The 111,967-nt window shown below is 38.4% G+C and overlaps 17 protein-coding genes and 2 pseudogenes across 17 annotated transcripts; 18 read left to right on the top strand and 1 right to left on the bottom strand.

The window, feature by feature from the left end:
- Window positions 1-9,294: 9,294 nt before the first annotated feature.
- Window positions 9,295-10,422, bottom strand: LOC128383987 (prostaglandin D2 receptor 2-like). Its single transcript, XM_053343566.1, has one exon. It carries the CDS (start codon window positions 10,406-10,408, stop codon window positions 9,434-9,436), a length of 975 nt encoding a protein of 324 aa, XP_053199541.1. The 5' UTR covers window positions 10,409-10,422; the 3' UTR covers window positions 9,295-9,433.
- An 18,788-nt stretch (window positions 10,423-29,210) lies between these two features.
- Window positions 29,211-30,657, top strand: LOC128383981 (uncharacterized). Its single transcript, XM_053343561.1, has 5 exons — window positions 29,211-29,253; window positions 29,363-30,064; window positions 30,185-30,316; window positions 30,397-30,440; window positions 30,532-30,657. The coding sequence occupies exons 1-5, from the start codon at window positions 29,211-29,213 to the stop codon at window positions 30,655-30,657; spliced, it is 1,047 nt and encodes a 348-aa protein (XP_053199536.1).
- Window positions 30,658-32,383: 1,726 nt separating this feature from the next.
- Window positions 32,384-34,137, top strand: LOC128383982 (uncharacterized). Its single transcript, XM_053343562.1, has 5 exons — window positions 32,384-32,438; window positions 32,568-33,266; window positions 33,388-33,513; window positions 33,746-33,789; window positions 34,018-34,137. The coding sequence occupies exons 1-5, from the start codon at window positions 32,384-32,386 to the stop codon at window positions 34,135-34,137; spliced, it is 1,044 nt and encodes a 347-aa protein (XP_053199537.1).
- Window positions 34,138-36,186: 2,049 nt separating this feature from the next.
- LOC128383812 (uncharacterized) lies at window positions 36,187-38,326 on the top strand. The gene is made up of 5 exons (XM_053343400.1): window positions 36,187-36,241; window positions 36,330-37,025; window positions 37,144-37,269; window positions 37,653-37,696; window positions 38,110-38,326. Exons 1-5 carry the CDS (start codon window positions 36,187-36,189, stop codon window positions 38,227-38,229), a joined length of 1,041 nt encoding a protein of 346 aa, XP_053199375.1. The 3' UTR covers window positions 38,230-38,326.
- A 3,811-nt stretch (window positions 38,327-42,137) lies between these two features.
- Window positions 42,138-44,085, top strand: LOC128383813 (uncharacterized). Its single transcript, XM_053343401.1, has 4 exons — window positions 42,138-42,202; window positions 42,313-43,011; window positions 43,125-43,250; window positions 43,961-44,085. The coding sequence occupies exons 1-4, from the start codon at window positions 42,148-42,150 to the stop codon at window positions 44,083-44,085; spliced, it is 1,005 nt and encodes a 334-aa protein (XP_053199376.1). The 5' UTR covers window positions 42,138-42,147.
- A 2,021-nt stretch (window positions 44,086-46,106) lies between these two features.
- Window positions 46,107-48,030, top strand: LOC128383924 (uncharacterized). Its single transcript, XM_053343506.1, has 5 exons — window positions 46,107-46,169; window positions 46,313-47,008; window positions 47,126-47,251; window positions 47,482-47,525; window positions 47,914-48,030. The coding sequence occupies exons 1-5, from the start codon at window positions 46,115-46,117 to the stop codon at window positions 48,028-48,030; spliced, it is 1,038 nt and encodes a 345-aa protein (XP_053199481.1). The 5' UTR covers window positions 46,107-46,114.
- A 1,711-nt stretch (window positions 48,031-49,741) lies between these two features.
- Window positions 49,742-51,471, top strand: LOC128383433 (uncharacterized). The gene is made up of 5 exons (XM_053343057.1): window positions 49,742-49,796; window positions 49,913-50,608; window positions 50,703-50,825; window positions 51,166-51,203; window positions 51,352-51,471. Exons 1-5 carry the CDS (start codon window positions 49,742-49,744, stop codon window positions 51,469-51,471), a joined length of 1,032 nt encoding a protein of 343 aa, XP_053199032.1.
- A 2,595-nt stretch (window positions 51,472-54,066) lies between these two features.
- LOC128383706 (uncharacterized) lies at window positions 54,067-56,232 on the top strand. The gene is made up of 5 exons (XM_053343302.1): window positions 54,067-54,121; window positions 54,217-54,912; window positions 55,025-55,153; window positions 55,235-55,275; window positions 55,747-56,232. Exons 1-5 carry the CDS (start codon window positions 54,067-54,069, stop codon window positions 55,864-55,866), a joined length of 1,041 nt encoding a protein of 346 aa, XP_053199277.1. The 3' UTR covers window positions 55,867-56,232.
- A 3,078-nt stretch (window positions 56,233-59,310) lies between these two features.
- LOC128383431 (uncharacterized) lies at window positions 59,311-60,806 on the top strand. Its single transcript, XM_053343056.1, has 5 exons — window positions 59,311-59,368; window positions 59,506-60,216; window positions 60,343-60,462; window positions 60,544-60,584; window positions 60,684-60,806. The coding sequence occupies exons 1-5, from the start codon at window positions 59,311-59,313 to the stop codon at window positions 60,804-60,806; spliced, it is 1,053 nt and encodes a 350-aa protein (XP_053199031.1).
- Window positions 60,807-64,572: 3,766 nt separating this feature from the next.
- On the top strand, window positions 64,573-66,117 carry LOC128383854 (uncharacterized). The gene is made up of 5 exons (XM_053343442.1): window positions 64,573-64,630; window positions 64,782-65,492; window positions 65,618-65,737; window positions 65,817-65,860; window positions 66,001-66,117. Exons 1-5 carry the CDS (start codon window positions 64,573-64,575, stop codon window positions 66,115-66,117), a joined length of 1,050 nt encoding a protein of 349 aa, XP_053199417.1.
- Window positions 66,118-68,479: 2,362 nt separating this feature from the next.
- On the top strand, window positions 68,480-69,929 carry LOC128383994 (uncharacterized). Its single transcript, XM_053343572.1, has 4 exons — window positions 68,480-68,537; window positions 68,667-69,368; window positions 69,488-69,613; window positions 69,811-69,929. Exons 1-4 carry the CDS (start codon window positions 68,480-68,482, stop codon window positions 69,927-69,929), a joined length of 1,005 nt encoding a protein of 334 aa, XP_053199547.1.
- Window positions 69,930-73,692: 3,763 nt separating this feature from the next.
- LOC128383879 (uncharacterized) lies at window positions 73,693-75,151 on the top strand (annotated as a pseudogene).
- Window positions 75,152-79,541: 4,390 nt separating this feature from the next.
- LOC128383369 (uncharacterized) lies at window positions 79,542-81,065 on the top strand (annotated as a pseudogene).
- Window positions 81,066-84,783: 3,718 nt separating this feature from the next.
- Window positions 84,784-86,210, top strand: LOC128383370 (uncharacterized). Its single transcript, XM_053342999.1, has 4 exons — window positions 84,784-84,838; window positions 84,936-85,643; window positions 85,772-85,888; window positions 86,092-86,210. The coding sequence occupies exons 1-4, from the start codon at window positions 84,784-84,786 to the stop codon at window positions 86,208-86,210; spliced, it is 999 nt and encodes a 332-aa protein (XP_053198974.1).
- Window positions 86,211-90,155: 3,945 nt separating this feature from the next.
- On the top strand, window positions 90,156-91,658 carry LOC128383799 (uncharacterized). Its single transcript, XM_053343382.1, has 5 exons — window positions 90,156-90,213; window positions 90,342-91,052; window positions 91,176-91,286; window positions 91,367-91,410; window positions 91,542-91,658. The coding sequence occupies exons 1-5, from the start codon at window positions 90,156-90,158 to the stop codon at window positions 91,656-91,658; spliced, it is 1,041 nt and encodes a 346-aa protein (XP_053199357.1).
- A 3,361-nt stretch (window positions 91,659-95,019) lies between these two features.
- Window positions 95,020-96,565, top strand: LOC128383783 (uncharacterized). Its single transcript, XM_053343369.1, has 5 exons — window positions 95,020-95,077; window positions 95,207-95,917; window positions 96,051-96,173; window positions 96,283-96,326; window positions 96,449-96,565. The coding sequence occupies exons 1-5, from the start codon at window positions 95,020-95,022 to the stop codon at window positions 96,563-96,565; spliced, it is 1,053 nt and encodes a 350-aa protein (XP_053199344.1).
- A 3,350-nt stretch (window positions 96,566-99,915) lies between these two features.
- LOC128383430 (uncharacterized) lies at window positions 99,916-103,326 on the top strand. The gene is made up of 6 exons (XM_053343055.1): window positions 99,916-99,973; window positions 100,102-100,467; window positions 100,770-100,883; window positions 101,752-101,828; window positions 102,484-102,723; window positions 103,156-103,326. The coding sequence occupies exons 1-6, from the start codon at window positions 99,916-99,918 to the stop codon at window positions 103,324-103,326; spliced, it is 1,026 nt and encodes a 341-aa protein (XP_053199030.1).
- Window positions 103,327-104,442: 1,116 nt separating this feature from the next.
- On the top strand, window positions 104,443-105,952 carry LOC128383780 (uncharacterized). Its single transcript, XM_053343367.1, has 5 exons — window positions 104,443-104,500; window positions 104,633-105,340; window positions 105,452-105,574; window positions 105,654-105,697; window positions 105,836-105,952. The coding sequence occupies exons 1-5, from the start codon at window positions 104,443-104,445 to the stop codon at window positions 105,950-105,952; spliced, it is 1,050 nt and encodes a 349-aa protein (XP_053199342.1).
- Window positions 105,953-109,144: 3,192 nt separating this feature from the next.
- LOC128383794 (uncharacterized) lies at window positions 109,145-110,692 on the top strand. Its single transcript, XM_053343378.1, has 5 exons — window positions 109,145-109,202; window positions 109,346-110,053; window positions 110,181-110,297; window positions 110,373-110,416; window positions 110,517-110,692. Exons 1-5 carry the CDS (start codon window positions 109,145-109,147, stop codon window positions 110,631-110,633), a joined length of 1,044 nt encoding a protein of 347 aa, XP_053199353.1. The 3' UTR covers window positions 110,634-110,692.
- The last annotated feature ends 1,275 nt before the right edge of the window (window positions 110,693-111,967 follow it).

Genomic DNA, 111,967 nt, shown 5'->3' with positions numbered 1-111,967 from the left:
TTACGTGCAAACCTTTTTCTGCTGAAAGTAGGTGTTGTCTTCGAACCCTTAACTGAATACCCCATTAAACTGGAACTGGAAGCTCTTCTTTCCTCTCTCTAGAGCATGTAAGTCATTGCATACATTTTTTTCATGTTTAAAATGAATGATGGGTCTGAGAATTTTATTTTTGAGATTTTATGAACCATTGATATTCTTTCATTTATCTTCATCTGTGTTTCAGGTGGTGCTTTGCTCTACGCTAACTTTGGAGACAATGTCACTTTGCCATGTTTTTATTCCTCTGATAAGGAAGAATTAAGAATCTGTGCTGGTACAAACAGGTTGCAGGGGAGCAGCCTGAAATAATATCCTCTTTCTACAATCGTTCACCTGACTCCAACAAATACTACAACCAGTTTAAAGATAACAAACGATTTTCAGTCCACACTGGAAGAAACTTTTACAATCTGAAAATGTCTAATGTTCAGCACTTGCATTATGCTATGTACTTCTATGGAGAGACCAGGATTATTTTCACTGAGTTTCACAAAGGAATACTTTTGATTTTCAAAGGTATATTGCCTTTTATTTTACATTTTTTTCATCACATCACATGAATTTCCATTAGATTTTACTCCTTTATTCCCCTTCATGGTCCTGTCTAAAATCACATTTCTCTATTTTTTAGAGTCCAGAATGTAAATGTGATGTGTCATCACAAAGCAAATAAAGCCTTCAGGTTTAATTATGTTCAGGTCTGGGTTTACAGTGACACCTACTGGTTGATTGATGAGTTGACAGATCCAGTATTCTCAACTCTACATTTTCTAGCAGTTCCTCTTTTGAAATCCAACAAAGCTGCCCAGTAATTGCATTTTAATGATACACCTCTGTCTTTTTTGTATTGACATAATATAAATTATGTCAACACAATAAATACATGATTGCTATTCTATAAATACATAAAACTGCTCATAATTTATTTCCATATGGTGAGTCAGCCAATGATAATGTGACAAGCATTTCTTTTTCATATCTCATTTGGATGTATGTGTGTGTGAGAGAGTGTGTGTTTCTCAGTTTCAGAAGTGATGGCTAACCATTTTTTCTCAAGAGCTATACTGATGACAGCATCTTAATTAGAAGTATATTGCTTATCATTATAGAGGTTGCTGTGTCAACAGATCAGTTAAGATTCCTGCCACATGTCAAAAACATAGAACATACCATTTTCCCTTGACAATATAGAGATCAAGTCACATTATTTAGCATAAGTGAAACACTGTGAACATAATATGAATACAAAGGCTCAAGATCCAAATTTGAAAACAAGTATAATGTCAACTGAAGTGCTGAGTGGCTGAGCAAATAATGTTGAAAATGTTGAAAATGGACTTAACTGTATTTCTTTTGGAGAAGAGGTGCTGAATGGTGAGTATGACTGGTGAGTATGAAATTACTCATTGCACTGATAGTGCAGTGGAGTGTATAGTATCCTGAATTTATCATGACAAACTGAAGCAAACAACATCTCTTGCACAGGTTTGTTTCAAAATAAAAAGGGTGGTTCTCTTTGTAGTTGAAGTAAATACAATACTGTTCACTAGTTGTGAATCACAATATATATGTTCAGTTCTGACCAGAGTTAATGAAAGCTTCCTCCTGCTCTTGCTCCTCTGTTTTCATGGATGTGGTTTGAATGGAATTCCTCTGCTGTAACATAATCTCAGAGGTGTTGATGGAGCGTGCGGTGCTGCGGCGCCGGGTCAGCTCTCCCAGATCCTCAGCCAGAACACTCTCCATCACCGCGCCTAAAGATTGTCTTATCTTTTTGCAAAGGTCAGGGCAGCTGAACACATACAGAATGGGGTTGAGGACGCTGTTGAGGAAGCCGATAGTTGCTGAAACATAGAGGGCTTTGCTTGCTAATTTCTGTGCAACGTGTGAAACCACACGTTGGGACTTATTTTTCAACTCATGCAGAGACCTCCATGAGCTAACAGACTGTATCATCTCATATATACCGTTCTGTGAGGAATCTGCAATTGAAACCAAAAGAGTCAGAATATTTCCCAATAATAAGCCCTGGCTGTCAAAAGATTTAAAAAGATAAAAGGGGGCTTTCCTCAAAGGTGATACTGAGAAGGTCAGAGACACAAGGAAGAAGCTCAGGGCGAAGATACAGAAAGCTCAAATTGATTTTAAAAACAAATTGGAGGAACAGTTCTGCACAAACAACCCTAAACAAGCCTGGGAAGGACTCAATAAAATGACTCCAAAAAACAAGAGGATACTAATATGGACCTCCCCTTCTTAAATTAACTTAATAACTTCTATGGAAGGTTCGACTCTACTGATAGCAAAGACAAAAGCAATGCTGTCTGCATCAACATACCCCAAACCACCACAATTCAGCTGTCAGAGGAGGAAGTTAAACAATGTCTATCAAAAATCAATCCCCAGAAAGCACCTGGACCTGATGGCCGTCGTGGAAGGGTACTGAAGGCATGTGCCACTGAACTAGCATCAGTTTTTACTAATTTATTTCAACTCCTATTGACCACCTGTATTGTGCCGGATATGTGGAAGTCATCAATTATCAAGCCTATATCAAAGAAGCCTGGATCCAAAGAATTGAATGTGTTTGGATTTTATTTGTTGATTTTACTGCAGCCTTTATCACAATGCAGGTCTATATTCTCCTGCAAAAACTTACTGACTTAGGGGTGGATGGGGGTTTGGTGCGCTGGATCAAGCACTTCCTAACTGACTGCCCACAGCGAGTCTGCGTCAGGGTCCAGGGACATGGCTTTGAATGAAATAGTGCTTAATACAGTGGCTCCTTAAGGATGTGTTCTTTCCCCTGTCTTGTTTTCTACAAATGAAATGGCACATCATCATAGTAATTTTAAATTATTTAAATATGCAGATGATATGGCACTAGTGGGACTGTTCCACAAGAATGAAAGCATATCTGATTATGTTGAACATGTTTTTGAGCTAGAACAGTGGTGTAAGACTAGCTTACTTTTAATCAATGCAGGTAAAACAAAGGAGCTAATTCTAAATCAAACAGGTTCTCCAACACCACTGATACTAAGCAGTCAAACGATTGTTAACTGTTTTAAGTATTTGGGTAAACACATTGATGATAAGCTGAACTTCACAAAAAATGTTGATGCTATATGCAAAAAGGCCAACCAAAGATTGTTTTTAATTAGGAAACTAAAGGGCTTTGGAGTCAGTTGTAATATTCTTGAAATGACATATGTCAGCCTGATAGAGAGTGTCCTTAGTAACATCTCTGTCTGGTATGGTGACCTGACTTCATAAGCTGTCCAGAATTGTCAAATTGTCAATTGACTCTTTTATTCCAAATGCAATTTCCAATTTCCTTTCATCTATCTTGCAACTGAAGCACTTGAAGGAGAATAAGGTCATGGGAACATTTTTGTGTGTTTCACTTATTTTCTTGCACTGGTGGGACTGACAGTGAACCGAAAAAAACATTGTGTTTTGGAATATAAGGAAAGAATTTTGACTAAATTCTGTTTTATGCATATAAAACATACTGACACTGGCAATCATAATTATTTCTTTCAGGGTATCCATACAGTTTTACATGTCATGCTCTGAGTCTTACTTGACATATTGGCCTTTAACTATAGATGATAATCTCTCAAAAATGAAAAAGGAACAACCTAGAAACTAAACTTGTTTTAAACACTTGAAACCACGGTCTGTGACTTTGACTGATTAGATCTCTTCAGTATCCACCCATAGGCATCATTTTGAAGACTGAAAGCAGAAGTTACCACACAAATAAGGTGAATGTGTTTTCACACATCGCATCCACCCATATGCATCATTTTGAAGATTCAAAGCAGAAGTTACCAACACTGGAACACGTGAGGTTGTCACATGATGAAACATTGGAAGATGTGCACAAATCAGTCTTTTGCATCAGTGGCAAGCATCACTGTCAATAAAAAGAAAAAGAAAAGGCCAAGAAATGTGGGACCATGTTTGCCCAATATGAGAATGTAAATTTGACGTGTCAGTGCAAAGCAAATACAGCCATCAGGTTTAATTATGTTCAGTTCTGGGTTTACAGTGACACTTGCTGGTTCATTGGTGAGTTGACAGATTCAGTATTCTCAACTCTACATTTTCTAGCAGTTCTTCTTTTGAAAACCCAACAAAGCTGCCCAGTAGTTGCATTTTAATGATACACCTCTGTCAACACAATAAGTGAATGATTTGTATTCTATAAATACATACAAACTGCTAAAATCATATCCATATTGCATTTCTGTTTCGAATCTAACTGTTGTATGTATTTGGATGTGTGTGTGTGTGTGTGTGTGTGTGTGTGTGTGTGTGTGTGTGTGTGTGTGCGTGTGTGTGCTTGTGTGAGTGGGGGAGTGTGTGTTTCTCAGTTTCACAATTGATGGTTAAGCTTTATGATTCAAGAGGTTTTCTTAGAAAGAAAAAGAGGAAGAAGAAGAAGAAGAAAAAGAAGAAGAAGAAGAAGAAGAAGAAAAAGCAAACAACACAAAGTATTTCCTGATTGCACATATGACTGCACAAACATGATGTGGAGTTCCCTTAGGGTCAACACTTTTGTCCAAAGCAACATACAAATGTGAGTAGAATAAGTAGAACAAACATCTTCCTAAAGACAGTTACTCACTGTACAGTACAGCACACAGAAAAAGGGGGTGTGTATTATTATATGAGTTGTGTTATGGTACATCACTGCCATCTTGTGGATGGATACGGATAGTACCCTGTGTGGTTGGGTTACATTAACTTGTGAAACAAAACGTGTGTCCTGAGCTCTCACTTCTTCACTCCTTTCTCACCAGCCTAATATTACAGTGATGAAATTTAGTTATTGTATGGGCAAGGGATGACATTTTGAATGGTTGGACAATTTTGGGAAATAAATCTGATGAGATTAAACTAACTATGATCATATGGTGATTGGGCTACTACAGGGAACTATTGGCTGTCAATAGGATCTGTGGCCATGAGAGGATATGTATTATATTCAATTATTATTTCCAAAAACATAGCTTCTATGTTTTCTTTTTTAAGTATATTTTTTTGGGCTTTTTTGCCTTTAATGGACAGGTTAGTAGAGATAGACAGGAAACAGGAGGCAGAAAGACGGGGGAATGACATGCAGGATATGACCACTCTGTGCAGGATTCGAACCGGGGTCACCTGCACCGGGTGCTCTACCCACTGAGCTGTACTCAACCCCCAATAGCCTCTATATTTTCAACCAAATAATAGTGTGCATAGTGTGTATTGCCAGACATATTCTACACTTCTATTAGTACAACAATGTAAGAAAACTCTCCTATGAAATTTCATGCCAAGAACACACTCCACACCATCAAGTCCTCGATATATGCTGTTGTTGGCCTAAGTGAAATTCAAACAAATTCAAATGTACTTTTAATAAATTTTTGTGGTGCCCTCAAGGACTGTGGGGGACCACAACAATCCATTCATCTTGTAGTTTTCACACTATAGCAATAGGAAAAAGTTGACACAAGTGGATTAGGAAGAAAACTAGTTTCATGATATGATGTTGGAATCAGATGTGGCCCTACTGTTAAAGGCCAAATATGTATGTCGGTGAAAGTGTCCACTAGTGCTGCTTTGCAACATCAAGCGGTGACTGTTAAGGATCATCAGGAAGACACAATTAGTTTTGACAGTTGATTGTGTAACAGGGATAATAAGTACTATTAGTGTTATGGTACATCACTGCCAACTTGTGGATGGATACGGATAGTACCCTGTGTAGTTGGGTTACATTAACTTGTGAAACAAAACGTGTGTCCCGAGCTCTCACTTCTTCACTCCTTTCTTACCAGCCTAATATTACAGTGATGAAATAGCCAATTTACTTATTGTATGGTCAAGGGATGACATTTTGAATGGTTGGACAATTTTGGGAAATAAATCTGATGAGATTAAATTAACTATGATCATATGGTGATTGGGCTACTACAGGGAACTATTGGCTGTCAATAGGATCTGTGGCCATGAGAGGATGTTTATTATATTCAGTTAACATTTCCAAAAACATAGCCTCTATATTTTCAACCAAATAATAGTGTGCATAGTGTGTATTGCCAGACATATTCTACACTTCTATTAGTACAACAATGTAAGAAAACTCTCCTATGAAATTTCATGCCAAAAACACACTCCACACCATCAAGTCCTCGATATATGCTGTTGTTGGCCTAAGTGTTGTATATCTTGGATTATTTGTTTGGCCACAGGACAAGGCTACTGTTTGATTAGTGGATGAGATAAATTAAAAGAGGATGTGCAATCATTTTGCAGCCAACTAAAAACACATCTACTAAAACACATTGTAGTGTATTCTCTGCTACAGATCTATGTATTTCTAATATTGTATTTCTAGCTAGTTCTGTGTCTGTGTAGGCCTTAGTATGAACCTTTGTTCATAACAGCCAGAGTCTTCATATAAAAACTGGTTCCATCCTGTATAATGGTCATTAATATCTGGAGGTTGTCAAACAGTAAAGGCATTGGAACTTGAAATATAAGCAAGAATAGATGTGTCCTTTTTAGGATGAAAAGCAGAGTGCTCATGCTTGGGAAGATGTATACATTTATGGGATGTAACTTCAGTATAAAATATTGTGCACATAAGCAGAATGTAGAGACAGAAGGAAGGCTACATTGGATCAGGGACACCTTCAGCAGCCTCGAATTGATAAAGTTCTGTCTCCACTGACCTAGGCAGTTTTGATTAATTGATTGGTAATAAAGAAAACTAAAAAGAACTTCGACTTGGTTCTTAATTCATTCTTCAAATCACTCGGAAGTGGTATAATAAGCGATTTACCACAACATCTAAACTTCAAAAAGTTGAACAGAGTTGTTAGTATGTAATTTTACATGGACAGCTCATGTTAGCTCGGCTAGGAGAAGGGAAGTCTAGTGCATCAGCAGTATTGCAGATTTTAGGATAAGGATGCATTATTACAGAATTCCTGATTTGATTCATCTTTGCCGATTAATCATCATCACAGAAACTCTCATTATGAAGAGTTCAACCAAAAACGGCTGAGGATGTTCCAGAAAGATTGTTTTAGGTTACCTAGGTCAGTGGAAAATTTTAGTAGTCTTTGAAAATAAGGTTTTGTTCGGATTATAGGGAAATATTCTACTTCACATAATGAGAAAAAAACCTACAAAATGTCAATATGTGAAGTCCTTTCAGTTCATCCATTTCCTTTTGTGCAATCACTGACAGCCACAAATCTGCACCACCTGTGTTATGTGCAAACCTTTTTCCTCTGAAAGTAGGTGTTGTCTTCGAACCCTTAACTGAATACCCCATTAAACTGGAACAGTGGAGAGAAAAGGATGTTCAAGTTCTATGTGCTGTGTTCTTTCCTCTCTTTAGAGCTTGTAAGTCATTTCGTACAATCTTTTTCATGACCCATCGATAGTCTTTTATTTATCTTCATTGTGTTTCAGGTGGTGCTCTCCTCTAATGTGACTTGCCATGTTTCCATTCCTCCAGTGCCAAATGTCTGTGCTGGTACAAGCAAGCTGCAGGCGAGCAGCCTGAAATAATATCCTCTTTCTACAATCGTTTACCTGACTCCAACAAATACAACCAGTTTAGAGATAATATTGTGCAGCACTTGTATTCTGCTATGTACTTGTGTGGAAATTTTCACTGAGTTTCACAAAAGAATGTTTTTTTTGATTTTCAAAGACTTATCTATTGTTTTACATTTTGGACTATTCATCCATCACATCACATGAATTTCCATGAGATTTTGCCCCTTTTTTCACAGCACAGTGCATACAGGAACGAGTGATGAAGAACACAACACTTATTAGTTCAATGTAGTTTGTTGTGACATTAAAAATTCATAATTTGTCTTTCCACTGTGAATTCATTTAATTGAATCATCAAAGATAAATGAACCAACACTGAACCCTTTAATGATGATGACAGATAATTGGAAAAGTAATAACTATAGATTCTGATTTTGTTTAAACATTTTTTTTATTAAAAATACAACAGATACTAACTCTAAAATATTTTTCTTCAAGGTCTGCACCCCCAGCACAGTTGAATTCTCTTTTATGCACATAAAACACACTGACACTGGCAATAATAATAATTTCTTTCAGGGGAGCCATATAGGTTTACTTGTCATGCTCTGAATCTTACTTGACCTATTAACCTCTATCTACAGATGATAATCTCTCAAAAATGAAAAAAGGAACATGTGGAAAATGTGGGCTCATATTTGTTTTTTTTTTCCCAATCAGAGGATGTAAATGTGATGTGTCATCACAAAGCAAACATAGCCCTCAGGTTTAATCATGTTCAGTTCTGGGTTTACAGTTACACCTGCTGGTTCATTGGTGAGATGACAGACTCAATATTCTCAATTCTGCATTTTCTAGCAGTTCCTCTTTTGAAAACCCAACAAAGCTGCCCAGTAGTTGCATTTTAATGATACACCTCTGTCTCTTTATGTCAACACAATACACAAATGATTGCTATTATAAAAATACATAAAACTTGTCATTAATAATTTCCATATGGTGAGTAAGCTAATGATAATGTGACAAGCATTTCTTTTTCATATCTCATTTGGATGTATGTGTGTGTGTGATAGAGGGTGTGTTTTTTTAGTTTCAGAAGTGATGGCTAGCCATTATGTTTCAAGAGGTATACTAATGACAGCATCTTAATTAGAAGTATATTGCTTATCATTATAGAGGTTGCTGTGTCAACAGATCAGTTAAGATTCCTGCCACATGTCAAAAACACAGAACATAGCATTTTCCCTTGACAATATAGAGTTCAAGTCACATTACTTAACACAAGTGAAACACTGTGGACATGATATGAATACAAAGGCTCAAGATCCAAATTTGAAAACAAGGATAATGCCAACTGAAGTGCTGAGTAGCTGTGCAGATAATGTTGAAAATGTTGTAAATGGATGCAAAGGGAATTAGGAAGCGACCGGAGGTGACTGAAAACTATATTTCCATTAGAGAAGAGGAGCAGAATGATGAGTATGAAATGACTCTATCGTTGTACTGATGGAGTGTACAGTATCCTGAAGTTATCACGACAAACTGAAGCCAACATCAGATGCAAATTCAAACATGAGCAAATCAGAAAACAGAGCAACATCTGGCTAAAATATGATGAGAGAAGAAAAACGAGCCTGTCTCTTGAACAGGCTTGTTTTTTAAAAAAAACAAAAAAAGATTGGTTCTCTTTGTAGTTGAAGTAAATACAATTATTTTCACTAGTTGTGAATCACAATATGTATGATCAGTTCTGAGTAGAGTTAGTGAAAACTTCCTCCTGCTCTTGCTCCTCTGTTTTCATGGATGTGGTTTGAATGGAATTCCTCTACTTTAACATAATCTCAGAGTTGTTGATGGAGTGTGCGGTGCTGCGGCGCCGGGCCAGGTCTGCCAGATCCTCAGCCAGAACACTCTCCATCACGGCACCTAAAGATTGTCTTATCTTTTTGCAAAGGTCAGGGCAGCTGAACACATACAGAATGGGGTTGAGGACGCTGTTGAGGAAGCCGATAGTTGCTGAAATTGGGAGGGCTTTGGCTGCTAATTTCTGTGCAGGATGTCCTTCTTGGGCCACCACCTCCATAACACTGAAGAAGTGGAATGGAGCCCAGCAGAGTACAAAGCTCACCACCACAGCCACCACGAGTCGAAAAAAACGAAAAGAGCGTCGGCAGCCTCTGCGCGCCAAACTGGCATTCACAGCAGTGTAGCTGAAGATGATGATTATAAGAGGGACCAGGAAGGCTAGAAAGAGCTTCATGAAGGCCAAACCTTTCTCGCGTTGCTTACACAAAGATCCCAGGTCAAAGGAACCACTTGGGAGGAGTTGAGCATAGTGATAGTAACACATGATCTTACCATTGGGCAGCTCAATGGTGTCACGGTATATGTAGTAGGGGATAGTGCAGAGCACAGCCAAAGCCCAAATGACACCACACACCCTCCCTGTTCTTTGGACGTTCCTGTAGTTTTGAGCCCAGACAGGTTTCAACACAACAAGGCAGCGATCCATAGAGATGGCTGCCAGCAGGAAGCCACTGACAAACATGTTGAGAAAAAAAATGGAGGAATTGATGCGACAGAAGGTTGGGCCCAACTTCCAGGTGTTACCATTGGCCATATAGAGGGTGAAGAATGGCAGGGAGGCAGTGGCCAGCAAGTCAGAGGCTGCAAGATTAAGGATCCAGATGCTGATGACAGAGCGGCGGACATGAAAGCCCACTATTCCGATGATGAGCAGGTTTTCCAGAATACCAATGGAAGAGAATATACCATGAAGGGAAATGGTAAAAATATTCATGGAACTCAATGCAGTTGTTTCATTAGGGGTTGAATCTATGATCCTCTGGATGAGAGGACAGTAGACAGTTTTATCAGAGGAGACCATCTTGGAGAGAAAATATCCTTCTGAACTGATGTCCTTTAATTGAGCCTTTTGCTTCACACTGCTGAGATCTACAAAAGAGAGTAGAGCATGTTTAACTTAAAAGGTAATTTACAATTTTAATAACAGTTTCAGTTAATTACAAAAACAGTTTGAAGTTGTTCATGGCATTTAAAAAAGGTGTTTGTGGTTATCCTAATGCTACAAGAAAAACAGCAGAGGTGAGAGGAACATGGAGGTGTTGTTTCTTAGCTGACTCAGCTTCAACATTCAAACGATCTATGAGAGTTTGGTTGAGCCTTGTGTGCTCCCTTTTTAAATTAAGTGTATAAAGCTGTTTATAAGTGGTAGTGAATATACCATTTATTGATGTATTGCAATAGAAAAACTTTTGTGTTGTAAGGATTAAAAACACTGTAATGTACTATAGTAAAATAATGATCTATAACAATCACAAATTTAGTGACCAGCAGTTATTTGTCTCAATAAACTTTGGGAATGAAATTATTTTTATAACTCTTTTATGAATTGTATGACTCACATTTGTGTCTTTTTCAAGGATCTCTACTGTTGAGCTGTATATTATCTCTGAAAGAGGAATTTGTCATTTTGTTTGTCACCTTTGAGCTGACACTGACAGTCTTATCAGTTTTATCGCCTCCACACCCCACATCCTCTCTGCAATTCTTTACTGGCACGTTTGTATAACTGTAAGCTTGTCTTATTGGGCATGTATCAAAACATGAATCAAAAATACCTACCTATCTACCTGATAATGAGTTTCACACGTGCTGTAGAAGTCAACTCAAAAACTCACATAATTGCTACAATAGAGAATTTAAGAATTCAGTAACTTTGGCTTGTTCTGTTAAATGAGGGAAATCCATAACTGGAAATCAACTATTTGCAACATTTAAATGCAAATATCCAAAAGGTCAGAATGAAAACCCAACAATGAGGATTCAGTGAAAAAAAAATTACACGCAATGCATATATTTTTTTTAAAATAAGTCTGGCATTGGTATCTTATCAGATCAAATAATCATGTCAACATATTTCCTCTTTTCAATTATACTCATGTAAGAAATGAACCTAGTGGATTTAATGGTTTCAGAGCAAGATAATGACTCTGACATAGATAGCCTGTTTTTATCCCTTCCACTAACCTCTTTACGCAACATGCAGACAATCCCTGTGCAAAAAAATGACTCACCTGTTAGTCTTTCTTCTGCAAGTCTAATAAGGGCTCTATGTTACAATGACATATGACACATACCTAGCACGAAGCTCTTGGGTGTAGAAGTCAGTTATAGGAAGTCATAAACCTCAAAAGGAACCAAGTCTTCTCATAAGATGAAGTGCTAAACCAGTCTCTTTGAAAAGATCTCTGGCAGACGTGTTAGATATTAACAAAGTCACTTCATTTTCTGGTATCTGAAAATAAATTCTCAGAAAATAAGGCTTGCAATATGTAGAATGTGAAAATGTTACTATTACACGATTGTTCATTTTCCGTTTAGAGTTTCTTATAAGAGGTTTGTTTAAATGTTGTATCATAGTTACAGTGAATTGAATGTGGTGACCTTTGACTATACTACTACCAAAGCCAATTCCATGATTAGTTTATGATCATCAAAGGTTGCTGACAAAACAGAGCTTACTAAACTGAGTATGCTATTATAACAGCATTACAGCATACCATCAGGACAACACAGCATATAGTGTATTATAGGCAATGTGTTCCTGTCAAGTTTAATTTTAATGGGGTTTATCACACTTGGCTTGGATGATTTCCAGACATCCCAACCAGGAAAAAGTCATGCTAGGGAGGTCCTCCTCCCTGTCCAAGCCCAACCATGACCCAAATTAATATTTGTCGCTAAGCATTCTGTTGAGAAATTGGCCTTGATTAAATTACTGGTCAAGTTGGTAGCCCAATAATACAATAGGGTTCTGTTTATTTGAGCTTTATTTGTCAGTGGTATTGTTGATACACCTGTCTGATGCATGATTCTGAGGAAACTGTCCTCCGTAGATATTTTTTAAGCCTTCACAGATGGTGTCATAAATACTCTATGCTCATAAATGGTCATACTCAATGTATCTACAGTATGTGAAGTTTGCTTATGTGTTATTGTTAGTTCTTTATTGTTATTCTACAAACAAGGAAACACAGTCACCCATCTGTGGGCTTGAGGGAGTCAGAGAGTCATATCCTTTGACCTTGATTGCCACAGCAATGCTGCGCCACCATTATCAAAATGACAAAATGCCTTCACCATCTCAAGAGAGAGAGACAGTATGTGTCTCTGCTAAGGTGATTGTGCTGCCTCTACTGTGGCCTCAAGGCCCATGCTTGAGCCTTGACTGATGCCCTGGTTTCAACCCTGTTTGCCTTTACCTTAGTGTCTACCCCGGTGAATGCACCAGCCTTCTGTCCCCGACCTCAATTATCGCTTGTGCTTGTCTGCCTGTGGCTGTGTGGCATCCTCCGGCTTTGATCCCATCAGGAGAGCCCAGGGACTTCCGCCTGGACAGCCTCATCTCCGTAAGCGCTACTGGTATTGCCTTACCTGCTGCCAACTCTGTCTTCAGTGACCCTGAGCCCTGCCTGTCCCCCTACACATTCTGTTACATTTTCAATTTGATCCCAATGGTTCTTATATGGAAAGTACTCATATGACATTAAACTTTCCTCTGAATTCACTCTATTAAGATTGACCTTCATCCAGCTGAGACTGTAGAGCCTTGGATTATAAACAATTTTTCTTGATTTTTGGAGTGGTGCCCTCAAGGACTGTGGGGGACCACAACAATCCATCCATCTTGTAGTTTTCACACTATAGCAATAGGAAAAAGCTGACACAAGTGGATTAGGAAGAAAACTAGTTTCATGATATGATGTTGGAATCAGATGTGGCACTACTGTTAAAGGCAAAATATATATGTTGGTGAAAGTATCCACTAGAGCTGCTTTGCAACATCAAGCGGTGACTGTTAAGGATCATCAGGAAGACACAATTAGTTTTGACAGTTGATTGTGTAACAGGGATAATCAGTACTATTAGAGAATGATTGAAAGGTATTTACACACAGCCTCAATCTAAGAAATAATCCAAATGTATGTGTGTCTTTTCTTGTTTATTCAGATCTTTCAAACCAGGAAAAGTCAACATTTGAGCTATTTTGGCAAAATAACAGAAAGTCAGATATGCAACTGAAGCACTAGGAGAATAAGGTCATGGGAAAATATTTGTTTCACTTATTTTCTTGCACTGGTGGGACTGACAGTGAACCAAAAAAAGCACTGAGGTCGTGGTTTTGGAATATAAGGAAATTGTTTTATGCATATAAAACACACTGACACTGGCAATAATTATTTCTTCCAGGGGATTTCTTCCAGTTTCACTTGTCATGCTCTGAGTCTTACTTGACCTACTGACCCTTTAACTATAGATAATCTCTCAAATGAAAAAGGAACAATCTAGAAACTAAACTTTGCGAAATACCAATGATCTATTGCAATAGCTTTAAACTCTTGCAACCACAGTTTTGACTTTGACTGGTTAGATCAGTCTAGATGGCTGTTGATACATTTAGCCTTCTAATATAACTCAGCAACTGTTAAACTTTTTGCTTTGTGTGTGCAAAAAATTCACCCTATTTGCTCTATGCAAATAGGGTGAGTGTGTTTTCACACATTGCATTTACCCATAGGCATCATTTTGAAGATTAAAAGCAGAAGTTACCAAACATGAGAACATGTTAGGCTGTCACATGACGAAACATGAAAAGATGTGCAAAAGTCAGTCTTTTGAATCAGTGCCAAACATCACTGTCAAGGAAAAGAAAAATCCATAAAATGTGGGCTCATGTTTGTCTTTCACCCAATCTGAGGATGTAAATGTGATGTGTCAGCACAAGTCAAATACAACCTTCAGGTTAAATTATGTTCAGTTGTGGGTTTACAGTGACACCTAGGCAGACCACTCTAACATCACTCTGTAGGGCTAACTGCTGGCCTCAAGACAATCTCATCAAAAGAAGTTAATGAAGTTGTTGGCGCCCCCCTCAGGCCAATTGGTCTTAATGTTCAAATAAAGATCAGTCATGTGAAGCATAATTTGAATGCACAGTAGAGACACAGAATGTTAGCACAAGAAAGCATGGAAAACCTCATACATCTGCTAAAGCACATCTAAACCACAAAAAGTTGAATAGAGTTCAACCAAAAACAGCTGAAGATGCCCTAGAAAGATTGTTTTAGGTTAGGTCAGTGGAAAATTATAGAAGCTGTACAAAAACCAAGCAGGTTTTGTTCGGACTCTATGGAAATACTCTACATAATGAGAAAAAAAACTACAAAATATAAATATATGAAGTCCTTTCAGTTCATCCATTTCCTTTTGTGCAATCACTGACAGCCACACATCTGCACCACCTGTGTTACGTGCAAACCTTTTTCCGCTGAAAGTAGGTGTTGTCTTCGAACCCTTAACTGAATACCCCATTAAACTGGAACAGTGGAGAGAAAAGGATGTTCAAGTTCTATGTGCTCTTCTTTCCTCTCTCTAGAGCTTGTAAGTCATTGCATCCTTTTTTCATGTTTAAAATGAATGATGGGTCTGAGAATTTTATTTTTGAGATTTTATGAACCATTGATATTCTTTAATTTATCTTCATCTGTGTTTCAGGTGGTTCTTTGCTCTACGCTAGCCTTGGAGACAATGTGACTTTGCCATGTTTTTATTCCTCTGATGTTAAGAATCTGTGCTGGTACAAACAGGTTGCGGGGGAGCAGCCTGAAATAATATCCTCTTTCTACAATCGTTTACCTGACTCCAACAAATACTACAACCAGTTTAAAGATGGACGATTTTCAGTCCACACTGGAAAAAACTTTTACCATCTGAATATTTCTAATGTTCAGCACTTGGATTCTGCTATGTACTTCTGTGGAGAGACCACGATTACACACACCGAGTTTCTCAACAGAATATTTTTGCTTTTCAAAGGTATATATTGCCTATTGTTTTACATTTTGGACTATTTTTTTATCAGATGAATTTCTATCATATTTTGTCTCTTTTTTCCTCTTAATAACCCTGTCTAAAACTTTCCCCCAACTTTTCCCCCTTTTTTTTTAGAGTCCATTCACTTGTCTTTCCACCAGCAGCCGATGTCCGTGCAACCAGGAGACTCTGTGACTCTGAACTGCACAGTGCACACTGGAACGAGTGATGAAGAACACAATGTTTACTGGTTAAAAAAGGATTCCCAGTTAGGAATCATGTACATCCACACACACAGCAGCAATCAGTGTGTGAGGAACTTTGAGTTTGATTCTTCTGAACAGAGCTGTGTGTACAGTTTATCGAAAAGGAACGTGAGCCTGTTGGATGCTGGGACGTACTACTGTGCTGTGGCTTCATGCGGAGAGATACTGTTTGGCAAAGGAGCAAGACTGGATGTTGGAGGTGAGCAACGAATATTCTTTTCAGTTTTCAACCTACTTTGTTGATCTTTTTAGAACATTCAGACTACAGCCTTTACTGTTTTATTTAAAAAATGAAAAACAAAATATGCCTGCCTCATTAGAAGGGGTGTATCATTCATAGTTTGTCTTTTTGTTCTTTGTTTTTTTTTTTAATATTTCCACAGTGAAGCAGCGAGACTGTTCGCCTGTCTTGGTGTATGGCCTGGTTGCAGCTCTTCTTGTGTCTGTCATATTTAACATCATTCTAAACTGTGTCCTCTGCAAAATGGCCAGGAGAGAACACATTCATGCTAGAGGTACAAATAGCCAATATTTATAAGAGACAAACGGCTAATTCATGAAATGTCCACTCCAATACAATAAAAGTGAATGAAATATAGTTTGTGGTGCTAACATTAAAAATTCATATTTTTTCATTTAACATTACTATGTCTTTCTACTGTGAACTCATTTCATTGCACCATCAAAGATAAGTGAACCAGCCCTGAACCCTTTAATGAAGATGACAGATAATTGGGAAAGTAATAACTATAAATTCTTTTTAAAAGTTTTTTTTTCAAATTCTTTTTTTATTTAACAATACAACAGATAGCAGGAAAGTAATAACTCTAAAATCTTTTTTTTCAAGGTCTGCACCCCCAGCAAAGTGTCCAAGAATACACCGCTGACACACAGGTTGGCACCCATATAAAGTCACCCAGACATATCCTTATATACTTTCTGCATATTTCTGCAATACATTTTGAATTTTGAATTTAGTTTTCTTATTTCCAACAGAATGAGGAGCCTGATGATCTGCAGTACGCACCCTTGGACTTCAAAAAGAGGCAATACAAGAGCAGCAGACAGAGGAGCACAGAGGAGGAGACAATTTATGCTGGATTGAGAGTTTCAGACCAAGACTGATGTTTGCTGTTTAATTAAAATCAAACCTTCAAAAGCTTCCACTGCTGCCGCTACCACTGCCTCATGTAATTCCAATTTTTACTGTATTACTATCCTTCATGAGATCAAATTTTGTGGTTTCAATGCTTTTGATCTTCTTAAAATATACATATATATGCTTAATTGCACCATTGAATGTTAATTTTTGAATAAAAAATATCAAAACTAGAATTCAAAAAATTGATTTTTTTCTGGATTCTACTGAAGAATAAATATCTCATGAAAATGTCACCAATGCAGTGGTTTCTATATGTTAAACTTAATTCAGTGGATCAGTGATGTTTGCTATATGATGACCAATTAAAGATAAAAGCAAACCACGACCACAGATATCATCAAATATATATTTTTAAATCATTTAATTATTTTTCTATTCTTCATATGACCAATTTATAGTTTAAGTGTGTTTTTCTTGTTGATCCAATTTGACTAACTTCAATCTTTAAAGACACAGCTCATGGGGGTCCATAGAAAAATACAATGATTAACAAATACACAATATCTAAAAAAGAACATTTGCAATTAATGCACTATACAAGCTACAATAGATTTGTACGAGTTTACTGTGCATCTTCTGCTGTACTTGTTGGCTGTGAATGAATTCAGTGTAAGCAGTTATGTGCAGTTAAGCTCTCTGTCAGTAGAGGGCAACAGTCCACCTGCATATGTGACTATACAGGTCACATATGCTGTATGATGCTTTTTTTAAATGAACCATAATCAACACATTTGGCTTATCTGAACACATAACACACTCACTGCTGTGACCACCACACAACTAAAATTGGAAAGACATGTTTTTTTTTAGGTGAATGCACCACAGAGAGAGGATGAAGAACTGCATTTGAACATTTCAAAGACAGACCCTTGTAAGCCATGTCCTATTTGCTCATAATGCAATGTAGCCACCCACCCACGGAGGGATGTGTCTGCATTGTGGTCGACTGACATAAAAAACTTGACTGTACCCTTTGTTCAGAATGCTAATGTGAATGCAGTGAATTGATTGATACACAAATGAAATGCCAAAACTTACTAACTTCATAGGAACTAAGATCACGCTTTTAATGCTTAAAAATAAAAAGTAGTACCACACTCAGACAAAAAAACTGATATGTGTATGCTTTCATGGGTGTCTTGTTCAAACTTTCAGCCTTTGCCCTTTCTCTCTCCAATAAATAATAATACAGTTCTTTGCGCGTTGGCAGTCGATCGGCTGTTGAGAAAAAAAAAATGCTTGTGAATTCCCGCTCTGGTCAAGCTCTTACACTGAGTTCTATGCAAGTGGTTGTTTGCACCCTCCTCTCCCCCTGCCCCCTCCCCTCTTAACAGGATGTCTATGTGGTTTTTATTTGTGATGCTGTGATGTTTCTTGTTTGTTCCAGTTGCTTCACCACAACACCTCTGATCTCTCACTGCTGTACTTCTGATGTATAGTTCCTGATGTATGTCTTTCGGGTGAAAAGCCAATACACAGTCACACTTTTAACATACAAATTAAACAGCGATGGTAAAAAAATCCATCCACATTGGTGATACTGCTAGCTTGACGCTGTTGCACCTGGTACAAAAGAAAGGGGAAGGAGGAGCTACAGTATGTGACACAGTCACTGGAGGCCTGTCTTTGCTTTCTCTCTTGTCTGTAACCACAGGTTTTTTTTTGCTCAAAGATGTTCCTGTTTTTGAAATATATATCTGGATAAATGTTAAAAGAAACATATTAAAGAAATTTTCCAACTTGCACTGCTATGACAATAGTTAAATGCTCCTGATTGCAGCACTAGCCACAAAAAAGGTATTTGATCTTTGTGTTTAACAATGCAGAAGTACAGAGGAAGTATATTTGCTTCTAGTTGACCTGAATTTATGTCTTTGTGCAAACAGTGCAGTGGAAAAAAGTCTGCCACAAGACACACTGACTGCTCAAGCTTATGGTCTGTTAGCCAGCTAACTGTGTCAGTAACAGTTTCTGACCTATTTAACAGCTACAGTATGAGAAACAACTTAACTACAGAACACACATGAAGGAAGTCCAACTTGAATAGGGAGTGGCTTTTTAAAATATGGATGAAAGACTCTACCTCAAAACAGCTTCTATCAAAATTGTATATCAACTGCAGTTTGGATGTGAAATGGGCAAGAAAAAACACCAAAACAATTATGTGATAGTGTTTTATTGTAAATTGTGCTTTCCTAAATGCACAGTTTGCAGTTTTGGAGCCAAGCCAGTAATCAATTAACTCAAATGAGTCGAAGGGCCTCCTAACAATTTCTTTTCAACTTTTGCTTAGCCTGTTTCACAACTTTTAAAGTTTTTGCACTGTTTGGCCAACACCAATTTCTTCAGAAATGATCAAGCAGCTGGTACAGTAATTAGACCATTCCTATATTTGTTATCAACCTGAAGAGCCACTGGCAGATGAACCCATCTGCTAGTCAGCCTACAAAATAAACAACAGTGCCATGGGAGTCAAAGTCTGCAGGCAGACTCTCCAGAAGCTGAGCCATCACAAGACTTCTCCAGAGCCTGTTACCCAGGTAACCTGTGATACCTTCGAGAAAAACTCACCCGAGGAACGCCGCACAGGTTTCCTACTGGACTGACAGCTGCTTGGGTTCCAGCGGTGTTCGCCTAGCCACTTAACAAAATAGGCTCAGACAACTTCTATCATCTGCTTATGACTGGGTTGGTGTCAAACTGAGGTCTAAAATTAATTTAGAGTTTATCTCACTATTAGTTTAACAGTCTGTAACCATAGGCCCTAGATTACTAATAGACCTATAATCTTCTACAATCTTTGATTCATTAGTGTGTCCATTTCAATAATAATTAATACATTTTACATTGTTTTCTATCAGTTACCATTGCATTTAACCAGAAGTTGTACTTAATACATTTCTTAAATTTCACCCAGTGGTTGTCTGTGTGTTCTTTTGGAGCACAAGATGGAGACCTTTTAAATCAAGAAGTAATGGCTTCTGATTTGAGACAATTTTTTTTAAAGATTTATTTTTGAGATTTTTCTGCCTTTATTTTAGTCAGTAACTAGCATAGAGGCCAACAGGAAACAGGGATGACCTGCAGCATAGTACCTGGCCAGATTTGAACCAGGAATGCTGCCTTTACGTGGTATGCACTCTAACCACTCAACCACCAGGGTGCTTCTTGAGACTAATTTAATAATAACTATCATCATAGTAATTGATTTCATAATCACATATGAAGAATACAGCTTGTTTTTACAAATGGAAATAAATTACCTTAAAGCACAGAGCATATTGCGAGTAACTCAATCTCTATTCCCCCATTCAAAAATAGACTTGAGCGTACACTGCTCTACACTGTCCTCTAGTGTACAGCCAGAGACTTGATCAACACCAATTGCTCATGGGGGTTCATAGAAAAAAACAATGATAAAGAAATACACAATATCTTTAAAAAAAAGAACATTTACAATTAATGCACTATAAAAGTCACAATAGTTTTGTTTGAGTTTACTGTAATGTCTTCTACTGTACACTGTCACTTGTTGGCTGTGAGTTCAGTGTCAGTAGTTATGTGCAGTTAAGCTCTCTGTCAGTAGGGGGCAGCAGTCCACCTGCATATGTCACTATGCAGGACGTCAATTCATCATGATGCTTTTTAAAATATAACTATAATCAACACTTTTGGTTTATCTGATCACATGACACACATACTGCTGTGACCACCAGACAGCTAAAATTGGAAAGATGTGTTTTTTTTAGGTGAATGCACCACAGAGAGAGGCTTAGGAACTATTTGAACATATCAAATACAGACCCTTGTAAGGCGTGTCCTGTTTGCTCATAATGCAATGTAGCCACCCACCCACGGAAGGATATGTCTGCATTGTGGTCAACTGACACTACCCTTCGTTCAGAATGCTCCACTCCTGTGGTTGCAGTGAATGGACTGATACACAAATGAAATGCCAAAACTTACAAACTTCAGTGCCACACTCAGAAAAGAAAAAGACCTCATGATCACATATTTGTATAGTTTGGTGGGTGTTTTGTTCAAAAGTCTACCCTTTCTCTCTCACACACATTAAGACAGTGAGGTGTTTTTGAACGCTGAAAGCCAATTGACTGAGAAAAAAAAAGATTGCTTGTGAATTCCCGCTCTGGTCAAGCTCTGACACTGAGTTCTATGCAAGAGGTTTTTTCACCCCCTCCTATCCCCCTGCCCCCTCCCCTCATAACAGGATGTCTATGTGGTTTTTATTTGTGATGCTGTGATGTTTCTTGTTTGTTTCAGTTGCTTCACTACTACGCCTCGTTCTCTCAATGCTGCACTTCTGATATATAGTTTTACTTTCATGTCTTTCGGGTGAAAAGCCAATACACAAAGTCACACTTTTAACATCACATAAATGAAACAACAATGATACAAATCCATCCATATTAATTACACCTCTAACTTAAAGCTGTTGCATCTGTTATAAAAGAAGAAGGAGGGGGAGGAGCTATGTGACAGTCACTGGAGGCCTGTCTTTGCTTTCTCTCTTGTCTGTAAACACAGGTTTTTTTTGTTCAAAGATGTTCCTGTTTTTGAAATATATATCTAGATAAATGATAAAAGAAACATATTAAAGAATAATAATGCAAACACAAACAAATCAATTTTCCAACTTACACTACTACAGTATGATGATACCAATAGTTCAATGCTCCTGATTGCAACACAAACCACAAAAAAGGTATTTGATCTTTGTGTTTAACATTGCAGAAGTACAGAGGAAGTATATGTGCTTCTAACTGACCTGAATTCACATCTTAATGTGAACACTGCAGTGGAAATTAAGTCTGCCACAAGACACACTGACTGCCTGAGCTAGTGGTCTGGTAGCCAGCTTACTGTGGCAGTAACAGTTTCTGACCTATTTGCAACAGTTATGAGAAACAACTTGACCACAGCAAACAAATGAAAAAAATCCAACTTCAACAGAGTGCCAAAGCAAATAATCAATTAACACTGTTCTCTAGTGTACAGCAAGAGACTCGATCCACACCAGTTGCACCTCTGGTCACCTGACCTATTGGAAAAGAGCATGTCGCAAGTCAAATCAAACCAGTCAGCTTAACCAATCACAAACAACCTTCGTCTCCTATAAGAGTTAGGTGTATTTGTCAACACACAGAATACAGACTGCAGAGCTTCAGAGATGATATTACTTTAAATGTGTTTAAATAAAGGAGATCAGTCACTAGAAGCATCATTAAATGCACAATAGAGATGAAGAATCTTAGCACAAGAAAGCAGGTTTAGTTTGGACTCTATGGAAAAAATTCTGCACTATTGTGTTATGTGCAGACCTTTTTCTGCTGAATGTAGGTGTTGTCTCTGAACCCTTTACTGAATACCCCATTAAACTTGAAAAGTGGAGAGAAAAGGATGTTCAAGTTCTAAAGAAGAACACTAACAATTAATGCACTGAAAAAACTACAACAAGTTTGTGTGTCTTTACTGTGCATCTTCTACCGTACTTGTTTGCTGTGAATTAATTCATTGTCAGTAGTTATGGGCAGTTAAGCTCTCTGTCAGTAGGGGGCAGCAGTCCACCTGTGTATGTCACTATACAGAATGTCAATTCATGTTATATCATGATGCTTTAAAAAAAACTATAATCACCACATTTGGCTTATCTGATCACATGACACACATATTGCTGTGACCACCAGACAGCTAAAATTGGAAAGACGTGTTTTTTTTAGGTGAATGCACCACAGAGAGAGGCTGAAAAACTGTATTGGAACATTTCAAAGACAGACCTTTGTAAGGCGTGTCTTGTATGCTCATAACGCACCACAGCAATCCGCCCACAGAGGGATGGATCTGCATGTGTCGTTGTGGTCCACTGACATAAAAATCTTGACTCTACCCTTAGTTCAGAATGCTCCAGTCCAGTGGATGCAGTGAATGGATTAATACACGATTGAAATGCCAAAATCTACTAACCAAATTTATAGGGACTAAAATGAGATCATTCTTTTAATGCTTAAAAGTTAAAAAGTAGTGGCAAAAACTCATGATCACATATGTATATGGTGTTTTGTTCAAACTCAAAAGTCTGCCCTTTCTCTCTCGAACACATTAAGACAGTGAGGTGTTTTCGAACACTGACAGCCGATAGGATGATGAGACATTTTTTTCTTTCGTTTGAATTCCCGCTCTAGTCAAGCTCTCACACAGTTCTACACAAGTGGTTTTTCGCCCCCTCCTCTCCTCCTGCCCCTCCCTTCATAACAGAATGTCTGTGTGGTTTTTATTTGTCATGCTGTGATGTTTCTTCTTTGTTTGTTCCATTTGCTTCACTACAACAACTCTGTTATGTCGCTGCTGCACTTTTGATATATAGCCTTACACTTTCATGTCTTTTGGGTTAAAAGTCAATACACACAGTCACACTTTTATCTTCATATAAATGAAACAGCCATGGTAAAAATCCATCCACATCAGTGACACTGCTAACTTGAAGCTGTTGAACCTGTCATAAAAGAAGGAGGAGGAGGAGGAGGAGCTATGTGACACAGTCACTGAAGCATGTCTTTGCTTTCTCTCTAGTCTGTAACCACAGGTGTTTTTGGTTTTGTTGTTCAAAGATGTTCCTGTTTTTGAAATATATATCTGGATAAATGTTAAGAGAAACATATTAAAGAATAATGATAATGACAGCACAGTGGAAATTAAGTCTGTTACAAGAAACAATGACTGCCAGCTAACTGTGACAGTAACAGTTTCTGACATATTTTCAACAGTTATGAGAAACAACTTGACCACAGCAAACAAATGAAGAAACTCCAACTTCAATAGAGTGCCAAGCAAAACATCAATTCACTCTTGGCACAAGAAAGCAGCTTTTGTTGGGAGCATATGGAATATTCTTAATTATGTAATGAGAAAGAAACCTACTAAATGTCAATATAAGAGGTCAAATCAGAGCTTCTCATTTCCTTTTGCGCAATCACTGACAGCCACAAATCTGCAATACTTTGTTAAATGCAGACCTTTTTCCGCTGAATTTAGGCGCTGTCTCCGAACCCTTTACTGAATACACTGTGTAAGTGTGACTTACACAGTGTGTGTGACTTTACTGTGCATCTTCTACCGTACTTGTTGGCTGTGAGTTCAGTGTCAGTAGTTATGTGCAGTTAAGCTCTCTGTCAGTAGGGGGCAGCAGTACACCTACATATGTCACTATACAGGATGTCAGTTCATGCTACATCATGATGCTTTAAAAAAAAAATTATAATCAACACATTTGGCTTATCTGATCACATGACACACATACTGCTGTGACCACCAGACAGATAAAATTGGAAAGACGTATTTTTTTTTTTTTTTTAGATGAATGCACCACAGAGAGAGGCTGTAAAACTGTATCGGAACATTTCAAAGACAGACCCTTGCACGCCGTGTCCTGTTTGCTCATAACGCAACTTAGCAATCCGCCCACGGAGGGATGTGTCTGCATTGTGGTCAACTGACGTAAAAAACTTTACTCTATCCTTAGTTCAGAATGTTCCAGTCCAGTGGATGCAGTGAATGGACTGATACACAAATGGAAATGCCAAAACTTACTAATTTCATAGGGACTAACATGAGATCACGCTTTTGATGCTTAAAAATAAAAAGCAGTGCCACACAAAAACTCATGATCAATTATGTGTATGGTTTGGTGAGTGTTTGCTCAAACTCAAAGTCTACCCTTGCTCTCTCTCACACATTAAGACAGTGAGGTGTTTTCGAGCACTGACAGCCGACCCACTGATGAGAAAAAATAAATTGCTTGTGAATTCCCGCTCTGGTCAAGCTCTCACACTGTGTGCTATACAAGTGTTTTTTCACACCTCCTCCTCTACCCCTGTCCCCTCCCCTCATAACAGGATGTCTGTGTGGTTTTAATTGTGATGCTGTTTGTTTGTTCCAGTTGCTTCACTACAACGCCTCTGTTCTCTCACTGCACTTCTGAGGTATAACTCTACACTTGAATGTCTTTTGGGTTAAAAGTCAATACACAAAGTCACACTTTTAACATTATACAAATTACACACCAATGATAAAAATCCATCCATATCAGTGACACTGCTAACTTGAAGCTGTTGCACCGGTTATAAAAGAAGAAGGAGGAGGAGGAGCTAAGTGACACAGTCACTGGAGGCCTGTATTTGCTTTCTCTCTTGTCTGTAACCACAGGTTTGTTCAAAGATGTCCGTGTTTTTGAAATATATATCTAGGTAAATGATAAAAGAAACATATTAAAGAATGATAATGCAATTTTCCAACTTGCACTGCTATGGTGGTACCAATAGTTTCATGCTCCTAATTGCACAAGCCACGAAAAAGGTGTTTGACCTTTGTATTTAACAATGCAGAAGTACAGAGGAAGTATATGTGCTTCTAACTGACCTAAATTCACTTCTTAATGCCAACAGTACAGTGGAAAAAAAGTCTGCCAAGCCATGTTAGTCAACTAACTGTGACAGTAACTGTTTCTGACCTATTTTCAACATCCAGAGAAACAACTTAACTACAGCAAACAAATGATGAAAATCAAACTTATCTTGTCCACATGAGGCCATTATCAAAGTACAGTGTGACTTGTAATTTGTGACTGAATCCTAAAAATGGTGAGACGAGTCGTAAAAGATAATTCCTGGTGTCGAAAACCACAACAGCTTCAATGTTTCCTACCACCTCCCATAAACAGCATAACATTTCAAATGTGCCATCCCCAAAATATGCAACTGGTTTCCAAAAGTTGATTGGAAAAAAATGTCTATGTTTTGGTGGCCAATGTGAAGTTCAAATAAAGGTTTCTAACTTAAAGCATGATGAAGTTATAGGACTTCAATCGAGAGTGGCTTTTAAAATATCTCTGAACAAAAGACATCACCTCAAAATAGCTTCTATCAAAATTGTATATAATTGCATACACTTCGGTGATGGTTTCGATGTGGAAGTACAAAACACACAAACCACACACACACACAAAAAACTATTGTGGGATGGTGTTTTGTTCTAAATTGCCCTTTAAAAATAGCAACCAATCCAGCATCACCAAACTAAAAGCTATCCTGTGGAGTTTTTAGCAGTGGGACTTTATTTAGTTTGTATTGTGTATCCATACAAGACCGTACATACACATACAAGAGCAGTGCACATCACATCCTGTCAGTTTCATACTAGTCCAGCGATCAACAGTTGCCAGCAATAACATACGTAGAAAGTTCACAGAAATACAAACAATGCATGCATGTCGTTGCATTTTTGATGTGGAATGAAATGCATTTGACATATTTATAAGAATTTAAGGATATGCATACGTTTTTTACAAGTTGCGTATTAAGTCATTTTGCAAAAGCAGCTCAAGATGACAATGTGGCTTTCACAGCATCTAAACTTGTGAAGCTTGCAACAATGTATGCAGCAGCTCTGTGTGGTCTTGTGGGGGAAAGAGACACTGCAGGTTCCAGAAATAATGAGAGGCTACTTTCATCAAAGACATCTTTTTTGAATAAAGGAAGAGCTCTTTTATTATTTAAAGAGCATCAAACGAGAAATCAAACCAATGTTCCAAACCAAAGTAAAAAGGTTCCTCTAAACACCCTTTTTTTAGCACAAAATAATATTGAAGAGATCACACAGTCCAGAGTTGTGCTTGACTGAAACCATAGTGACCAGTTCCTCGAATGATACATTTCCACCTTGTTTGGTTATTCTAACAAATTTGATTTGTTCATTTTTAGATATTAGAATGTTTCAATTTAACTTTGAGTCAAGTGAGAGACAGTGAAGAGTAGGCCGTCCCACTGTCACTTCTCAGGAAGTATGGGTTCAAGAGAAGAGTGTTGGTCAATCATGTCTCGTATCTACTGAGTAAACAGCCTTAAAGCTTTCACCACAGCTTTGTTCAAGCATGTACATACAGACCGCAAAGATCAAAAGACATATTTGAGTCACATGCAGCAGCCTGCTTTTGCTTAGCAAAGGTCCCTCTGCATCAGTTGACAGTGCACACAGGCACATCTTTCAGGGTGCGGTTGAGCAAATTAGACAATAAAATACAAAATTGTACCTAAACTGCAAGAACAGATACAGATATCAACCAAATCAGATTTCTCATGCAAACAGAAACTGGACAATTAAACAGTACAGACACACGAGTGCAGACAAGCAGTGGAAACTTTTAACCACGTGCTATACTCAAGTACCTTTAGTCCATAAATTCACCCCTCTGTAGCAGAGACACTTTTAAGGGGCGGTACCTGTTTGTTTCGATATTTTAGGTCATGTGCTACTTTAAACTTTACCACCACCTTTTTGTCAAGGCCTGCACTTGAATGCACCACTATACATGGCCATTTTCTTGAAAACAACCCTTCCTTCGAAATTAATTATGATGCAAAAAATGTAATTCTGACAACAATCAATCACATTTTCATGAATTAATGATTGAACAAAACCAACAGCTGTAAAAGCAGAAAAATGCATTTGTCAGCCTAAAACACTGTAATATGTTTTAGGAAATGGTTAGGCTGAGTGAGGCCTTACTTCTGAGAACAAAGCTCAGCAATGCAGAGCAGAGCAGAGAAAAACAGGATCTAACAAAAACTGATCTGAAAGCAGAACTAAAATACTAAATGAATGAACAAGCAAATGAGGTTAAGAGATGGGCAGGGGAATGAGGAGATCAAACAGGAGAAAGGGAAAGAAGTGGATAGGCTGGGGAAAAGACTGGGAAAAGGGCTGGGGGTAATGAAGTTGAATGCAGGGCAGGTGTGGAGGGAAAAATAGGCTGGGGACACATAAGGAAAAACACAGAAAACCAAAAACCCAGAAAGAAACAAAAATAGTTTAACTAATAAAGACTTTACTTAAATTATATCATGCCAGACGTTAAAATATACAACTCAAAACAGCATACTCCAACTCAGTCCAGTCTGAGCATAAAGAGAAAAGGCTCAGAGTCTCTGGTGGATCAGAGGAGAATACCAATAAAAGAACACCCAGAGCCAGACTTTGAAAAGACCATGAAAGGCTCAATGTCGGCTCAGTTGGTCCACCACTTTGGTCTTTGGATTGCCATGAAATGTTGTTCATCCATTCATAGTCACCTGAAGATGAAACCAAATGTCTCTTCCTCTAGTTCCACCATGAGGTTAACATTGTTTTGGTTCGTGGTTTTGAGGGAAAATGTGTCCACAATTATTTGATGGATTGGCGATTACATTTGGAACACACATTCATGTTCTCCTCAAGATGAATTATACTAACTCTGGTGATCCTCTGCCCGTAAAGGTTCAAAATTAATAACATTTCCATCAGGCTCATTTGTTGGCTTTGTCATTGTGGTAGCATGCTTACATTAGCAGTTGGCTGTTATCTGTTTATTATTCACAAATAGTTGAGAAATGCTTTTACATCCTCCAGTGGTAGTGTTAATGCATACAGTACACTTAAGCAGACAGCACTGCTTGGTGATTCCCCCCATGCATTTGATTGAGAACTTTCCCCCATGTTTTCACCATGTGCCCATGTATGGCAGAGGCCAATGTCAGATTAGAGAAAACTAAAAACAGTTTTTTCTTCTTTCTATCATCTCACAACCCTTCATATTTATCTGGTTGACCCCTATGTTGAGAACCACTGGACTAAACTAGCTAACTGTATTATTTATTGACTGTATTACATTACAGACTGGAAATTACATGTGATTAACCTTAAGCTATCAACATTAACTTTAAAGTGTTTACATGGTTACATTACTTGAGCTGATCTCTTTCTGCCTTCCACCCTCACACTTCCTTTCAACCCACTTAACCATTCAAGCATGCCCATATCCATCACCACAGACACTCTTATCACACAGTATTCCTATAATTAATGAATTAAAGACTGGAGAGTACAGTGTTTTGTTTTCAATGGAGGTAAATCACCTCTAAGCACCATACATACTGTGGGAAACCCAATCTCTATTCCCCTGTTCAAAAATGGACTTGTGAGACTTTCTTTTTCATTGTCACACCTGCCGTCCTCTAGTTTACAGCAACAAGAATATAACAAAACAGATTCGATCAACACCAATTGCACCTCTAGTCACCTGATCAGACTGATCTTCTGGAAAAGAACAAATCGCAAGTCTAACTCTAAACCAATCTAGTCAGCTTAGCCAATCACAAACAGCTTTCGTCTCCTATAAGAGTTGGGGTGTGTTCGTCGACACACAGATTACAGACTGCAGAGCTTCAGAGATGATACCTATTTGCCTTCTGCTCGTATTTCTCAATCATTTATGTGAGTATTTTACACATTTTTCTCACTGTTTCTTCTTATAGGAAAATAAGTTTGAGGAATTTTGTGTTTTTTAAAAATTGTAACTGATATATTTTGTTTGTTCATGCAGGTCAGGTGATAGCTGTTCACAAGTCCTCAGCTATAACTCAGGATAATGGTGTCAAAACAGCCCAAGTTGGGGAACATGTAATTTTGCAATGCATCTGTCAGGAAGAATCTGTAACTTTTATCTTCTGGTACCAACAAACTCTGGGAGGCAAACCTCAGCTCATATCATCGCGGATGAAGCACCAGACAGAATCAGAGATGAACCCAGATTTTAAAGAGAGGTTTCAAGTTCTTGCAAAAAGTGGAGATGGTACCAATAATCTCAGTATCACAAACATTAATCTATTGGACTCAGCGACATATTACTGTGGGATTTTAGAATTCAATGCAATTGAATTTGGACAAGGAGTCTTCCTTCACGTCAAAACATCTTTTTCCAACATCCAGGCTGTTGTCCATCAACCACCATTAGAACCACTTCGGTCAGGAGACACTGCAAATTTGAGCTGCACAGTATACACCGAGCCATATGCTAGGGTGCAGAGCTTCTACTGGTTCAGACATGGTGTGTCTCAGCCTGCCGTCATGTATCCCAGAGAAGGACAATGCGTAAATATCTCCATGGAAGAGCCTGTCAAAAAAAGATGCAATTTATACTTCTCCATAGAGTCTGTGAACTCCTCTAATACTGGGATCTACTACTGTGCTGTGGCCTCCTATGGGGAGATCGTTTTTGGAAATGGAACAGAAATCAAGATCGCGGGTATGTGGTGGCAGTTGATGATTGTTTTTTTTTCCATTTTGAAAAAGTCATAAATCAAACCCTTGAGTTGATTGTGAAGTAGGATATATTGATATATTTCTTCTCCTGACTGCATGTTAGGAAACTCAACTGAAGTCTCCCTTCTCCTGGTGTACTTTCTGAGCACGACATTGGCAGTTTTCATTATCGTGCTCCTTGTCTTGGTTTTCGTTGTGCACAAGTTGAAAAAAAACCTCTGCTCTGTCTGCAAAGGTAAGATTTTTAAGAATCAAGGTTTTCAAGCTGTTGCCATGTTGACCTGGCTTAATCACTCCTATATTCTCATATTGCAGGAACTGTTTCTCATCTGACATTTTCTCCAGCCTCTGACAATGTGGTAGGTGAAATGAATGTATACCAAAAAGCCAAATTCACTCCTATAGAATCAACCATCATAATGTTACCCATTGTTGATCTGTCATTATCAGAGCCAAGATGCAGCCAACCTCCATTATGCTGCTCTGAGCCTAAAGAAGAACAGTGAACAACACCGTCAAGAGGACAACGTGGAGAGCGTTTGTGTATACTCAAGAGTAAAAAGTAGAAAAGTGTGAAGTGGAACTTTGCATGTCAGCAATTCACAGGACTAAATGTGCAATGTAAAATAATGTAGAAATAAAAAAAATAAAAACATTTTAGCACAGTGTGTTTGCTGTTTTTATGGATAAAACACATTCTGAAAGCGTCACATGGAGAAACCTTTTTGTAAAAACAATATCGATATAGATAAAGACAAAGCAGTCTCATGAAAATCCCCTATGATCTATTAATACCTTCTTCTACTTAGAAACATGAGCAGAGTTTGCACCTTTTATGTAGCCAGCTCTCACTTTTCACTCCTGTGGTGAAGGTGGTGTGAAGTACAGAGAATAAGTTTCCATTGATGGAAACGCAAGTCCTAGCTTTACACAGACCGGCTTGTAGCCTTCAGGCCACAGCGTCTTACATCTCGGCGAGCCCTCGATCTCACAGGATTGTGCACTGTGTCCTAGTTGCACAAAAAAAACAAATGATAGAAAGGATTTTTACTTACCTTCTGCACCAACAGCTGAGATGTATTTGCTCAAAACTGCTCTTAGTGGAGCTTTCAGCCTGCTCTCTCTTTCTACAAATAACAACCAAAATGTTCCAATCGTTTATAACCCTTGTACAGTTCCACTATTTTAGTTCCCTAAACCTCATGCCCAAACTTAAACCAAAGCTATACTTTCCAGGCACTACTGTTTTGCAACTTTTTTGAGGAAGGTTACATTTTTTGCAGGTCAATACATTTATGTTTTTGGGCGTTAACGAGCTGAAGTATCGGGTAAAGTCATATTGAACAAAAAAATACAGGAACATTTCGAGTGTTGTGTAACAAAGTGGTTTAATAACTTCTCCTTCACTGATTCTTACATTAGAAACTGTACTAAAGGGGAAGCAATGGCTACCATACATTAATACTGTATTTAAAGATTTGTAATGAAATATTTTTCTGCTGCTGTCATCATTAGAGACATGATGTGCATAATGAACAACTTTCTTACTGTTGACACAAACAAATACTAGGTATTTTCAATCATTTATAATATACTTCATTTGTAATGTGCTAACATTACAAATACAGCACAACACAAATAATAAATAGTCATCTACTGTAAATCCAACTGTAAATGTCCGTAAGAAATAACAATATAATAAGGCCACTATAAGGAGGTCAGGGGTCAACCTCTACATTATTACATCAACATGTGTCTTTTGTCACAACACAGATTCTAACTGATGAATAAAAACACTGTTTAGTTTCAAGTTTCGATTTATCAGCTTGGTGTCAGGGAGAAAACACATAATATGCATGTTCTATGAAATCAGTAAGAAACAGCAGGTCTTCTAATAACAAACCAGGAGTAGGGTCAAGAAGAGGGGCGTTGATCAGATCTGGTCAGATTTACCAGTGTTTATGGTTGTGCCCCACTTCTTCATATTCCAGCCACAACCACTTTTGTACAGTCTTATGTTAAGACTACACAAACTAGGCTAAAAGTAAGAAGTACAGAAGATGATTCCATTGTTTTCTCACGTAGATGATCATCACAGTCCTGTGAACAAACTGAACAAACAACTTTGCCCTCCTGGCACCAGTCCTTTCGAAACCACACATTACCACTGTAGGGGGCACTGAACATGTGATCAAAGTTACTTTAACAGGCTTTTCTGATTGGGCGATCACACACAAGATTGTTTCTGAAAAGTAGAGGAAGTGCAGAGATTCTCTCCAATGATCACGGTGGTTACAAGAAAATGACTTCTCCAATTTTTGCTTTGTATGTGACATGCCTGCTCTTGGGGAGAATGGGTAAGCCATATCTTTTAAGTTTAGTTTAGTCTATATATCAATATTTTTGATTTGCTTCGCCATACATTAATGTATGTTACAATATGCTCTCCTAACTGTGCATGTGCTTGATCTCCACTTTCTCTTCAGCTCATATTGCAGCTCTGAAGCCATCATCATTTTCACGCTTTGTATCAGTTAATGTTGGTACAGACGTGACTTTGGAATGTTTCTATCAAGATACTGATGCAGTGATGTTTTACTGGTATAAACAAACTCTGGGACTGCAGCCAAAGCTGATGTCTAAATTCTATAAACGTGACAAAAATGGCAGTCTTCAGGGTGAATTTTTGAGCGATCAACGCTTAGAACTGGAAACCAGCCATGGTAAAAATCACTTGAAGATCTCAGGTGTGCAAATTTCAGACTCAGCTACTTACTACTGCATAGGAGGGTATTCATATGTGTCTGATTTTTTGGAGAGTATCATTGTCAATGTAAAGGGTTCAGGTTTGAACATCCAAGCTTTGGTGCATCAGTCGGCATCTGAGAGCATCCAGCCAGGAGGCTCTGTGACTCTGAACTGTACAGTACACACTGGGACCTGTGATGATGGAGAACACAGTGTTTACTGGTTCAAATACTCTTTAGAATCTCATCCAGGACTCATTTACACACATGGAGGCAGGAATGATCAGTGTGAGAGGAACACCAACACACAAACACACACCTGTGTCTACAACTTGCCGATGAAGAGTCTGAATCCTTCTCATGCTGGGACCTACTACTGTGCTGTCGCCTCATGTGGACAGATACTGTTTAGAAATAGGATCACGTTGGGGTTTGGGCGTAAGTAACTCTGCTGACAAAGGTGGCGACATTTTTTTAAATAGTGGTTACTTCATAATCAAATATGAGGAAGAAAGAAAGAAAACTCAGTCTGGATGTCTCCTAATGTTTGTATGTGCAGATGAGGAGAACTCTCTTGTCTTGGTGTATATCTTGAGCGGAGCGTTGGTTTTCGTCATCATCCTGGTTGTCTTCTTGGCTTACACAGTATGTAAAATGTTGAAGACAAAGAGCTGCCAATGCACAGGTAGGCTAAACTAACTAAACATTTTTCATTTCATGTTTCAGCTGGAAACATCAGCATTGATGCATTAATGTGCATTTCTGCGAGTGAGTTTAAATCTGACTTGATTTGCCCTACAGTTTCCTGCTTGTCAGATATCAGTGATAGATAATTCAGAAGAATGGGGTCATTACTTTTAGTTTACATAATCAAACTATATTTAAAAACGATGTTTTGTTGTTTTTTTCATGAGAAGACTCGCAAGCAAGATCATCATTTGCTTTGGCTTCGAATGCAGAGGTATGTATATGTTAAAATGTTCTGTTTTTTCAAGGCTCTAAGGTCATTGTAACATATTTTACAGAATTTTGGGAAGTTATTACTAAGGAAGTTATCTTTTCAGGAAGTGTACATTGATTTGCATGACAGTGCACCATGCATGACGGAGATGCTTTCTCGTCAATGCTTGTCTGTATCAATAACAAGATATACATTAATATGGAAGTTAACTGTTATTCTTTTTACCAGGGCAACCAAGATGCAGATAACCTCCATTATGCTGCTTTAAACGAGAGCAACTTCAGAAGATCAAGAAGACAGAGGGATGACACCAGGACTGAATGTGTGTACTCTAGTGTGAGACAGTAGAGCTGGACATTATGTCTATAGGTGTAGAAGTTAAGGATTTTACCCCTATGAACTGAATATAATGTAACTAAATAAAGGCTTTTTTTAAGAGTTATAGTAGAGGGTTTCTTTCACATGATCTGTTTTGTCAAAGGTGCTATATTTCCACTCTCACTATACCTGCAGTTAACAATGTGCAAAGACATGACCACACACATAAACACATCTCGGTGGTGTTTGTGGGGTCAGAGAGAGTCTGCAAGCCCGGAAAATGAATATTAAAGTCCTGTGCTGTCTACTTCAGTTTTAAATTGCTGCATTTCTGAATGCATAATGTTACATTATTTTGCAAAGAAAAGTCATCATCATGTGACAGAAACACTATGAGCTTGTTTTTGCAAACATCCTTCATGTCCAGTACAGATGATTCCATTCCAGGCATGCAGGTACACTCAAAAACACCAGATCCGGCCCTCTAACAGCAGGGCAGCAACAACACCCTTCAATATTTATATTCTGAGTACAATCTGCCACTGACACTGCCTATTGGTCTTGTTTAAGTTGTTCACAGTAAATCTGCAGATTGCACATCACAAACCCAGAGGTGTTCTTTTTTTAGCCTGTGTGTGGTCGGCAGTTGAAAGATTCGCTCTCAATAAACTCTGGTCTTCATTGGACTCTCTGCTTTCTTTGTCTTTGTGGTTTCAAGCAGGAAATCTGCTGTGTTTTCATGCACAGCCGCCCACAGTATAACTTTAATGCCCTGCCTGTTTCAAGCAGATCAGAAGACATGATTATAGCAATCAAACTATTACATTAAGTTGTAACGATTAGATACTCTGTTATCACTTTTCATATTGTTTCATATTAAGGAGCTAAAACAGGGTTCAATAGTCCAAAACCAATGAAGTGGTAACTAGTGACTTGTTACATCAGGTATTTATACCTGCCAGAGCTGTGCAAACACACAGGCGTTACATTCACTCTCATAACAATCAGTAGCCATGACTGTGCCATGTGTGCTTGGGTAGGAGTAGGAAAAGCAATGAACATCCCCACATCACAAACTACTGTTATATATGTTACCAATAACAACAAAAGACAACACTGTATTTACTTTGTTGACATAATGAACATGAACATAATGTTAGAGTACACCAACACACCAACCTTTGGCACTGGCAACATAATCCCACACCATCTCACAGTTTAAAGTGAAACTCAAAGCAAAACACTTCAGCATTACGCATTGCTTCATTACTCATATACAGACGGTTTTCAAAGAGCCACCCCCCATATTCATAGCAACTGGACCTTACAGATGGTGACTACATGAATGGAGTAAAAGAGCAGAAATTAGATAAGAGAAACATTTCTCCAAAGCCCTGTTTGCATTCCTCCTGTTCATACAACTAAAGTAGCCTACATTTCTTAAAGTACATTATTGATACAAACCATCACAAATAAGTACTACCTTAACTATATAATCCCTATGAATGACTATATGGAAGTATATTATAAACAGGAGGTCAAAGGTCAATTTTAAATACTATCCATTATTGCTAAAATGTGTCTTTTGTAACATAACAGATTCTAACCCATAAATAAAAACACTCTGATAGGGTTTAAGTTTAAATTTACCAGATCGGTGTCGGGAAGGAATGAAAAATTATATGCGTGACCTATGAAATCAGTAAGAAACAGCAGGTCTGCTAATACCAAACAGGGAGCAAGAGGAAGGGTGTTAATGGTCAGTTGTCTATCTTGTTCCTGCTCTTCACATTCCAGTCACAACTAGTTTTACGTTGTCTTAGTCTTATGTTGAGATTGCTCGAACCAGGCTAAAAGTAAGAAGTCTCCTTCATCTATAGAGCAGATACAAAAACAACTCTGTCCTCTTGGAACAAGTCCTTCTTTAAACCATACATTAACACTGTAGGGGGCACTGAACATGCGATCAATGTTACTTAAACAGAGTCTTTCCTGATTGGTCGATCACACACAGCCTTGTTTCTGAAAAGCAGAGGAAGTGCAGAGATTCTCTCCAATGATCACGGAGGTTACAAGAAAATGACTTCTCCAATTTTTGCTTTGTATGTGACATGTCTGCTCTTGGGGAGAACCGGTAAGCCATATCTTTTAAGTTTTGTTTCCTTTATATGTAAATATTTTTGATTTTGTTTTGTCTCCATTGATCTACATTTTCCTTTCAGCTCACATTACAGCTCTGAAGCCATCATCATCTTCACACTTTCGATCAGCTTATGTTGGTGAAAATGTGACTTTGGAATGTTTCTTTGAAGATAATGCTGCAGTGATGTTTTACTGGTATAAACAAACTCTGGGACTACAACCAAAACTGATGTCTAAATTCTATAAGCATGACAAAAATGGCAGTCTTCAGGGTGAATTTAAGAATGATCCACACTTAAAACTGGAAACTAGCCCTGGTAAAAATCACTTGAAGATTTCAGGTGCAGAAAATTCCGACTCAGCTACTTACTACTGCATAAGTGGCTATTCATACGTGTATGATTTTTTAGAGAGTATTATTGTGAGTGTAAAGGGTTCAGGTTTGAACATCAGAGCTAAGGTCCATCAGTCGGCATCTGAGAGCATCCAGCCAGAAGGCTCTGTGACTCTGAACTGTACAGTACACACTGGGACCTGTGATGATGGAGAACACAGTGTTTACTGGTTCAAAAACTCTGAAGAATCTCATCCAGGACTCATTTACACACATGGAGGCAGGAATGATCAGTGTGTGAGGAACACCAGCACACAAACACACACCTGTGTCTACAACTTGCCGATGAGTCTGAATCTTTCTCATGCTGGGACCTACTACTGTGCTGTCGCCTCATGTGGACAGATAGTGTTTGGAGACAGGATCACGTTGGAGCCAAAGTGTAAGTAACTTTGTAGCAAAAGTGGCCACATTTGTTAAATAGTGCAGGTACTCTATAATCAAATGTGATGAAGAAAGAAGGGAAACTCTGTGATATCTCCTAATGTTTGTATGTGCAGATGAGGAGGACTCTCATGTCTTGGTGTATATCTTGAGCGGAGCTTTGGTGTTCACTATCATCCTGGTTGTCTTCTTGGCTTACACAATATATAGAATGTTGAAGACAAAGAGCTGCCAATGCACAGGTAGGCGAAACTGCAATTCCTTGTATTTGGTAGAGTGATATTAAATGGCAGTAATGTTAACATAGCAAAGATTCATATTTTAACATGCTCATTTGTGCATTGAAGAACATACACATACCATGGGAATATACTGTATATTTTCATGTCATGTTTCAGCTGGAAATGTCATCATTGCTGCATTAAATGTGCATTTTGGCTTCAAATTCCTAGTTAAAAAAATGTATGTGAGTTTAAATCTGGCTTTATATCTTAAACACTACTTCCTTCCTTCGCTGTTTCAAATTTCAATGATAGATAAATCAGAAGAATGTGGTTACTTTAACGATAAAACTAAGTTTAAAAGGAGTTTTGAAACAGGCTTCTTTTGTACTTTTCATGAGAAGACTCGCAAGTCAGATCATCAGCTGCCTCGGCTCCAAATGGAGAGGTATGTATATGTTAAAGTGTTGTGTTTTTCAGTGCGTCAATGTCATTGTAGCATATTTAACAGAATGAAAACCAAGCCCAGGGGATAAGAAATACAATTAAAAAAGAGCATAATTTGTTAACCTATTACAAATAGTATGGTAAACGCTACATACCCTTGTGAAGGTTGATTGTAGATTGTAAAATGGTCCGGAATGGTAATTGATGATTGATTGACTGAATGATTTTCGTGTTGTTGTTGTTGTTGTACTGATTTGGATTATAAACTGCATAAAGGAAGTTCATTTTTTCAGGAAGTGTTTATTGATTTGCATGACATTGTACAGAGCTTCCTGATACTTTCTCGTCAATGCTTATTTGTATCAATAATGATTCATAAACGAATACGGTAATTAGCTTTTTTTTTTCTACCAGGACTACCAAGACGCAGATAACCTCCATTATGCTGCTCTACGGGATAGCAAGGTCAGCAGATCAAAAAGACAGAGGGATGACACCTGGAATGAATGTGTGTACTCTAGCGTGAGACAGTAGAGCTGGACATGTTTCAATTGTACTTTGTGTCTGTAGAAGTAGAAGTTAAAGATTTCAACTGAATGAACTGAATATAATGTAACAAAATAAAGGCTTCTTTTCAGTCACAGTTGAGGGCTTGTTTGATGTGATCTGTTTTGACAAAGGTGCTATGTTTCCACTCTCACTATACCTGCACAGCAACAATACCTTTCAACATGAGTACAATCTGCCACTCACACTGCCGGTTTTTCCTCACAAATTGTTTACATAAATGTGAAGATTGTACATTACAAACCCAGAAATGTAAGGATCTGGTTTTAACCTGTGTGTGGTCGGCAGTCGATAGATTTGCTTTCAGTAGACTCTGGTCTTCATTGGACCCTCTGCTTTCTTTGTCTTTGTGGTTTTGAACAGGAAGTCTACAGTGTTTTCATGCACAGCCGCCTACAGTATAACTCTAATTGCATCTCTATTTCAAGCAGATCAGAAGACATGATTATAGCAATCCAAACCAAAGTCCAAAACCAATGAAATGGTAACTAGTGACTTGTTACATCAGGTATTTATACCTGCCAGAGCTGTGCAAACACACAGGCCTTACATTCACTCTCATAACAAACTACTGTTACCAATACCAATTTACTTTGTTGACATAATGAACATGAACATAATGTTAGAGTACACCAACACACCAACCTTTGGCACTGATCACATAATCTCACATCATAATATTGAATATTATAAACAGAAGGTCAAAGGTCAACTTTTGTAACATAACAGATTCTAACTGATGAATAAGAACAAACTTAATGTTGGGGAGAAAACACACACATTATATGCGTGACCTATGAAATCAGTAAGAAACAGCAGGTCTGCTAATACCAAACAGTGATGAGAGTAAGGTCAAGAGGAGGGGTGTTTATGGTCAGAGTTGCCTATCTTGTCTTTCCTCTTCACATTCCAGCCACAACCAGTTTTATACAGTATTATGTTGAAACTACACAAACTAGGCTGAAAGAAGTCACCTTTATGTATACAGTAGATGATTCCATAGTTTTCTCATGTAGATTCATGCATGTTCAACCACAATAACTATGAAAGATGATCCTCACAGTCTTCTTCTTCTTCTTAAGCTAATATTGGTGAAGACGTGACTTTGGAATGTTTCTATGAAGATAATGCTACAGTGATGTTTAACTGGTATAAACTAACTCTGGGGTGCTGCCAAAGCTGATGTCAAAATTCTATACATGTGACAAAAATGGCAGTTTTCAGGGTGAATTTAAGAGAAATACTCACTTAGAACTGGAAAGTCATGGACACTGTATCCTCAAAGAAACAAGTCAAAGTGATCCCCAACCAGAAGCCCTGGTTCAACAGCTAAGTATGGGAACTGCTCAAAGCCCGGGACACAGTGCTGAGATCAGGAGACAGAAAGGAGTACAAGAGGGTGCAAGGGCCAACTTACACAGAGGCATCACATTAGCAAAGCGGGAGTACAAACAACGCATTGATGTGACGCATTGCAGAGCAACCGTCACCCGACCTCCACTGTCCCCTCCCTCTCTGATCACTTAAACACATTCTTGCCCACTTTGAGGACAGCTCCAGCTCCAACAGGGGACCAGACCCAGGTGCAGACAACCTTTCAGAAAACGAACAGCCACTCACTCTTCAGAACTATCAGGTAAAGAGAGCATTTCTCAACATCAACTGCAATAAAGCAACTGGGCCTGTTGGTGTTTCAGGATGAGTACTGAAGGCGTGTGCTGACCAGCTCACTGCAGTATTCACATACATCTTCAACCTGACACTAGAGCAAGCCACAGTCCTCACCTCTCTGAAAACTCCCAATAAAATGTCTATACCCAAAACCTCAGCCATCACCAACATGAATGATTACCTGCTGGTTGCTCTCACCGCGATGATTATGAAATGATTGGAGAGACTGGTACTGCACAACATTAAATGTCACACACTTGGAAAGTCCCAACAGCTTAGTCAGGATGCTATTTGTGGACTATAGCACTGCATTCTATTACATCAACACAATAAAACTGGTCAACAAACTGAAAACACTGAGTCTAGGAGCCCCTCTCTGCCAATGGATCAAGGACTTTCTCATCAACAGACCCTAGCAGTCAGGATCGGCCTCCATTCCTCCTCCTCAATCACTCTCAGCACCAGTGTCCCCCAAAGCTGTGTTCTCAGTCCAGTCCTCTAGTCACTCTACCACAACTCCAACACCCTCATCAAATTCGCGGATCACGCAACCATAGTTGTGCTCATAACCAACAACATTGAAACTGGCTACAGGGAGGAGGTCCACTTACCACCTGGTGCAAGGACAACGACCTCATCCTCACCAAAAAGAAAACAAAAGAAATCATAATAGACTTCATGAAAAACAAAAAAAACACACCACAATGGTCTGTGCATTAACAGGGTGGAAGGGGAGAAGGTCTCTAGTTTTAAGTTCCCAGGAGTGAACATTACTGAGGACCTGACCTGGAGCCTGGACATCTCCTGCAGAGACTGTTCTTCCTGAGGACACTGAGACACAACAGGCTCCCTCAGAAACTGCTTATCATCTTCTACCACTGCACAATAGAGTATCCTCACCTACTGTTGCACTGTGTGATACTACAGCTGCACTGCTGCCGATGAAAGAAGACCTGCAGTGGGTTGTGACGCCTGAGAGGATTGTCGGCTCTCCTCTCCCAAATCTCAGTGATATCCAGTCAAGCTGTCGCCTTAAATGGGCCACAAACATCCTGCAGGATCCCTTCCAGCAGACTGAGAACACCCATCACATATACAAACAGGCTGCGGAACAGCTTCTTCCCCAGAACTGTGTATACGGAGGGTCATGGTGGTCGAGTGGTTGGAGCACATGGCTCTGTGCTACAGGTCATTCCCCTCTTTCTCTCTTTTTCTCCCTGTTTCCTGTCAGCTACTGACCGAATAAAATAAATAATGAATTATGTATACTGTTGTATCTTACTGACCCTTATTTATATATTTATTATGTTTTAGAACACATATTTTTAACTTTTATGGGTTTGCTTATGAATGTGTATGTGGTCATGGGTATGGATGAGATGTGTTTGGGCTTGTGCATGTGTGTACTAGTGTTATGTGTACATATTTTATATTTTTAAGTTGCAATTGGACTGCAAAACTAATCAGTTGGAGAACATTAACTTAATCAGAACCAAAGTAAAATGAGAGAGTTTTCAAAGCAACTGTACATTGTAGAGCATGATTACATGCATGGAATAAAAACAGAAATAAAATATGGGGAATTTCTCTCCAAAGCCCTGTTTGTTCACACAACCAAATTGGTATTCTTGATAATTTATCACGTACTATATTTCTTATAGTATACAAATTCATCTATACCATCACTATACATGTTGATATGAAAGAATATTATAAACAGAAGGTCAAAGGTCAACTTTTGTAACATAACAGATTCTAACTGATGAATAAAAACTGTTTACGTTTAAATTCATCAACTTAATGTTGGGGAGAAAACACACACATTATATGTGTGACCTATAAAATCAGTAAGAAACAGAAGGTCTGCTAATTGCTAACTGCTTAAACAGTGATGGGAGTAAGGTGGTGGTTGGGGTGGGGTGTTTATGTTCAGAGTTACCTTTCTTGTCTTTCCTCTTCACATTCCAGCCACAACCAGTCTCATGCAATCTGATGTTAAGACTGCACGAACTAAGCTACAAACTGAACTAAGAAGTCTGTCCTCTTGGAACCAGTCCTTTCGAAATCATATATTAATACTGTAGGGGGCACTGAACTTGTGATCAAAGTTACTTTAACAGAGTCTTTTCTGATTGGCCGATCACCACAGCCTTGTTTCTGAAAAGCAGAGGATGTGCAGAGATTCTCTTTGATGATCACGGTGGTTACAAGAAAATGACTTCTCCATTTTTTGTTTTGTATGTGACATGTCTGCTCTTGGGGAGAACGGGTAAGCCGCATTTTTGATTTGTTTAGTCATACATTATGTATGTTACAATATGCTCTCTGTTACGGTGTAAAGTTAACTGTGCATGTGCTTGATCTCTATTTTCTCTTCAGCTTACATTACAGCTGTGAAGACATCATCATCTTCACACTTTGTATCAGTTAATGTTGGTACAGACGTGACTTTGGAATGTTTCTTTGAAGATAATGCTGCAGTGATGTTTTACTGGTATAAACAAACTCTGGGATTGCAGCCAAAGCTGATGTCTAGATACTATAAGCATGACAAAAATGGCAGTCTTCAGGGTGAATTTAAGAATGATCCACACTTAAAACTGGAAACTAGCCCTGGTAAAAATCACTTGAAGATTTCAGGTGCAGAAAATTCCGACTCAGCTACTTACTACTGCATAAGTGGTTATTCGAATGTGTATGATTTTTTAGAGAGTATTATTGTGAGTGTAAAGGGTTCAGGTTTGAACATCAGAGCTAAGGTCCATCAGTCGGCATCTGAGAGCATCCAGCCAGGAGGCTCTGTGACTCTGAACTGTACAGTACACACTGGGACCTGTGATGATGGAGAACACAGTGTTTACTGGTTCAAAAACTCTGAAGAATCTCATCCAGGACTCATTTACACACATGGAGGCAGGAATGATCAGTGTGAGAGGAACACCAACACACAAACACACACCTGTGTCTACAACTTGCCGATGAAGAGTCTGAATCTTTCTCATGCTGGGACCTACTACTGTGCTGTCGCCTCATGTGGACAGATACTGTTTGGAAATGGGACCAAGCTGGAGTTTAAGCGTGAGTAACTTCATAGCAAAGGTGGCCACATTTGTTAAATAGTGGAGGTACTTTACAATCAAACATAATGCACAAACAAAACAACTCTTCAATATCTCTTAATGTATCTGCAGATGAGGAGGACTCTCTTTTCTTGGTGTATATCTTGAGCGGAGCTTTGGCATACACCATCATCATGGTTGTCTTCTTGGCTTACACAATATATAAAATGTTGGCGACAAATAGCTGCCATTGCACAGGTAGGCTAGACTGCAATTCACTATATATAACTTCATTTCATGTTTTAGCTGAAAACATCATTATTGTTGCATTAAATGTGCAAATTCCTAGTAAAATTCCTAGTAAATGATGTGAGTTTAAATCTGGCTTTATATCTTAAGTACTTCCTTGTTTCGCTGTTTCCTTCCAAATTTAAGTGATGGATAAAAAAAGATGTATCGGCCATTCCTTTAACGATAAAACTAAATGTAAAAGGAGTTTTGAAACATACTTCTGTTGTTCTTTTCATGACAAGATTCACAAGCAAGATCAGCTGCCAGGGATCCAAATGAAGAGGTATGTATATGTTAAAGTGTTGTGTTTTTCAGTGCTCCAATGTCATTGTAACATATATTACAGAATGAAAACCAAGCCCAGGGGATATGAAATACAGTATAATTTGTTGACGGACTAAACATAGTATGGTAAATGCTACATACCATTGTTAAGGTTAATTGTAGATTGTAAAATGGTCTGGAATGGTAATGATGTGAATGATTGAATACATTTGTTGTTGTTGTACTGATTGGGATTTTAAGCTTCATAAAGGAAGTTCATTTTTCAGGAAGTGTATATATTTGCATGACAGAGTATAGAGGTTGCTGATGCTTTTTCTCTAATGTGTGTGTGTATCAATAATGAGACATACACTAATATGGTAATTAGCTGTTTTATACTTTTTTTCTACCAGGACTACTGTACCAAGATGCAGATAACCTCCATTATTCTTCTTTACAGGAGAGCAAGGTCAGCAGATCAAAAAGACAGAGGGATGACACCTGGACTGAATGTGTGTATTTCAGTGTGAGACAGTAGAGCTGGACATGTTTAATCTGTACTTTGTGTCTGTAGAAGTAGAAGTTAAAGATTTTAACTGAATGAAATGAATATAATGTAACTAAATAAAGGCTTTCTTTCAGTTACTGTTTTGTCAAAGGTGCTATATTTTTATTTTCACTATACCTGCAGTTTACAATGTACAAACACACAACACATCTCTGTGGTGTTTGTGGGGTCAGAGACGAGATAGAGAGGGAGAGAGAGAGAGAGAGAGAGAGAGAGAGAGAGAGTTTGCAAACCCGGAAAATGAATACTAAAGCAATGTCAGTCCTGTGCTGTCTTTTTCAGTTTCTAAGTGCTGCCCTTCTAAAGGCATGATATCTCATCATTTTGCAAAGAAAACTCATCATGGTGTGATAGAAACGCTATTTCAGAGTCAGAAGGAAACATCGAGCTTGTGTTTGCAAACATCCTGCATGTCCACCACAGAGAAGTCTCCTTCCAGGTGTAGTAGTACGATCAGAAACACCAGATCCAGCCCTCTAACAGCTGGGCGGCAACAATACCTTTTCAACGTGTATATTCTGAGTACAGTCTGGCACTGACACTGCCTGTTGCTCCTCACAAGTTGTTTACAGTAAATCTGCAGATTGCACATCACAAACCCAGAGGTGTTCTTTTTTTAGCTTGTGTGTGGTCGGCAGTCGAAAGATTCACTCTCAACAAACTCTGGTCTTCATTGGACCCTCTGCTTTCTTTGTCTTTGTGGTTTCAAGCAGGAAGTTTACAGTGTTTTCATGCACAGTCGCCCACAGTATAACTCTAATTCCCTGACTATTTCAAGCAGATCAGAAGACATGATTATAGCAATCAAACTACTGCATTGAGTAGTAACAATTAGATGCTATGTTACCACTTTTCATATCGTGTCATATTAAGGAGCTAAAACAAGGTTTAAAAGTCCAAAACCAATGAAGTGGTAGCTAGTAACTCTGTACATCAGGTATTTATACCTGCCAGAGCTGTGAAAACACACAGGTATTACATTCACTCTCATAACAATCAAACGGTTGCCATGACTGTGCCATGTGTGCTTGGGTAGGAGTAGGTAAAGCAATGAACATCCCCACATAACAAACTACTGTTACCAATAACAACAAAAGACAACACTGTATTTACTTTGTTGACATAATGAACATGAACATAATGTTAGAGTACACCAACACACCAACCTTTGGCACTGGCAACATAATCTCACACCATTTTATAGTCTCAAGTGAGAGTTAGAGCAGAACACTTTAGCAAGGCACACTGCCCCATTACTAATACACAGAATACACTGTCTTACTGTTCACACAACCAAACTGGCATTTTCAATTATTTTCAATGTATTACATTTCTTATAGTACATCACAAATAAGTATAAATTCATCTGTACTATAAATGTCCATATGAAAGAATATTATAAACAAAAGGTCAAAGGTCAATTTTAAATCTGATTTTCAACATTTCTATTACTGCTAAAATGTGTCTTTTGTAACATAACAGATTCAAACTGATGAATAAAACACACTGACAGGTTAAATATATTAACTCAGTGTTGTGGAGAAAACACACATTATATGAACCTATGAAATCAGTAAGACACATCAGGTCTGCTAATACCAAACAGTGATGGGAGTAAAGTGAAGAGGTGGGGTGTTTATGGTCAGAGTTGCCTATCTTGTCCCTCCTCTTCAAATTCCAGCCACAACCAGCTTTATACAGTCTTTATATGTTAAGACTACAAAAACTAGGCTCAAAGTAAGAAGTCATCTTCATTTATACAGCAGATGATTCCATAGTTTTCTCATGTAGATTCATGCATGTTCAACCACTTAAACAACTGAATGAACAACTCTGTCCTCTTGGAACCAGTCCTTTACTAAGCCATATATTAACACTGTAGGGGGCACTGAACTTGCGATCAATGTCTTTCCTGATTGGTCAATCACACACAGCCTTGTTTCTGAAAGGTAGAGGACGTGCAGACTTTCTCTCCAATGATCACGGAGGTTACAAGAAAATGACTTCTCCAATTTTTGCTTTGTATGTGACATGCCTGCTCTTGGCAGGAACGAGTAAGTAGCTTATTTTATGTCTTGTTTCCTTTATATATGAATATTTTTCTTTATTATGTTATACATTATGTTAGTTTTCAATATGCTCTGTGTTATGGAGTAAAGTTAACTTTGTATGTGCTTGGTCTCCACTTTCTCTTCAGCTCACATTACAGCTGTGAAGACATCATCATCTTTACGCTTTGTATCAGCTGATGTTGGTACGAACGTGACTTTGGAATGTTTCTATGAAGATGGTGCTACAGTGATGTTTTACTGGTTTAAACAAACTATGGGACAGAAGCCAAAGCTGATGTCTAAATACTATAAACTTAACAAAGTTGGCAATTTTCAAGATGAATTTAAGAACGATCCACGTTTAGCACTGGAAACTAGCTCTGGTACATATCACTTGAAGATCTCAAATGTGCAAAGTTCAGATTCAGCTACTTACTACTGCATAGGTGGCTATTCGTATGTGTTTGACTATTTAGAGAGTATTATTTTAAATGTAAAGCATTCAGATATGAACATCCAAACTAAAATCCATCAGTCGGCATCTGAGAGCATCCAGCCAGGAGGCTCTGTGACTCTGAACTGTACAGTACACACTGGGACCTGTGATGATGGAGAACACAGTGTTTACTGGTTCAAAAACTCAGAATCTCATCCAGGACTCATTTACACACATGGAGGCAGGAATGATCAGTGTGAAACGAACATCAACACACATACAAACACCTGTGTCTACAACTTGCCGATGAAGAGTCTGAATCTTGCTCATGCTGGGACCTACTACTGTGCTGTCGCCTCATGTGGACAGATACTGTTTGGAAACGGGACCACATTGGAGTTTAAGCGTGAGTAACTTCATAGCAGAGGTGGCCACATTTTTTAAATCATCAGGTACTTTATAATCAAATATGATGAAGATGTAAAGAAAACTCTACAATGTCTCCTAATGTTTGTATGTGCAGATGAGGAGAACTCTCTTGTCTTGGTGTATATCTTGAGCGGAGCTTTGGTGTTCACCATCATCCTGGTTGTCTTCTTGGCTTACACAATATATAAAATGTTGAAGACAAAGAGCTGCCAGTGCACAGGTAGGCTAAACTGCATTTCCTGAAATGAAAATAGTACGCTAAATATATGGATGTAGATCTCAAATCTTCCTTTATCTTTAAGTGCTGCTTCATCCTGCAGTTTCCTACTTTCTAAATGTCAGTAATAGATAAATCAGAAGAACGGGTTCATTACTTTTAGTTTAAATGATCAAACTATGTTAAAAAGAGTTTTGAAAAATGACTTTGTTTTCTGTTTTTTTCATGAGAAGACTCACACGCAAGAGCATCAGCTTCCTCGGCTCCAAATGCAGAAGTATGTATACGTTAAAGTGTTGTGTTTTTCAGTGCTCCAATGTTCATATAACGTGTTTTACCGAAGCAGAGGATAAGAAATACAATACAGAAAGAGCAACATTTGTTAACCAATTAAAAATGGTGTGGTAAATGCTACATACCTTTGTGAAAGTTGATTGCAGATTGTAAGACGGACTCCAATGGTAAATGTGGTAGAAGAAATTTGGTGCTTTTGTACTGATTTGCATTATACGCTTTATAAAGGAAGTTTTCTTTTCAGGAAGTTTATGTTGATTTGCATGACAGTGCACAGAAGTTGCTGCACACTGCTCTACGTGCTTTTCTGTACTGATAATGAGAAATACACTCATGTGGTAATTAGCTGTTTTATATATTTTTTCTACCAGGGCTACCAAGACGCAGATAACCTCCATTATGCTGCTTTAAAGAAAAGCAAGGTCAGCAAACCACGAAGACAGAGGGACAACTCTGGGACTGAATGTGTGTACTCCAGTGTGAGATAGTAGACTGGACATGTTTAATTTTTACTCTGTGTTTTTAAGAGTAGAAGTTATAGATTTTAAACCTATGAACTGAATATAATGTAACTAAATAAAGGCTTTCTTTCAGTTACAGTTGAGGGGTTGTTTGATGTGATCTGTTTTGTCAAAGGTGCTATATTTCCACTCTCACTGTACCTGCAGTTAACAATGTACAAACACATGACCACAAACAGCACATCTTTGTGGTGTTTGTGGGGTCAGAGACTCAGAGAGAGAGAGAGTTTGCAAGCCTGGAAAATGAATAAAGCGATGTCAGTCCCATGCTGTTTGTTTCCATCTCTAATTGTTGCACTGCTAAAGGCATGATGTCGAATCATTTTGCAAAGAAAAGCCCTCACCATATGAGAGAAACACTATTTCAGAGTTAGAAGGAAACATCAAGCTTGTTTTTGCAAACATCCTGCATGTCCAGTACAGATGAGGCTCATTCCAAGCATGCAGGTACACTCAAAAACACCAGATCTGGCTGTCTAACAACAAGGCTGCAAAACTATATTTCCACAACTTTCAACACTGCCTGTTATTCCTCACAAGTTGTTTACAGTAAATGTACAGATTGCACATCACACACCCAGAGATGTGAGGTGTTCTTTTTTTAGCCTGTGTGTGGTCGGCAGTTGAAAGATTCACTCTCATTAAACTCTGGTCTTCATGATCTTCAGTAGGACCCTCTGCTTTCTTTGTTTTTGTGGTTTCAAGCAGGAAATCTGCTGTGTTTTCATGCACAGCCGCCCACAGTATAACTTTAATGCCCTGACTGTTTCAAGCAGATCAGAAGACATGATTATAGCAATCAAACTACTACATTAAGTTGTAATGATTAGATACTCTGTTATCACTTTTCATATTGTGTCATATTAGGAGTTAAAACAGGGTTAAAAAGTCCAAAACCAATAAATAATAAGAGTTACTCTGTACATCAGGTATTGTACCTGCCTGAGTTGTGCCAACACACAGGCATTACATTCAACCTCATTACATTCAAACTGTGGCCATGGAGGTAAAGCAATAAACATCCCCACATAACAAACTACAGTTACCAATAATCACAAGAACCAACAACACTTTTCATAATACATAAACTTTGTTGACATAATATGAACATAATGTTGGGGTACACAAATACACCAACTTTTGGCAATGAAAAAAAAATCTCACAGTTTCAAGTGAAAGTTAGAGCAGAACACTTTAGAAAGGCATGGCCCCCCATTATTAATACACAGAGGGTTGCACATCTGACAAATGCTCCTTTAATATTTGCTACTGATTTGTGGAGATGTCATGTGATATTCAGGATATATTTGAAATGTTACATAATCTTAAAGTATCCAAATTATATATTACAGAGCACAATGCAAGTATCACAGTAAGATGAGTGAATTTTCTAAGAGCCACTCCACAAATTCACACCAACCGGACATTACAGAGCCTAACTGCATGTATGGAACATAAGAGCAGAAATCAGATGAGGGGAACGTCTCTCCAAAGCCTTGTTTGATCTCACAGGTCTTTCTTAATGCACTGCATTCAAGGCAGCACTTTAGATGTGTTCATTGGTTCCACATGTGGACATTAGGTGTTACTTCTCACTAGCCAATCAAATAGAGTCCTCTCTCTGAAGAGTAGAGAACATACTGAGATTCAATCCTTTCAGCGCAGCATCTTGAACACGATGACACCTCTAACGATTGCTTTGTACCTGACTTGTTTTTTTGGGGGGACTTCAGGTAAGTTGTTTATTTTGAAGTGTTTTTGATATGATTCCAATTTATTTGCACGATCACTATAATTTACTTTTATCATGGATTTAAATGTGTACTTTCTGGATCTCTTTTCTCTTCAGCCCAGATGAGTAATCTGGAATCGCCAAAGTATGTGCGTCAACAAAACACTTTTTATTCAGCTAATGTTGGTGAAAGCGTGACTTTGCAGTGTTTCTCTGAAGGTGAAGCAGTGATGTTTTACTGGTACAAGCAACTTCTGGGGCAGGAACCAAGGCTCATATCTACCTTGTATAAACATAAAAGTGGCACCTTTCATGATGAATTCAACAATTCTCGTTTCAAACTGGACACAAAAGATGGTAACAATCACTTGACAATCTCTAATTTACATATTTCTGACTCAGCGACTTATTACTGTGCAAGCAGCTATTCATTTCATTTAGAATTTGAGGAGGAAATCATTGTAAGTGTAAAGGGTTCAGGTTTAAACATCCAAGCTTTAGTCCATCAGTCGGCATCGGAGAGCATCCAGCCAGGAGGCTCTGTGAACTGTGTAGTACACAATGGGACCTGTGGTGATGGAGAACACAGTGTTTACTGGTTCAAAAACTCTGAAGAATCTCATCCAGGACTCATTTACACACATGGAGGCAGGAATGATCAGTGTGAGAGGAACACCAGCACACAAACACACACCTGTGTCTACAACTTGCCAATGAAGAGTCTGAATCTTTCACATGCTGGGACCTACTACTGTGCTGTCGCCTCATGTGGACAGATACTGTTTGGGAAAAGGACCAAACTGGATGTTGGCTGTAAGTAACTTTCTGGTTGTTTCATATGTGGTTATAGTTTCTAGCTACTCAATATTCCTAAAACTGTAATGTCTCCTATCAGCTAAATCAGTAGATGAAGTGGACTCATTTGGCTTGGTATACTTCTTGATTGGAGCTTTGGGATTCAACACCATCCTGATTGTTCTACTGGCATATGCAGCATATACAATGAAAAGAAACTGCTGCCAGTGTAAAGGTAGGCTAACAGCTATTGGAAGCTGAATAACTAGTCAAATAAATCAAGACACTTCTACGTAGCGTTAAAATATATTTTCATGGTTTATCAACTTCATCAGTATGTTTCAAGTGCCACAAGAAACTTTGTACTGTACTGTTAAATGGTGCCAGTGTACAAAATAGTTTTAGTTTGGATCTCTATTTATTTATCTCCAATATGTCACACTGTGCAACGATTCGTTTCCCGTTAAGTATATCGATAATAAAATACAAAGGTTTGAAAATCCTTAAATTTGTCTTCCCAACACCACCAGCTTAGTGAATTTTGAAGATATTTGTTCTTTCTTTTTCACAACTAGAAGAAAGATCGCCAGCAGCCTCGACTCCAGATCCAGAGGTGGGTGTTCTTAAAGAGTTGCACTACTACAACAACAATACTGTACAGGGAATGGACACAATTCAGTACAATCACCCTAAAATAATACACAATAAGACACAGGATGTACACTATTGTGGCGATTAACTGTTTTATACTTAATTTTCAGAGTTACACAGATGCAGAAGACCTCCATTACGCTGCTTTCAGAGAGAACAATGTCGGCAGGTCAATAAGACAGAGGGACAATACCCAGACTGAATGCGTGTACTCTACTGTAAAGCAGTAAACCTGACTTCACTCACAGAAGAAATGGCTTTCTCAGTTTGCCTATCAATCTATAATGTATTTTTCGGATATGCTTCCTCTCTGTCTGTGTTTCCCCTGACTTGACATGCAAATAAACATTTTTGAAGCTGAAGGTTTCTTTTAAAAGTGAGTAAGAGAAAGACAAGTGAGTGAGAATAAGTAAGTGAAAGCGGAACGTCTGAGACAGTGAACTTGAACGTTATCCAGTCCATGTCTGTGGTTTCTTGCTCATTCAAAAGCAGAACTCTGCCACACTACAGTAGTAAGCGTTCTCACATATACTGTGCTGAAATGTTATTGGCCAGAGGGACACAGTCAGAAAGTAAAAATTCAAGCTCATCAGATGCGGACGTGACTCATTCCACATACTCAGAAACAGCCCGTTGGGTTTTCTCAAAGCAAAAATGGCAACAACACCTACCAACATGTAATTTCCCATTTGTCTGTCAGATGGTGTAGTTTACCCTTAGTATTATAGATAAAAAGTCTTACCTAAATGTCAAATATGTTTATGGTACATCACAAACCCAGAGACTAGTGGATCTTTTTTTTCCTATCCTCTGTGTGGTCAGCAGTCAAGACATTCACTATACTGTATACTCTGGTCTCTTTGTCTTAGTAGTTTCAAACAGGAAGTCCTCAGTGTTTTCATGCAAAGCAGCCACACGGTCTAACTATAATGCCCAAATCAGCATATAATGACCAAATCAGCAACCATAAGCTGAGACACGATATGAATACTAAAAATGATAAACTAATAGCAAGATATGTACACCTAACAACTCTCCATTAATATACTGTATATGCTCTTGGTTTTTATCAATATCATTTAGAGTGCTGTGTAACTCTGTGTAAGCTCTCAAGACTTTGCAGTTAACATAAGCTTTTTATAATGTCCTTCTAAAGAAAGCCCATATTTCTGCCATCACATGTACTGTTGCATCAACAGAACAATGGCCACTGTATGTATGTGTGGAAAAAGCAGCTGAGAGAATGACGTCATCATATATAAAAGCCACTGCTGGGCTTGGTTAAAGAATCACACCGCCTTCTTCTTCCTGTCAGCAATGATTCTTTTTTTCTTTGAGCAAAGCTTCAAGCCAAATGTTGTCCCACACACTGGCACTACATGAGCTGCCATGGGCAACAGCATCTGACAAAAACTTTCAGTCCACATGGTAGACAATGTGGGTGACAACTATGGATATTATAGACATGCCACACCTGTGACAGATACATGGAATATTGAAAATCAGCTAATTGTCCCTTTAATAGCCCTTTAATGTGAAACACATCAGCAAATAAGGTACAACTACTGGATGGGAGCCATTGTAGGCAATTGCAAATGCTAATTATTATTATTATTTTTTGTTTAACAAGAATCAATCAAATGAGAGTAAAGACATCACTGTGTATTATTAGACAGTCACTGAAACCTTACTAAGATCTAGTAATGCCATCCTCTGACTAACTAACATTAGTGTAAGTTGCATTTTTAAATCTAGCCGATTCTCAGCATTCACCTTTATCACTCTGGTTGTGAAGTTGGTTTCCAGCAAACTAGTGAATAGTTTTCCATTGGTGGAAACTTAAGTGGTTGCAAATTACAGGAAGATGGACTGTAAATGGACTGTACTTATGTCGCTTTTCTAGTCTAGTGACCGCTCAAAGCGCTTTTACACTACAACTCACATTCACCCATACATATACTGATGGGAGGGGCTTTCACGCAAGGGGAAGCTAATATTTACATACACATCTATACACCATTGGTCCAGACATCGGGAGCAATTTGGGGTGAAATATCTTGACCGATGACACATCGACATGTGGACTGGAGGAGCCGGGAATTGAACCGCTGATTCTGATTAGTGGACAACCTGCTGTACCTCCTGAGCCAAAGTCGCACACTGAAGATTGAACTTTTGACTGACAGTGATACATTTAAAAAAAACACAAAAAAATGTTGAATAAAGTGTGAGAAATGTTACTACTCATAAAACAGGTGATTTGTTTTAGTCAGGTTTAAATTTCACATTCAAGTAATATGTTCTATATTACAAGGGGGAGTGATGGTGGATTGGGAGATAATATCCTGAACTCCACAAATTCTAATCATTCCCAAAACAAAAAAAGTGGAGCTACAGTACTTTTACAGATAAAAAGTTATACAATCACACAATCCTTTTTCGATACATAATATAAATCGTCATACCCCACACAGTGTAATTTGGGGTTCAATGTTCTGTTTTCTGCACTCAATTCTACCTGAGAAGAGATGTGTGATTGTACATCCTGCTTCTTTGTCTTTGTTATAGTGTTTGTCTCTCAAAGCCTTCTCTAAACACCTGTAGAAACCTTTTCACACTTTCACTGCTGCTCATGCCAGCCATGTCCATGTGTCTTGTCTGGAGAACCAACAATCTGACAATGGAGGAGGCGCTGAACCTGTGTACAGTGTTTCCAAAATAGGACATGCAGTGTCATTTCTTGTTAGCCAATCAAACATCGTCCTCTCTCTAAGAGTAGAAAACATATAGAGGTCCTCTACATTCAGCAAGGTATTTTGATCACGATGACATCTCTGAAGTTTGCTTTATATCTGACATGTCTGTTCTTGGGAAGGACTGGTAAGTTTTGCAATTTTGCATTTTCTTGCAATCATTTCAGTCAACTTTTATCATTGTATTAATTGCAAACGTCCTCTGTCTCTTTTCTTTTTTAGCTCTCACAAATAATCTTAAATTGTCCTTATCTGTACGCCAAGAGAGTGTATTTTTATCAGCTAATATTGGTGCCAACGTGACTTTGAAATGTTTTTATCAAGGTGATGTTGCAGCTATGTTTTACTGGTATAAGCAAACTCTGGGACAGAAACCACGGCTCATCTCAACTTTCTATAGACATGATAAAAAAGGCACTTTTAGTGATGAGTTCAAAAATGATCCACGATTCACATTGGAAACTAATCAGGGTAAGAACCACCTGACAATCTCGAAATTACGTATTTCAGACTCTGGTACTTACTACTGTATCAGTTGCCATTCATTCAAGTTTGAGTTTGCGGAGGGCACTACTCTCATTGTACAAGGCTCAGATTTGAACATCCAAGCTTTAGTCCATCATTTGGCATCTGAGAGACACCAGCAGGGAGCCTCTGGGGCTCTGAAGTGTGCATTACACAATGGGACCTGTGATGATGGAGAACACAGTGTTTACTGGTTCGAAAATTCGGAAGAATCTCATCCAGGACTCATTTACACACATGGAGGCAGGAATGATCAGTGTAAGAGGAACACCAGCACAGAAACACACACTTGTGTCTACAACTTGCCAAGTCTGAATTCATCTCATGCTGGGATGGACTGTGCTGTCGCCTCATGTGGACAGATACTGTTTGGAGACAGGACCAAACCAAGGGGTGAGTATCATTTTGTCCAGTTATTATTATTACTCCTCAATTCAACTCTAAATAAAAACTAAAGGGCTCTGTGTTGTAATGTGTCTCTGTGTTGCAATGTGTCTCTGTACAGATAATGTGCGCTCTTATGACTCTCTTGTGAATATCTTGAGTGGAGCTTTGACGTTCACCACCGTCCTGGTTCTTGTATTGAGTTTCTCAGTGTGCATGATGAACAAGAAACACAGCTGCCAGGGCAAAGGTAACTGGTACTGTTATTGACAGCTTGTCTTCAGTGATTATGGCTTTAAAGCTAAAAAGCGTTTTCTTTGTTTCACAACAGAGTCTGAAAGAATTGCAGCCTCCACTCCATCAAATGCAGAGGTAAATATGACGTTTTTCAATAAACTGCTGGGTACAGTTAATATTGTTAACCAAGACTATGATGAAATATTTGTTTGTTAATGACCTTTTTTAAATTATTAAGTTGAGACAATGACGTTGTAATGTTATGAAATACTAACTGCAACTACAGTATATCAATGTGCGATATAGTTGACGAAAAAGATGAGTCTAAAATGTAGTTTAAAAATAAAAACTTTACTAAAATCACTCCTTATTTTCATTAACAAAAAAGAGAAATCAGAATACTAATACAGACTGTTTTTCCCCTAAACCCAAATATTTGTGTGTATTTGAGAGAGAATGAGAAATGAGATAGACTAAATAAAAAAATAGCTGACAAAATTAACATTACTTTTGAAATACCATGATACAATTTGGTAAATTCAGACTAATTTGTGTCATGTACTGTTTTGTCATTTACACATTCACACTACTATTTTACTTTACCAGGGTTATCAAGATGCAGACAACCTCCATTACGCTGCTTTACGGGGACACAAGGGCAACCGACCTAAAAGACAGCGGGAAGACACCACAAGTCAATGTGTGTACTCCAGTGTGAGGTCATAGAACTGTACAGGATTCAATTGTAATCTGATTTTGTGTAAAATGTTATTTTGTTAACATCTTCTTTAAAAAGTAATGTCGATTTTCTTAAATTATGAACAGTTTGGTCTACGTGATTTCAAATACTTCTAATTCGTGAAGCTTTGGGTTGCAGTGAACTAATTCTTGTCTGATGGTTTTTCAAGTGTAGTCAAAGGTATACGGACACATTTCTGCTATCATTTTGTATCAGAAAACCTGACACATAACCCTAACCCTAACCCAACCAGAACAGAGGATGAGATCTCTGTAGCTATGCTGTGCTACGAGTCTGTTATATGTATACTGAGGACTCTCTGCTCTCTTTTTTGTGTCTCTCTGATTTCAAACAGGATGTCTCCCCAGTCTTACTTTTTTTACATTTTTTTCCAAAGCAAACACATTATGCATTTATAATCCTTAGACTTTTTAGTAGATAATAATGTTTTTTGTTTTAAATAATCAAACCAGTATGTATAAGATGCCAAGTTCACAAGTGGAGGGCCATAATGTAAATAAACTGCTGTGCTAAATTCAGTACTGTGTATGTGTTATTGGTTCCATTAATGAGCTAATGATTTATTACAATCATGTTACACATTGACATTGAGAAGCTGTGTGTCTGTGCAGTATATAAACTGTAAATATCATCTTTAAATATTGCAATGCCGTGCCAGAAAGCTAAAATGGCAGGAAGGTTACCACATAACCAATGTGGTAATACTGTGTGGTTACCAAGATGCCACTGAGCACAGTAAGATCAGAATGCATCAGGCAACCTCTGTAATGTAGACACTGCTTCCGACATATGGAGTCAATATGCGTAGCAGTACCTCTACTTTAGTTCATCTTTTGGTATTCTAATGGAAACACAGAGGAATGTTTGCAGGTTGGAAGCCAGTGAGGGTTTGTGTGATTGTCTGTGCACCAACTCCTCAATAACAGGTCAAAAGAAGCAGCTGAAAACCAATGTTTATCAAAAGACGCACATGACTGTCCTCACCCTGTTGAAACCAACACAAGTAACACTGACAAGTACTGCAGTGGACAGGAATTGAGCATTCCAAACAAAAAGTGGAATACATTTGGGAAAGCTGCTTATTTACACACTCTATCTTGTGTATGTAACAGTTTACCTGGTCCTTGATCAAGCAGCAAGCTCCAAATCTGAAAAGTGAAGCCAATGCAGAAGTGCCTTAAACCTAATTTACTCCTAGTGGCGAGCAGTGGGTGACTACACTGGCTCCATGAAGAAGTCAGATTGTATAGAAGTCTAGCTACATCCATTATTTTTTTTTTACTGTCGATGGGGTTAGGTCTTACACCTTAGCCAAGTGTAAAAAACAGTGTGTGTGTGTGTGTGTGTGTGTGTGTGTGTGTGTGTTTTGTGTGTTGTTTTTTTAATAGATTTTTTAAAATTGAAAATGCTAATAAAAACTGGTGAACTGAAACACTTTTTGAATGTGAACCATGTGACTCTTGGTGGTGCAGGTGACTAGGCTGCCAGCTAATATGATGCTAATAAGACAGCCTTTAGTATTGCTTGACAACATAAAACTGACTCTAGTCTAAAATGCAGCAAACGAGAGGATATCCTAGTTTCCTAGTTTAGTATTGTTTTAGTTTTGTTCCTGGTGTGAACACAGATATGAGGCAGTCACTACACTGAGACCTGTCAACCTTGACCGTCATGCTTTTTGCATTGTATATTGTTAATTGCACCTGTGTTTGTGGTTTTCAGCAGGATGTAGAGATGTATGCGCTTTTACATAGATGCTCATCAAGATGGAGATCGTTTAAACATCCAAAAACAGTGGAAGTTATATTTGATTATAGTACAATGTCTAATATTGAAACTTGACAAAAACTAAAACAAGGAACATAATATGATATAATAATAATAATACTGGTTGTCGTTTTGACATGGAATACAATCAAATGTGACTGTTATTACTGTTTTCCATAAAAGGAAGAAAAGATGAAGCTGAATCCTAGTGAAAAATGCTATCACTGAGGTCTCTAGTTGGTTATGAATATGCAGCACATTGTGAGTGCAAAATACATTACAGTTAAGTTTTAAAATGTAGTTTTCCGATGCTTTCGGCATCATTGACTGTATGTCTAACTAGGGTTGCAAAGGGGTGGAAAATGTCCGGTAAATTTCCATGGGAAGTTAAGCTGGGGAATTTTGTTAATTATAAAATTATTTATAATTTAATATAAAAAACAACTAAATGTTATTATTCTTAATGGTTTCACACACAACTCTGAAAAAATATATCTGTGAAGCTACTGTACACATCCCTGACGGGGATGTGTCCAGTGTATCCTGGTGGAGATACAACTCATAAAATCCAAAATATACAAGATGTTTTTAAAACTATTAGTTATTGTTATTTACTTAGGTGCAAATTATATAACTAGTAACATCAAAGTTCCACTCCTGCAGGTTAAAGTGATATTTACTGTATAAATTGTGGTTTATTTGGTTTTGACCAGTTTTATTTTTTCCACCATAAGGCTAAATATACACTCATAGCTCTGGGCTCAAAAGTGTGGTCCAGAATTGTAGAAATCATCTGTGCATGTGATGGAGGAATGCACAGTGCATGTAGGGGGCGTGGTCTCAGTAGCCCTGCAGTAAACAGTGTGCTATGTGAGCATGTAATGGCATAGATATTCAACTGTACTGCATGATATCTGGTTCTTTTAGTCAGGATTATGCTAAAATATTATTTTACATAACTATATTTAATTTCCCTAATAAGAACATACCTTCAGTTTAGTAAATTCCCGGTTTATTCCCGTTAATTCACCTTAATTCCCGTTAATTCCCATGGAAAGTTTCCAAGTTTGAAAATTCCCGGAATCTTGCAACCCTATGTCTAACACAAGACATCAAAAGGCACAAATATGTATATATAAACAATATAGAACACATTTTCAGTGTGATAATGTTAACTGATCCTATACAATACAATAACAAGAATATGAAGCCTGTTCACTGAGGAACAGAAATGAATTTGAAGCCAGACAGAAAAAAATCATCCAGAGAATGCAGACAGAAACAATGCCTTTTTTGTGTATCTTGGGTATGGTCATACACTTCTCAACCATGGATAAAGTGCTAAAATGATAGGAATTAGGAGTATTTATTTTCTTAAAAACCTAGATTATCTATGTACCACAAATAACATGGTGATGATTCTATTGAGAAAAGCAGAGGTAAAGGCACCGTGAGGAGTCTGTGTGCTTCAGACACTTCTCCCCATGTGTTTACTTCTTAAGGAAAAAAATATCACACCATACAGTAGGTGGAAGTGAGCATGTGATGATCTGTGCTGCCTGGTTGGCCAATCAAACACAATCTTGTCTCTAAAGAGTGGGGAATGTATAAAGGTCCTGTTCATTCAACACAACAATTTCAACATGGTTACATCTCCAGCGTTTGCTTTCTGTCTGACATGTTTGTTCATGGGAAAAATAGGTGAGTTGCATTTTTATAAAATCAGTTTTGTTTTAATGTAGTCAGTCCTTATGGAAGAACTAGTATTACTGATTATGATTTCATTTCTGTCACATTAAATTAATTGTGTATTTACTTTGTCTCTAATTTCACTTCAGCTCAAGTGGCTAATTTGATGCAGTCCACAACTGTCCATCAGGAGAGTGGCTTTATATCAGCTACTGTTGGCGACAACCTGATTTTGAAATGTTTCTTTACCAGTGATGCTGCAAGGTATTATTGGTATAAGCAAACAATGGGACAGAAGCCAAGGTCCATCTCTATCACCTCTAAGTTTGATAAAAATGGCACTTTTTATGATGAATTCAAGAACGATCCACGCTTCACGTTAGAAACTAACATCGGTAGGAATCATTTAATGATCTCAGATTTACACATTTCTGACTCAGCTACTTACTACTGCGCAAGTGGTTATTCATTGGTGTTAGAATTTGCAAAGGGAACTACTGTCAATGTAAAGGGTTCAGGTTTGAACACCCAAACTTGGGTTCATCAGTCGACGTCTGAAAGCATCCAGCCAGGAGGCTCTGTGACTCTGAACTGTGTGTCTGTACATGCTGGGACCTGTGATGATGGAGAACACAGTGTTTACTGGTTCAAATACTCTGAAGAATCTCATCCAGGACTCATTTACACACATGGAGGCAGGAATGATCAGTGTCAGAGGAACACCAGCACCCAGACAAACACTTGTGTCTACAATTTACCGATAAAGAGTCTGAATCTTTCTCATGCTGGGACCTACTACTGTGCTGTCGCCTCATGTGGACAGATACTGTTTGGAAATGGGACCAAGCTGGATGTTGAGCGTAAGTACTTTTTAAAAATCAGATAAATAGTGTCAGTAAACACATTTTTTCCATGAAGAGAGAAGACAAAATTAAACAGTTCAAAAAGTAGAAAAGTAAAATGTATCCTAATGTCTTGATTTGCAGATGTCTCTTTTGTCTTGGTGTATTTCTTGAGTGGAGCTTTGGCAATCACCATCATCCTATGTGTTATACTCGCAATCTTGGCATTTAAGATAGGCAAAAGACCCAACTGCCAATGTACAGGTAATTGATATTGTTAATTGATTGTTTGAATTCCCTGAACCTGGCTTCGGAGTAAAATAACCTTTTCTGTTTCACAACCAGAGTGTCAAGCAAGAGTTTCAGCTGCCTCCACAAGTACAGAGGTGAATATTATCTCTTTAGCTGAACTTTTAATAGTACAAACAATGAATTGTCTTGTTAAAGAACCACATTGTGAAAAACTTTATATATGTTGTCAACAGGGTTACCAAGATGCAGACAGCCTCCATTATGCTGCTTTAAGTGTAAACGGGGCAAACAGACGAAGAAAACAGGACCAAACCTTCAGTGAATGCGTGTACTCCAGTGTAAAGCAGTACAATTAGCGTAAATGTTGATGTTTCATTTGTACTTTATGAGTAAAATGATATTTTATTAGTGCTTCAGTGTAATGCAGCCACAGACCCTCTACTCTTTTTATTGTTTGTCTGGTTGGAGGATCACAATGGAAATATATCTTTTTGTCTTTTGTCCTCAAAGGTTTTAGCCAAATAATGTTTGTGAGTTTGGTGTAATCAATGCAGAAAATAAACCTTACTTTGACATTAAGATAGTATAGGTGTGTGTGAGTATTCAATACCCCTGGCTTCATCATGCGTGAATAGCTGCTGTCCCCAGTTGTAATACAGAAAGCCTGACCTCACCACGGTACGAGTGTTTGGCCACTTCGGCTAGAAAAGGGGGATATGGCCGTGATTAAAAGATGAATAAATAAATTGCATTTGATTATAGATGGAGACAAGCTAGAGTGCTTATCTTATGACATATCTACTAAATAAATTACTTGAGTAACGAGTGTAAGGAAGTAAGTGAAGGAAAAATGAAAAAAAAAACTTCTTTTTCTGACTTCCTCTATTTTACATGGTGTTAGCCCACCACATCCAGGTGTAATCAATCAAATGAAGACAATACGGTTATAGCAGTGGCCAAATCTGTCTCTAATCTTGTTGAAAATGTCTATAGATGACTCATTTAGGATGGTTGGCAGATAACTGCAGGAAGTTTCATCATCGTCTGTTAAATAAAGGTGTGTTCAGTTCTTTTTCATTTTTATCTGAGGAAAAGAATCTGTGAAAATAGTATGATCTGCTGAAATAGTATATCAGTCATGTCCATGTAAAATAGAAGCAGTCTTTTTTGTGTATGCTGACATACATGCATGAACTAAGTGAATAGTTGCAAAGGTAGTAAGAACAGTAGTAGTTTTAGTGCATGATGTACTGTGTGTCTATAGTATGAAAGGTCTCAGCATTAACACAACTGACCACAGAAAATAATAAGGCCAAGGATGCATTGTCTAATCGGAATCTCCTGCTGTAGCTTAAAGGACAAGTTCATACTTTTTCAAGTCTGTATTAAAGCTCCTCACTGTAATCACTCCTCCTGTTCATCCTGGCTATAGAAGATCCCCTTCTAATGCAGTAAGGACTCTGGATTTTGGACCACACCACTGACATTGTCACGGTTTTTATACTGATCTTCAAAATTTGAATTTACAAATGTCCATGTCAGGTGTAATATACAAAGAATGGAAATGTAATGACCCCTCTTTCATTCAGTGACTTAATTTGAAAACCAGATCTAGTAGATTAAGTCAGTTGCTATTACACTACCAGATAATCATTGTGTTGTCATTTCCCACTGTGTACTGTGTCCTACTGTTCATAACATGTAGCCACCGTTTGATTAGTTACTATTTAAAATCCAGAGAAGTGTTTGTGTTTGACTGTATTTCCCATAAATGTCATTGTCATTGTGCCTCAATGAGTCATACTAACTTTGCACTCACTAGCGTCATCATAGGGATTCATGACACAAGGCCTCACGCAAAACAACATATATCAGGTACTGTATTGGTGCTTTATGTGAGTAACGCTGATGTACCACGCACCATGCTACTACATGACTGTATATTCGGCTGTATCTGAGTGCACAGCAGCACTCACTGCATACATAGTAGTATAGAGTATAGCAGTGCAGGTAATTGGTGACACACTTTCCCCTCAGGACTTAATGTAACTATATTACGAGAACAAAAAACTCAACAAGTATACTAGACTCAACTATACTCATGCCACTGACACTGTACAGACTGGCTGCCTGTTCATATACTAGAGTCAAGGAGCATTTGCAAGTCTGTCAGCTTGTTAGCCAATGGATATTTTGCTGTGACAGACTTTGGAGATCCTCTCTGCTGCTGCAGCTTGACTGATAGGATAGCTAGACTACATTAGTGCCTTTTAATAACTGCATTTTGACTGAAATGTCTTTATTTTCTCCAGGTCACTCATGATAAAACTTGGAGTCTGTATTTTCCTTTATGAACTGTGAAAATCACACACATGTAACATCAACACAATTATCACTGATGTAATAAAGTCATCAAAAGCATACATAAAATTTGCGAAGGATAATGAAACCAATGTATTTACTACCGTTTGACACACACACACACACACACACATACACACACTGGTTAGAGTGACCTGCATTATACTGGCCTGAGAAATCACTATACTACTGGTACACCTGGTACCAGAAAACTCAAAATACTCAATACATTTAGAAGTCCATACTTGAGTGTACTAAAACACTCACATTTACCAATAGTAATAGGGAGCGACATCCAGGACCATTTTCACACTAGTTTGTTTACATCTAAGGCTATGGATGACTCAGTGTCTGTTCATGCTGGAGAGATAGTGACACAGTACATGAAATAAAATGGTTCATGCTTGCAAGTTTCCAAGTTGCAGAGATAAAATGGTAAGATACACACTGCAGTGTTTCCCTTATAATTGTAATTGTATGGGCCTTGCAGGCTACCAGGACAACGAGAATCCCTGCAAGGCCGAATCTATATATATATAGTTGTAAAACACCAAAAGTAACGCCAAATATCCATTCATTTAGAAACTTTTGGGAGACTCTGTGCAACGCTGTTCCAAAATGTGCATCGGTCTCTGTGTGTGCCAGTGAAACTCTTGGTAGCGTAGCACCTTTAATGCTCAAAGCATAGTGAGTGTGCAGTCAAGAGAGAGAGAGAGAGAGAGAGAGAGAGAGAGGGAGAGGGAGAGGGAGGGAGGGAGGGAGTGACAGTGAGGCTGCAGCTACCATCAGAGATTAGGCAGAGCATACAGAGAGCTTGAGAGTGTGTTAGACATACTACAAAATTGTAATTATTGCAATATAGGATTGATAATATACTATATGTTTAGTATTTTATTTGATAAGCGTGAGCACTGATATGCAAAAATGAACTAAATGGGTTTTTATCAAATTTCATGTACATTGATTTTCTTGATGACCAAAGTGCCTTTCTGCCTATGTTCTTTTTTTCCCCTGTTGTATGTCCTTTCTAGGCCAGGTTGGAATGTTTTGTAGAGTGCTTGGAGTGGTTGCAAGAAAGTGCTGGCTACAGTTCACCAATCAAAGTGAAACAACTCATAACTGTCCTGTTAATAGTTCATGCAAATATCCTTGGATTTAGTTTTTCCAAGTTTTCTTCCAGTCTAACCGTGGTGAAAATCAGCTTCATACATGTAAACAAACCGATGTGTTAAGATGAATATGTAGGGTGGTTCAGTTAGCCAGCAAGCTCCCGCATAAGTACTTCCCTATGCAGTTTTCCATAATACTGCTCCAGCTATCCAGTGTCTGTGGTTACTTTTGTTCAGACCCAGAAACAAATGTTTTACAAAAAAAATCATGTTTATTTGGAATGATGTAAGAGGATCAGCAGTGCCAAGACGGCCACATTTATGGGAAAAACAGTACTACTTAACACTTATTTAACAAAGATTCAAGCCTGTACAGTACATTGTGTTCTGTCACATGTTTGTGCTGAATATTTAATTTCTAGTCATTTTAAATTAAATGCCAAGATGGGGAGGATTTTTCATGTTTATATCATCATATGAACACAGTCAAGTAACAAACTTCACATTATAGTTCGCACTTAACATGTGGTCATGTTTCCTTAGTAGGACACGCAGTACAGTATGACTTCAGGTTGGCCAATCAAATGCAGTCTTGTTTCTAAAGAGTGAAGAAAAGATCAGTGCTGTTTTCATTTCACACAGCAAGTTGAACATGATGACATCTCCAGTGTTTGCTCTCTATCTCACATGTCTGTTTGTGGGCGAAATGGGTGAGTTTTGTTATTATGCCTCCAATTTCTATATTTAATCATGTAATTATTACTTCTCATATAAATTATTGTAGTGTTTGAATTTACTGATTACACTGACTATGAAATTAAGTTAACAAAAAATTGCTTAATGTCTTTTATTTCATTTCAGCTCAGACAACTGCTCTAAAATTCACTTCATCTGCTGGTCAAGAAAGGGGTTTTATATCAGCTAATGTTGGTGACAGTGTAACTTTACTATGTTCCCGTGAAGATTATGCTGCAACAAGGGTTTACTGGTATAAGCAAACGCTGGCACAGAAACCAAGGCTCATCTCCACTTTGAATACTTTTGACACAAATAGCACTTTTTATGATGAATTCAAGAATAATCGACGTTTCACACTGGAGACTGATAATGAAAATAATCACTTGACGATCACAGAGTTGCAGATTTCAGACTCAGCTACTTACTACTGTGTTAGATACTATTTATACAAGTTAATATTTTCAGAGAACATTATTGTCAATGTAAAGGGTTCAGGTTTGAACATCCAAGCTTTGGTGCATCAGTCGGCTTCTGAGAGCATCCAGCCAGGAGGCTCTGTGACTCTGAACTGTACAGTACACACTGGGACCTGTGATGATGGAGAACACAGTGTTTACTGGTTCAAAAACTCTGAAGAATCTCATCCAGGACTCATTTATAAACATGGAGGCAGGAATGATCAGTGTAAGAGCAACACCAACACACAAACACACACCTGTGTCTACAACTTGCCGATGAAGAGTCTGAATCTTTCTCATGCTGGGACCTACTACTGTGCTGTCGCCTCATGTGGACAGATACTGTTTGGAAACGGGACCAAACTGGATGTTTGCAGTGAGTAACTTTTTACCAGATGTTTCATCTGATAAAGACATGATTACCAGCTAATTGAACTTAACATCAAAATAGAGATAAATCAGAGAGTTGTGTAATATCTCATTATATGTGACTATCTACAGATGAGGTAGACTCTCTTGTCTTGGTGTATTTCTTGAGTGGAGCTTTGGCGTTCACCACCATCCTCAGTGTTTTACTGGCTTTCTCAGTGTACAAGACAAAGAGAAAAGGCCAATCTACAGGTAACTGTTCATATCTGACAGCATGTATTCACTGAACATGGGTTTTGAAAATAATAATTTTTTCTGTTTTCACAACCAGAGTCTCAAGCAACATGTTCAGCTCCCTTGGAGATAAATGGCGAGGTAAAACTTATTTTTAATGATTGAATTAGTATCTAAATAAATCTTTTACACAGCCATCTATTATTAAGGAGTTTATTTTATTTTATTATTTTATTTGTCAGGATCCATACTATTATCAACTTTACATATTTTGTTATCAGGGTCACCAAGACACAGACAACATGCATTATGCTGCTTTAAGTGTGAAGCTGCCCAACAGATCAAGAAGAGTGAAGAACAACTCCAACAATGAATGTGTGTACTCCAGTGTAAAGTAGTAGAACTACATGTTACATTTCTGCTTTTTAATTAAGTTTTTTTTTCCTTTCGTTTTCAAAGTATAATGTAGTATAAGTTGATCATAAGTTGTGTTCTAAAGTCAAAAAGTCTCTTTATGTGAGGTTAGTTCATGTGCACTTTTAAAAAACATGTCTTTGTTGCTTTTGTCAGAAGCAGAATTTCTTATATAACAAAAAACGTGTAATATTTAGCATGAGACAATTTTTAATATATGTGAATAAATTGAATTTGAACTAGTACATGTATTATATCGCCTCAAATGAATTGATGCACACAAATGGTTGGCTTTGTCTTGGACTTGATTATTTTACATGTAATATTTTTTAACTACATAAGTGTTTTTATACATATATTTTATATCATTAATGATCAAATTATAAATAATATATGTTAGTTAAGGAAAACTTTGATCATGATATATTATGTGTGGGTGTGAGTTCAGTGCCTGGCAGCATTTACTGCAGTTTCATCATAAAAGTTCTGCTGGTGTTATCATGTTAATCAGAAAAAACATGTGATGAAGTCAGTTACAATATTCACAATACTGCCATCATTGAATACGGTTGTCATGACAGGATGTACTTGGTCAGCAATGTTTATGCATGTGGTACATGTTAAAGTAACATCCACATGGATGCCATGCTCAGAGTATCACAAACAATGCACACACACCTGGCTGTCCACATGATGTTACAGAAAATGTGATTAATCAGACCAGGCCTCTTTCTTCCATTGCTCCATGGTTCAGTTCTGATGCCCACATGCCCATCGTAGTTGCTTTCAGCAATGAACAGGGGTCAGTATGGGCCCCATATGCAGCAAGCTGTTATTAACTGTGTGTTCTGACATCTGTCTACCATAGCTGACATGAACCTGAGCAATTTGTGAGACAGTAGCTTCTCTGAGGGATTGGACCAGATGGGCTAGTCTTCCCTTCCCACCAGAAGTATATTTTTCCATCACTGACTGAATTTTTCAGCAGTGACGAAAAAATCAAAAAGCTGTTACCCTAAGTTACACTATTGTAACTTTAAGTAATTCACACCCCTGTCCAGTTGGTGGTGAGTTTCATTTCTTCAAATGGCCAAATAGATGTGATGTTGTTGATAAAAAAAGGTGAAAAAAGAGGGACTGTGGTGGAGCATGAAGGACAAATAACTGATAAATTTTATCAGCCAGTGGCAGCTAATGTTACAGAGCAAGTGGCAGCAAGGAAGTCAGGAGGGAGTCCTGGGTTCAGTGGGAGAGAAGGTGGCAAAATGTTCTGCAGCATCTTGTCCAAGGTTGTACGATGATGCAGAAATCAGCACTGAATGATAACAAAAGTAGCCACAGACACATCAAACCTTCACAGGTGGTCAACCAAAGCATGGCAATGGTAAAGCATTTGAAGGAAAGGAGGCTACCTATGACGAGGTTTAAAAAAACACAGCTTGAGGTTGTGTTACATATGGCAAATGCAAACAACTATATCCTAACCTAAGAAACCTCTTACAGTCTGCCAGGTGTCAAAACCTGAACACTGCATATATGTACACCCACAACAACACTGTAAGTCAGATGGAGGAAGTGATAGCTTGGTTGGGCGACTTGGTCTTGATTGGTCTGTTAGCTGAGGATATTAGAAAGTACCTCAAAGCATACACATTCACTGCATTAAGTCACCGGTTGACTGATGTCTTGGCCATGGTAACCACGTGAACCGCACGTTCCAAAATAAGATGATAACATATCCACCATCCAATCTGACGAGAACATGAACCTTGCTAGACTAGAAGACTTGATGAATGGGCTAGTTGAGGCAGAGACACAATTCAATGAAGTTTTACAAGACTGAAAGTACTGTGGCATGACACTTATGCATTCAGATGCTCAGAGCTTTTCATTTTTGTGCACAGAGTACATCTCAGCTTTTTGAAAGTTATATACTTTAAAATGTGTATCTGTTGTCCTCATGAATTTTTAACTACATCTAGCAATTCATCTGTTTCTACTGTACTGCAACAAATGTTTAAATCATATTCAAACCTGTCCACTGTGTTCTGCCACGTTTGTACCGGATATTACATTTTTAGTGATTTCTAATTTAATGCCAAAATGGAGAGCTGTTCGATTTTTAATATTTATGTCGTCGTGTGAATATAGTCAAGAAACAAACTTGCTTTGCAAGTATGGAAAGTTATTAGATCGCAGTTAACATGTGGTCATGTTTCCTTAGTTGAACATGCAGCATGAATTCAGGCTGGCCAATCAAATGCAGTCTTGTCTCTGAAGAGACAAGAAAAGAAAGAAGAAGAAGAAAATTTCAGTGCTGTTCTCATTTGACACAGCAAGTTGAACATGATGACATCTCCAGTGTTTGTTCTCTATCTCACATGTCTGTTCATGGGGAAAATGGGTGAGTTGCATGTTTGTGATTTCAACTTTTTTCTTTTAGAGTGTTTGCTTTTCAAATATTTACTGATAACATTGAATTTTATCACATTCTATTAACTATATATTTGCTTTGTCTCTTATTTAATTTCAGCTCAGCTGACTGATCTGAAATCCTCCTCATCTGTTCATCAAGACAGTGGTTTTATATCACGTAATGTTGGTGACAACGTAACGCTGCAATGTTCTGTTAAAGGTGATGATGCTGGGAAGCTTTACTGGTATAAGCACAGTCTGGGACAGAAACCAAGGCTCATCTCCACTTTCTATGAGTTTGAGAGTAATGATAATGAATTCAAGAACAATCTGCGCTTCAAACTGGACACTGGAGATGGTAAAAATCACTTGACGATTAAAAACGTGTACATTTCAGACTCAGCTACTTACTACTGTGTTAGTTGTAATTTTAACACCTTAACGTTTCTGGAGGTCACTACTCTCAATGTAAAGGGTTCAGGTTTAAACATCCAAGCTTTGGTGCATCAGTCGGCATCTGAGAGCATCCAGCCAGGAGGCTCTGTGACTCTGAACTGTACAGTACACACTGGGACCTGTGGTGATGGAGAACACAGTGTTTACTGGTTCAAACACTCTGAAGAATCTCATCCAGGACTCATTTACACACATGGAGGCAGGAATGATCAGTGTGAGAGGAACACCAACACACAAACACACACCTGTGTCTACAACTTGCCGATGAAGAGTCTGAATCTTTCTCATGCTGGGACCTACTACTGTGCTGTCGCCTCATGTGGACAGATACTGTTTGGAGACGGGACCAAGCTGGATGTTGACAGTAAGTAACTTTCCAGTAGACGTTGTTACATCTGATAAAGACATGATTACTCTCAAAATGAACTCAACTTCAAAATAGAGAGAGTTGTGTCATATCTCATTATATGTGACTCTCTACAGATGAGGTAGACTGTTTTGTCTTGGTGTATTTCTTGAGTGGAGCTTTGGCGTTCACCACCATCCTCAGTGTTTTACTGGCTTTCTCAATGTACAAGATGAACAAGAGCAACAGTGGCCAATTTACAGGTAACTGTTTAAATTTGACAGCATGTATTCACTGAACATGGCTTTGAGTGTAATAACATTTGATGTGTTTCACAATCAGAGTCTCAAGCAAGAAATTCAACTTCCTCTACAGGTGCAAAGGTAAATCCTTTTTAATATATTGATTTTTGACATGTCTTAGAATAATATCCTAATGTACTGATATGTATTTTGTTACCAGGGTTACAAAGACACAGACAACCTGTATTATTGTGCTTTAAGTGAGAACCTGACCAACAGACGAAGACAGAAGGACCAAATTTGGAGTGAATGTGTGTACTACAGCGTAAAGCAGTAGAACTGGACATGTTTTATTTGAAATTTGTGCAAAAGACATTATATAACAGTGTCTCTTTGGATGTGTAACATGGATTTAGTTGAGAGTTTGAAAGAAATATGTTTTTATAGCTTCTTAAATGTCTTTTAAATACTTAGGTAATTTTAGTATTTTTTGAGTATTGTTTTTTTTCCAGTGTGATCTGAAGCAGAATATCTGTATAACTTTGTTCTTTGCAAATAAACAGTGTGTTACTTCTTTACATAATCTCTGAATATAATGATTTTTGTGTCTTTACCAGTAAATGGTTTAATCTATACTGTGGGTTTTCAGGATCAAGATTATATTGGACTTTTTTGTTTAATCTGCATCTCGATGTATTAGTTTGTCATGTATATGTTTTTGTATTATGTGTACATTTTGTGTTAATGATCAAATAAACATTTAAATTTGGAAGACTTTAACCATGAGACAATATGTGTGTGCGGGTGTGTGTTCAATCCAGATGTAATCATTTGTTCTGGGACTACAAAGTAAAGTGTCACAAGAAGTTTTCTTCCAATGATCTGAAGCTCTTTTCAGTGTTACTGTGTTAAACTAATATCGTTAAGAGTGTGTGTGAATACCTGCCTTCCAGTAGGTCATTGACTGAATTTTTTTAGCAGTGAAGGAAAGTTCTAAAAGCCACGTGTGATTTTGACAGACTAAAGGGAGGGTGATCTATTGTAACTTTAAGTAATTCACACCCCTGTCCGGTTGGTGGTCTGTGGACGTATTCATTAGCTATTATCTACTATTGTCTCATCATTTGTCTCACATGCATGTTCTCTTTGTCTAGGTAGCTTTAGTCATTGCTACATACAATTGCAAACATGTCACGAAAGCTGAATGTTGAAAGTGTCTTCAAAAGGTCAAATAGTTGTGATAATGTTGAAAAAAAAACATTAGCTGCAGCTGGCTGATAAACTTTATCAGTCAGCTGCAGCTAATGTTACGGACTAGCAAGTGGCAGCAAGGAAGTCAGGAGGGAGTTCTGGGTTCAGTGGGAAAAGGTGGCAAAATGTTTTGTGACATCTGCAGTAAAGCTAACATGAGTAGCAGAGGGCGCATGTCGATGCAGAAATTAGAAATGAATGATCACAAATGTAGCCATACTGTAGATGCATAGAAGATTCACAGTGGTCAACCAAATATACATACCTTTTACAGTCTGCTGAGTGTCCAAATCTGAACAGCGCTCAAATGTACACCCACCACAACACTTTCAGTCAGATGGAGGAGGTCATAGCAATGACCATAACCAGCACTTAAGGCCCATTTATGCTCAACGTACGTACGAAAATGTATCCATCCTTTTCAAATGATGTTACCGCCACTGCTCATATACTTCCATGCGTCCTTTACATTGACATGGATGTTAACCAATACATCCACCAAGGGGCAGCACAGAGTCAAAAGTTTATGACAACAACAAACTCAAAAACAAACATGGTGACTGTGGAGGAGATATTGATAATGTTCCCCTTGCATAACAGACAAAAACGATATGTTTAAAGTTTTCTAACCAACTCGCACAAACTTTCCTCAAACTTTCCACCATTGTTATTTCTTCTTCGTGTCTCACTCGTGCTACGTATCGAGTAGTGACAGCAACACTGCCCCCCCCCCCCCAAGGTTTCCGGTGGTGCTGCTCCGTTTGGTCCATATCCGTAAACTTTATGGAAACGTGCAGAAATACGGACGAAATGAACGCAGAGAACGGACAGAAGGCTTCGTCCATATCTGAATGCGTATTTAACATTGAGCATAAATGGGCCTTATGAATGACTTCATCACCGACAGCAGACACATCGGGGTAATAGTAGATGAAACTACTAATATCACAGTTGAGGAAATGCTGATCACATACCTGACACATGAGCAGAGAGGGGAGCTTGAAACTGTGTTCATTGGAAATCATGTAATACCCTCTAAAACTGCAGAATGACTCACAGTAAAAATAATAGATGTGTTATCATGTCGTAGTGTAGCTGTGGGTCTGGTAGTTGTGCTGGGAAGTGATGGAGTGAATCTGATGGTGGCTTAAAAAGCCAGCACAACAGCTGCATTAGAATGACTGTGCACAGAACAACACTGGCTGCCTGTGATGGCTCCAAGGCTGTGTGTGAAATAAGTGCATATATCACCACTATTAATAACATACACACATAAACCAAGAATTCCTCCAGTCTAACCTGGGATTTCCACCGGGTCAGTCAGTGGCGTGAAACGGCTGCGCCACGGTTTAGCTCCGTCCTCTGCCGTGTGTCAACTCATAGCGCGTCACGGCAGCAGAGCGGAGCATGCTCTGGATGAGATATCTGCCTTTTAAAATGAAGTTGCACTGTTAATACAGTAATTGTAGCCCAATCAAATCCGAATGAGTGCATTTAGTCTACCGTAATTACTGTAGTAGCAGCACAGCTAATTGACCAGATTTTTTTAATTTGCAAAAATTCACTTGATTTGGTAATTTTTTCGTTTATACCATGTGCCAGTAGGCTACGTAGATAAATAGTGTCTTTATCTGTCTGTTGCTGAAATACGATCAGGAGGCTGCACGGGTTGTTTTATTTTGAAAGACCAACGTTTTATTGTGCCGATTCTGTGTCTGACTTCCTGTCTGGTGCAATTTGCTCTGTTGAACTTGACGCGATTTAGAAGCAGCTCCATCAAAATTAGAAATGCTGCGGATTGATGGCACTGTGGAGCGGAGGGCTGCTGCTGAGGCCCTGCTGAGACGTTCCGTGGCGCCCGGTGGAAACACTCTCATTGATTTAAGTGGCAGCAATCGGCTCCGGTGACCGCAGCACAGCCATTCCGCACTGCTGACGGACCTGGTGGAAAATAAAATACTGCCTGTCACTGAAGCTAGAAGTTAAGGGCACATATGCCAACGGGGTTGCTATATATTGGAGGAAGAGGAAGCTGCGAGAGACTTGCTGCTAGCTAAGAGTATTACAAAGCATATGGGCCTCATTGCTTACCTCGACAGGGTATAAATGCATCTTGCTACCTCGGTGCTGACAGCACATTGATGAGCAAGGGCTTGGTGCTTTGCAGTGCGTCTGTGACCACTATGGGTTTATTTGCGCACAGTGACAGCTCTGATGAAGAGTTTTTGGGACTCGAATAAGCACACAGTGTACACATAGTAGGTACACACTGTATTTAATATGTAAAGGTACTGTGTTCTTTTAAAAGGTTTAATTGAAACTCAGCCTAACCCAATCTGGTCAGAGTTATTATACTGGTCCAGTTCAGTTAAGCAAATAATTACCAGACCATTAACCATTAATCCGACACACTATTTCAGGTGTAATATGTGTGTTTTAATTGTGTTTATAATAAAAGTAAATTGAAAAGTTTTGCAGCAGAAACATATGTGTTTATACATAGTAACTGGTGCATTCAAATAAACCAGTCTTTAATAGAAAAGTGTTTTCTCCCAGCATGAGAACCCCAAAATAGACTGCAACTTATACACTGGTGCGACTTATACACCAGTTTTTACTATTGCCAAGATGGGTAGCAGTACGTTTATAAAAAACAGCTCTGTCATCATGTGAATGTAGTCAAGAAACAAACTTATCTGCAAAGTTATAGATCGCAGTTAACATGTGGTCATGTTTCCTTAGTACAACACATGGTATGACTTCAAGTTGGCCAATCAAATGCAGTCTTGTCTCTGAAGTGTGAAGATATGATCAGTGCTGGTCTCATTTGACACGGCAAGTTGAACACGATGACATCTCCAGTGTTTGTTCTCTATCTCACATGTCTGTTTGTGGGGAAAATGGGTGAGTTCTGTTTAGGTGATTCTAACTTTTATCTACTAGAGTGTTTGCTTTTCAAATATTTACTGATTACACTGAATTCTATTTCTTTCAATTAAATATACATTTTAACTATACTTTGTCTCTCATTCCACTTTAGCTCAGCTGACTGATCTGAAATCCTCCTCATCTGTTCATCAAGACAGTGGTTTTATATCAGCTAATGTTGGTGACAGTGTAACTTTGCGATGTTCTGACACACGTAATATTGTGGCAGAGCTTTACTGGTATAAGCAAACTCTGGGACAGAAACCAAGGCTCATCTCCTTCTTCTATAAGTATGACAAGAATAGCACTTTTTATAATGAATTCAAGAACAATCCACGCTTCACACTGGACACTGGAAACAGTAAAAATCACTTGACGATCTCACATTTGCGCATTTCAGACTCAGCTACTTACTACTGTGTTAGTTCTTATTTTAAAATTTTACTATTTTTGGAGGCCACAACGCTTAATGTAAAGGGTTCAGGTTTAAACATCCAAGCTTCGGTGCATCAGTCAGCATCTGAGAGCATCCAGCCAGGAGGCTCTGTGACTCTGAACTGTACAGTACACACTGGGACCTGTGATGATGGAGAACACAGTGTTTACTGGTTCAAAAACTCTGAAGACTCTCATCCAGGACTCATTTACACACATGGAGGCAGGAATGATCAGTGTGAGAGGAACACCAACACACAAACACACATGTGTCTACAACTTGCCGATGAAGAGTCTGAATCTTTCTCATGCTGGGACCTACTACTGTGCTGTCGCCTCATGTGGACAGATACTGTTTGGAGATGGGACCAAGCTGGATGTTGACAGTAAGTAACTTTCCAGTAGACATTGTTTCATCTGATAAAGACATGACTACTCTCAAAATTAACTCAACTTCAAAATAGAGAGAGTTGTGTCATATCTCATTATATGTGACTCTCTGCAGATGAGGTAGACTGCTTTGTCTTGGTGTATTTCTTGAGTGGAGCTTTGGCGTTCACCATCCTCAGTGTTTTACTGGCTTTCTCAATGTACAAGATGAACAAGAGCAACAGTGGCCAATTTACAGGTAACTGTTTAAATTTGACAGCATGTATTCACTGAACATAGCTTTTGAATGTAATAACATTTTATGTGTTTCACAATCAGAGTCTCAAGCAAGAAATTCAACTTCCTCTACAGGTGCAAAGGTGAATCCTTTTTAATATATTGATTTTTGACATGTCTTAGAATAATATCCTAATGTACTGATATGTATTTTGTTACCAGGGTTACAAAGACACAGACAACCTGTATTATTGTGCTTTAAGTGAAAACCTGACCAACAGACGAAGACAGAAGGACCAAATCTGGAGTGAATGTGTGTACTACAGTGTAAAGCAGTAGAACTGGACATGTTTCATTTGAAATTTGTGCAAATGACATTATATAGCAGTGTCTCTTTGGATGTGTAACATGGATTTAGTTGAGAGTTTGAAAGAAATATATGTTTTTTATAGCTTCTTAAATGTCTTTTAAATACTTAGGTAATTTTAGTATTTTTTGAGTATTGTTTTTTACCAGTCTGATCTGAAGCAGAATATCTGTATAACTTTGTTCTTTGCAAATAAACAGTGTGTTACTTCTTTACATAATCTCTGAATATAATGATTTTTGTGTCTTTACCAGTAAATGGTTTAATCTATACGGCAAAATGTATTCGTGGGTTTTCAGGATCAAGATTATATTGGACTTTTTTGTTTAATCCGCATTTGATTAATTAGTTTGTCATGCATGTATGTTTTTGTATTATGTGTACATTTTGTGTTAATGATCAAATAAACATATAGATTTGGAAGACTTTAACCATGAGACAATACGTGCGTGTGGGTGTGTGTTCAATCCAGATATAGTCATTTGTTCTGGGACTATAAAGTAAAGTGTCACAAGAAGTTTTCTTCCAATGATCTGAAGCTCTTTTCAGTGTTACTGTGTTAAACTAATGTCGATAAGAGTGTTTGTGTTCCAGTAGGTCATGAACTGAATTTTTTTTAGCAGTGAAGGAAAATTCTAAAAGCCATCTGTGATTTTGACAGACTAAAGTGAGGGTGATCTATTGTAACTTTAAGTAATTCACACCCCTGTCCTGTTGGTGGTCTGTGTATTCATTAGCTATTATCTACTATTGTCTCATCTATTGTCTCACATGCATGTTCTCTTTGTCTAGGTGGCTTTAGTTATTGCTACGTACAATTGCAAACATGTCACGAAAGCTGATTGTTTAAAGTTTCTTCAAATGGTCAAATACTTGTCATAATGTTGAAAAGAGTGGGAGTCATGTGGTGGAGGATGGACAAACAACAGGCAATACAACTGATAAAGTTTATCAGCCAACTGCAGCTAATGTTACAGGCTAGCAAGTGGCAGCAAGGAAGTCAGGAGTGAGTTCTGGGTTCAGTGGGAGGGAAGGTGGCAAAATGTTTTGTGACATCTGCAGTAAAGCTAAGACGAGTAACAGAGGGCGAATGTCGATGCAGAAATGAGAAGTGAATGATCACAAAAGTAGCCATAGATGCACAGAAGCTTCACAGTGGTCAACCAAATATACATACCTTTTACAGTCTGCTGAGTGTCCAAATCTGAACAGCGCTCAAATGTACACCCACCATAACACTTTCAGTCAGATGGAGGAGGTGATAGCAATGACCAGCACTTAAGGCCCATTTATGCTCAACGTACGTACGACAATGTATCCGTCCTTTTCAACCGATCTTACCGCCACTGCTCACATACTTCCATGTGTCCTTTACATTGGCATGGATGTTAACCAATACATCCACCAGGGGGCAGCACAGAGTCAAACGTTTATAACAACAACAAACTCAAAAACAAACATGGTGACTGTGGAGGAGATATTGATAATGTTCCTCTTGCACAAAAGACAAACGATATGTTTAAAGTTTCTAACCAACTTGCACAACCTTTCCTCAAAAAGTTCCACCATTGTTATTTGTTCTTCGTGTCTCACTCATGCTACATATCGAGTAGTGACAGCAACACTGCCCCCATGGTTTTCGGTGGTACTGCTCCGTTTGGTCCGTATCCGTAAGCTTTATGGAAATGTGCAGAAATACGGACGAAATGAACGCAGAGCACGGACAGAAGGCTTCGTCCGTATCTGAATGTGTATTTAATGTTGAGCATAAATGTGCCTTATGAATGACTTCATCACCAAATGCAGACACATCAGGGTAATAGTAGATGAAACTACTAATATCACAGTTGAGGAAATACTGATCACATACCTGACACATGAGCAGAGAGGGGAGCTTGAAACTGTGTTCATTGGAAATCATGTAATACCCTCTAAAACTGCAGGATGCATCACAGTAAAAATAATAGATGTGTTATCATGTCGTGGTGTAGCTGTGGCTCTGGTAGTTGCGCTGGGAAGTGATGGAGCGAATGTGATGGTGCCTTAAAAGGCCAGCACAACAGCTGCATTAGAATGACTGTGCACAGAACAACACTGGCTGCCTGTGATTCCTCCAAGGCTGTGTGTGAAATAAGTGCATATGTCACCACTGTTAATAACATACACACATACACCAAGAATTCCCCCAGTCTAACCTGGAATTTCCACCGGGTCTGTCAGTGGTATGAAACAGCTGCGACACGGTTTAGCTCCGTCCTCTGCCCTGTGTCAACTCACACCAGGTCCATCACGGCAGGAGAACGGAGCATGCTCTGGATGAGATACCTGCCTTTTAAAATGAAGTTACACTGTTAATACAGTAATTGCGGCAGCCCAATCAAATCCAAACGAGTGCCTTTAGGCTACCATAATTACTGTAGTAGCAGCACAACTAAATGGCCTGATTTTGTCAACTAAAATGTAGTTGATTTGGTAATTTTCTTAGATTTTTGTGTTTATACCATGTGCCAGTAGGCCACGTAGATGAATAGTTTCTTTATCTGTCTGTTTTAATTGTGTTTGTTGCTGAAATACGATCGGGAGGCTGCACAGGTTGTTTTATTTTGAAAGACTTAACACACCAAATAAAAGAACTCCAAAGTGAAATAGAGGAACACAACCTGCTGACCCTAAAACAACCACCGGCTGACTGTCACTGAAGCCAGAAGTTAAGGACATATATGCCAACAGGGTTGCTCTGCTGGTGGAGTTGGAGGAAGAGGAAGCTGCGAGAGACTGCCTGGTAGCTAAGAGTATTAGAAAGCACCTCAAGAAATACTCATTCCCTGCCTTAACTCACCTGCTGACTGATGTAATGGTGGTGGTGAACCACACAAACCTCATGTTCAATCCAACTTGCCATTAACATGAATCTTCCTAGTGTTGAGTACATGATGAATGGGCCAGGTGTGGCAGACAAAATTGAGGTTTTACAATACAGCAACTACTGTGGCATTATGCCCATGCACACAGGCATGAAGACCTTTTCAGTTGTGCACAGAGTTCATCACAGAGCTAACCAAATCTATCAGAAAAAAGACTCCCTTCTGAGCATATGGACCTCATCGCTGACCTCAACAGCATTATCAATGCATCTCATCTATCCGAGTGCTGATAGCGCATTGAGGAACGATGAGCTGGATGCTTTGCAGTGGTCACAGAGGGTGCAGCTGTACCACTGGTAATTCCAGTCTCCAGTGTGGCAGCAGAGTGCAGATACAGCCTTCAGAACAAAATTAAAACGGTCAGGAGAAGTCCTCTGTCCGAAACAAAGACTGGTGAAAATTGCCTCAGCAGCAGTCTCCCTTACTTAGTTTGGTTATGCACAAGTGAGCACCCAGTTTACATCCATGCAGAACAGGAGGAAGGTTTGAGTTCAGGCTCCGCTACAGAAAGTCAGGATACTTTCAGTTAATTTTTTGAATGGTTTGTTCATATTTTAATCATAATTGTATAATTTTGTGATATTACGTTGTTCATATTTCCCTGTTCAGGCACAATGGAGTTTTAGTGGCCTCCACTGCCCAGTCATCTAGCCATCATAATTTGGCCCTCATCAAAGATTCTTACACTGGCCCATTTTTCTTGCTTCAACATCAAAAGATAAAGAAAAATAACTTTTTAATTTTTTTTTTTTAAAATAACGTTTTTTAGTAGGATATAAGGGTTTCCTTATAAACCCAAACTTATTATATCAACTCTGAAAGATAAAACTCTGAAAGGAAAAGAAAAACTCATTTTACCAGTCCAGTAAAATGGAGCTGGATAGAATTCACTGTGACACTCAAAGCATCAAACAAACACATCAGAAAAACATTAACATCTGTTAAATAACAGTGCTTACATGGGACAATCTAGTTAGATCATTTAAATTATTGCTTGTAGTTATTTGTATGTGGGTTTTTGAAAGTTATATACTGTAAAATGTGTATCTGTTGTCCTCATGAATTTCTAACTACATCTAGCAACTAATCTGTACCATGCTGTGTTTCTAGTGTATTGCAACAAGTGTTTAAAACATATTCAAACCTGTCCACTGTGTTCTGCCACGTTTGTACCGGATATTTAATTTTTTGTGATTTTTAATGTAATGCCAAGATAGAGAGCAGTTAGGTTTTTTAATATTTATGTTGTCAGGTCAATACAGTCAAGAAACAAACTTGCTTTGCAAGTATGGAAAGTTATAGATCGCAGTTAACATGTGGTCATGTTTCCTTAGTTGAACATGTAGTATGACTTCAGGCTGGCCAATCAAATGCAGTCTTGTCTCTGAAGAGTGAAGAAAATTTCAGTGCTGTTCTCATTTGACACAGCAAGTTGAACATGATGACATCTCCAGTGTTTGTTCTCTATCTCACATGTCTGTTCATGGGGAAAATGGGTGAGTTGCATGTTTGTGATTTCAACTTTTTTCTTTTAGAGTAGTTGCTTTTCAAATATTTACTGATAACATTGAGTTTTATCACATTCTATTAACTATATATTTGCTTTGTCTCTTATTTAATTTCAGCTCAGCTGACTGATGTGAAATCCTCCTCATCTGTTCATCAAGACAGTGGTTTTATATCACGTAATGTTGGTGACAACGTAACGCTGCAATGTTCTGTTAAAGGTGATGATGCTGGGAAGCTTTACTGGTATAAGCGAAGTCTGGGACAGAAACCAAGGCTCATCTCCACCTTCTATGAGTTTGAGAGTAATGATAATGAATTCAAGAACAATCTGCGCTTCACACTGGACACTGGAGATGGTAAAAATCACTTGACGATTAAAAACGTGTACATTTCAGACTCAGCTACTTACTACTGTGTTAGTTGTAATTTTAACACCTTAACGTTTCTGGAGGTCACTACTCTCGATGTAAAGGGTTCAGGTTTGAACATCCAAGCTTTGGTGCATCAGTCAGCATCTGAGAGCATCCAGCCAGGAGGCTCTGTGACTCTGAACTGTACAGTACACACTGGGACCTGTGATGATGGAGAACACAGTGTTTACTGGTTCAAAAACTCGTCAGAATCTCATCCAGGACTCATTTACACACATGGAGGCAGGAATGATCAGTGTGAGAGGAACACCAGCACACAAACACAAACATGTGTCTATAAGTTGCCAATGAAGAGTCTGAATCTTTCTCATGCTGGGACCTACTACTGTGCTGTCGCCTCATGTGGACAGATACTGTTTGGAAACGGGACCAAGCTGGACGTTGGCAGTAAGTAACTTTCTGTCAGAGGTTGTTATATCTGATAAAGTCATGATTACTCACTAATTGAAGTTAACATCAAAATAGAGATAAATCAGAGAGTTGTGTAATATCTCATTACATGTGACTCTCTACAGACTCTCTTGTCTTGGTGTATTTCTTGAGTGGAGCTTTGGCGTTCACCACCATCCTCAGTGTTTTACTGGCTTTCTCAATGTATAAGATGAAGAGAAAAGGCCAAACTAAAGGTAATATTTATATATTTACACCTGTTATTTCAAAGTTTCCATTCAATGAATATGAATTTTGAATACAATTACTTTCTCTGTTTTCACAACCAGAGTCTCAAGCAACATGTCCAGCTCCCTCTGTGACAAATGGCGAGGTAAAACTGATTTTGATGGTTGAATTAGTATTTAAATAAATATTTTACACAGCCATGTATTACTGAGGACTTTTCTGAACTGATTGTTTTCATGTTTTTTGGGATCCACATTGTTATCAACTTTTACATATGTTGTTAGCAGGGTCACCAAGACACAGACAACCTGCATTATGCTGCTTTAAGTGTGAAGCTGCCCAACAGATCAAGAAGAGTGAAGAACAACTCCAACAATGAATGTGTGTACTCCAGTGTAAAGTAGTACAATTACATGTTACATTTCTGCTTTTTAAGTAAGATCTTTTTTCGTTTTGATTTTCAAAACAAAATGTATTTTAATTTTAATTTTTACAAGTTAATCTTGAGATAAACATCTTTTTATATCTTTGTTGTGTTCTGCAGTCAAAAGATAAGATCTCTTTTTAGGTGAGGTTAGTTCATGTGCACATTTAGCAAATGTCTCTTTGTTGCTTTTGTCTGTTGTTTTAAGCAGACTTTCTTATATTACAAAAAAAAATGTATTCAACATACTGAGACCATTTTTAATATATGTGAATAAATTGAATTTGAATAGTTCATGTATTATATCGGCTCAAATGAATTAATGCACACAAATGGTGGGCTTTGTCTTGGACTTGATTATTTTACATGTAATATTTTGTAGCTATATAAATGGAAACGTATTGCTTCCATGCCAGAAAAATAAAAATGCTTCAGTATCACGTTATAACTTGAAACATATCACGTTATAACGTGAAACTTATGACTGTGAAAGTCATAGTTGTGTGGAGAGGGGCACACCTACCCTCGCTCATCTGTTTTCCTTCAGCTGTTAGAAGTAAGGCTCTATCTACGGTTAAAAAATGCTATGGCCATTTCACCCTACCATGAAGGCTAAGGAGTGCACCCTTAAAGGAGTCACACCACAACCTGTGTGCTCCTTAACATGTGTTGGTGTTTGTGAACTATGGTGGCTCCTCCTATGTCAGATCAATGAATGAAGGACCCTACCATAAGAGGGTCAGACTCATTCTTCCTTCTGTAAGCTGGATGAATGAGTCTGACCCTCCGTATACAGCCCCATGCATTTTAAAATCCCTTTCAGTGTAAACATATTTATCACTGTATCACCCATTGCGCTCAGTAACAGCAGGATCTCGTCATGTCTCAATCCAAGCATGAAGTACACTTAATATGTAAATGAGCCACATCCCTATCCGTTCTCCGCACACCGAAGCAAATACGCTTCCATATATATAAGTGTTTTGTTTTTTTTAACAAACATTTTATATCATTAATGATCAAATAATAAATTACATATGTTTATTATGGAACACTTTGACTTTTATTTGTGGGTGTGAGTTCAGTACCTGGCAGCATTAACTGCAGCTTCATCATACAAGCCCTGCTGGTGTTATCATGTGAACCAGAAAAAGCATGTGACCAAATCAGGTTGTCATGACAGGGTGTACTTGACCTGCAATAATGTTTAAGTGTGTGGCACATGTCAAAGTAACATCCACATGAATGCCATGCTCAGTGCATCACAAATGACTGTTCACATGATGTTAAATAAAATGTGATTCATCAGACCAGGCCTCTTTCTTCCATTGCTCCATGGTTCAGTTCTGACTAGTCTGTGGCTATGCAGGCCTATGTGCAGCGAACTGTGATGCACAGTGTGTTCTGAAACCTGTATGTCATAGTCCGCATTAACTTTTGCAGCATTTTGTGCAACAGTAGCTCTTTTGAGGGATATGACTAGACAGGCTAGACTCACCCTCAGTGTAAAGTTGCAACTTTAAGTGATTCACACCCCTGTCCAGTTGGTGGTGAGTGGGCATATTAATTAATCTAGCATTGTCTTGTCTTTGGTTTCACATGAATCACTTCTTTGTCTAGGTGGCTTTAGTCATTGCTACACACAATTGCAAAAATGTCATGAAAGCTGAGTGTCAAAAGTTTTTTCAAATGGCCAAATACTTGTGATGTCATTGATATAGTAGGTGAAAAAAAGGACTGATGTGGTGGAGGATGAAAGACCAGCTGCAGCTAATGTTACAGGCAAGCAAGTAGCAGCAAGGAAGACAGGAGGGAGCTTGGCTAGGGTGAACACCATGAATCTCACGTTCCAAAAAGAAGATATTAACATCTCCTCCATCCAGCCTGTCGTGAACATGAACCCTTGCTAGCCTAAAGGACTTGAGAAATGGGCCAGGTGAGGCAGAGACAAAATTCAGTGAGGTTTTACAAGACAGCAAATAGTGCAGCATTACACTCATGCAGGTTGTGAAGCGAGACGAAGCAACTCTTCGTGCCTATGTACACACACTCACCCATGCACACTTACACACATGCACATATACTACACCTCCCCACCCCACATCCCACGCCTTTGCCGCTTTCACCCCCTGGTGCGACAGGTGGGGTCCGATGGTGGCGCCGAAGATGGCTGTGGCCGCGGCTGGCTGCCTGTCTGAGCTGGAACACCTCCTCCTCCCTTTCCCCCTCCCCCGGTGCAAAAGTTGTTGTTTTTTTTGGTGTTTTTTATGTTGTAAAATGTGCTTATATGTGCTCATGTTGCTGGGGTTTTTTTCCCGTTCCCACACTTTACTCCTGAGAGCACAGTCTGGGAGCTGCTTTTTTTTTATCCCCCTCTCTCCTTGTTTTTCTTTCCCCTTTTCTCCCCTCTTTATTGTGCTCAGTCATCCGGTTCTGTCTTGTTATGTATTGTATGTTGTATATGTATGGACGGGTGATTGCTGTAATTTCGCTGTACTTGTGCTTGTACTTGTTATAGTGACAAATAAAGCTATAATAATAATAGATGCTCAGAGCTTTTGAGTTTTTGTGCATAAAGTACATCATGGAGGTAACCAAATCTATATGAAAGAGATTACCTTCAGAGCATATGGGCCTCATCGCTGACCTCGGCAGGGTATAAATGCATCTTGCTACCTGGGTGCAGACAGCACATTGAAGAGTATGGGCTTGGTGCTTTGCAGTACGTCTGTGATCACTATGGGTCACAGAGGGGTGCAGCTGTGCAAGTGGACCAGAAGGAGCGAATGCTGCAGGATTACCTCCTAGTGAAGGGAGTGCTTGCAGGATCGGGTTCAGCCTTCAGAACAAAATGATGGGTGCCCATGACCCTTAGTTCATCAGTTGTCCTCCCTTGAACTACTTTTGGTAGGTACTGACCACAGCATACTGACAAGACCCCACAAGACCTGCTATTTTGGAGATGCTCTGACCCAGTTATCTAGCCATCATAATGTGGCACTTGTCAAAGTCACTCAGATCCTTACACTGGCCCATTTTTCCTGCTTTCAACTGACTGTTCACTGCCTAATATATCGCAACCCTTGCTAGGTGCCACTTTAACAAGATAATTCATTTTTCTCACTTCACTCGTCAGTGGTTTTATGTATCATAAAAAGTCTGCAGTTCCAAAGGAAAAAAACTTCTACTAGTAGTCCAGTAAAAATAAGGTGAATTGAAATGATTATGATGTTCAAAGCATCAAACAAACACATTAAACATCATTTAAAACAAAACATCTCTAACATCTGTATCTATTTGTATGTAGGTTTTATAAAAGTTATAGAAAAATGTGCATCTATTGTCCTCATTGAGTTACAACTACATGTAGCAACGGATCTGTACCATTCTGTGTTTCTATTGTACTTCGACAGGATTATGACATATATTCAGAACTGTTCCGTTCATTTTTAGTGATTTTAAATGTATTGCCAAGATGGGGAGCAGTACGTATTTGAAAAACTGTTCTGTCATCATGTGGATGTAGTCAATAAACAAACGTATCTCTCTGAAGTTATAGATCGCAGTTAACATGTGGTCATGTTTTTTTAGTTCAACACATAGTATGACTTCAGGTTGGCCAATCAAATGCAGTCTTGTCTCTGAAGTGTGAAGATATGATCAGTGCTGTTCTCACTTCACACAGCAAGTTGAACACGATGACATCTCCGGTGTGTGTTCTCTATCTCACATGTCTGTTTGTCGGAAAAATGGGTGAGTTGCTTTTAAAATATTTACTGATTACACTGAATTCTCTCACTTTAAATAAACTATACATTGTAACTATACTTTGTCTCTTATTTCATTTCAGCTCAGCTGACTGATCTGAAATCCTCCTCATCTGCTCATCATGACAGTGGTTTTATATCACGTAATGTTGGTGAGAGCGTAACTTTGCAATGTATCTATGAAGGTGAGCTTGTTGCAGCACTTTACTGGTATAAACAAACTCTAGGACAGAAACTAAAGAAAATCTCCACCTTCCATAAGTTAAAAAAAAGTACCACTTTTTATGATGAATTCAACAATTCACGCTTTACATTGGATACTGAAAATGGGAAAAATCACTTGGTGATTTCAGATTTACGTATTTCAGACTCAGCTACTTACCTCTGTGCAAGTAGCTTTACATATGATTTAGAATTTAAGGAGGGAATAATTGTCAATGTAAAGGGTTCAGGTTTAAACATCCAAGCTTTGGTGCATCAGTCGGCATCTGAGAGCATCCAGCCAGGAGGCTCTGTGACTCTGAACTGTACAGTACACACTGGGACCTGTGATGATGGAGAACACAGTGTTTACTGGTTCAAAAACTCTGAAGAATCTCATCCAGGACTCATTTACACACATGGAGGCAGGAATGATCAGTGTGAGAGGAACACCAACATACAAACACACACCTGTGTCTACAACTTACCGATGAAGAGTCTGAATCTTTCTCATGCTGGGACCTACTACTGTGCTGTTGCCTCATGTGGACACATACTGTTTGGAAATGGGACCAAGTTGGATGTTTGCAGTAAGTAATTTTATAGCAGACGTTGCTATATCTGATAAAGACATAATTATTGGCTAATTGAACTTAACATCAAAATAGAGATAAATCAGAGAGTTGTGTAATATCTCATTATATGTGACTCTCTACAGACTCTCTTGTCTTGGTGTATTTCTTGAGTGGAGCTTTGGCGTTCACCACCATCCTCAGTGTTTTACTGGCTTTCTCAATGTACAAGATGAACAAGAGCAACAGTGGCCGATTTACAGGTAACAGTTTATATCTGACAGCACGTATTCACTGAACATGGCTTTGAGTGTAATACATTTTTATTGCGTTTCACAATCAGAGTCTGACGCGAGAAATTCGACTCTCTCTACAGGTGCAAAGGTAAATTCTTTTTAATATATTGGTTTCTGACATTGTTTTAGAATAATGTACTGATATGTTTACGGATATATATTTTGTTACCAGGGTTACAAAGACACAGACAAGCTGTATTATGCTGCTGTAAGTAAGAGCCTGACCAACAGACGAAGACAGAAGGACCAAACCTGGAGTGAATGTGTGTACTACAGCGTAAAGCAGTAGAACTGGACATGTTTCATTTGTACTTTGAGCAGAGACATTATATTGTAGTGTCTCTTTGGAGGTGTAACATGGATTTGGTTGTAAGTTTGAAAGAAATGTGTTTTTTATGCTTCTTTGATATCTTGCTTTGCTTTGGCAATTTTAGGAGTATTGGAGTATTAGTGTGATCTGAAGCAGAATATCTGTACAACTTTGTTTCTTGCAAATTAACTGTGTGTAATTTTACTATTGCTATTATTTTATAAACTCTATAAATATAATGATTTCTGTGTCTTAACCAGTAAATGGTTTGATCTATGCTGCAATATGTATTTGTGGGTTTTTAGGATTAAAATTGTATTAGACTTGTTTGTTTAAGCTGTACTGGATTTATTAGTTTATTAGGCATATTGATGTTTTTGTATTATGTGTACATTTTATGTTAATGATCAAATAAACATTTAAATTTGGAAGACCTTAACCATGAGACAATATGTGTGTGTGTATGTGTTCAATCCAGATATACTTGTTCTGGGACTACAAAGCAAAGTGGTCAGTATTTTCTTTTTTTTTAAGATTTTGTTGGCATAGACGCCTTTATTAATCAGTAGATTGACAGGAAACATGGGGGAGAGAGGGGGTTGACATGCAGTAAAGGACCTCCGATCGGGATTCGAACCGGGGTGAGCTGCGTATATGGCATGCACTCTAACCACTCGACCACCTGCGCGCTGTGGTCAGTATTTTCAAAGATAACGACCGAACTGTGACGACATTACAGAATATTGATTTGCATCAAATTAAACAATGCCAAATTTCAGACGCACCAGCAAGATTAATGCTGCAATATTTTTACTCTGTGCTTATGGGTGCAATTTCTCAAGTAGCCACCAGTGGCAATAGTCCAGAAATCTCATAAACATCATTATACCGACTAAACTCTGTCATGGTGTCACCATGTGTACTATAGCGCTATATCTACACAGATGCATTATGGGAAAACATAGCTAAGAACAGCAACACATTATTATGTTTAGGAGAAATATAGTTAATAAAGGCTAAATGAATCATGTCGGTAAATTTTTATATATATGTTTTGCACTAGTTTTTTACTTTGTATATATATATCGTATATATCGTATTTACACTGTATGTTATTCTATGTTTTTTTTTGTTTGTGTTAAATTTATCTTTATCTTTGCTGTACAGGTACCACTAACATTTCACTACATATTGTACTGTGTATAATTGTGTTTGATAATTATAGTATTTTCATATGTTCATATTTTCATACTTTTTTATTGTTTTTAAAATGTTCAAAATAAATAGGCAAAAAACTTTAAAGTAAGTACTGAAATTACTGTTGAGTACCGATCGGTTCAAATGTGAAAGGTACCCAACCCTAGTCACAAGAAGGTGTCTTCCAATGATCTGAAGCTCTTTTAGTTGTCAGTGTTAGTGTAAAACTAATATTGGCAAGAGTGTGATGAGCACCTGCCTCCCAGTAGGTCATTCACTTAATTTCTTTAGTAGTGACGGAAAATCATCTGTGATTTTAACAGATAAAACTGAGGGTGGTCTATTTTAACTTTAAGTGATTCACACATCTGTCCAGTTGTTGGTGAGTGGGTGTGTTAATTAGCTATAATCCAGTATTGTCTCATCTTTGGTCTCACATGAATGACCTCTTTGTCTAGGTGGCTTTAGTCATTGCTACATAATTGCAAAAATGTCACGAAAGCTGAGTGTCAAAAGTTTCTTCAAAAGGCCAAATAGTTGTGATGTTGTTGACAAAAGAGGTGAAAAAAGAAGGACTGATGTGGTGGAGGATGAAGGACAAACAACTGACAATACAACTGATAAAGTTTATCAGCCAGCAGCAGTTAATGTCACAGGCTAGCAAGTGGCAGCAAGGAAGTCAGGAGGTAGTCCTGGGTTCAGTGGGAGGAAAGGTGGCAAAATATTAGATAAAAGATAACTTGAGTAACAGAGCTCGCGTGACAATGCAGAAATCAGCACGGAATGATTACAAAAGTAACCATAGACACATTGAGACTTCACAGTGGTCAAGCATGTGGACAAATCAAAGGCTGCCTATGACAAAGCAATGAAAACACAGTTTAAGGTCGTGTTGCATATGGCAAACACGAACACCCCAGCCACCAATATCCTAATCTAATAAACCTCTTACAGTCTGCTGGGTGTCCAAATTTGAATAGCACACACATATACACCCACCATAACACTGTCAGTCAGATGGAGGAGGTGATAGTAATGACCATAACCAGCACTGTAGATGACCGCATCATCAACAGCAGATATGTCAGGGTAATAGTAGATGAAACTACTAATATCACAGTTGAGAAAATGCTGATCACATACCTGACACATGAGCAGAGAGGGGAACCTGAAAGTGTGTTCACTGGAAATCATGTAATACCCTCTGGCACTGCAGAATGCATCACAGCAAAAAATAAAACATGTTATCAGGTTGTGGTGTAGCTATGGCTCCATTAGTGAATGTGATGGTGGATTAAAAGGCCGGAGTTGCACAACAGCTGCATCAAATTGATTGTCCCTACTTCTTAAAAATTCACTGTTCTGTGCACAGAACAGCACTGGCTGCTCATGATGCCTCCAAGGCTGTGTGTGAAATAAGTGCATACTGTATGTCACCACTATTAATAACATAGACGAGTAAACACAGAGTACTCCGGGGAAGAAGTTTAAGCTGGTGAATGCATTTATAGTGCATGAATGTAAATGGCTATAGATAGATGGATAGAGAGAGAGAGGGAGGAGTAAAAAGGAGCTCAGTGCATCATGGGAGTCCCCTGGCAGTCTAAGCCTATAGCAGCATAAACTAGGAGCTGGTCCAGGACAAGCCTGGTCAGCCTTAACTATATGTTTTATCAAAAAGTAAAGTTTTAAGCCTATTCTTAAACATAGAGAGGATGACTGCCCCCCAGACCCAATCTAGGAGATGGTTCCACAGGAGAGGAGCCTGATAACTGAAGGCTCTGCCTCCCATTCTACTTTTAGAGATACTAGGAACCACAAGTAAGCCTGCATGCTGGTTACATAAGGTACTATGAGCTCTTTAAGATATGATGGAGCCTGATCATTAAGAGCTTTGAAAGTGAGGAGAAGGATTTTAAATTATATTTTGGATTTTACAGGAAGCCAATGCAGCAAAGCTAACATTTGAGTAATATGATCTCTCTTTCTAGTTTTTGTCAGTATGTGTGCAGCTGCATTCTGGACCAGCTGGAAAGTCTTTATCGACTTGTTAGGGCAGCCTGATAATAATGAATTACAATAATCCAGCCTAGAAGCAACAATATCAGTATGCCCGGTGCCCATGACCCTGTTGTCTGTTCATCCATTGTCCTTACTTGGACCACTTTTGGTAGGTACTGCATACTGACAAGCCCACAAAAGGCCTGCTGTTTCGGAGCTGGTTTTGGAAAACAGAAACATCTCTGTTCAGAAACAGTGTTCTGCTTAAATACGACAATCTAGTTAAATCATGTAAAACAAAGCTTGTAGCTATTTGTATGTGGGCTTTATAAAAAAATCTATCCTGTAAACATGTGTATCTGTTGTCCTACATTTAGTAGCTGATCTATACCATGCTGTGTTTCTATTGTACTTCAACAGGTATTTAAAACATATTCAAATCTGTCCACTGTGTTATCCTACATGTTTGTACTGGATATTAATTATTTGTGTTTTTAAATTTAATGCTAAGATAGCTGTACATTTTTTAAAAATCATTTCTGTCATCATGTGAATATAATCAAGAAAAAAACTTGTGTGTAAAGTTATAGATCGCAGTTAACATGAGGTCATGTTTCCTTAGTAGAACATGCAGTATGACTTCAGGTTGGCCAATCAAATGCAGTCATGTCTCTGAGGTGTGAACAAAAGATCAGTGATCTTTTCATTTGACACAGAAAGTTGAACATGATGACATCTCCAGTGTTTGTTCTCTATCTCACATGTCTGTTCATGGGGAAAATGGGTGAGTTACGTTTTGTAATTCCAATTCATATTTGTTAGAGTGTTTGCTTTTCATGTATTTACTGATTACAAAGAATTCTGTCTCTTTTGATTAACTACACATTTGCTGTGTCTCTTATTTCATTTCAGCTCAGCTGACTGATCTGAAATCCTCCTCATCTGTTCATCATGACAGTGGTTTTATATCAGCTAATGTTGGTGAAAAGACAACTTTGCGATGTTTCTATGAAGGCAATGTTCCTGTAAAGTATTATTGGTTTAAGCAAACTCTGGGACAGAAACCAAGGCTCATCTCCTTCTTCTATGTGTTTGACAATAATTACACTTGTTATAATGAATTCAAAAACAATCCACGCTTCACACTGGAGACTGAAAACAGTAAAAATCACTTGACGATCACAGATTTACAGATTTCAGACTCAGCTACTTACTACTGTGTTGGTTCTTATTTTAACAATTTAGAATTTTTGGAGGTCACTACTCTCAATGTAAAGGGTTCAGGTTTGCTCATCCAAGCTTCGGTGCATCAGTCGGCATCTGAGAGCATCCAGCCAGGAGGCTCTGTGACTCTGAACTGTACAGTACACACTGGGACCTGTGATGATGGAGAACACAGTGTTTACTGGTTCAAAAACTCGTCAGAATCTCATCCAGGACTCATTTACACACATGGAGGCAGGAATGATCAGTGTGAGAGGAACACCAACACACATACACAAACATGTGTCTACAACTTGCCGATGAAGAGTCTGAATCCTTCTCATGCTGGGACCTACTACTGTGCTGTCGCCTCATGTGGACAGATACTGTTTGGAGACGGGACCAAACTGGACGTTGGCAGTAAGTTACTTTCTAGCATAAACTGTTTCATCTGATAAAGACATGATTACTCGCTAATTGAAGTTAACATTAAAAAAGGACAAGAGAGTTATGTAATATCTCATTATATGTGACTCTCTACAGATGAGGTAGACTTGGTGTATTTCTTGAGTGGAGCTTTGGCGTTCACCACCATCCTCAGTGTTTTACTGGCTTTCTCAATGTACAAGATGAAGAGAAACAGCCAATCTACAGGTAATTTTTTATAACTGACGGCATGTATTCATTGAACATGGATTTGGAATAAAATTACTTCTCTCTGTTTTCATAACCAGAGTCTCAAGCAACATTTTCAGCTCCCTCTGTGATAAATGGCGAGGTAAAATGATTTTTAATAGTTGAATAGTTGACTTTTTGCAGAATCATTTATAACTGGGGAGTTTTTTGGACATTGTTTTCATGTTTGTCAGGATCCATACTATTATCAACTTTTCCATATTTTGTTAGCAGGGTCACCAAGACACAGACAACCTGCATTATGCTGCTTTAAGTGTGAAGCTGCCCAACAGATCAAGAAGAGTGAAGAACAACTCCAACGATGAATGTGTGTACTCCAGTGTAAAGTAGCAGAATTACATGTTACACTTCTATTTTTTTCTTTTTGATTTTCACAGTATACTTTTAGAAGATTTAGAAGTTAATCTTGAGATACACATCTTTTTATAGCTTTCTTGTGTTCTGCAGTCAAAGGATAAGACCTCTTTTTAGGTGAGATTAGTTAATATGCTCATTTAGCAAATGTCTCTTTGTTGCTTTTGTCTTTGTGGTTTTAAGCAGAATGTTTTATAGTGCAAAAAACATCAACAAGATAAAGCGACAATTTTTATGTGAATAAATTTAATTTGAACTAGTACATGTATTGTATCGCCTCAAATTAATTGATGCTATTATATAATTAATGATCAAATAATGAATAATATATATTTATTATAGTACACTTTGACCTTGAGATATTACGTGTGAGTTCAGTACCTGGCAGCATTTACTGCAGCGTCATCATAAAAGCTCTGCTGGTGTTATCAGAAAAAAGATGTGATCAAGTCAGGTACAATACGCACAGTACTGCCAACATTGAATACGGTTGTCATGACAGGATGTACTTGGTCTGCAATAATGTTTATGCATATGGTACATGTTAAAGTAACATCCACATGAATGCCATGCTCAGAGTATCACAAACAATGCACACACCTGGCTGTCCACATGATGTTAAAGAAAATGTGATTCATCAGAACAGGCCTTCTTCCATTGCTCCATCAGTTCTCATGCTCACATGCTCATTGTAAATGCTTTCATGGGTACTCTGACTGGTCTGTGATGAAACTGTGATTCACTGTGTGTTCTGACAGCTGTATATCATAGCCAGCATGAACCTTATAAGCAATTTGTGAGACAGTAGCTTTTCTCAGGGAACTAATCAGATGGGCTCATCTTCACTTCCCACCAGAAGTTGCATTAACCAAATATTTTCAGTTATTGGCTGGATTGTTTTAGCAGTGATGGAAAAATCTAAAGCTACAATTGCAAAAATGTCCCGAAAACTTTCTTCAAATGGCCAAATAGTTGTGATGCTGTTGATAAAAGAGGTGAAACAAGAGGGAGTGATGTGGTGGAGAATGAAGGACAAATAACTAATGGTGTTTATCAGCCAGCTGCAGCTAATGTTACAGGCAAGCAAGTGGCAGCAAGGAAGTCAGGAGGGAGTCCTGGGTTCAGTGGGAGGGTAGTTGGAAAAATGTTCTGTGACATCTACAAAAAAGTTCACGAGTAACAGAAGATGCCGGTCGATGCAGAAATCCGCACTGAATGATCACAAAAGCAGCCACATCGAAGCTTCACAGGTGATCAGCCAAAACATGGCAATGGTAAAGCATGTAGAGAAACCACAGTCTGCCTATAACAAGGCATTAAAAACACAGCTTAAGGTTGTGTTGCATATGGCAAATACGAACACCCCAGTCACCTATATCCTAACCTAACAAACCTCTTACAGTCTGAATAGTGCACACATATACACCCACCATGAGACTGTCAGTCAGATGAAGGAGGTGATAGCAATGATTCATAGGAAATCATGTAATGCCCTCTGACACTGCAGAATGCATCACAGCAAAAGTAAAAGATGTGTTATCAGGCCATGGTGTAGCTGTGGCTCTGGTGGTTGAGCTGGGGAGTGATGGAGCGAATGTGATGGTGGGTTAAAAGGCCGGAGTTCTAACACATCAATTAAATGAACTCCAAAATGAAATGGAGGAACACAACCTGATGAGCCTAAAACAAGCACCGGATGCAACCACTGCTTCCCACGCATATCAGTGAGCCTTGGGTGCTCATGACCCTGCTGTCAGTTCACCAGTTGTGCTTCATTCGACCTCTTTTATTATGTACTGATCCCTGCATTCAAAGAAGACCCACAAGATATTTTTTTTGGGGATACTTGACCCAATTATATAGCCATCACAATTTGGCCCTTGTCAAAGTTAGGCCAGTTTCAGACCGGATGTGAAAGCACAGCGATTGGCTGCGAAGCTGAGGAGCGGAGCCATTTTCGTCTCTCCGCCCATGTTAACCAATGGTGTCGTTCACATAAGAAGTGCTGCGACCCTCCGCCCCGCTGCCGTCGCGCGCTGTGCAACGATCATTTCCGCATCTGGTCTATTTTCTCCTTGTGCCGCGGCCAAATGTGTCGAGCCGGGCAGGAAGTCAAACAAAGCAACAACGAGAGAATCCAGTCAATTTTCAAAATAAAGCATTTCAAAATAAAACTATTTTTCAATAATTAAACACCCTGTTTGACAAATGCGTGTGTTTGTGTGTGTGTGTGTGTTTGTGTGTGTGTGTGTGTGTGTGTGTGTGTTTGTGTGTCTAATCAGAGCACAAGATGAACACAGGCACACACACACACACACACACACACACACACACAAAAGAGAGAGAGGGACAGAGTGGGCTGGCTATAAGGGGTGGGGGTGGGGGTGTGATACAGACACAAACAAAGACAGTGAGAAAAAACAGGTCCAAGTGTGACAACAGAGGAGCCGAGGAGCAGAGCTGCTTGAAGGGCTGTGGCACGCACGAGAATCACCAAGCACGGCGCTTCACGGCGCTTCCGCGTCCGGTCTGAACTTGGCGTTACTCAGATCCCTATAATCTCCCATTTTCCTGCTTCCAAACACATAAACTTCAAGAACTCACTGTTCAGTTGCTGCCTTATATATCCCAACTCTTGATAGGTGTCACTTATAACAATATAATCAAATCAATATAATAAATCTAGTTAGATAATTTATAACAAAGCATGTAACTACTGGTATGTGGGGTTTATAAAAGATATAATCTGTAAATGTTACAACTACATCTAACAACCGATCCCTACCATGCTGTGTTTCTAGTGTACTTCATCAGGTACTTAACAAACTACATGTTTATACTTGATATTTTATTTTGCGTGTGTGATTTTAAATTTAGTGCCAAAAACGGGGACCTGTTAATAATTCTGTCATTATATGAATGTTGTCAAGAAAAAACTCATATGCGAGGTTATAGATCGCAGTTAACATGTGGTCATGTTTCCTTAGTAGTAGAACATGCAGTATGACTTCAGGCTGGCCAATCAAATGCAGTCTTGTCTCTGAAGAGTGAAGAAAAAGTTCAGTGCTGTTTAATTTCATGCCAAGATGGAGAGCTGTTCGATTTAATATTTTTAATATTATATTATAATATTTTTAATATTTATGTCGTCATGTGAATATAGTCAAGAAACAAACTTGCTATGCAAGCATGGAAAGTTATTAGATCGCAGTTAACATGTGGTCATGTTTCCTTAGTTGAACATGCAGTATGACTTCAGGCTGGCCAATCAAATGCAGTCTTGTCTCTGAAGAGTGAAGAAAAGAGTGCTGTTCTCATTTCACACAGCAAGTTGAACATGATGACATCTCCAGTGTTTGTTCTCTATCTCACATGTCTGTTTGTGGGGAAAATGGGTGAGTTGTGATTTTGTGATTTTACCTTTTATCTATTAGAGTGTTTGCTTTTCAAATATTTACTGACTACACTGAATTCTATCTCTTTCAATTAATTGTACATTTTAATTATACTTTGTCTCCCTTCAGCTCAGCTGACTGATCTGAAATCCTCCTCATCTGTTCATCAAGACAGTGGTTTTATATCAGCTAATGTTGGTGACAGTGTAACTTTGCGATGTTCTGACACACGCACTATTGTGGCAGAGCTTTACTGGTATAAGCAAACTCTGGGACAGAAACCAAGGCTCATCTCCTTCTTCTATAAGTATGACAAGAATAGCACTTTTTTTAATGAATTCAAGAACAATCCACGCTTCACACTGGACACTGGAAACAGTAAAAATCACTTGACGATCACACATTTGCGCATTTCAGACTCAGCTACTTACTACTGTGTTAGTTCTTATTTTAAAATTTTACTATTTTTGGAGGCCACAACGCTTAATGTAAAGGGTTCAGGTTTAAACATCCAAGCTTTGGTGCATCAGTCGGCATCTGAGAGCATCCAGCCAGGAGGCTCTGTGACTCTGAACTGTACAGTACACACTGGGACCTGTGATGATGGAGAACACAGTGTTTACTGGTTCAAATACTCTGAAGAATCTCATCCAGGACTCATTTACACACATGGAGGCAGGAATGATCAGTGTGAGAGGAACACCAACACACAAACACACACCTGTGTCTACAACTTGCCGATGAAGAGTCTGAATCTTTCTCATGCTGGGACCTACTACTGTGCTGTCGCCTCATGTGGACAGATACTGTTTGGAGACGGGACCAAGCTGGAAGTTTGCAGTAAGTAACTTTTGACCAAACATTGTTTCATCTAATAAAGACATGATTATGCCTTATTCTAACTTCAAAATACATCAAAATAGAGATAAATCAGAGAGTTGTGTAATATCTCATTATATGTGACTCTCTACAGATGAGGTAGACTCTCTTGTCTTGGTGTATTTCTTGAGTGGAGCTTTGGTGTTCACCACCATCCTCAGTGTTTTACTGGCTTTGTCAATGTACAAGATGAAGAGAAACAGCTTTCAATCTACAGGTAACTGTTTATATCTGCCATAATAGTTAAATCTAAGTTCTTATTCAATGAATATGGAATAATATGGAATAGTAATTTTGAAAAATTACTCCTCTCTTTTCACAACCAGAGTCTCAAGCAACATGTTCAGCTTCCTCTGTGACAAATGGCGAGGTAAAACTTACTTTTATGGGTTGAATTAATATTTAAGCACATTTTTTGCAAAACTAGTTATTATTGGGGAGGTTTGTGTGTGGATCCATACTATTATCAACTTTTCCATATTTTGTTAGCAGGGTCACCAAGACACAGACAACCTGCATTATGCTGCTTTAAGTGTGAAGCTGCCCAACAGATCAAGAAGAGTGAAGAACAGCTCCAACAATGAATGTGTGTACTCCAGTGTAAAGTAGTAGAATGTTTTTTCCTTTTTGATTTTCAAACTATAATGTAGTTTTAGAAGTTGACTTTGAGATAAATATCTTTTTATATCTTCTTTGTAGTCTAAAGTCCAGAAATAAGATCTCATTTTAGATGAGATTAGTTCATGTGCACAGTTATCAAATGTTGCTTTGTTGCTTTTGTCTTTGTGGTTTTAGGCAGAAATGTATAAAGAGACACATTTTTATATATGTGAATGTATTTAATTTGAACTAGTACATTGTATTGTAATGAATTGATGCTGCAGAAGGCTTTGTCTTGGACTTGATTATTTTACATGTAATATTTTGTTTTTACATACATTTTATATCATTAATGATCAAATAATACATGATATGTGTCCATTATTGAACACTTTGACCTTCAGATATTAAGTGTGGGTGTTAGTTCAGTACCTTATAGCATCACCTTCATGTAAATCAGAAATAAAAATGTGACCAAGTCAAGTGCAATATACACAGTACTGCCATCAGGGAATAATGTTGTTCATGCTAGGGTGTACTTGGTCTGCAATAATAAACCATAATTAAATATATTAAACATGCGGTACATGTCAAAGTAACATCCGCATGAATGCCATGCTCAGAGCATCACAACATGCACACACACCTGACTGTCCACATGATGTAAAAGAAAATGTCATGGAGGAAAGATGGCAAAATGTTACATCTGCAGAAAAGTTAATATGAGTAACAGATTTGTCTGAGGGTGCGTGACGATTCAGGAATCAGCACTGAATGATCACAAAAGCAGCCATAGACACATCAAAGCTTCAAAGGTGGTCAACCAAAGCATGGCAATGGTAAAGCATGTGGAGGAATCACAGGCTTACTATACCAAGGTATTAAAAACACAGATTAAGATTGTGTTGCATATGGCAAACACAAACACCCCAGTCATCTATATCCTAACCTAGCAAACCTATTTCAGTCTGCTGGGTGTCCAAACCTGAACAGTGCACACATGTACACCCATCACAACACTGTCAGTCACATGGAGGAGGTGATAGTAATGACCATAAACAGCACTGTAGATGACAGCATTACCAACAGCAGATACATCAGGGTGATAGTAGATGAAACTACTAATATCACAATTGAGAAAATGCTGATCACATACCTGACACATGAGCAGAGAGGGGAGCCTGAAGCTGTGTTCATTGGAAATCAGGTAATACACTCTGACACTGTAGAATACGTCACAGCAAAAATAAACAATGTGTTATCAGGTTGCTGTGTAGCTGTGGCTCTGGTAGTTGGGCTGGGAAGTGATAAAGTGTGATGATGGGTTAAAAGGTCGGAGTTGCAAAACAGCTGGGTCACAGTGATAAACATTCACTGTGGTGTGCACAGAACTGCACTTGCTGCCCATGATGCCTCCGAGGCTGTTTGTGAAATAAGTGCATGTGTCACCACGATTAATAAAAAATATATGCATACACCAAGAATTCCCCCAGTCTAACACACCAATTAAATGAACTCCAAAATTAAATGGAGGAACACAACCTGTTGAGCTTAAAACAATCACCGGCTACATGCTGGCTGTCACTGGAGAGGGAAGTTAAGGGCGTATGTGCCAACAGGGTTGCTGTGGTGTTGGAGTTGGAGGAAGAGGAAGCTGCAAGAGACTGTCTGGTAGCTAAGTGCAAGCTAAGGGTATTAGAAACCACACATTCCCTGCCTTAACCCTGCCTTTACATGAAGTCTTGGCCATGGTGAACGGCCTGAAACTCGAGTTCCAAAAAGAGGATGATGACATCTCCTCCATCCAACCCGTTGTGAATATGAACCTTGCTAGCCTAGAGGACTTAATGAATGAGCCAGGTGAGGCAGAGACTAGATTCAATGAGGTTTTACAAGACAGAAAGAACTATGGTATTATACTCACGCAGGCAGACATGCAGAGAGTTTCAGTTTTGAGGATAGCACAGAGTACATCTCACTATCTGGGTCATGACAGTGCCACTAGTGAAAAATAACACATGCTGCAGGATTACCTCCTTGTGAAGGGAGTGCTTGCAGGATCATGAAATCCCATGTTCAGAGAGTCCTGCAGACTGCTGGTCACTTCCCTGGAAGAAATCTTCCCTGACTTCAAAACTTTACCCGAAGTGGTGCTGGTAATTCCAGAGCACAGGTTCAGCCTTCAGAACACAATTAAAACAGTCATGATAAGTCATCTGTCAGAGGCAGACACTAAATCTGGTGAAAATTGTCTCTGCAGCAGTCTCTCTTGATGTGAGCACCCAGTTTACATCCATGCAGACAAGGAGGAGGGTTTGAGTTCAGGCTCTGCTACAGAAAGTCAGTATAGTTTCATTCAGTTAACTTTTTGAGTGGTTTGTTCATATTTTAATCATAATTGTATAATTTTGTAACATTACATTGTTCATATTTCCCTGTTCAGGCACAATGGCTGCAGAGTTTTAGTGGCCTTCACTGTCAGCCCAGTTATCTAACCATCATAATTTGGCCCTTAACAAAGTCACTCAGATCCTTACGATGGCCCATTTTTCTTGCTTTCAACACATCAACTTCAAGAAATGACTGTTCACTACCTAATATGTCCCAACTCTTGATACGTGCCATTTTAATGAGACAATTAATGTTATTCATTTCACCTGTCAGTGGTTTTATGTTTTGGCTAATCAATGTATGTCGGAAAAAAAGAGAAGCTTGTGCTTTTTAGTGGGATAGATGGATGCCAAACTTATTATATCAACTCTGAAAGATGACAAGTCTGCAGTTCCAAAGAGAAAGGAAATCTAGTGACACTTCAGTAAAATGGAGGTGAATGGAATTAATTATGATGTTCAAAGCATCAAACACATTAGAAAACTAGAAAAGTTAGATCATTTAAAACAAAACCTGTAGCTATTTCTATGTGGGTTCTATAACTGTTATATACTGTAAAAAAAATGGGTTAGGGTTAAAATCTGTTGTCCTCATGAAGTTACAACTATATCTAGTAACTAATCTGTACCATTCTGTGTTTTGAATGTATTTCAGCAAGTATTTAACCATTTTTCAAATGTGTCCATAGTGTTTTCCTATATGTTTATACTGGATAAGTACATTTTTAGTTATTTTAAATGTAATGCCAAGATGGGGAACTTTTTTAATTTTTTTTATATTTCTGTCATCATGTGAATATAGTCAAGAAACAAACTTATATGGAAAGTTATAGATCACAGACAACATGTGGTCATGTTTCCTTAGTTGAATATGCAGTATGACTTCAGGCTGGCCAATCAAATGCAGTCTTGTCTCTGAAGTGTGAAGAAAAGATCAGTGCTCTTTTCATTTGGCACGGCAAGTTGAACATGATGACATCTCCAGTGTTTGTTCTCTATCTCACATGTCTGTTCATGGGGAAAATGGGTAAGTTGTTTTTTGTGATTCTAACTTTTATCTGTTAGAGTGTTTGCTTTTCAAATATTTACTGATTACACTGAATTATATCGCAATGAATTAACTATAAATATGCTTTGTCTCTTATTTCACTTCAGCTCAGCTGACTGATCTGAAATCCTCCTCATCTGTTCATCAAGGGAGCGGATTTATATCAGCTAATGTTGGTGACAGCGTAACTTTAAAATGTTCTGTTAAAGGTGATGATGCTGGAAAGCTTTATTGGTACAAACAACCCCCCAGAGAGAAACCAAGACTCATCTCCTTCTTTTACGAGTTTGACAGAAATTACACTTTTTATGATGAATTCAAGAACAATCCACGCTTCACACTGGACACTGGAAACAGTAAAAATCACTTGACGTTCACAGATTTACAGATTTCAGACTCAGCTACTTACTACTGTGTTAGTTCTCATTTTAAAATATTTAAATTTTTGGAGGTCACTACGCTTAATGTTAAGGGTTCAGGTTTGAACATCCAAGCTTTGGTGCATCAGTCGGCATCTGAGAGCATCCAGCCAGGAGGCTCTGTGACTCTGAACTGTACAGTACACACTGGGACCTACTACTGTGCTGTCGCCTCATGTGGACAGATACTGTTTGGAAACAGCACCAAGCTGAATGTTGGCAGGAAGTAACTTTCTAGCAGAAGTTGTTTCAATTGATAAAGGCATGATTACTCACTAATTGAACTGAATTTCATAATAGAGATAAATGTGAGAGTTGTGTAATATCTCATTATATGTGACTCTCTACAGATGAAGTAGACTCTCTTGTCTTGGTGTATTTCTTGAGTGGAGCTTTGGCGTTCACCACCATCCTCAGTGTTTTACTGGCTTTCTCAATGTACAAGATGAAAAGAAACAGCCATTCAAAAGGTAATTATTAATATCTGATAGCTTGTATTCAGTGAATATCTATTTTGAATAAAATTACTTTCTTTGTTTTCACAACCAGAGTCTCAAGCAACATGTTCAGCTCCCTCTGTGACACATAGCGAGGTAAAACTTACTTTTAACAGTGGAATTAATATTTCAACATAGTTTTTGTATAACCAGTTGATATTGGGGGAGTTTTTGGACAATATTTTGATGTTTGTCAGGATCCATACTATTATCAACTTTTACATATTTTGTTAGCAGGGTCACCAAGACACAGACAACCTGCATTATGCTGCTTTAAGTGTGAAGCTGCCCAACAGATCAAGAAGAGTGAAGAACAACTCCAACAATGAATGTGTGTACTCCAGTGTAAAGTAGTAGAACTACATGTTACATTTCTGCTTTTTTCCTTTTGGTTTTCAAAGTATAATGTAGTTTTACAAGTTGATCTTGAGATCAATATCGTTTCATGTCTTCATTGTTCTCTGCAGTCAAAAGACAATATCTATGTTTAGGTGCAGTTAGTCCATGTTAACATTTAGCAAATGTATATTTATGGCTTTTGCCTTTGTGGTTTAAAGCAGAATTTCTACTAGCACAAAAAACATGTATTTGACATGAGATACCTTTTTTAATATATGAATACATGTAATTATAACTAGTACATGTCATTTTTAGGGGTCAAATTAATACATGCCTATACAAGTGACTCATGTCTTTGTCTTGGACTTAAATATGTTACATGTAATATTTTGCATGCTTTTTTATACATACATTTTATATTATTAATGATCAAATAATAAAAAATATATGTTTATTATGGAACACTTTGACCGTGATATATTATGTGTGGGTGTGAGTTCAGTACCTGGCAGCATCAACTGCTGGTGTTATCATATTGATCAGAAAAAGGATATGACCAAGTCAGGAGAAACATTCACAGTACTGCCATCAACGATTACTGTTGTCATGACAGGATGTACTTGATCTGCAATAATGTTTATGCATGTGGTACATGTTAAAGTAACATCCACATGAATGCCATGCTCAGAGTATCACAAATGATGCACACACACGCAGCTGTCTACATGATGTTACAGAAAATGTGATTCATCAGAACAGGCCTCTTTCTTCAATTGCTCCATCAGTTCTGATGCCCACATGCCCATTGTAATTGCTTTCAGCAGTGGACAGGGGTCAGCATGGGTACTCTGACTGGTCCATGGCTAAGCAGCCATGAACGCAGCAAGTTATTATTCACTGTGTGTCCTGAACCCTGTGTCATAGCCAGCATGAACGTTTTCAGCATTTTGTGTGACAGTAGTTCTTCTGGGGAATCTGACCAGATGGACTCATCTTCACTTCCCACCAGAGGCTGAATTAACTGAATATTGTCTGTCATTGACTAAATGTTTTCAGCAGTGACAGAAAAATCTAAAGGCAGTTACATTGAGGGTGATCTATTGTAACATTAAGTGATTCACACCGCTGTCCAGTCTTTCCTATAACAAGGCATTAAAAAGCTTAAAGTTGTGTTGCATATGGCAAACACAAACACCCTAGCCATCTAAATCCTAATCTAACAAACCTCTTACAGTCTGCTGGGTGTCCAAACCTGGACAGTGCACACATGTACACCCACCACGACACTGTCAGTCAGATGGAGGAAGTGATAGTAATGACCATAACCAGCACTGTAGATGACCGCATCTCCAACAGCAGATATGTCAGGGTGATAGTCGATGAAACTACTAATATCACAGTAGAGATTATGCTGATCTCATACCTGAAACATGAGCAGAGAGGGGAGTCTGAAGCTGTGTTCATTGGAAATCATGTAATACACTCTGACACTGCAGAATACATCACAGCAAAAATAAAATGTGTTATCAGGTTGCTGTGTAGCTGTGGCTCTGGTAGTTGGCTGGGAAGTGATGAAGTAAATGTGATGGTGGGCTATAAGGCTGGAGTTGCATAACAGCTGTATTAGAATGACAGTCCTTACTTAATAAACATTCACTGTGGTGTGCACAGACCAGCACTGGCTGCCTGTGGTGACTCCAAGGCTGTATGTGAAATAAGTGCAGGTCACATCTATTAATAAAATACACACATACAGCAAGACACCCCCCCTTCTAACACACCAATTAAATTAGCTCCAAAATGAAATGGAGGGTAACAACATGTTGAGCCTAAAACAACCACAGACGGAAGAGGAAGCTGTGAGAGACTGCCTATTAGCTGTGGGTATTACAAGTTTTGTGCACAGAGCAAAATAAGATTACCGTGGGAGAATTTGGACTTCAACACTGACCTCGACAGTCCACTCAATGCATCTTGCTACCTGGGTGCTGACAGTACATTGAAGAGCATGGGCTGGATGGTTTACATTGTGTCTGTAACCACTATGGGTCACAGAGGGGTGCAGCTGTGCCACTAGAGAAGAAGGAACACATGCTGCAGGATTACCTCCTAGTGAAGGGAGTGCTTGCATGATCAGGGAATCTCATGTTCAGAGAGTCTTGATGACTTTTGATCACTTCCCCGGCAGAAATGTTCTCCAACATCAAAACTTTGGCTGAAGTGGTGTGGGTAATTCCAGTCTCTCCAGCAGAGTGCAGGTTCAGCCTTCAGAGCACAATTATGGGTGGCCATGACCTTGTTAGTTCACCAGTTGTCCTCCTTGAAATACTTTTGGTAGGTACAGACCACAGCATACTGACAAGACCCCACAAGATCTGCTGTTTTGGAGATGCTCCGACCCAGTTATCTAGCCATCATAATGTGGCACTTGTCAAAGTCAGTCAGATCCTTATATTTGCCCATTTTCCCTGCTTCCAACACATAAACTTCAAGAACTGACTGTTCACTGCCTTATATATCCCAAACCTTGATAGGTGGCAGTTGAACGAGATAATTGATGTTATTCACTTCACCTGTCTGTGTTTTTAATGTTTCTGTGTTTTTAATGTTCCAGTCCAGTGAAATGTAGGTGAAGGGAATTCATAATGAAGTTTAAAGCAGAAAGAAAAACAGAAACATCTCTGTTCAGAAACACTTTTCTGCTTACATAGGACAATCTAGTTAGATCATTTAAAACAAGGCATATAGCTAATTCTATGTGGGTTCTATGACTGTTATTTACAGTAATGATGTGTATCTGTTGTCCTCATGAAGTTATAACTACATTTAGCAGCAAATCTACTCCATGCTGTGTTTCGAATGCACTTCAACAGGCATTTCACAAATATTAAAACCTGTTCACTGTGTTCTGCCACGTTTATACTGGATATGTAGTTTTTTGTGATTTTTTGTGTTAAAGTTAATGCCAAGATGGAGAGCTGTTGTTTAATAATATTTCTGTCGTCATGCGAATATAGTCAAGAAACAAACTTGCTTTGAAAGTATGGAAAGTTATAGATCACAGATAACATGTGGTCATGTTTCCTTAGTTGAACATGCAGTATGACTTCAGGCTGGCCAATCAAATGCAGTCTTGTCTCGTAAGTGTGAAGAAAAGATCCGTCCTGTTCTCATTTCACACAGCAAGTTGAACATGATGACATCTCCAGTGTTTGTTCTCTATCTCACATGTCTGTTCATGGGGAAAGTGGGTGAGTTTTATGTTTGTGATTCCAACTTTTATCTGTTTTTTATGTGTTTGTTTTTCAAATATTTACTGATTACTCTGAGTTATATCACAATTAATTAACTATACATTTGCATTGTCTTTTATTTCATTTCAGCTCAGCTGATTGATCTGAAATCCTCCTCATCTGTTCATCAAGACAGTGGTTTTATATCAGCTAATGTTGGTGACAGCGTAACTTTGCAATGTTTCTATGAAGATGATCTTAGCAGAACACTTTACTGGTATAAACAAATTTTAGGACAGAAACTAAGACGAATCTCCACCTTCTATAAGTTACAAAAAAGGAGCACTTTTCATGATGAATTCAACAATTCACGCTTCACATTGGATACTGAAAATGGTATAAATCACTTGGTGATCTCAGATTTACGTATTTCAGACTCAGCTACTTACTACTGTGCAAGTAGCTCTCCATATGATTTAGAATTTAAGGAGGGAATAATTGTCAATGCAAAGGGTTCAGGTTTGAACATCCGAGCTTTGGTGCATCAGTCGGCATCTGAGAGCATCCAGCCAGGAGGCTCTGTGACTCTGAACTGTACAGTACACACTGGGACCTGTGATGATGGAGAACACAGTGTTTACTGGTTCAAACACTCTGAAGAATCTCATCCAGGACTCATTTACACACATGGAGGCAGGAATGATCAGTGTGAGAGGAACACCAACACACAAACCCACACCTGTGTCTACAACTTGCCGATGAAGAGTCTGAATCTTTCTCATGCTGGGACCTACTACTGTGCTGTCGCCTCATGTGGACAGATACTGTTTGGAGACGGGACCAAGCTGGATGTTGATGGTAAGTAATTTTCAACCAAACGTTGTTTCATCTGATAAAGACAGACATAACTTCAAAAAAGAGGCAAACTAGAGAGCTGTGTAATATCTCATTATATGTGACTCTCTACAGATGAGGTAGACTCTCTTGTCTTGGTGTATTTCTTGAGTGGAGCTTTGGCGTTCACCACCATCCTCAGTGTTTTACTGGCTTTCTCAATGTACAAGATGAAGAGAAACAGCTTTCAATCTACAGGTAACTGTTTATATCTAACAGAATGTGTTCACTGAACATGGATTTTGAATAAAATTACTTTCTTTGTTTTCACAACCAGAGTCTCAAGCCACCTTTTCAGCTTCCTCTGTGACAAATGATGAGGTAAAATGTAATTTTAATGGTTGAATTAATATTCAAACACATTTTTACACAACTAGTTATTATCAGGTAGATTTTGGACAATATTTTGATGTTTGTTGGATCCATACTGTTATCAACTTTTACATATTTTGTTAGCAGGGTCACCAAGACACAGACAACCTGCATTATGCTGCTTTAAGTGTGAAGCTGCCCAACAGATCAAGAAGAGTGAAGAACAACTCCAACAATGAATGTGTGTACTCCAGTGTAAAGTAGTACAATTACATTACATTTCTACTTTTTTTTTAAAGATTTTTGTTTGGATTTTCAAAGTATAATGTAAATTTAGAATTTGATCTTGAGTAAAAACACCTTTTTATATCTTCCTTGTGTTCTGCAGTCATAAGATAAGATCTCTTTTACGTGAGATTGGTTAATGTACTCATTTAGCAAATGTATCTTTGCTGCTTTTTTCTTTGTTGTTTTAAGCAGAATTTCTCATAGCACAAAAAACATGTATTTAATATACTCAAAGAATTTCTAATATATGTAAATAAATCTAATTTGAACTAGTGTTTGTATTGCATCAACTCAAATGAATTGATGCTACACAAGTGACTCATGGGCTTTGTCATGAACTTGATTATTTTTAATATTTTGTTACCATATAAGTGTTTATATATATGATATAATTAATGATAAAATAATAAATAATATACATTTATTATGGTACACTTTGACCTTTAGATATCATATGTGGGTTTGAGTTCAGTACCTGGCAGCATTGACTGCAGCTTCATCATAAAAGCTCTGCTGGTGTTATCATGTTAATCAGAAAAAAACATGTGATCAAGTCTGGTACAATATTCACAGTACTGCCATCATTGAATACTGTTGTCATGACAGGATGTACTTGGTCTGAAGTAATGTTTATGCATGTGGTACATGTTAAAGTAACATCCACATGAATGCCATGCTCAGAGTATCACAAACAATGCACACACACCTGGCTGTCCACATGATGTAAAATAAAATGTGATTCATCAGACCAGGCCTTCTTCTTTCATTGCTCCATGGTTCATTTGTGATACTCACAAGCACATTGTAGTTGCCTTCAAGTGGACATGAGTCAGCATGGGTACTCTGATTGGTCTGCAGCTATGCAGCCATGAACACAGCAAGCTGTAATTCAAGAGCAAGGAACACATCACCAACGAGATACGTTTTAACAGATTTATTGACAGAATTTGAATGAATTGTGTATTCTTGATGCGGAACGATTCTTGATACGGTGATTCTTGATGCGGTGTGGGGAGGTCGGACGAAGGATCCGCCGCTGCGCCCAGGCAGTGACGAACCCCAAGGAACCTATAAGAGAGGAGAGAAGAACAGAAAAGAGGGCGTGGGGGAGGGAAACTCGAAAGGGAGAGTGAACGAGGGGGAAGCTGTTAGGTCTGTTTATATAGGAGCCGGAAGGGGTGTAATTGGTGTGTGTTCCCGCTCCTGAAACTGCGCTTATCAAGCTGTGATTCACTGTGTTTGACACCTGTCTATCATAGACAGCATGAACGTTTTCAGCAATTTGTGTGACAGTAGTTCTTATGAGTAGTCTTCATTTCCCACTAGAGGTCGCGTTAACTGAATATTTTCCATCATTGACTGATTTGTTTTTTTTGCAGTGACAGAAAAATCTAAAGGCTGTTACACTGAGGGTGATCAATTGTAACTTTAAGTAATTCACACTGCTGTCCAGTCGGTGGTGAGTGAGCGTATTAATTAGCTATTAATTAGTATTGGCTCATTTTTGGTCTCCCTTGCTGGATCTCTTTGTCTAGGTGGCTTTAGTCATTGCTACATAATTGCAAAAATGTCACGAAAGCTGAGTGTCAAAAGTCTCTTCAAAAGGCCAAATAGTTGTGATGTTGTTGATAAAAGAGGTGAAAAAAGAAGGACTGATGTGGTGGAGGATGAAGGACAAATAACTAATGGTGTTTATCAGCCAGCTGCAGCTAATGTTACGGGCTAGCAAGTGGCAGCAAGGAAGTCAGGAGGGAGTCTTGGGTTCAGTGGGAGGGAAGGTAGCAAAAAGTTCTTTGACATCTGAGTAACAGATCCAGTCCAATGGTGCCTGAAGATGCAGAAATCAGCACTGAATGATCACAAAAGTAGCCATAGACACATCAGAGCTTCATAGGTGGTCAACCAAAACATGGCAATGGTAAAGTATGTGGAGAAACTCTACGTACAGTGAGGCATTAAAAACACAGCTTAAGGTTGTGTTACATATGGTATACACAAACACCCCAGTCATCTATATCCTAACCTCACAAACCTCTTACAGTCTGCTGGGTGTCCAAACCTGAACAGTGCACACATGTACACCCACCACGACACTGACAGGCAGATGGAGGAAGTGATAGTAATAACCATAACCAGCACTGTAGATGACCGCATCTCCAACAGCAGATATGTCAGGGTAATAGTAGATGAAACTACTAATATCACGGTTGAGAAAATACTGATCACATACCTGACACATGAGCAGAGAGGGGAGCCCAAAAGTGTGTTTATTGGAAATCATGTACTACACTCTGACACTGCAGAATACATCACAGCAAAAATAAAAGATGTGTCATCAGGTTAGTGTGTAGCTGTGGCTCTGGTAGTTGGGCTGGGAAGTGATGAAGTGAATGTGATGGTGGATTATAAGACTGCAGTTGCATAACAGCTGTATTAGAATGACAGTCCTTACTTCATAAACATTCACTGTGGTGTGCACAGACCAGCACTGGCTGCCTGTGATGCCTCCCAGGCTGTATGTGAAATTGCAGTCAAAGTGCAGGTTACATTTATTAATAAAATACACACATACAGCAAGACATCCCCCCTTCTAACACACCAATTAAATTAACTCCAAAATGAAATGGAGGGTAACAACATGTTGAGCCTAAGACTATGTGTTGGCTCTCACTGGAAGGGGAAGTTCAGGGTCTACGTACCAAGTGGAAATGGATTTGGAGGAAGAGGAAGCTGTGAGAGACTCCCTGTTAGCTGAGGGTATTAGATGTTTTGTGCACAGAGTACATCACAGAGGTAACCTAATCGATCAGAATAAGATTACCATGGGTAATCTGCACCATGCTGTATTTTGAATGCACTTTAACAGGCATTTCAAAAGTATTGAACCCTGTTCACTGTGTTCTGCCACGTTTATACTGGATATGTAATTTTTTTGTGATTTTAAATGTAATGCCAAGATGGAGAGTTGTTGTTTATTACTATTTCTGTTATCTTGTGAATATAGACAAGAAACAAACTTTTAGGCAAAGTTATAGATCACAGATAACATGTGGTCATGTTTCCTTAGTTGAACATGCAGTATGACTTCAGGCTGGCCAATCAAATGCAGTCTTGTCTTTTAAGTGTGAAGAAAAGAGTGCTGTTCTCATTTGACACAGCAAGTTGAACATGATGACATCTCCAGTGTTTGTTCTCTATCTCACATGTCTGTTCGTGGGGAAAAAAGGTGAGTTGTATATTTGTGATTCTAACTTTTATCTGTTAGAGTGGTTGCTTTTCAAATATTTACTGACTAATTTACTGACTACTCTGAGTTATTATTCGCAATTACTTAACTTTAAATTTGCATTTTCTCTTATTTCATTTCAGCTCAGCTGACTGATCTGAAATCCTCCTCATCTGCTCATCATGACAGTGGTTTTATATCACGTAATGTTGGTGAGAGCGTAACTTTGCAATGTATCTATGAAGGTGAGCTTGTTGCAGCACTTTACTGGTATAAACAAACTCTAGGACAGAAACTAAAGAAAATCTCCACCTTCCATAAGTTAAAAAAAAGTACCACTTTTTATGATGAATTCAACAATTCACGCTTTACATTGGATACTGAAAATGGGAAAAATCACTTGGTGATTTCAGATTTACGTATTTCAGACTCAGCTACTTACCTCTGTGCAAGTAGCTTTACATATGATTTAGAATTTAAGGAGGGAATAATTGTCAATGTAAAGGGTTCAGGTTTGAACATCCAAGCTTTGGTGCATCAGTCGGCATCGGAGAGCATCCAGCCAGGAGGCTCTGTGACTCTGAACTGTACAGTACACACTGGGACCTGTGATGATGGAGAACACAGTGTTTACTGGTTCAAAAACTCTGAAGAATCTCATCCAGGACTCATTTACACACATGGAGGCAGGAATGATCAGTGTGAGAGGAACACCAACACACAAACACACACCTGTGTCTACAACTTACCGATGAAGAGTCTGAATCTTTCTCATGCTGGGACCTACTACTGTGCTGTTGCCTCATGTGGACAGATACTGTTTGGAAACGGGACCAAGCTGGATGTTGGCAGTAAGTAACTTTCTACCAGATATTGTTTAATATGATAAAAAAACATGATTACTTAATTGACCATAATATCAAAGTAGAGATAAATGTGAGGGTTGTTGAATATCTCACTATATGTGACTCGCTGCAGACTCTCTTGTCTTGGTGTATTTCTTGAGTGGAGCTTTGGCGTTCACCACCATCCTCAGTGTTTTACTGGCTTTCTCAATGTACAAGATGAAGAGAAAAGGCCAATCCACAGGTAACGGTTTATATCTGACAGTTTATATTCACTGAGCATGGATTTTAAGTGCAATAAAACTTTCTTTTTTTTCACACTCAGACTCTGAAGCAACACTTTCAGCTCCCTCTATGACAAATGGCGAGGTAAAACTTACTTTTAACGGTTAAATTAATATTGAAACACATTTTTTTGAACAACTTTTTATTATGAGGGATTTATTATTATATTATTGCATATCAGCAGGGTCACCAAGACACAGACAACCTGCATTATGCTGCTTTAAGTGTGAAGCTGCCCAACAGATCAAGAAGAGTGAAGAACAACTCCAACAATGAATGTGTGTACTCCAGTGTAAAGTAGTACAATTATATGTTACATTTCTGATTTTTAAGTAATATTTGTTCGTTTGGATTATACATAATGTATAATGTTGTTTTGATCTTGATTTAAATATATTTTTATATTGTTGTGGTCTGCAATTAAAATATAACATCTCTTTCTTTGTGGTGTTTAGTTCATGTGCACATTTATGAACATATCTTTGTTGCTTTTGTCTTTGTGGTTTTTAGATGAATTTTTTACTGTAACAAAAAACATGTATTTAACATGCTCAGACAATTTTAATATATGTGAATAAATGTAATCTGCTCAATTAATTGATGCTACACAAGTGACTCATGGCTTTGTCTTGGACTTCATGTAATATTTTGTAACGATAAAAGTGCTTTCATACATACATATTTTATAATTAATGTAATACATAATATATATTTAGCATGTAATACTTTGACCTTGAGATATTATGTGTGGGTGTGATTTCAGTACATTGTAGTATTATGTACATAATGTAAAAGAAAATGTGATTCATCAGACCAGGCCTCCTTCCATTGCTCCATGGTTCAGTTCTGATGCACACATGTCCATTGTAGTTGCTTTCAGCAGTGGACAGGGGTCAGTGTGGGAACTCTGGTCTGCGGCTATGCAGCACCATACACAGCAAATTGTGATGCACAGTGTGTTCTGATACCTCTCTATCATAGACAGAATTTACTTTTGTGCAACATGAGAACTTGAGTGAGTGATCTGACCTGATGGGCTCGTCTTCAATTCCCACCACAGGTTGCATTAACCAAATACTTGGCAGAATTATTTTAGTAGTGATGGAAAAATCTAAATGCCTTTACACTACATTGTATCTTTAAGTGAATGACACCCGGCAGTTGGTTGTGAGTGGGTGTATTAATCAGCTATTATCTACTATTGTTTCATCATTAGTTTCACATGCCTGACCTTTTTGCCTAGATTGGTTTAGACATTGATACATACAATTTCAAAAATGTCACGAAAGCTGAGTGTCAAAAGTTTCTTCAATGGCCAAGTAGTTGTGACGTTGATAAAAGAGATGAAAAAAGTAAGGACTGATGTGGTGGAGGATGAAGGACAAACAGCTAATGCTGTTATTCAGCCAGTGGCAGGTAATGTTACAGACAAGCAAGTGGCAGCAAGGAAGTCAGGTGGCAAAATGTTCTGTGACATTTGAGAAACAGTTTTGTCTGAAGGTGCATCATGATGCAGACAGCCGTAGTGAATGATCACACAGCCACATTGAAGCTTCACAGGTGGTCAACCAAAGCATGACAATGGTAAAGCAGGTGGAGAAACCACAGGCCGCCTATAACAAGGCATCAAAAACA

The sequence above is a fragment of the Scomber japonicus genome, chromosome 22 (assembly GCF_027409825.1).
Source record: "Scomber japonicus isolate fScoJap1 chromosome 22, fScoJap1.pri, whole genome shotgun sequence".
NCBI lineage: Eukaryota > Metazoa > Chordata > Actinopteri > Scombriformes > Scombridae > Scomber > Scomber japonicus.
The sequence above is the reverse complement of the archived record's forward strand: the minus strand, read 5'-3'. Positions and strand labels throughout refer to the sequence as shown.

Bases quoted from the DNA above. Each gene is read 5' to 3' on its own strand.
- LOC128383783 (XM_053343369.1), top strand. From the start codon at position 95,020: ATGATGACATCTCCAGTGTTTGTTCTCTATCTCACATGTCTGTTTGTG. The intron at 95,078-95,206 runs GTGAGTTGTGAT...GTCTCCCTTCAG, and splicing joins TCTGTTTGTGGGGAAAATGG to CTCAGCTGACTGATCTGAAA. The intron at 96,327-96,448 runs GTAAAACTTACT...TTTTGTTAGCAG, and splicing joins CCTCTGTGACAAATGGCGAG to GGTCACCAAGACACAGACAA.
- LOC128383994 (XM_053343572.1), top strand. From the start codon at position 68,480: ATGATGACATCTCCAGTGTTTGTTCTCTATCTCACATGTCTGTTCATG. The intron at 69,369-69,487 runs GTAAGTAACTTT...GACTCTCTACAG, and splicing joins GACCAAGCTGGATGTTGACA to ATGAGGTAGACTGTTTTGTC. The intron at 69,614-69,810 runs GTAACTGTTTAA...TATTTTGTTACC, and splicing joins CAACAGTGGCCAATTTACAG to AGGGTTACAAAGACACAGAC.
- LOC128383794 (XM_053343378.1), top strand. From the start codon at position 109,145: ATGATGACATCTCCAGTGTTTGTTCTCTATCTCACATGTCTGTTCGTG. The intron at 110,054-110,180 runs GTAAGTAACTTT...GACTCGCTGCAG, and splicing joins GACCAAGCTGGATGTTGGCA to ACTCTCTTGTCTTGGTGTAT. The intron at 110,417-110,516 runs GTAAAACTTACT...GCATATCAGCAG, and splicing joins CCTCTATGACAAATGGCGAG to GGTCACCAAGACACAGACAA.
- LOC128383982 (XM_053343562.1), top strand. From the start codon at position 32,384: ATGACTTCTCCAATTTTTGCTTTGTATGTGACATGCCTGCTCTTGGGG. The intron at 33,514-33,745 runs GTAGGCTAAACT...TTTCATGAGAAG, and splicing joins AAAGAGCTGCCAATGCACAG to ACTCGCAAGCAAGATCATCA. The intron at 33,790-34,017 runs GTATGTATATGT...TCTTTTTACCAG, and splicing joins CTTTGGCTTCGAATGCAGAG to GGCAACCAAGATGCAGATAA.
- LOC128383924 (XM_053343506.1), top strand. From the start codon at position 46,115: ATGACTTCTCCAATTTTTGCTTTGTATGTGACATGCCTGCTCTTGGCA. The intron at 46,170-46,312 runs GTAAGTAGCTTA...CTTTCTCTTCAG, and splicing joins CCTGCTCTTGGCAGGAACGA to CTCACATTACAGCTGTGAAG. The intron at 47,252-47,481 runs GTAGGCTAAACT...TTTCATGAGAAG, and splicing joins AAAGAGCTGCCAGTGCACAG to ACTCACACGCAAGAGCATCA.
- LOC128383431 (XM_053343056.1), top strand. From the start codon at position 59,311: ATGGTTACATCTCCAGCGTTTGCTTTCTGTCTGACATGTTTGTTCATG. The intron at 59,369-59,505 runs GTGAGTTGCATT...ATTTCACTTCAG, and splicing joins TTTGTTCATGGGAAAAATAG to CTCAAGTGGCTAATTTGATG. The intron at 60,217-60,342 runs GTAAGTACTTTT...CTTGATTTGCAG, and splicing joins GACCAAGCTGGATGTTGAGC to ATGTCTCTTTTGTCTTGGTG.
- LOC128383430 (XM_053343055.1), top strand. From the start codon at position 99,916: ATGATGACATCTCCAGTGTTTGTTCTCTATCTCACATGTCTGTTCATG. The intron at 99,974-100,101 runs GTAAGTTGTTTT...ATTTCACTTCAG, and splicing joins TCTGTTCATGGGGAAAATGG to CTCAGCTGACTGATCTGAAA. The intron at 100,468-100,769 runs GTTCAGGTTTGA...CTACAGATGAAG, and splicing joins CACTACGCTTAATGTTAAGG to TAGACTCTCTTGTCTTGGTG.
- LOC128383799 (XM_053343382.1), top strand. From the start codon at position 90,156: ATGATGACATCTCCAGTGTTTGTTCTCTATCTCACATGTCTGTTCATG. The intron at 90,214-90,341 runs GTGAGTTACGTT...ATTTCATTTCAG, and splicing joins TCTGTTCATGGGGAAAATGG to CTCAGCTGACTGATCTGAAA. The intron at 91,287-91,366 runs GTAATTTTTTAT...TTTCATAACCAG, and splicing joins GAGAAACAGCCAATCTACAG to AGTCTCAAGCAACATTTTCA.
- LOC128383780 (XM_053343367.1), top strand. From the start codon at position 104,443: ATGATGACATCTCCAGTGTTTGTTCTCTATCTCACATGTCTGTTCATG. The intron at 105,575-105,653 runs GTAACTGTTTAT...TTTCACAACCAG, and splicing joins AAACAGCTTTCAATCTACAG to AGTCTCAAGCCACCTTTTCA. The intron at 105,698-105,835 runs GTAAAATGTAAT...TTTTGTTAGCAG, and splicing joins CCTCTGTGACAAATGATGAG to GGTCACCAAGACACAGACAA.
- LOC128383812 (XM_053343400.1), top strand. From the start codon at position 36,187: ATGACTTCTCCAATTTTTGCTTTGTATGTGACATGTCTGCTCTTGGGG. The intron at 37,026-37,143 runs GTAAGTAACTTT...TTGTATGTGCAG, and splicing joins GATCACGTTGGAGCCAAAGT to ATGAGGAGGACTCTCATGTC. The intron at 37,270-37,652 runs GTAGGCGAAACT...TTTCATGAGAAG, and splicing joins AAAGAGCTGCCAATGCACAG to ACTCGCAAGTCAGATCATCA.
- LOC128383981 (XM_053343561.1), top strand. From the start codon at position 29,211: ATGATACCTATTTGCCTTCTGCTCGTATTTCTCAATCATTTAT. The intron at 29,254-29,362 runs GTGAGTATTTTA...TTGTTCATGCAG, and splicing joins CGTATTTCTCAATCATTTAT to GTCAGGTGATAGCTGTTCAC. The intron at 30,065-30,184 runs GTATGTGGTGGC...ACTGCATGTTAG, and splicing joins AACAGAAATCAAGATCGCGG to GAAACTCAACTGAAGTCTCC.
- LOC128383987 (XM_053343566.1), bottom strand. From the start codon at position 10,408: ATGAATATTTTTACCATTTCCCTTCATGGTATATTCTCTTCCATTGGT.
- LOC128383433 (XM_053343057.1), top strand. From the start codon at position 49,742: ATGACACCTCTAACGATTGCTTTGTACCTGACTTGTTTTTTTGGGGGG. The intron at 49,797-49,912 runs GTAAGTTGTTTA...TTTTCTCTTCAG, and splicing joins TTTTTTTGGGGGGACTTCAG to CCCAGATGAGTAATCTGGAA. The intron at 51,204-51,351 runs GTGGGTGTTCTT...CTTAATTTTCAG, and splicing joins CCTCGACTCCAGATCCAGAG to AGTTACACAGATGCAGAAGA.
- LOC128383370 (XM_053342999.1), top strand. From the start codon at position 84,784: ATGACATCTCCGGTGTGTGTTCTCTATCTCACATGTCTGTTTGTCGGA. The intron at 85,644-85,771 runs GTAAGTAATTTT...GACTCTCTACAG, and splicing joins GACCAAGTTGGATGTTTGCA to ACTCTCTTGTCTTGGTGTAT. The intron at 85,889-86,091 runs GTAACAGTTTAT...TATTTTGTTACC, and splicing joins CAACAGTGGCCGATTTACAG to AGGGTTACAAAGACACAGAC.
- LOC128383854 (XM_053343442.1), top strand. From the start codon at position 64,573: ATGATGACATCTCCAGTGTTTGCTCTCTATCTCACATGTCTGTTTGTG. The intron at 65,493-65,617 runs GTGAGTAACTTT...GACTATCTACAG, and splicing joins GACCAAACTGGATGTTTGCA to ATGAGGTAGACTCTCTTGTC. The intron at 65,738-65,816 runs GTAACTGTTCAT...TTTCACAACCAG, and splicing joins GAGAAAAGGCCAATCTACAG to AGTCTCAAGCAACATGTTCA.
- LOC128383813 (XM_053343401.1), top strand. From the start codon at position 42,148: ATGACTTCTCCATTTTTTGTTTTGTATGTGACATGTCTGCTCTTGGGG. The intron at 43,012-43,124 runs GTGAGTAACTTC...ATGTATCTGCAG, and splicing joins GACCAAGCTGGAGTTTAAGC to ATGAGGAGGACTCTCTTTTC. The intron at 43,251-43,960 runs GTAGGCTAGACT...TTTTTCTACCAG, and splicing joins AAATAGCTGCCATTGCACAG to GACTACTGTACCAAGATGCA.
- LOC128383706 (XM_053343302.1), top strand. From the start codon at position 54,067: ATGACATCTCTGAAGTTTGCTTTATATCTGACATGTCTGTTCTTGGGA. The intron at 54,913-55,024 runs GTGAGTATCATT...GTCTCTGTACAG, and splicing joins AGACAGGACCAAACCAAGGG to ATAATGTGCGCTCTTATGAC. The intron at 55,154-55,234 runs GTAACTGGTACT...GTTTCACAACAG, and splicing joins ACACAGCTGCCAGGGCAAAG to AGTCTGAAAGAATTGCAGCC.